Source organism: Salvelinus fontinalis, chromosome 13 (genome assembly GCF_029448725.1).
Source record: "Salvelinus fontinalis isolate EN_2023a chromosome 13, ASM2944872v1, whole genome shotgun sequence".
Taxonomy (NCBI): Eukaryota; Metazoa; Chordata; class Actinopteri; order Salmoniformes; family Salmonidae; genus Salvelinus; species Salvelinus fontinalis.
In genome coordinates, this window is record NC_074677.1 from 8,133,997 (window position 1) to 8,278,175 (window position 144,179).

Below are 144,179 nucleotides of genomic sequence, written 5' to 3' on the forward strand. Positions count from 1 at the left end.
TTTGTGGAGTGGTTAAAAAACGAATTTTAATGACTCCAACCTAGGTGTATGTAAACTTCCGACTTCAACTGTGTATATATATACACTGCTCAAAAAAATAAAGGGAACACTTAAACAACACAATGTAACTCCAAGTCAATCACACTTCTGTGAAATCAAACTGTCCACTTAGGAAGCAACACTGATTGACAATAAATTTCACATGCTGTTGTGCAAATGGAATAGACAAAAGGTGGAAATTATAGGCAATTAGCAAGACACCCCCAATAAAGGAGTGATTCTGCAGGTGATGACCACAGACCACTTCTCAGTTCCTATGCTTCCTGGCTGGTGTTTTGGTCACTTTTGAATGCTGGCGGTGCTCTCACTCTAGTGGTAGCATGAGACGGAGTCTACAACCCACACAAGTGGCTCAGGTAGTGCAGTTCATCCAGGATGGCACATCAATGCGAGCTGTGGCAAAAAGGTTTGCTGTGTCTGTCAGCGTAGTGTCCAGAGCATGGAGGCGCTACCAGGAGACAGGCCAGTACATCAGGAGACGTGGAGGAGGCCGTAGGAGGGCAACAACCCAGCAGCAGGACCGCTACCTCCGCCTTTGTGCAAGGAGGTGCACTGCCAGAGCACTGCAAAATGACCTCCAGCAGGCCACAAATGTGCATGTGTCTGCTCAAACGGTCAGAAACAGACTCCATGAGGGTGGTATGAGGGCCCGACGTCCACAGGTGGGGGTTGTGCTTACAGCCCAACACCGTGCAGGACGTTTGGCATTTGCTATAGAACACCAAGATTGGCATTCTTACGTAGGTATTCCTTTTGTCCAGGTAGGTTAGGGCAGTGTGCAGTGGGGTTGCGATTGCATCGTCTGTTGGGGCGGAAAGCAAATTGGAGTGGGTCTAGGGTGGAGGTGATATGATCCTTGACTAGTCTCTCAAAGCACTTCATGATGACGGAAGTGAGTGCTACGGGGCGATAGTCGTTTAGCTCTGTTACTTTAGCTTTCGTGGGAACAGGAACAATGGTGGCCCTCTTGAAGCATGTGGGAACAGCAGACTGGGATAGGGAGATCGAATTTGTCCATTAACACACCAGCCAGCTGGTCTGCGCATGCTCTGAGGATGCGGCTAGGGATGCCGTCTGGGCCGGCAGCCTTGCGAGGTTTAACACGTTTACATGTTTTACTCGTGTTGGCTGCGGTGAAGGAGAGCATGCAGGTTTTGGTAGCGGGCCGTGTCAGTGGCACTGTATTGTCCTCAAAGCGAGCAAAGAAGCTGTTTAGTTTGTCTGCGAGCAAGACATCCTGGTCCGCGACGGGGCTTGTTTTCTTTTTGTAATCCGTGATTGACTGACACTGCCACATACGTCTTGTGTCTGAGCCGTTGAATTGCGACTCTACTTTGTCTCTATGCTGACGCTTAGCTTGTTTGATTGCCTTGCGGAGGGAATAGCTACACTGTTTGTTTCCGGTCGCCTTGCCATGGTTAAAAGCAGTGGTTCGCACTTTCAGTTTTGCGCGAATGCTGCAATCAATCCACGTTTTCTGGTTGGGGAAGGATTTAATGGTCACCGTGGGTACCACATCACCGATGCACTTACTAATAAACTCGCTCACCGAATCAGCATATACATCAATGTTTTTGTCCGATACTATCCGGAACATATCCCAGTCCAATCTTGAAGCGTGGAATCCGATTGGTCGGACCAGCGTTGAACAGACCTGAGCACGGGCGCTTCCTGTTTTAGTTTCTGTCTATTGGCTGGGAGCAACAAAATGGAGTCATGGTCAGATTTGCTGAAAGGAGGGCGGGGGAAGGCTTTGTATGCGTCGCGTAAATTAGAGTAGCAATGATCCAGGGTGTTGCCAGCCCGGGTCACGCATTCGATATGCTGATAAAATTTAGGGAGCCTTGTTTTCAGATTAGCCTTGTTAAAATCCCCAGCAACAATAAATTCAGTTTCAGGATATGTGGTTTCCAGTTTACATAGAGTCCAATGAAGTTCTTTCAGGGCCGTCGAGGTATCTGCTTGGGAGGGATATACATGGCTGTGACTATAATCGGAGAGAATTCTCTTGGGATTTGCAGCGCGTCACAAACAGAACCAAGTTGTATTTCAGTGCCTGGCTACGTTGACGCACACGAGCAGCGTGGCTGCAATGAATGAATAACATGTATGTGTACATTTATTTTTGAAACGCTCACGCACGCGACACGAGCGGTGTGGTCAGCATGTAAGCCTAAAAGGCGCTGCAGTGGCCATACAGCATTTCCTGTGATGCGGCCTCAGAAGAAGTCAGAGAAAACATACTTTTTTGGCTTCGAAGAGCTGTTGTGAAGGAAGTGAGTTTGTGTTTATACAGGAACTTCCGCCCCCCCCACATACCGTCAGCCAATCATGTCAATGCGGAGGTATACGGAGCCCTCCACATTGTTACAACATTTAAGAGGTACATGGAAATGCGATATGCGAAGCTCGATTTGGTCTCTGCATGCCTCCGGAGCCTACAACCACATTATCGGATTAATTTGGCTTTAACCTTAATCCTTTTCCTAACCTCATTCTAATTCACCTAACTTGCCATGTAAACAAACCATTGGTATCGCCACACCGGATCCAAATGGAACGCAATCAACTTTCAGACAGTGCAACACACACATACACGGGCGCCCGGTTGAAATGAATCGAACCCCCTCATTGGTGACCTATTGACATGAATCGAACTCTCTCATTGGTGACCCATTGAAATTCAAGCTAAAACACTATTTCCAGAGGTGCGTCTGCTAAAACTAATGCAATGTGGTCGTCGGTACCTGGAAATGTCCTACCTGTTAACTGGTTGTAGTTCTACACAGGCCGCGTTCCAACTAGTTAGCGAGTCAAAAATGTTAGTTTCATAATTCTGCATGTGAATGTGGCATGACGTAGCAGCCGTAAGGCTAAAACGTTGAATAAAATCATCATCACTCGCAGTTGACCTTGTTGTGATCAAATATTCTAATTAAAATGTGTCATAAAAATCTAAGTTACAAAAAAAAATAAAAATAATAAAAGAACTCCCACGTCACCCTATTCTGGCTGCAATCCCCACCAAACCTCCAAATTATTTTTTATCTCACCTTTATTTTGACAGTGAGTCAATGCACATCAAAATACAATATACACATTAATCTAAACATTATACACAACAATAAATGAAAAGCAAAACACAATCATTTAAAAAAAAAGACATTCTTCAGTAAAAAAGGTTGTCTGAAATACCTTAGTGGGACACTTTAAAAAAATTCAAATAAAAACACGAGCTAATTCAGTTGGTAGAAAACATGTTAAGAGTTGTTTCCGGAGGCCCATGAACGTGAGTTGTAGACAGTTCCATTAGTCATATTTTTAAAAAAGCAAAGAGAGAAAGAATGGGTTCGGGAGACCGTCTACCTTTTATAGACTTTATCTACGCCAACAAAGGTGGAGAAAACCATAGACCTACATAATAACTCTCTTTGTGTTACCAGTACTCACTCCTGGACCTGTACAGACCTATATAATCTCCCTTTGTGTTACCAGTACTCACTCCTGGACCCATACAGACCATAGACCTATATAATAACTCTCGTTGTGTTACCAGTACTCACTCCTGGACCTGTACAGACCTATATAATAACTGGCTTTGGGCCATGGTGTCAGTGGCTCTGACTTGTTGCTAAGGAAACACCACTGGTATTTTTTTCAGCTGAAATTGACATAATAACGGATAACTGTGAACATGGATCAACACCTAGAGTTTAATAACACCTCGTCACAAAGCAACTTGATGACACAGAGGTTATTGATTCTGCTCGGCCCAAGACTTTAGTGTCACACTCCTTGATGGAAACAAAATAACACCTGAGCCACTGGTGACACACCGGTGTGGAGTAAGTCTCCGGTGTAAATGAGAGGCTTTATGAATACCGATCTCTACTGTCTTACTCTGATAGCAATGGGGGGAAAGAAAGTTGCTTCAAAATGATATAATAATTGTAGGCAGACATATTGTGAACAATGAGCACTGTCCTTAAACAATGACTGAGTTGTTCAGATATTGCGGTTGATTCTTTATCAGTAAGGACTCCTGATGTTCACCAATACACATACCTGCACATACCACACACATACCATACATACACACATACCTGCTCTCTTAAAGATCAGCAACATACACCGCATGTATAACAGTTTAGGAACACCTGTTCTTTCCACAGACAGACAGACCAGGTGAACGCTATGATCCCTTGATGTAACTTAATGTACAAAAGTTTAGGAACACCTGTTCTTTCAACAGACAGACCAGGTGAACGCTATGATCCCTTGATGTAACTTGTTAAATCTGCAATGTGCCACTTTTTTTGGGTGACCAAAAGCACATAGAAATTTGAGTTATAGATCTGTCATTCTCATTGAAAGCAAGTCTAAGAAGCAGTATATCTGTTCTATGTGCTCTATTTCTATGCTTTCCCTTAAGTTTCGTACACCAGCTTCAAACAGCTGAAAATTTTGATATGTTTGGATATGGAAAAGACATTTCACAGTGGTTTAGATGGTTAAATGATTCTCTACACTATATACTTTGTCACAAACTGAAATTAGGTGAATCATAAGACTTTTTGCAACCAGGAAATGCAACCAGGAAATGGCAGAACGATTTCTGCATGGTGCATCTGCAAAATCCACTTCAATCAGTGTAGATGAAGGGGAGGAGACCGATTCAAGAAGGATTTTTAAGCGTCGAGACAATTGAGACATGGATTGCGTATGTGTGCCATTCAAGAGGGTGAATGGGCAAGACAAAATATTTAAGTTCCTTTGAATGGGGTATGGTAGTAGGTGCCAGGCGCATCGGTTTGTCTCAACAACTGCAATGCTGCTGGGTTTTTCACACTCAACAGTTTCCCGTGTGTATCAAGAATGGCCCACCACCCAAAGGACATCTTGACAACTGTGGGAAGCATTATAGTCAACATGGGCCAGCATCCCTGTGGAACGCTTACGACAACTTGTAGAGTCCATGCCCAGACTAATTGAGGCTGTTCTGAGGGGGGGGGGGGGGGGGGGGGGGGGTGCAACTCAATAATAGGAAGGTGTTCTTAATTAATGTTTTATAGACAATGTTCTACAAGTTCAGTCATTCCTTTTAACCATGATATGTTTTGCCCTTACCGGTATCAATTAGAATTGACCTTTCATCCTTGGGACTGACATATTTTATACTATTATGTGTTCTCTCTCTCTCTCTCTAGTGAATATTCTTCATGTGCGATTTAAGGGAACTGATCTGACTAAAGCATTTGTTACAATCATTGCAGCGAAATGGTTTCTCTCCTGTGTGAACTCGCGTGTGGCGTGTCAGATCACCCGACGTTATAAAGCCCTTTTCACACACAGTGCACTTATATGGTCTCTCACCTGTGTGACTTTTCATATGTTGTGTCAGACCTCCCTTCCAAGTGAATTGTTTGCTACAAATATTACACAGATATGGTTTCACTCCGGTGTGAATTCGCTGGTGACATTTCAGAAGACTTGATGTTGTACAGCATATTCCACATACAGGACACTTAAAAGGTTTCTCCCCTGTGTGAGACATCATATGACGAGACAGGCTTCTGCTATAAACAAACCGTTTGCTGCAGACGTGACACTGATGTGATTTATCCCCTGTGTGATTCTTCATGTGTTCTATTAGGGTTCCCTTCCAAGTGAAGCTTTTGCTACAAACCGTGCACAGAAAAGGTTTCTCTCCTGTGTGAATTCTCTGATGGATTTTTAGCGAAGAGGCCCACCTGAATCCTTTTCCACATACAGGACATTTATGCATCTCTCTCTCTCTGTGAGTCTTCATATGCACCCTCAGGTAACTCATAGTTCTGAAGCTTTTGCCACAGTCGCTGCAGAGATAAGACGTTTCCTCAGATTGCTTTTTTTTTGGGGTCTTTCCACAGTGATTCTGCTGGTGACGTTTTAGAACACTTGCGGATGTAAAACTTTTCCCACATACCGGACACTTAAATGATTTCTCCCCTGTGTGAGTCCTCATGTGTTCCGTCAGGTGTCCACTCAGAGTGAAGCTTTTGGTGCACACTTTGCATTGATGTTGTTTCTCGCTGGTGTGGATTCGCTGATGGAGTTTGAAATAAGCAGATGACGTGAAGCACTTTCCACACACAGGACATTTATGCAGCTCTCTCTCTCTGTGCGTTTTCATATGCACTCTCAGGTAACTGATGGTTCGGAAGCTTTTGCCACAGTCGCTGCAGAGATATGACTCTTTCTCTGATTGATTCTCTTCTGGTTTCCCTCCACAGTGATCCAGCTGGTGGCGTTTTAGAACACTTGATGACGCAAGGTCTTTTTCATAAACAAGGCGCTGAGATGATTTCTCCCCTGTGTGCGTATTCAAGTGTTCCGTCAAGCTTTCCTGCCACATGACGCTTTTGCCACAAACTTCATGATGACAAGGATCCTCTTCGATTTCACAGTGTTTTTTTAGAGCAGAGAATGATATAAAGCATTTTTCACATACAGAGCATTTATAAAGTTTCTCCCCTGTGTGAGTCATCATATGCCTGACCAGATGTCCTTTGCGGTAGAAGCATTTGTCACATTCTTTGCACTTATGTGATTTCTCCCCTGTGTGATATATCTGGTGTATTTTTAAAAGACTTGCACTAGGGAAGCTTTTAATGCACACGGGACACTGAAATGATTTCTCTCCTGTGTGAGTGCTCGGATGTACTTTATAATTGGGTAAGGTGTTAAAGGCTGTACTGCACACAGAAGACGGATTGAGTTTCTCACCATGAAGCATCTGGTGTTCCTTTAGACTGCATGGTTTCCTAAAGCCTTTACTGCACACAGGACAGCTGTATGTCTTTGCACCTGGGTGAGTAGTCCTCATGTGCTTGTTGAAGTAGTACTTGCATCCGACTGATCTGCCACCTTTTTGGCACTTAAGGGATTTCTCCCCTGTGTGAAATACCTGATGATATTTTAAAGAAGCTGTGCTCTGAAAGGATTTACTGCACACAATAAATTGCTGTCGTCTCTCCTTCGCACCTTTATGGTGTCGTTTAAGACTGATTAACGAGATGAAGCTTTTATGACAGAAATGACACTTGTATGGTCTCCTGCTTGTGTGAGACTTTAAATGTGCTTTCGGCTCACTGGTTGTCTTGGCCTTAGTGCAGACTTGAGAGCTTTGTTTTTTCTTTTCCCGTGTTCTCTTTGACCTTGACGGTAGTTCTTCACTCTCGTCTTCATCAATACTGACAATGATTTCACTCAGAGCTGAAGAACAGTGTGGATTTACTGTAGAGAGGGGATGAAAGTGACTGGTTAGTTGTGATGCTCTGTAATCCTCGTCATCCAATGCTGTTTGGGTCTGTTCGGTTGTGTTGCTGGGTAGAGAGTCTGTCTTGCTGTCCTGGTCACAGTCACTTTCCACACAGGGAGGAATAAATATCAACTGTACAACCTCTGTGGTAGCAGACCTAAGTTTTTGAAGCTGCTCTTCCTCCTGAATGGTCCTGAGTTCCTCCTGTTCCTCTGTAATCTGTGTGGGCTCTGGGTCCTCCTGCCCCGGACTGGGGCTCCACTCCTGCTCACAATGCTGCTGCTGCTGCTTAGGGGAAACCTCCTCTTCAGGGAGAGTTAGCTGCTGGGGATCTGGAGAGAGAGAGAGGAGAATAAATAAGTAGCTAGCACTCAAGAAACAATAACAAATATTCACATTGAAGTCGATTCAGAATTCTCTATGCTGATCTGATGCAACATAACTGCAGCAGGTGATTTAGTAGCCCCATATTACTACTTCGTATTTCATATTTACAATATTAGTTCTTAACCACCTGCATTCAGGTCTAAAGGATTCTAATGTCCCATAACTCTGCAAGAATGAGAATAAGACAAAATGCCCTACCCCTGGCTACAAACTCGTAAATGACCTTTTAATGGCGTCAGACCGAGGCTCTGCATCTGTCCTCGTGCTCCTAGACCTTAGTGCTTCTTTTGATACCATCGATCACCACATTCTTTTGGAGAGATTGGAAACCCAAATTGGTCTACACGGACAAGTTCTGGCCTGGTTTAGATCTTATCTGTCGGAAAGATATCAGTTTGTCTCTGTGGATGGTTTGTCTTCTGATAATTCAACTGTAAATGTCGGTGTTCCTCAAGGTTCCGTTTTAGGACCACTATTGTTTTCACTATATATTTGACCTCTTGGTGATGTCATTCGGAAACATAATGTTAACTTCTACTGCTATGCGGATGACACACAGCTGTACATTTCGATGAAACATGGTGAAGCCCCAAAATGTCCCTCCCTGGAAGCCTGTGTTTCAGACATAAGGAAGTGGATGGCGGCAAATGTTTTACTTTCAAAACTCTGACAAAACAGAGATGCTTGTTCTAGGTTCCAAGAAACAGAGAGGTCTTCTGTTGGAAACTGTGAAGGACCTCGGCGTTACTCAGGAACCCGATCTCTCTTTTGACGAACATATCAAGAATATTTCAAGGACAGCTTTTTTAAAATCTTCGTAAATTGCAAAAATCAGAAACTTTCTGTCCAAAAATTGAGAAAAATTCATCCATGTTTTTGTCACTTCTAGATTAGACGACTGCAATGCTCTACTTTTCGGCTACCCGGATAAAGCACTAAATAAAACTTCAGTTAGTGCTAAACACGGCTGCTAGAATCTTGACTAGAACCAAAAAATGTGATCATATTACTCCAGTGCTAGCCCCTCTACACTGGCTTCCTGTTAAGACTAGGGCTAATTTCAAGGTTTTACTGCTAACTAACAAAGCATTACATGGGCTTGCTCCTACCTTAACGATTTGGTCCTGCCGTACATAACTATACGTACGCTACGGTCACAAGACGCAGGCCTCCTTACTGTCCCTAGAATTCCTAAGCAAACAGCTGGAGGCAGGAGCTCCATTTTTATGGGATGGTCTGCCTATACATGTGAGATGCAGACTCGGTCTCGACCTTTAAGTCTTTATTGAAGACTCATCTCTTCAGTAGGTCCTATTGGAGCGACGAACCGCCCTTGCTGTCTCTGCCTGGCCGGTTCCCCTCTCTCCACTGGGATTCTCTGCCTCTAACCCTATTACAGGGGCTGAGTCACTGGCTTACTGGTGCTCTTCCATGCCGTCCCTAGGAGGGGTGCGTCACTTGAGTGGGTTGAGTCACTGACGTGATCTTCCTGTCCGGGTTGGCGCCCCCCTTGGGTTCGTGCCGTGGGGGAGATCTTCGTGGCCTATACTCGGCCTTGTCTCAGGGTAGTAGGTTGGTGGTTGAAGATATCCTTCTAGTGGTGTGGGGGCTGTGCTTTGGCAAAGTGGGTGGGGTTATACCCTGCCTGGTTGGCCCTGTCCGGGGGTATCCTCGGACAGGGCCACAGTGTCTCCCGACCCGTCCTGTCTCAGCCTCCAGTATTAATGCAGCAATAGTTTGTGTCAGGGGGCTAGGGTCAGTCTGTTATATCTGGAGTATTTCTCCTGTCTTATCCGGTGTCCTGTGTGAATTTAAGTATGCTCCCTCTAATTCTCTCTCTCAGAGGATCTGAGCCCTAGGACCATCCCTCAGGACTACGTGACCTGATGACTCCTTGCTGTCCCCAGTCCAACTGGTCGTGCTGCTGCTCCAGTTTCAGCTGTTCTGCCTGCGGCTATGGAACCCTGACATATTCACCAGATGTGCTGCTGTTTTCAACTCTCTAGAGACAGCAGGAGCGGTAGAGATACTCTGAATGATCGGCTATGAAAAGCCAACTGACATTTACTCTTGAGGTGCTGACCTGTTGCACCCTCGACAACCACTGTGATTATTATTATTTGAACCTGCTGGTCATCTATTAACGTTTGAACATCTTGGCAATGTTCTGTTATAATCTCCATCATCATCATCCCGGCACTGCCAGAAGAGGACTGGCCACCCCTCATAGTCTGGTTCCTCTCTAGGTTTCTTCCTAGGTTCTGGCCTTTCTAGGGAGTTTTTCCTAGCCACCGTGCTTCTACACCTGCATTGCTTGCTGTTTGGGGTTTTAGGCTGGGTTTCTGTACAGCACTTTGTGACATCAGCTGATGTAAAAAGGGCTTTATAAATACATTGGATTGATTTATGATATTATAGGGTATAATTTATTTTAGAAACATTTTTAACTACAATTTATTAGCACGCCATTTTCACATAATAGATCATGTTGGTGCTAGAGATATTTAAAATGAGGTTAAACAGTGCTGGAAATGTCCTTGAACTACTTCAGGCTAATCAAAGGGGTACTAACGTTAACCAACTAGCGTTAGCGCAATGGCTGAAAGTCTACAGGTAAAGTAGCATTCTAGTAATGCGCTAACGCTAGGTAGCATTGGCTCACAAAACTACCACCAAGTTCCTTCATACTGCAAGCAGAGACATACAAATGGTATCCACGAGTTCATCTGACTCTGGGGAAGTAGAACAAAAGGCTTAAAATTCCAGAATCTCACAGTATCCCTTTAACACTAACCTCGTACCCAGGCTCGAATTGCTGGCGCATGGAGCCTGGCAACACCGTGCCACAAAAGTGGAACTTGAAAGAGGAGTGTGGTTAAAATGAGGCGGGAGCGCCCCCTACACTAGTATTATATGGGACTTTTTTTTAAATGACAGAAATCACTAATCAAAATAAAATGTTTCACATTGACCATATTATTTTTGGGAAGCCCTGAGCCCTCGATTTTTGGGAAGCCCACGAGTTAAGGCATATAAAACTTAAAATGTGTCAACTAAATTAACTTCCTTGTTTAAATCACTTGCACTGCTGGTGCTTTGAAGCCCACACTGTAAAGGGGGAGGTTTTAAATGTTGTGCTAAATGTGATAGAGAGAGATCCGGCAATTAAAATCAACGTATGTTTTCACCGCTCGTGCCATAGACTCTCAGTCAAGTCCCATCCTGAGGCGCTGTGAAAGCAGACATCTTGACAGAGCGAGTCAGTTGGTGTTCCAGACTACTTTAAAAACATTAAATGTAATATTATTTTATGCTAGAAGTGCTCAGAAAGTGACTTTTTGGATCTGAATGACAAAATATTCAGGAGATCGAGGTGCTCAACGTTGACCCATTTTGCAACCCCCCCCCCCCCCTGAAGTGGGGAAAAAAATTGTTGATTTGAAAGGTGTATCAGAGTTAATTTCCTGCAATTCTACACATTTTTAAAATATGATATCCGAGTGAGAAAGACCAACAAAAATCAATGGTGCCCCCCCTCCCCCCCTCCTATAGATAATTCGACCATGATTACTACAAGTTTAGATAGCTGGTTACACTAACTTACCAATATGAAAATGGTTAGCGGACACGGGTAAATGGAGTGACTGTCAGTAACTGACATTAGAGAAACTGCTGATGCACAACCAACATGTTCAAAATGGCACCTAGTGTAGGGGGGGACTATTTTACCTGATAACATTTGGGGGGGAACTATTTTACCTGCTAACATTTGGGGGGGGGGGGGGGACTATTTTACCGGCTAATATTTGGGGGGGGGGGGGGGGGACGACTATTTTACCTGCTAACATTTGGGGTGGGGGGGGGGGGGAATATTTTACCTGCTAACATTTGGGGGGGGACTATTTTACCTGCTAAAATTTGGGGGGGGGGGGGGGGGGGGGGGGGTAGAAATGTCCCACCTGACTCATACACCCCTGGAATTATTATTTGAAGTGTCTGAAATCGGAGATTGGTGTACTTCCACATTTCTACATGGAGCACATCATGTCCTAAAAACGAATATAAACGAATTGCAAAGACATGCAAATCAGGTTCAAAGTTATACAAGCATAGCTAGTAGCTACTGAATGGCATTTTCAGTGAGTATGGCTATTTATAAAGTATGGCTACTTTATGTTTACATACCCTACATTACTCATCTCCTATGTATATACTGTACTCTATACCATCTACTGCATCTTGCCTATGCCGTTCTGTACCATCACTCATTCATATATCTTAATGTACATATTCTTTATCCCTTTACACTTGTGTGTATAAGGTAGTAGTTGTGGAATTGTTAGGTTAGATTACTCGTTGGTTATTACCGCATTGTCGGAACTAGAAGCACAAGCATTTTGCTACACTCGCATTAACATCTGCTAACCATGTGTATGTGACCAATGAAATTTGATTTGATTTGATTTACAAGCAACACTGAATGAGAGAAATGGTGCAAATGAACAAAGTTGTGATGCATGCTTGTCTGAGGGATGGTAGAGGATGTAGGCTTCAATACCCTAATGGTATATCTAAAACCAGACTACAAGATGCCACGTAGAAAAACCAAGACAGCCCCGATGGAGAAATTGTACAATGATTTCTCTGCAAGTACAAGGCGCGAGCCCTCAAACACCGTAACGTGGCGTTAACAACGGATTGTTGGATGTCTATGAACACATCACTGCAACGAGCCATCACATTGATAAGAAGTGGGACATGAAGTATGTACTGACAACATGGAGGAGAGGCACATAACAGAGAACCTATAACAGCATTAATACCATCGTTGCTGAGTGGGTGGGGGACATTAATTAAGTGGGCGCCATTTGGTAGGGTTTCCACTAGTTACCACAGCCACGGTCAAAATGGCTATTTCATGGAAACAAAAATGATATTTTTGGCCTTAATTTGGGCATAATGTTATCAGTGTGATTAGGTTTAAAAATCACATTTTAAGAAGATACATTTTAGAAATAGGCAGGCTTTTTGACTTTGTGGCTGTAACTACTGACAACCGGTAGGTAGTTAACCAGGACTGTGGTAGATTGAACTGCATTGCCCCCTAGTGGTCATACGCAGAACCACATCTGAATTGTAAATTCTCATTTTGTGTTTTTTTTTTTTTATATTTAAAAAATGGCAGTTTCAACATGAAGAGAAATTATAAATTTGCCTCATCCCTTTTCAGAATTGGGCCACTTTCTCATCAGAGTGGGGAACTTTACCAATGTTTTCATAAGGAAACCGCTAGAACAGGTATTCCCCCTGGGGTACGCCAAATAAAATTGTATTTTTTTTATTCACATTTTCAAACAGTCCATTTATATTTTCCAACGGGGCTATACATTTGGGTGAGGTTATTTTCTCGCCTGAGTAGCCTTGTTTCACTGCCAAAAATGTAACCATCTAGTGTTCAGCGAAATAACAACACAATGTCAAATACAGGTAGCCTCGTCAAATAATTAACATCCAATCACATTAACCGTTACTCTCTCACGGGAATTCCACTAACGTAACTGCTGTTCATTCCTTTTGCTCGAAAATTGATAAATGGTTAAAAAAAAAAGTAAGGCCGTGTCCATGGAGACACATACCAGCTCTACTGGTAGTACTGCTACTACCAGCAGTACTACACCTGCACCTGTCGACGACACAAGTTGTTCTGCTTCCACGAGCACATCTAATGCTAGCAATTCTACATTTGTTGTTAGCCCAGCTAGCATGGACACTGACAGTTGTGAACCTGATGCAGCCGAAGAGCTACTGCCCCCTTACCCGGGAGAGCACCGAACAACAGACAGGGACGTTGGACCATCGAAGAGACGCGAATATAAGAACTACATTGATTTGGGATTCACTTATATTGGGAGAAGTGCCTTTCCTCAGCCACAGTGTGTTATATGTGCAAAAGTACTATCTCACAACTCGACGAAACCTTCACTCTTGAGCAGGCATTTAGAAACAAAACGTGCCCATTTGAAAAATAAACCACAGACATTTTTTGAGCGAGAATTAACACATGTATAAAAGCAACAGATACCATTAATAAGAAGGGGCTAGAAACGTCTTATATGGTGAGTTACCAAGTGACTAGAACAGGCATACTATTGTGGAGGACTTAATTCTTCCTGCTGCCGCAGATATGACTATACAGACAACGCCTTCATCAAACACTGTTTCACGACGCATCAGTGACATGGCAGGAGATGTTTTGAAACAATTACTGCTTCGCATACAAGCCAGTGAATTATATGCGTTACAGCTGGATGAGTCAACAGACGTGGCGGGCCTGGCACAGCTCCTGGTATATGTCCGTTACGTTTATGGGGGGGGGTCAATTAAGGAAGACATCCTCTTCTGTTAACCACTGGAAACCAGGACAACATGAGAGGATATTTTTAAAGTACTGGACAGCTTTGTGACATCAAATGGACTTTGGTGGTCAAGATGTGTTGGTATCTGTACTGATGGCGCAACAACCATGACAGGGAGACATAGAGGAGTGGTAACGCGCGTGCAAGCAGTTGCTCCCGACGCCACTTGGGTAAAACTGCAGCATCCACCAAGAGGCTCTTGCTGCCAAGGGAATACCTGACAGCTTGAAAGACGTTTTGGACAGTACAGTGAAAATGGTTAACTTTGTTAAAGTAAGGCCCCTGAACTCTCGTGTATTTTCTGTACTATGCACTGATATGGGCAGCGACCATGTAACGCTTTTACAACATACAAGGGGTAAAGTATTGAAAAAATAATTGAGATGAGTTTAAAGTTTTTACTGACCATCATTTTTCACTTGTCTGACCGCTTGCACGATGACCAGTTTCACACACGACTGGCCTATCTGGGGGATGTTTTTTCTCGCCTGAATGATTAACAAGTTTGAGGTCTTTTCTGTCTGCATTAACAAGGACAACACACAGGTCTTTCCATCATTGTATGATTTTTTGTGAGCAAATGAACTCAAGCTTACGGACAATGTCAAATGTGATATAGCGAAGCACCTGAGTGAGTTGGGTGCGCAATTAAGTAGGTTCTTTCCGGAAACGGACAACACAAACAACTGGATTCGTTATCCCTTTCATGCCCTGCCTCCAGTCCACTTACTGATATCTGAACAAGAGAACCTCATCAAAATTGCAACAAGCGGTTCTGTGAAAATTGAATTTAATCAGAAGCCACTGCCAGATTTCTGGATCGGGCTGTGCTCAGAGTATCCTGCCGTGGAAAATCGCGCTGTTAAGACACAGATGCCCTTTGCAACCACGTACCTATGTAAGAGTGGATTCTCGGCCCTCACTAGCATGAAAACTAAATACAGGCACAGACTGTGTGGAAAGTTATTTAATACAGACTCACTCCAACATTGCAGAGTTATGTGCATCCTTTCAAGCACACCATTCTCATTAACCTGTGGTGAGTTATTCACAATTTATGATGAACAAATAAGGTTTTATCTGTAAGATGTTTAAATAAAAAGCAAAATGATTGATTATTATTATTTGTGCCCTGGTCCTATAAGAGCTCTTTGTCACATCCCATGAGCCGGGTTGTGACAAAAACTCACACTCATTCTTATGTTTAATAAATGTATCGTATAGTGTGTCTGTGGCAGGCTTACAATGATGGCAAAAAACAACATTTGATAGCGCTCTGACCCTGGTGCTAGAGGGGGTACGCTGTTGGTGGTTGAAGGGGTCTGGGACTAGAAAACAATTTGGGGAACCACTACGCTAGAAAGATCTATCCTGGTCTCACAAATACCACTCTAGTGCAGATTCAATGGATTGAGACACGTCCAATGGTTCTGTTCACGTACACCAGTGGTCACCAATCGTACGACCGCGATTGACTGGTCGACCACCAAACATTTCTGTAACGATAAAGCCTTGCGTTCCTTTTTTGTTATTTGTTTTTGGCGCTGTTGGTAGTAGATGCACTTGATTCAGCAGTGTCAACACTTTGTTCAACACCTTTATAAGCCACAAAATGCACGTTCTCCCTACTTCCACTCACACTACAACCAGCACTGCAGCTGTAATGAATGACTACAGCAAATTGTTCCCATAAACTTGCGTTGTTATTATTAGCAAGCATGTCTTTCTTTAATATCAAGGAATAATTTTTGGTTTCTCTGGTCATAGGAGTAACAACATGAATTGGTGTATAAGGCAGAAATAACGCAGTGCGACTACATCAGCTGAAAGACTGACTGTCCCCTTTTCTGAGTGGAGGGACGATGAGGCAGCCTCACCGCTGCTCACTCCCTCCCTCAGACTGATCATCAGATGTAGGCCATCAGTCCAGTGTAAAAAATAAAAAATAAATTAAAGATAATTATTATGCTCATTTAGCTGTGCATCATCACAAGGAATGAAACAAATGATCCATTAGTTTTTTTTATATATAATTTCTAAATGGTCTCAGAAGAACAACATTGTCAGGGCAATTCAATTATAGCCAATACGCACTGATAATATTTTGGACCTATAACCTACTGCACAAACCTCATTGCTACAGAACAGTTTTTAATTGGTTAATGTTGCACAGGTTTACGTTTTTTTTTTTATTCATGTTTTAGAAGAAAAAAAAATCGAAGTGATCCTGACTCAGAAAAGGTTGGTGACCACTGACGTACACGGTTCTGTACGGCAATTAAAGCGCGTTGTAACTTATTTGGGTGAAATCTTATATTATTATCATTATCATCATCATCATAGGCTCTTTATCATTATCGACATGTAACGACAAATATTGGCTAAATATCCCACATTCTAATACTTGATACATGGGCCTCATTCATTTGCCAAACATTATCGAACAGTGCAGATAAAAATGTAATTGGCCGACGTGATTCCTTATTCTTCATCTCATAGAGGCATGTTTGTTCCAAAACGTTAGGTCATAAAGAACGCAACCCTAGTGGGCACATGATGGCAGTGGTACAGATTGGGCTAGCCACTAACAAGTGTGATTCAGCAATCAAATGTTGAATAACCTTACGTGAAATCAGTAACATGATTTTTGATCGCAACAAACCTGCACCGAAATGACCCAGAAGAAGTTCCCGTAGACGGTCGTTCTCTCCCTGAACCTCTGCGATCGTCTTTTCCACCACAACAAATATCTCAAATGCCGCTGTTGTTAGCCGCTCCTGGTACTCTGCTAACGTCTTTTCCGACGAACCAAATATATCAACAGCCGCTGATATTAGCCGCTCGATGATAAACACATTCAACAGCTGTAGTTTGGACATTTTGATAAAACACAATGAATAATACTACAATTTTGACGCCCTTCGGCTTCAAACCATCACGTTTCTTATTTCTCGCTCAAATGTCTTCTTCCGGAGACCAAGGTAAATTCACTTCCGGGTTGGCGAATTCGATTACGCTGATTCGCGGGGCACTGGGCTAAGGCCCGTTACGTCTTCGGGCGAAAGCGGAGGGAGGAGCAGGAGTGCCCTTTCACAATTCAAAAAGTAATCTGTGCCTCTTGGTCATTTTGTCTTTAAACTGCAAAAATGTTTCTCTGCCCCATGGCAGAATGAGTAGAATTGCATGAAATGTGTTATTAAAATGCTAAATGGCTCTTTCCCCACATAGAAATAGCACACATAGAACATATCTATATCAATTTGTAAGTCGCTCTGGATAAGAGCGTCTGCTAAATGACTTAAATGTAAATGTAAATCTACCGCTTCTTAGAATGGCTGTTAAGAATGACAGATCTACAACTCACGTGTGAATTTCAGGTAGCCCAAAAAGTAACATTGCCCCTTTAAAAATCACCAATATTGTGTCATTGTTGAAAGCTTAGCCATAGAATACCATATAATGGGGGCAGCTATGATTTTGGATTGTAACTTTGCTGATAGAGGCATCAGATTGCACCCACACAACTAGAAAAAACAGTTTAAAATATATTTGTAGATACAGGGCCATCGTATAATTCACACATTAACCCCACAGAAGTCTTTTCCCAATTTCCCTTTTCCCTGCCAAACTGCTTAATGGGGTCTTATTAGACAATTTGACATGACTATACCTGTATGAAATATAAGTGTAGTCTGGCCAAAAATATCTCAAAAATGTTCATAGTGATGTAGAAGACACCATCAAATGATCCAGGCGTGCCAGATTTATACATACAGTGCCTTCGGAAAGTATTCAGACCCCTTGACTTTTCCCACATTTTCTTATGTGGGAAAAGTTTCTTATGCCTTATCCTAAAATTTATGAAAAAAACACACAATACCCAATAAAGACAAAGCGTAAACAAGGTTTTTATACATTTTTGCAAATGTATAAAAAACAGAAAAAACATAAATACCGTATTTACATAAGTATTCAGACCCTTTGCTATGAGACTTGAAATTGAGCTCAGGTGCATCCTGTTTCCATTGATCATCCTTGAGATGTTTCTACAACTTGATTGGAGTCCACCTGTGGTAAATTCAATTGATTGGCCAAAACAAGCTGTTTAACAATCGCACAACAGGTGCAATAATCAAGACAAACAAGAGTCGCGTCTCAGCCTCTATAGGAAAATACAACCACTTTAGTGTATGTGGCAGTTCAGCAGGCGTGTGAGAGAGCTTGGTGATAACGCCAGTTGTGTTACTCCTTTCTGCTGATAGAATTGTCGCTGCTGCTCAAGCTAGCATCTGTTCTCTTCATATCTACACACAGCTGTGCCCTTGAAAGATACGGAAAAGAACAGGATGGAGCCAAAAAAGGTCACTCAGACGGCTCTTTTATCTTTGGCCGCGTAACCAAGTTACTCAAAAAAACACGAGGGAAAAACACTAGCTTCTTCTTACGAGAGAAACAGACTGTGGAAATGTACAGTTGTAAGGCATAAATACAAATGATGTGCATAACAGAGTTTGTAAATTTTGCCACTAGAAAAGTCAGAGCTAGATGAAGGACCATCATTTTAATCAGCTCACATCCACGACTATTCACATGTACATATCCATTTTACACGTTTTAAAAAGGTGAAATATTGCAATTATTGATCATAACATCTTCAGAAAGTCAACGATTCTGACAGCTTTTTGGGCACAATCTTACCACAATTCTGTGAATCATTTAACATCTCCATACTATCTGATACACCTGGCTCATGAGGTTGTGTATTCTATACTGAACAAAAATATAAACGCAACATGTAAAGTGTTGGTCCCATGTTTCATGAGCTGAAATAAAAAGATCCCAGAAATGTTCCATATGCACAAAAAAGCTTCTTTCTCCAATTTTGTGAACACATTTATTTACATCCCTGTTAGTGAGCATTTCTCCTTTGCCAAGATAATCCATCCACCTGACTGGTGTGGCATATCAAGAAGCTGATTAAACAGCATGATCATTACACAGGTGCACCTTGTGCTGGGGCTAATAAAAGGCCACTGTAAAATGTGCAGTTTTGTCAGACAAGACAATGCCACAGATGTGTCAAGTTTTGAGGGAGTGTGCAATTGGCATGCTGACTGCTGGAATGTCCACCAAAGCTGTTACCAGATCATTTAATATTAATTTCTCTACCATAAGCTGCCCACATCGTAATTTTAGAGAATATGGCAGTACGTCCAACTGGCCTCACAACCGCAGACCACATGCAACCACACCAGCCCAGGACCTCCACATCCGGCTTCTTCACCTGCGGGATCGTCTGAGACCAGCCACCCAGACAGCTGATGAAACTGAGGATTATTTCTGTCTGTAATAAAGCCCTTTTGTGGGGAAAAACTAATTCTGATTGGCTGGGCCTGGCTCCCCAGTGTGTGGGCATATGCCCTCCCAGGCCCACCCAAGGCAGCGTCCCTGCCCAGTCATGTGAAATCCATAGATTAGGGCATAATGAATTGATTTCAATTGACACATTTTCTTATATGAACTGTAACTCAGTAAAATCTTTGAAATTGATGCATGTTGCGATTATATTTTTGATCAGTATATGTAACTATGAACATTTGAAGACATTTTGGGGACTACTATAACTATATTTCATACAGGTATGGTTAAGCAAAATTGTCCAATAAGAACCCATTGAGTTGCACAAGTGACTTGCAGGGAGCTCCTGGGAGGAGCTAATGCCTGTTTAAGCAACTCCGTTCATTCTTCCTCATCAGCCAATCAAATTCAAATAGCAAACGTGCACTTGAGCAAGAATAACTACTTTCCACAATAGTGACACAGATAGAACAATGAGTCAGATGTTTCACCAGATGTATAAATCTGAATCATTCGGTTGGCGTTTACACTCACTACCAAATATGGTGATGAGAGGAAGCCCAGTGGCCGGCAGAGGGAGAAAATAGAGCGCGGTGGATTTTGGCCGACATTTTGCACATTTGATCTCAATACAGTACTCTTCCCAAAACTATAATCTGTTCGGAATAGAGTGGACTAAGTGTTGTAGACTTTACCCTTTCTTTTTTTTAATTGTGTTGTTTAGGAGTGTAAGGGCGAATTAGGTTATTGCACGCGAGCACTTAACAGAGTAGACGTTCCATAATGGGAATATTCAAATAAATTCTAGAACGCGCTAATATAATCTTGCTAGCTCGTGCTTGGCTCTCCCCACCTCCTTGTTTGTTCTGCCCACTATGGTTCATTTGCTACCATTGGAAATTACAGGATGTGGTCTATCTTGGGTTAGTTATACAAATCTTTGGTAGTGACCATAAGAGCTAGCTAACGTTAGCACATCACAAAGGTAAGCAACAACAAAAAAACGACACAAAATGGCAATAAAATGTCTTTATTATACCGGCTAATATATAAAACACTAAAATGGAAAGACTATTTCCAAATTATACTGTCTGACATACATGGCCTTCAGAAAGTATTCACACCCCTTGACTTTTCCCACATTTTGTTGTGTTACAGCCTGAATTTAGAATATATTAAATTGAGATTGTGTCACTGTGTCACTGAGATTGTGTCACACAATAACCCATAATGACGAAGTGGAATTATGTTTTTATAAGTTAAGTATTCGACCCCTTTGTTAAAAACTTATTCGGGATCGGTATCCCGTCCAAAAGACGGTTGAGCTAACGTAGGCTAATGCGATTAGCATGAGGTTGTAAGTAACAAGAATATTTTCCAGGACATAGACATATCTGATATTGACAGAAAGCTTAAATTCTTGTTAATCTAACTGCACTGTCCAATTTACAGTGAAAGAATACCATGCTATTGTTTAAGGAGAGTGCACAATTTTAAACATGAAAAGTTATTAATAAACAAATTAGGCACATTTGGGCAGTCTTGATACAAAATGTTGAACATAAATCCAATGATTCATTGGATCAGTCTAAAACGTTGCACATACACTGATGCCATCTAGTGGCCAAAACATAAATTGCACCTGGGCTGGAATAATACATTATGGCCTTTCTCTCGCATTTCAAAGATGATGGTACAAAAAAAATACAAAAGAACAGTTGTTTTTTTCTTTGATTTATCTTTTACCAGATCTATTGTGTTATATTCTCCTACATTCCTTTCACATTTCCACAAACTTCAAAGTGCTTCCTTTCAAATGGTACCAAGAATATGCATGTCCTTGCTTCAGGGCCTGAGCTACAGGCAGTTAGATTTGGGTAGGTCATTTTAGGCGAAAATGGAAAAAAGGGGCGTCTCCTTAAGAGGTTTTAAGGCAAGCTTAAATAATTTCAGGAGAACAAATGTGCTTAACATGTCAAATAATAAGTTGCATGGACTCACTGTGTGCAAAAATAGTGTTAAACATGAATGTTTAATGATTACCTCATCTCTGTACCCCACACATACAATTATCTGTAAATTCCCTCAGTCGAGCAGTGAATTTCAAACACATATTCAACCACAAAGACCAGGGAGGTTTTCCAATCCCTCGCAAAGAAGAGCACCTATTGGTAGATGGGTATAAATTTAAAAAAGCAGACATTGAACATCCCTTTGAGCATGGGGAAGTTATCAATTACACTTTGGATGGTGTATCAATACAGCCAGTCACGACGAAAGATGTATGCGTCCTTCCTAACTCAGTTGCCAGAGAGGAAAGAAACCGCTCAGGAATTTCACCATGAGACCAATGGTGACATTAAAACAGTTACAGAGTTTAATGGCTGTGATAGGAAAAAACTGAGGATGGATCAACAACATTGTAATTACTCCACAATACTAACCTAAATGACAGAGTGAAAAGAAGTAGACCTGTACAGAATAAAAATATTCCAAAACATGCATCCTGTTTGCAACAAGGCACTAAAGTAATACTGTGGCAATGCAATTAACTTTTTGTCTTGAATACAAAGTGTTATGTTTGGGTCAAATCCAATACAACACATTACTGAGGACCACTCTCCATTTTTTAAGCATAGTGGTGGCTGCATTATGTTTTGGGTATGCGTGAAGTCATTAAGGACTGGGGAGTTTTTCAGGATAAAAAATGTATGGAATGGCGCAAAGCACAGGAAAAATCCTAGAGGAAAACCTGGTTCAGTCTGCTTTCCACCAGACACGGGGAGATTAATTCACCCTTCAGCAGGACAATAACCTAAACACAAAGACAAATCTAAACTGGCGTTGCTTACCAAGAAGAGTGACATTTCCTGAGTGGCTGAGTTACAGTTTTGACTTAAATCTATTTGAAGTATATATTTGTCTGGCAATGATCAACAACCAACTTGAATAATTTTGAAAATAATAATGGGCAAATATTGCACAATCCAGGTGTGGAAAGCTCTTAGAGACTTATCCCAAAAGACTCACAGCTATTATCGCTGTGAAAGGTGTTTCTACAAAGTATTGACTCAAGGGTGTGAATACTTATGTAAATTAGATGTTTCTGTATTTAATTTTTCAAAAGTGTTCTAGAATCTATTTGATCCATTTTTTGAATTCAGGCTGTAACACAAAAAATTGTGGAATAAGTCAAGGGGTATGAATACTTTTTTATATTTTATTTACAATGATGGCCTAACCCGGACAACGCTGGGCCAATTGTGCGCCACTCGGGATAACTTTCTAAAGGCACTCTATAAATGAGTTTAACTACTTTGCCAGTTAGTTATCTTTCCAAAAGAGCTAAATTAGCTTGCTTGCTAGCTAGCTGTAGATTGGCTGGCTATTTAGCTAAATGCTTTTTATCTAACTACATAATACAGCAAGTACAGCTACTACTTTTACTAACTGCTTAGCTAGCTATTTTCTCTGGAGCAATGAGCTAATATAGCAAGCTGTATCTTAGCTGGCTGATAGATAAATAACTATATTTTCATCTTATTATCACAATCATGGGCTGGTGTATAATAAAAGGAAAACAGTTCCATAAATAAACTTTTAACAAGGCACACCTGTTCATTGAAATGCATTCCAGGTGACTACCTCATGAAGCTGGTTGAGAGAATGCCAAGAGTGTGCAAAGCTGTCGTCAAGGCAAAGGGTGGCTACTTTGAAGAATCTCAAATATAAAATATATTTTGATTTGTTTGACACTTTTTTGGTTACTACATGATTCCGTATGTGTTATTTCACTATTATTATACAATGTATATAAAATAAAATAGGAAAAATAAGGAAAAATCCTTGAATGAGTAGGTATGTACAAACTTTTGACTGGTACTGTATATCTTTAAAACTAGTAATGTGACTTACCTACTTTATGTTTACCTCTTTGTTATCCTAGGCATACATAACCCTGCCAGCACCCACCTCAACCCCTCAGAACCCCCCCCCCCCCCCAAAGCCCCCACAAATCCCCGCTATAGTCCCTGCCAGGGAAGAACCTTTTGTGAATCTATGCTCTTGGGGCATTCGAAGGGTCATATAAACTCTGAATGGATGTGGATGGTCTTGACATGACATAGATTTTTAAGGCTACCGCCTAGATTCAATCCGGGAGTGCTGGAAGGTCCACGTTATAGAGGGATTGACATTTTAAAGGCAATGTTCCTGCATTCGTGGAGACATCATTCACAGTAAACACTGCATATGTCAAATCAATCAGAAATGACCTTTACATGTCAAACACAGTACAAAGCTGATCTTCCGGATTTTAATCTAGCCCTCGTTTAAAAAAAATATGTTTTCATACCTACAGAGCTAGTAACATTCTAGACAAGTACACTTTTGTATCTGTTCGTAAGATTTGTTGTGGCAATAGATTTATATACATGCAAAATCAACCACTAAAACGTAGTTCATGTCACGGGGTAGTTCTACTCAACTTCCTAAACTGACAATCATCACACACAGTTCTTCACAGGCACAAACTCACACACACACACACACACACACACACACACACACACACACACACACACACACACACACACACACACACACACACACACACACACACACACACACACACACACACACTTAGCACTGTGTAGGACTTAAGTTTCACTGGGATACTGTATGGGTAAACAGAGGTAAATAAGCTTTGCACAAAATCCTTATCAACCGTGTTGAGGATACACAGGTTTCCTCCCACTTTGGGTTACCTCAGAGAGCTGATCAACTCCAACACTGAAAAAAACATCAAGGCCTAAGGCCAGAACTTCAACCTGCCCAACCAACTCCTTGAAGTTAAAAAAAAGAATGTTTGTGCAATGCGTTTATGCACAAATCCCGGTCTTCAGTATTTGACTGTGTACTAGAATGTTATGATTGTCTGCTGTTTTTAGTTCACAACACTAATGTTTGATTTGCTGGCCACAAGCCAGTTTTGTTATCCTAACGGAGGAGTAGATTACATCTATCATCCTAACGGAGGAGTAGATTACATCTGTCATCCTAATGGAGGAGTAGATTACATCTATCATCCTAACGGAGGAGTAGATTACATCTATCATCCTAATGGAGGTGTAGATTACATCCTAACGGAGGAGTAGATTACATCTATCATCCTAACGGAGGAGTAGATTACATCTATCATCCTAACGGAGGTGTAGATTACATCTATCATCCTAACGGAGGAGTAGATTACATCTATCATCCTAACGGAGGAGTAGATTACATCTGTCATCCTAACGGAGGAGTAGATTACATCTGTCATCCTAACGGAGGAGTAGATTACATCTATCATCCTAACGGAGGAGTAGATTACATCTATCATCCTAATGGAGGTGTAGATTACATCCTAATGGAGGAGTAGATTACATCTATCATCCTAACGGAGGAGTAGATTACATCTATCATCCTAACGGAGGAGTAGATTACATCTATCATCTATCATTCTAACGGAGGAGTAGATTACATCTATCATCTATCATCCTAACGGAGGAGTAGATTACATCTATCATCCTAACGGAGGAGTAGATTACATCTATCATCCTAACGGAGGAGTAGATTACATCTATCATCCTAACGGAGGAGTAGATTACATCTATCTTCCTAACGGAGGAGTAGATTACATGTATCTTCCTAACGGAGGAGTAGATTACATCTATCATCCTAACGGAGGAGTAGATTACATCTATCATCCTAACGGAGGAGTAGATTACATCTATCATCCTAACGGAGGAGTAGATTACATCTATCATCCTAACGGAGGAGTAGATTACATCTATCATCCTAACGGAGGAGTAGATTACATCTATCATCCTAACGGAGGTGTAGATTACATCTATCATCCTAACGGAGGAGTAGATTACATCTATCATCCTAACGGAGGAGTAGATTACATCTATCATCCTAACGGAGGAGTAGATTACATCTATCATCCTAACGGAGGAGTAGATTACATCTATCATCCTAACGGAGGAGTAGATTACATCTATCATCCTAACGGAGGAGTAGATTACATCTATCATCCTAACGGAGGAGTAGATTACATCTATCATCCTAACGGAGGAGTAGATTACATCTATCATCCTAACGGAGGAGTAGATTACATCTATCATCCTAACGGAGGAGTAGATTACATCTATCATCCTAACGGAGGAGTAGATTACATCTATCATCCTAACGGAGGAGTAGATTACATCTATCATCCTAACGGAGGAGTAGATTACATCTATCATCCTAACGGAGGAGTAGATTACATCTATCATCCTAACGGAGGAGTAGATTACATCTATCATCCTAACGGAGGAGTAGATTACATCTATCATCCTAACGGAGGAGTAGATTACATCTATCATCCTAACGGAGGAGTAGATTACATCTATCATCCTAACGGAGGAGTAGATTACATCTATCATCCTAACGGAGGAGTAGATTACATCTATCATCCTAACGGAGGAGTAGATTACATCTATCATCCTAACGGAGGAGTAGACTACATCTATCATCCTAACCACACCGAACAGCATTCTAAAACCACACCGAACAGCATCTTAAAACCACATCGAACAGCATCTTAAAACCACACCGAACAGCATTCTAAAACCACACCGAACAACATCTTAAAACCACACCGAACAGCATTCTAAACCCACACCGAACAGCATTCTAAAACCACACCGAACAACATTCTAAACCACACCGAACAGCATTCTAAAACCACACCGAACAACATTCTAAACCACACCGAACAGCATTCTAAACCACACCGAACAGCATTCTAAAACCACACCGAACAGTATTCTAAACCACACCGAACAGCATTCTAAACCACACCGAACAGCATTCTAAACCACACCGAACAGCATTCTAAAACCACACCGAACAGTATTCTAAACCCACACCGAACAGTATTCTAAAACCACACCGAACAGCATTCTAAACCCACACCGAACAGCATTCTAAACCCACACCGAACAGCATTCTAAACCCACACCGAACAGCATTCTAAACCCACACCGAACAGCATTCTAAAACCACACCGAACAGCATTCTAAAACCCACACCGAGCAGCATTCTAAACCCACACCGAACAGCATTCTAAAACCACACCGAACAGCATTCTAAAACCACACCGAACAGCATTCTAAAACAACATTCTAAACCCACACCGAACAGCATTCTAAAACCACACCGAACAGCATTCTAAAACCACACCGAACAGCATTCTAAAACCACACCGAGCAGCATTCTAAAACCACACCGAGCAGCATTCTAAACCACACCGAACAGCATTCTAAACCACACCGAACAGCATTCTAAAACCACACCGAACAGCATTCTAAACCCACACCGAACAGCATTCTAAAACCACACCGAACAGCATTCTAAAACCACACCGAACAGCATTCTAAAACCACACCGAACAGCATTCTAAATCAAACCGAACAGCATTCTAAACCCACACCGAACAGCATTCTAAACCCACACCGAACAGCATTCTAAACCCACACCGAACAGCATTCTAAACCCACACCGAACAGCATTCTAAACCCACACCGAACAGCATTCTAAACCCCACACCGAACAGCATTCTAGAACCACACCGACAGGGGCGGGACGGTGCGGCTACTTTTGTTGTCCGAGGTTGCGGAACCAAAACAGCAATAGAGCTTACATTAACACTAACATTTGGCTACACACTGGTGTGGAGTAAGTCTCAGGTGGAAATTCATCATGACTGGCTTTATGAATACCAGGCCCTACTGTCTTACTCCATGTTAAACATAATTAAAATACAATTGCTTCAACATGATAATCATTCAATAATTTTGAAATCAGCCATTTTATGATCGATGAGCATTGTCCTTTAACAATACCTAAAGCTTCCTTCATGTGAAAACAGTTGTTCAAATATCCTGTTTCATTCTGTCTTTTATCATTAACCAGTAAGGACTCCTGCTGCCTACAAATTCAGACTGCTCTCTAAAAAAAACCCTAAAAAACATGGGTTTACAAAAGAATAAATATTCTATGTTTCATTTGATAATTAATCAGTAAGGATTCCTCATTCAAGTTCAGTCATTCAATCATTCCTTTCAACCATGATATGTTGTTCTCTTACCGCTGTCAGTTAGAATGGACCTTTTCCATTTTCATATTGACATGTTTTACACAATGGACACTTATGTTCTCTCTCTCTTGTGAATATTCTTCGTGTGTGATTTAAGGGAACTACTCTGATTAAAACATTTGTCACAATCGTTGCAGCGATATGGTTTCTCTCCCGTGTGAATTCTCTTGTGGCGTGTCATATCACGTAGTGTTGCGAAGCGCTTTTCACATATAGAACACTTAAAAGATTTCTCCCCTGTGTGAATCTTCATATGAATTGTCAGGTTTCCCCTCTGCAGGAAGCTTTTGCCACAAACTTCACACTTAAAGGGTTTCTCCCCTGTGTGAGTCTTCATATGTCCTGTCAGGTTTCCCTTCTGAATGAAGCGTTTGCCACAAACTTCACACTGATGTGGTTTCTCGCCAGTGTGAATTTGCTGATGGAGTTTTAGAGAAGGGGCTGACGTGAAGCCTCCTTCACATACAGGGCACTTGAACGGTTTCTCCCCTGTGTGAGTCCTCATATGTTGTGTCAGGTTTCCCTTTTGGGTGAAGTTTTTGCTGCACACGTGACACATATGCAGTTCTGTGTGAGACCCTACATGTTTTTTCAATGTTGACCTTTGAGTGAAGCATTTGTCACATTCCTTGCACTGATATGGTTTCCCTCCATTGTGAATTTTCTGGTGGACTTTTAGATCAGAGGCTGTTATAAAGCAATTATCACACGCAGGACACTTATTAGCTTTCTCCCCTGTGTGAGTCGTCATATGCACTCTCAGGTAACTCATGGTACGGAAGCTTTTGCCACAATCACTGCAGAGAAATGTTTCCTCTGGCCGTTTTTTTTCTGTCTTCTCTCCACAGTGATTCTGCTGGTGACGTTTTAGAAGACTTGACGATGTAAAGCCTTCCTCACACCCGGGGCACGTAAATGATTTCACTCTTGTATGGATTCGCTGGTGGAGTTTAAGATTAGTCGGTGATGTGAAACGTTTTTCACATACAGAACACTTATATGGTTTCTCTCCAGTGTGAGTCTTCATATGACGTGACAGGCCTCCACTCTGAGTGAAGGTTTTGCTGCAGATGTGGCACTTATATGGTTTCTCCCCTGTGTGGGTTTGCTGGTGGCATTTTAGCTTATTTGAATAGGTGAAGCATTTTTCACATACAGGGCACTTGAAAGGTTTCTCCCCTGTGTGAGTCCTCATGTGCACGCTCAGGCCTTTCTTCTGAGTGAAGCTTTTGCTACAAACGTTACAAGGATGAGGTTTCTCCCCTGTGTGAGTTACCACATGTACTCTCAGGCACGCCTTCCTAATGAAGCTTTTGCTGCATAGGTTACACTTATGGGGTTTCTCCCCTGTATGGATTCTCTGGTGGAGTTTGAGACAAGTCGATGATATGAAGCCTTTTTCACATACAGGGCATTTAAACGATTTCTCCCCTGTGTGAGTTACCATATGTACTCTCAGGTACGCCTTCCTTAAGAAGGTTTTGCCGCAAACATTGCACAGATATGGCTTTTCTCCAGTGTGATTTACCATATGCTTAATGAGGTATTCCTTCCTAATGAAGCTTTTTCTGCAAACATGGCACTGATACGGTTTCTCTCCGGTGTGAATTCGCTGGTGGATTACTAGATAGCTCAATGTTGTGAAGCTTTTTCTACAAACAAAACACTGATGTGGTTCTCTCTCTGGGTGAGTCACTGGTTCTCTCTCTGTTGGATTCACTGGTTCTCTCTCTGTTGGATTCACTGGTTCTCTCTCTGTTGGATTCACTGGTTCTCTCTCTGTTGGAGTCACTGGTTCTCTCTCTGGGTGAGTAGTCCTTATATGCTTGTTGAAGTCTTTCTTGACTCGGAAGGAATTGCCACATTCTGTACACTGATATGGGATACCTGTGTGAATTCGCTGATGCTCTTTTAAAGAAGCTATGCCAAGAAATGATTCATTGCACACAGGACATTGCTGTGGTCTCTCTTTCTCCCTTGTGTGAACTTTCTGGTGTAGTTGTAGACCGTTTATTGACTTAAAGCTTTGAAGACAAAAAGGACAGCTGTGTGATTTCTCCCCTTTGTGAATTCTCCAATGTACTTTTAAAGGGCCTGGTGTCTTAAAGCTTTTACTGCACACATGACACTTGTATGGTCTCCTGCTTGTGTGAGACTTTAAATGTGCTTTCAGCTCACTGGTTGTCTTGGTCTTCGTGCAGACTTGAGAGCTTTGCTTTTCCCGTGTTCTCTTTGACCTTGACGGTAGTTCTTCACTCTCGTCTTCATCAATACTGACAATGATTTCACTCAGAGCTGAAGAACAGTGGGGATTTACTGTAGAGAGGGGATGAAAGTGACTGGTTAGTTGTGATGCTCTGTAATCCTCGTCATCCAATGCTGTTTGGGTCTGTTCGGTTGTGTTGCTGGGTAGAGAGTCTGTCTTGCTGTCCTGGTCACAGTCACTTTCCACACAGGGAGGAATAAATATCAACTGTACAACCTCTGTGGTAGCAGACCTAAGTCTTTGTAGCTGCTCTTCCTCCTGACTGGTCCTGAGTTCCTCCTGTTCCTCTGTAATCTGTGTGGGCTCTGGGTCCTCCTGCCCCGGACTGGGGCTCCACTCCTGCTCACAATGCTGCTGCTGCTGCTTAGGGGAAACCTCCTCTTCAGGGAGAGTTAGCTGTTGGGGATCTGGAGAGAGAGAGAGAGGAGAAGAAATAAGTAGCTAGCACTCAAGAAACAATAACAAATATTCACATCGAAGTCAATTCAGAATTCTCTATGCTGATCTGATGCAACATAACTGCAGCAGGTGATTTAGTAGCCCCATTTTAAAACTTCATATTTCATATTTACATAAGAGGAAGTTCTTAACCACCTGCATTCAGGTGTAGGTTGAATATATCCAGGTTGGGACAAGTAGAGTATTCTAATATCCCAGAACTCTTTGCATAAATGAGGAAGAATTCTAAAGAGACCAGCGCTAGTTCCATGAATATCTTTCTTTTCGAAAGCTTCGGCTTTGGAATTCGAGGTTGTCCATTCCAGTTATCTTCAACCTGGGTTGAGGTTTATAATTAAGCGGCCATCTTGGGAGATGGTGAGTGCATTGAGCAAGGTTGGGGGGAACAGGAGATTTAAACATTGTAGCTACCTGCTGGTTATGACTAGAAGGGATGTATCTACCAGCTGGTTATGGCTAGAAGGGATGTAGCTTCCAGCTGGTTATGGCTAGAAGGGATGTATCTACCAACTGGTTATGGCTAGAAGGGATGTATCTACCAGCTGGTTATGGCTAGAAGGGATGTAGCTACCAGCTGGTTATGGCTAGAAGGGATGTATCTACCAACTGGTTATGGCTAGAAGGGATGTAGCTACCAACTGGTTATGGCTAGAAGGGATGTATCTACCAACTGGTTATGGCTAGAAGGGATGTAGCTACCAGCTGGTTATGGCTAGAAGGGATGTATCTACCAGCTGGTTATGGCTAGAAGGGATGTAGCTACCAGCTGGTTAGGGCTAGAAGGGATGTAGCTACCAGCTGGTTAGGGCTAGAAGGGATGTAGCTACCAGCTGGTTAGGGCTAGAAGGGATGTAGCTACCAGCTGGTTAGGGCTAGAAGGGATGTAGCTACCAGCTGGTTATGGCTAGAAGGGATGTAGCTACCAGCTGGTTATGGCTAGAAGGGAGTAGCTACCAACTGGTTATGACTAGAAGGGATGTATCTACCAGCTGGTTATGACTAGAAGGGAGTAGCTACCAGCTGGTTATGACTAGAAGGGAGTAGCTACCAACTGGTTATGGCTAGAAGGGATGTAGCTACCAACTGGTTATGACTAGAAGGGATGTAGCTACCAACTGGTTATGGCTAGAAGGGATGTAGCTACCAACTGGTTATGGCTAGAAGGGATGTAGCTACCAACTGGTTATGGCTAGAAGGGAGTAGCTACCAACTGGTTATGACTAGAAGGGAGTAGCTACCAGCTGGTTATGACTAGAAGGGAGTAGCTACCAACTGGTTATGGCTAGAAGGGATGTAGCTACCAGCTGGTTATGGCTAGAAGGGAGTAGCTACCAACTGGTTATGGCTAGAAGGGATGTAGCTACCAACTGGTTATGGCTAGAAGGGATGTATCTACCAACTGGTTATGGCTAGAAGGGATGTAGCTACCAACTGGTTATGGCTAGAAGGGATGTAGCTACCAGCTGGTTATGGCTAGAAGGGATGTAGCTACCAGCTGGTTATGGCTAGAAGGGATGTAGCTACCAGCTGGTTATGGCTAGAAGGGATGTAGCTACCAGCTGGTTATGGCTAGAAGGGATGTAGCTACCAGCTGGTTAGGGCTAGAAGGGATGTAGCTACCAGCTGGTTAGGGCTAGAAGGGATGTAGCTACCAACTGGTTATGGCTAGAAGGGATGTAGCTACCAGCTGGTTATGGCTAGAAGGGATGTATCTACCAGCTGGTTATGACTAGAAGGGAGTAGCTACCAGCTGGTTATGGCTAGAAGGGATGTAGCTACCAGCTGGTTATGGCTAGAAGGGAGTAGCTACCAGCTGGTTATGGCTAGAAGGGATGTATCTACCAGCTGGTTATGGCTAGAAGGGATGTAGCTACCAGCTGGTTAGGGCTAGAAGGGATGTAGCTACCAACTGGTTATGGCTAGAAGGGATGTAGCTACCAGCTGGTTTTGGCTAGAAGGGATGTAGCTACCAGCTGGTTATGGCTAGAAGGGAGTAGCTACCAGCTGGTTATGGCTAGAAGGGATGTAGCTACCAGCTGGTTATGGCTAGAAGGGATGTATCTACCAACTGGTTATGGCTAGAAGGGATGTAGCTACCAGCTGGTTATGGCTAGAAGGGAGTAGCTACCAACTGGTTATGACTAGAAGGGAGTAGCTACCAGCTGGTTAGGGCTAGAAGGGATGTATCTACCAGCTGGTTAGGGCTAGAAGGGATGTAGCTACCAGCTGGTTTTGGCTAGAAGGGATGTAGCTACCAACTGGTTATGGCTAGAAGGGATGTAGCTACCAGCTGGTTATGGCTAGAAGGGATGTATCTACCAGCTGGTTATGGCTAGAAGGGATGTAGCTACCAGCTGGTTATGGCTAGAAGGGAGTAGCTACCAACTGGTTATGGCTAGAAGGGAGTAGCTACCAGCTGGTTATGGCTAGAAGGGATGTATCTACCAGCTGGTTATGACTAGAAGGGAGTAGCTACCAGCTGGTTAGGGCTAGAAGGGATGTATCTACCAACTGGTTATGGCTAGAAGGGATGTAGCTACCAGCTGGTTATGGCTAGAAGGGATGTATCTACCAGCTGGTTATGGCTAGAAGGGAGTAGCTACCAACTGGTTATGGCTAGAAGGGAGTAGCTACCAACTGGTTATGGCTAGAAGGGATGTAGCTACCAGCTGGTTATGGCTAGAAGGGAGTAGCTACCAACTGGTTATGGCTAGAAGGGAGTAGCTACCAGCTGGTTATGGCTAGAAGGGATGTATCTACCAGCTGGTTATGACTAGAAGGGAGTAGCTACCAGCTGGTTATGGCTAGAAGGGATGTAGCTACCAGCTGGTTATGGCTAGAAGGGAGTAGCTACCATCTGGTTATGGCTAGAAGGGATGTAGCTACCAGTTGGTTATGGCTAGAAGGGATGTAGCTACCAGCTGGTTATGGCTAGAAGGGATGTAGCTACCAGCTGGTTATGGCTAGAAGGGATGTAGCTACCAGCTGGTTATGACTAGAAGGGATGTATCTACCAACTGGTTATGGCTAGAAGGGATGTAGCTACCAGCTGGTTATGGCTAGAAGGGATGTATCTACCAGCTGGTTATGGCTAGAAGGGAGTAGCTACCAACTGGTTAGGGCTAGAAGGGATGTATCTACCAACTGGTTATGGCTAGAAGGGATGTAGCTACCAGCTGGTTATGGCTAGAAGGGATGTATCTACCAGCTGGTTATGGCTAGAAGGGAGTAGCTACCAACTGGTTATGGCTAGAAGGGAGTAGCTACCAACTGGTTATGGCTAGAAGGGATGTAGCTACCAGCTGGTTATGGCTAGAAGGGAGTAGCTACCAGCTGGTTATGGCTAGAAGGGATGTATCTACCAGCTGGTTATGGCTAGAAGGGAGTAGCTACCAACTGGTTATGGCTAGAAGGGAGTAGCTACCAACTGGTTATGGCTAGAAGGGATGTAGCTACCAGCTGGTTATGGCTAGAAGGGAGTAGCTACCAGCTGGTTATGGCTAGAAGGGATGTATCTACCAGCTGGTTATGACTAGAAGGGAGTAGCTACCAGCTGGTTATGGCTAGAAGGGATGTAGCTACCAGCTGGTTATGGCTAGAAGGGAGTAGCTACCAGCTGGTTAGGGCTAGAAGGGATGTATCTACCAGCTGGTTATGGCTAGAAGGGAGTAGCTACCAGCTGGTTATGGCTAGAAGGGATGTAGCTACCAGTTGGTTATGGCTAGAAGGGATGTAGCTACCAGCTGGTTATGGCTAGAAGGGATGTAGCTACCAGCTGGTTATGGCTAGAAGGGATGTAGCTACCAGCTGGTTATGACTAGAAGGGATGTATCTACCAACTGGTTATGGCTAGAAGGGATGTAGCTACCAGCTGGTTACGGCTAGAAGGGATGTAGCTACCAGCTGGTTAGGGCTAGAAGGGGTGTAGCTACCAACTGGTTACTGCTAGAAGGGATGTAGCTACCAGCTGGTTAGGGCTAGAAGGGATGTAGCTACCAGCTGGTTAGGGCTAGAAGGGATGTAGCTACCAACTGGTTATGGCTAGAAGGGATGTAGCTACCAGCTGGTTTTGGCTAGAAGGGATGTAGCTACCAGCTGGTTATGGCTAGAAGGGAGTAGCTACCAGCTGGTTATGGCTAGAAGGGATGTAGCTACCAGCTGGTTATGGCTAGAAGGGAGTAGCTACCAGCTGGTTATGGCTAGAAGAGATGTAGCTATAGTGACTTCACACTCTCGCTGTGAACTCAGACTTCCAACCCCACAACTCTGTGCTTCGCTGTGGGATTACTTTAGACACTCTTTGAAGAGATAGGGGGTTTCAGATGTTTTTGGAAGATGGGCAGGGACTCTGCTGTCCTAGCTTCAGGACAAAGAGAGGAGCTTGACTGGGCTGAGAGGGAACTGCCCTCCCGTAGGGGTGGGAGGGCCAAGAGACCAGAGGTGGTCGAACGGAGTGCTTGAGTTGGGGTGTAGGGTTAGACCTCAGGTTGGGGTGTAGGGTTAGACCTCAGGTTGGGGTGTAGGGTTAGACCTTTAGATTGGGGTGTAGGGTTAGACCTCAGGTTGGGGTGTAGGGTTAAACCTCAGGTTGGGGTGTAGGGTTAAACCTCAGGTTGGGGTGTAGGGTTAAACCTCAGGTTGGGGTGTAGGGTTAAACCTCAGGTTGGGATGTAGGGTTAAACCTCAGGTTGGGGTGTAGGGTTAAACCTCAGGTTGGGGTGTAGGGTTAGACCTCAGGTTGGGGTGTAGGGTTAAACCTCAGGTTGGGGTGTAGGGTTAGAGCCTGAAGGAAGGGAGGGGCAGTTCCTCTTACTGCTCCGTAGGCAAGTACTGCGGTCATTTAGTGGAGTACTGTGGTCATTTAGTGGAGTACCGCAGTCATTTAGTGGAGTACCGCGGTCATTTAGTGGAGTACCGCAGTCATTTAGTGGAGTACCGCGGTCATTTAGTGGAGTACCGTGGTCATTTAGTGGAGTACTGCGGTCATTTAGTGGAGTACCGCAGTCATTTAGTGGAGTACCGCGGTCATTTAGTGGAGTACCGCGGTCATTTAGTGGAGTACCGCGGTCATTTAGTGGAGTACCGCGGTCATTTAGTGGAGTACCGCGGTCATTTAGTGGTCATTTAGTGGAGTACCGTGGTCATTTAGTGGAGTACCGTGGTCATTTAGTGGAGTACCGCAGTCATTTAGTGGAGTACCGCAGTCATTTAGTGGAGTACCGCGGTCATTTAGTGGAGTACCGCGGTCATTTAGTGGAGTACCGTGGTCATTTAGTGGAGTACCGCGGTCATTTAGTGGAGTACCGTGGTCATTTAGTGGAGTACCGTGGTCATTTAGTGGAGTACCGTGGTCATTTAGTGGAGTACCGTGGTCATTTAGTGGAGTACCGTGGTCATTTAGTGGAGTACCGCGGTCATTTAGTGGAGTACCGCGGTCATTTAGTGGAGTACCGCGGTCATTTAGTGGAGTACCGCGGTCATTTAGTGGTCATTTAGTGGAGTACCGCGGTCATTTAGTGGAGTACCGCGGTCATTTAGTGGTCATTTAGTGGAGTACCGCAGTCATTTAGTGGAGTACCGCGGTCATTTAGTGGAGTACCGCGGTCATTTAGTGGAGTACCGCGGTCATTTAGTGTAGTACCGCGGTCATTTAGTGTAGTACTGTGGTCATTTAGTGTAGTACCGTGGTCATTTAGTGGAGTACCGCGGTCATTTAGTGGAGTACCGCGGTCATTTAGTGGAGTACCGCGGTCATTTAGTGGTCATTTAGTGGAGTACCGCGGTCATTTAGTGGAGTACCGCGGTCATTTAGTGGTCATTTAGTGGAGTACCGCGGTCATTTAGTGGTCATTTAGTGGAGTACCGCGGTCATTTAGTGGAGTACCGCGGTCATTTAGTGGAGTACCGCGGTCATTTAGTGGAGTACCGCGGTCATTTAGTAGAGTACCGCGGTCATTTAGTGGAGTACCGTGGTCATTTAGTGTAGTACTGTGGTCATTTAGTGGAGTACCGCGGTCATTTAGTGGAGTACCGCGGTCATTTAGTGGAGTACCGCGGTCATTTAGTGGAGTACCGTGGTCATTTAGTGGAGTACCGCGGTCATTTAGTGGAGTACCGCGGTCATTTAGTGGAGTACCGCGGTCATTTAGTGGTCATTTAGTGGAGTACCGCGGTCATTTAGTGGAGTACCGCGGTCATTTAGTGGTCATTTAGTGGAGTACCGCGGTCATTTAGTGGTCATTTAGTGGAGTACCGCGGTCATTTAGTGGAGTACCGCGGTCATTTAGTGGAGTACCGCGGTCATTTAGTGGAGTACCGCGGTCATTTAGTGGAGTACCGCGGTCATTTAGTAGAGTACCGCGGTCATTTAGTGGAGTACCGCGGTCATTTAGTGGAGAACCGCGGTCATTTAGTGGAGTACTGCGGTCATTTAGTGGAGAACCGCGGTCATTTAGTGGAGTACCGCGGTCATTTAGTGGAGAACCGCGGTCATTTAGTGGAGTACCGCGGTCATTTAGTGGAGTACCGCGGTCATTTAGTGGAGTACCGCGGTCATTTAGTGGAGTACCGCGGTCATTTAGTGGAGTACCGTGGTCATTTAGTGGAGTACTGCGGTCATTTAGTGGAGTACTGCGGTCATTTAGTGGTCATTTAGTGGAGTACCGTGGTCATTTAGTGGAGTACCGCGGTCATTTAGTGGAGTACCGCGGTCATTTAGTGGAGTACCGCGGTCATTTAGTGGAGTACCGCGGTCATTTAGTGGAGTACTGCGGTCATTTAGTGGTCATTTAGTGGAGTACCGTGGTCATTTAGTGGAGTACCGTGGTCATTTAGTGGAGTACTGCGGTCATTTAGTGGAGTACTGCGGTCATTTAGTGGTCATTTAGTGGAGTACCGTGGTCATTTAGTGGAGTACCGCGGTCATTTAGTGGAGTACCGCAGTCATTTAGTGGAGTACCGCGGTCATTTAGTGGAGTACCGCGGTCATTTAGTGGAGTACTGCGGTCATTTAGTGGTCATTTAGTGGAGTACCGTGGTCATTTAGTGGAGTACCGAGGTCATTTAGTGGAGTACCGCGGTCATTTAGTGGTCATTTAGTGGAGCACCGTGGTCATTTAGTGGAGTACCGTGGTCATTTAGTGGAGCACCGTGGTCATTTAGTGGAGTACCGTGGTCATTTAGTGGAGTACCGCGGTCATTTAGTGGAGCACCGTGGTCATTTAGTGGAGTACCGTGGTCATTTAGTGGAGTACCGCGGTCATTTAGTGGAGTACCGCGGTCATTTAGTGGAGTACCGCGGTCATTTAGTGGTCATTTAGTGTAGTACTGCGGTCATTTAGTGGAGAACCGCGGTCATTTAGTGTAGTACTGTGGTCATTTAGTGTAGTACTGTGGTCATTTAGTGGAGTACCGCAGTCATTTAGTGGAGTACTGTGGTCATTTAGTGTAGTACTGTGGTCATTTAGTGGAGAACCGCGGTCATTTAGTGTAGTACTGTGGTCATTTAGTGTAGTACTGTGGTCATTTAGTGGAGTACCGCAGTCATTTAGTGGAGTACTGTGGTCATTTAGTGTAGTACTGTGGTCATTTAGTGGAGTACCGCGGTCATTTAGTGGAGTACCGTGGTCATTTAGTGGAGTACCGTGGTCATTTAGTGGAGTACTGTGGTCATTTAGTGTAGTACTGCGGTCATTTAGTGGAGTACCGCGGTCATTTAGTGGTCATTTAGTGTAGTACTGCGGTCATTTAGTGTAGTACTGCGGTCATTTAGTGGTCATTTAGTGGTCATTTAGTGGAGTACCGCGGTCATTTAGTTGAGTACCGCGGTCATTTAGTGGAGTACCGTGGTCATTTAGTGGAGTACCGCGGTCATTTAGTGGAGTACCGCAGTCATTTAGTGGAGTACCGCGGTCATTTAGTGTAGTACTGTGGTCATTTAGTGTAGTACTGTGGTCATTTAGTGGTCATTTAGTGTAGTACTGTGGTCATTTAGTGGTCATTTAGTGTAGTACTGCGGTCATTTAGTGGTCATTTAGTGTAGTACTGTGGTCATTTAGTGTAGTACCGCGGTCATTTAGTGTAGTACTGTGGTCATTTAGTGGAGTACCGCGGTCATTTAGTGGAGAACCGCGGTCATTTAGTGTAGTACTGTGGTCATTTAGTGGAGTACCGCGGTCATTTAGTGGAGAACCGCGGTCATTTAGTGTAGTACTGTGGTCATTTAGTGGAGTACCGCGGTCATTTAGTGTAGTACTGTGGTCATTTAGTGGAGTACCGCGGTCATTTAGTGGAGTACCGTGGTCATTTAGTGTAGTACTGTGGTCATTTAGTGTAGTACTGTGGTCATTTAGTGTAGTACTGTGGTCATTTAGTGGAGTACCGTGGTCATTTAGTGGAGTACCGTGGTCATTTAGTGGTCATTTAGTGGAGTACCGCAGTCATTTAGTGGAGTACTGCGGTCATTTAGTGGAGAACCGCGGTCATTTAGTGGTCATTTAGTGGAGTACCGTGGTCATTTAGTGGAGTACCGCGGTCATTTAGTGGAGTACCGCGGTCATTTAGTGGAGTACCGTGGTCATTTAGTGTAGTACTGCGGTCATTTAGTGTAGTACTGTGGTCATTTAGTGTAGTACTGTGGTCATTTAGTGTAGTACTGTGGTCATTTAGTGTAGTACTGTGGTCATTTAGTGGAGTACCGTGGTCATTTAGTGTAGTACTGTGGTCATTTAGTGTAGTACTGTGGTCATTTAGTGTAGTACTGTGGTCATTTAGTGGAGTACCGTGGTCATTTAGTGGAGTACTGCGGTCATTTAGTGGAGAACCGCGGTCATTTAGTGGTCATTTAGTGGTCATTTAGTGGTCATTTAGTGGAGTACCGTGGTCATTTAGTGGAGTACCGCGGTCATTTAGTGGAGTACTGCGGTCATTTAGTGGAGTACTGCGGTCATTTAGTGGAGTACCGCGGTCATTTAGTGGAGTACCGTGGTCATTTAGTGGAGTACCGCGGTCATTTAGTGGAGTACTGCGGTCATTTAGTGGAGTACCGTGGTCATTTAGTGGAGTACCGTGGTCATTTAGTGGTCATTTAGTGGAGTACCACGGTCATTTAGTGGAGTACCGCGGTCATTTAGTGGAGTACCGAGGTCATTTAGTGGTCATTTAGTGGAGTACCGCGGTCATTTAGTGGAGTACCGCGGTCATTTAGTGGAGTACCGAGGTCATTTAGTGGAGTACCGCGGTCATTTAGTGGAGTACCGAGGTCATTTAGTGGTCATTTAGTGGAGTACCGAGGTCATTTAGTGGAGTACCGCGGTCATTTAGTGGAGTACCACGGTCATTTAGTGGAGTACCGCGGTCATTTAGTGGAGTACCGAGGTCATTTAGTGGAGTACCGCGGTCATTTAGTGGAGTACCGCGGTCATTTAGTGGAGTACCGAGGTCATTTAGTGGAGTACCGCGGTCATTTAGTGGAGTACCGAGGTCATTTAGTGGTCATTTAGTGGAGTACCGCGGTCATTTAGTGGAGTACCGAGGTCATTTAGTGGTCATTTAGTGGAGTACCGTGGTCATTTAGTGGAGTACCGTGGTCATTTAGTGGTCATTTAGTGGAGTACCACGGTCATTTAGTGGAGTACCGTGGTCATTTAGTGGAGTACCGTGGTCATTTAGTGGAGTACCGTGGTCATTTAGTGGAGTACCGTGGTCATTTAGTGGTCATTTAGTGGAGTACCACGGTCATTTAGTGGAGTACCGCGGTCATTTAGTGGAGTACCGAGGTCATTTAGTGGTCATTTAGTGGAGTACCGCGGTCATTTAGTGGAGTACCGTGGTAATTTAGTGGAGTACCGCGGTCATTTAGTGGAGTACTGTGGTCATTTAGTGGTCATTTAGTGGAGTACTGTGGTCATTTAGTGGAGTACCGTGGTCATTTAGTGGAGTACTGTGGTCATTTAGTGGTCATTTAGTGGAGTACTGTGGTCATTTAGTGGAGTACCGTGGTCATTTAGTGTAGTACTGTGGTCATTTAGTGTAGTACTGTGGTCATTTAGTGTAGTACTGTGGTCATTTAGTGGAGTACCGTGGTCATTTAGTGGAGTACTGTGGTCATTTAGTGTAGTACTGTGGTCATTTAGTGTAGTACTGTGGTCATTTAGTGTAGTACTGTGGTCATTTAGTGTAGTACTGTGGTCATTTAGTGGAGAACCGTGGTCATTTAGTGGAGTACTGCGGTCATTTAGTGGAGTACCGCGGTCATTTAGTGGTCATTTAGTGGAGTACCGCGGTCATTTAGTGGTAATTTAGTGGAGTACCACGGTCATTTAGTGGAGTACCGCGGTCATTTAGTGGAGTACCGTGGTCATTTAGTGGAGAACCGCGGTCATTTAGTGGTCATTTAGTGGTCATTTAGTGGTCATTTAGTGGAGTACCGCGGTCATTTAGTGGAGTACCGTGGTCATTTAGTGGAGTACCGCGGTCATTTAGTGGAGTACCGCGGTCATTTAGTGGAGTACCGCGGTCATTTAGTGGAGTACCGTGGTCATTTAGTGGAGTACCGCGGTCATTTAGTGGAGTACCGTGGTCATTTAGTGGAGTACCACGGTCATTTAGTGGAGTACTGCGGTCATTTAGTGGAGTACCGAGGTCATTTAGTGGAGTACCGCGGTCATTTAGTGGAGTACCGCGGTCATTTAGTGGAGTACCGAGGTCATTTAGTGGAGTACCGCGGTCATTTAGTGGAGTACCGAGGTCATTTAGTGGTCATTTAGTGGAGTACCGAGGTCATTTAGTGGAGTACCGCGGTCATTTAGTGGTAATTTAGTGGAGTACCACGGTCATTTAGTGGAGTACCGCGGTCATTTAGTGGAGTACCGAGGTCATTTAGTGGAGTACCGCGGTCATTTAGTGGAGTACCGCGGTCATTTAGTGGAGTACCGAGGTCATTTAGTGGAGTACCGCGGTCATTTAGTGGAGTACCGAGGTCATTTAGTGGTCATTTAGTGGAGTACCGCGGTCATTTAGTGGAGTACCGAGGTCATTTAGTGGTCATTTAGTGGAGTACCGTGGTCATTTAGTGGAGTACCGTGGTCATTTAGTGGTCATTTAGTGGAGTACCACGGTCATTTAGTGGAGTACCGTGGTCATTTAGTGGAGTACCGTGGTCATTTAGTGGAGTACCGTGGTCATTTAGTGGAGTACCGTGGTCATTTAGTGGTCATTTAGTGGAGTACCACGGTCATTTAGTGGAGTACCGCGGTCATTTAGTGGAGTACCGAGGTCATTTAGTGGTCATTTAGTGGAGTACCGCGGTCATTTAGTGGAGTACCGTGGTAATTTAGTGGAGTACCGCGGTCATTTAGTGGAGTACTGTGGTCATTTAGTGGTCATTTAGTGGAGTACCGTGGTCATTTAGTGGTCATTTAGTGGAGTACCGTGGTCATTTAGTGGTCATTTAGTGGAGTACCGTGGTCATTTAGTGGAGTACTGTGGTCATTTAGTGGTCATTTAGTGGAGTACCGCGGTCATTTAGTGGAGTACCGCGGTCATTTAGTGGAGTACCGCGGTCATTTAGTGGAGTACCGTGGTAATTTAGTGGAGTACCGTGGTCATTTAGTGGTCATTTAGTGGAGTACCGTGGTAATTTAGTGGTCATTTAGTGGAGCACCGTGGTCATTTAGTGGTCATTTAGTGGAGTACCGTGGTCATTTAGTGGAGTACCGTGGTCATTTAGTGGTCATTTAGTGGAGTACCGTGGTCATTTAGTGGAGTACCGTGGTCATTTAGTGGAGCACCGTGGTCATTTAGTGGTCATTTAGTGGAGTACCGTGGTCATTTAGTGGTCATTTAGTGGAGTACCGTGGTCATTTAGTGGAGTACCGTGGTCATTTAGTGGAGTACCGTGGTCATTTAGTGGTCATTTAGTGGAGTACCGTGGTCATTTAGTGGAGTACCGTGGTCATTTAGTGGAGTACCGTGGTCATTTAGTGGAGCACCGTGGTCATTTAGTGGTCATTTAGTGGAGTACCGTGGTAATTTAGTGGTCATTTAGTGGAGTACCGTGGTCATTTAGTGGAGTACCGTGGTCATTTAGTGGAGTATCGTGGTCATTTAGTGGAGTACCGTGGTCATTTAGTGGAGTACCGCGGTCATTTAGTGGAGTACCGTGGTCATTTAGTGGAGCAACGTGGTAATTTAGTGGTCATTTAGTTGAGTACCGTGGTCATTTAGTGGTCATTTAGTGGAGTACCGTGGTCATTTAGTGGAGTACCGCGGTCATTTAGTGGAGTACCGCGGTCATTTAGTGGTCATTTAATGGAGTACCGTGGTCATTTAGTGGAGTACCGCGGTCATTTAGTGGAGTACCGCGGTCATATAGTGGTCATTTAGTGGAGTACCGCGGTCATTTAGTGGAGTACCGCGGTCATTTAGTGGAGTACCGCGGTCATTTAGTGGAGTACCGAGGTCATTTAGTGGAGTACCGCGGTCATTTAGTGGAGTACCGCGGTCATTTAGTGGTCATTTAGTGGAGTACCGCGGTCATTTAGTGGAGTACCGAGGTCATTTAGTGGAGTACCGCGGTCATTTAGTGGAGTACCGCGGTCATTTAGTGGTCATTTAGTGGAGTACCACGGTCATTTAGTGGAGTACCGAGGTCATTTAGTGGTAATTTAGTGGAGTACCGCGGTCATTTAGTGGAGTACCGAGGTCATTTAGTGTAGTACCGTGGTCATTTAGTGGAGTACCGTGGTCATTTAGTGGTCATTTAGTGGAGTACCGAGGTCATTTAGTGGAGTACCGCGGTCATTTAGTGGTAATTTAGTGGAGTACCACGGTCATTTAGTGGAGTACCGCGGTCATTTAGTGGAGTACCGAGGTCATTTAGTGGAGTACCGCGGTCATTTAGTGGAGTACCGCGGTCATTTAGTGGAGTACCGAGGTCATTTAGTGGAGTACCGCGGTCATTTAGTGGAGTACCGAGGTCATTTAGTGGTCATTTAGTGGAGTACCGAGGTCATTTAGTGGTCATTTAGTGGAGTACCGTGGTCATTTAGTGGAGTACCGTGGTCATTTAGTGGTCATTTAGTGGAGTACCACGGTCATTTAGTGGAGTACCGTGGTCATTTAGTGGAGTACCGTGGTCATTTAGTGGAGTACCGTGGTCATTTAGTGGAGTACCGTGGTCATTTAGTGGTCATTTAGTGGAGTACCACGGTCATTTAGTGGAGTACCGCGGTCATTTAGTGGAGTACCGAGGTCATTTAGTGGTCATTTAGTGGAGTACCGCGGTCATTTAGTGGAGTACCGTGGTAATTTAGTGGAGTACCGCGGTCATTTAGTGGAGTACTGTGGTCATTTAGTGGTCATTTAGTGGAGTACCGTGGTCATTTAGTGGTCATTTAGTGGAGTACCGTGGTCATTTAGTGGTCATTTAGTGGAGTACCGTGGTCATTTAGTGGAGTACTGTGGTCATTTAGTGGTCATTTAGTGGAGTACCGCGGTCATTTAGTGGAGTACCGCGGTCATTTAGTGGAGTACCGCGGTCATTTAGTGGAGTACCGTGGTCATTTAGTGGTCATTTAGTGGAGTACCGTGGTAATTTAGTGGTCATTTAGTGGAGCACCGTGGTCATTTAGTGGTCATTTAGTGGAGTACCGTGGTCATTTAGTGGAGTACCGTGGTCATTTAGTGGTCATTTAGTGGAGTACCGTGGTCATTTAGTGGAGTACCGTGGTCATTTAGTGGAGCACCGTGGTCATTTAGTGGTCATTTAGTGGAGTACCGTGGTCATTTAGTGGTCATTTAGTGGAGTACCGTGGTCATTTAGTGGAGTACCGTGGTCATTTAGTGGAGTACCGTGGTCATTTAGTGGTCATTTAGTGGAGTACCGTGGTCATTTAGTGGAGTACCGTGGTCATTTAGTGGAGTACCGTGGTCATTTAGTGGAGCACCGTGGTCATTTAGTGGTCATTTAGTGGAGTACCGTGGTAATTTAGTGGTCATTTAGTGGAGTACCGTGGTCATTTAGTGGAGTACCGTGGTCATTTAGTGGAGTATCGTGGTCATTTAGTGGAGTACCGTGGTCATTTAGTGGAGTACCGTGGTCATTTAGTGGAGTACCGCGGTCATTTAGTGGAGTACCGTGGTCATTTAGTGGAGCAACGTGGTCATTTAGTGGTCATTTAGTTGAGTACCGTGGTCATTTAGTGGTCATTTAGTGGAGTACCGTGGTCATTTAGTGGAGTACCGCGGTCATTTAGTGGAGTACCGCGGTCATTTAGTGGTCATTTAATGGAGTACCGTGGTCATTTAGTGGAGTACCGCGGTCATTTAGTGGAGTACCGCGGTCATATAGTGGTCATTTAGTGGAGTACCGCGGTCATTTAGTGGAGTACCGCGGTCATTTAGTGGAGTACCGCGGTCATTTAGTGGAGTACCGAGGTCATTTAGTGGAGTACCGCGGTCATTTAGTGGAGTACCGCGGTCATTTAGTGGTCATTTAGTGGAGTACCGCGGTCATTTAGTGGAGTACCGAGGTCATTTAGTGGAGTACCGCGGTCATTTAGTGGAGTACCGCGGTCATTTAGTGGTCATTTAGTGGAGTACCACGGTCATTTAGTGGAGTACCGAGGTCATTTAGTGGTAATTTAGTGGAGTACCGCGGTCATTTAGTGGAGTACCGAGGTCATTTAGTGTAGTACCGTGGTCATTTAGTGGTCATTTAGTGGAGTACCGCGGTCATTTAGTGGAGTACCGTGGTCATTTAGTGGTCATTTAGTGGAGTACCACGGTCATTTAGTGGAGTACCGCGGTCATTTAGTGGAGTACCGAGGTCATTTAGTGGTCATTTAGTGGAGTACCGCGGTCATTTAGTGGAGTACCGTGGTCATTTAGTGGAGTACCGTGGTAATTTAGTGGAGTACCGCGGTCATTTAGTGGAGTACCGTGGTCATTTAGTGGTCATTTAGTGGAGTACCGTGGTCATTTAGTGGAGTACCGTGGTCATTTAGTGGAGTACTGTGGTCATTTAGTGGTCATTTAGTGGAGTACCGCGGTCATTTAGTGGAGTACCGCGGTCATTTAGTGGAGTACCGTGGTAATTTAGTGGAGTACCGTGGTCATTTAGTGGTCATTTAGTGGAGTACCGTGGTAATTTAGTGGTCATTTAGTGGAGTACCGTGGTCATTTAGTGGTCATTTAGTGGAGTACCGTGGTCATTTAGTGGAGTACCGTGGTAATTTAGTGGTCATTTAGTGGAGTACCGCAGTCATTTAGTGGTCATTTAGTGGAGTACCGTGGTAATTTAGTGGTCATTTAGTGGAGTACCGTGGTCATTTAGTGGAGTACCGCGGTCATTTAGTGGAGTACCGTGGTCATTTAGTGGAGTACCGTGGTCATTTAGTGGAGTACCGTGGTCATTTAGTGGAGCACCGTGGTCATTTAGTGGTCATTTAGTGGAGTACCGCGGTCATTTAGTGGAGTACCGCGGTCATTTAGTGGTCATTTAGTGGAGTACCGCGGTCATTTAGTGGAGTACCGTGGTCATTTAGTGGAGTACCGTGGTCATTTAGTGGAGTACCGTGGTCATTTAGTGGAGCACCGTGGTCATTTAGTGGAGCACCGTGGTCATTTAGTGGAGTACCGTGGTCATTTAGTGGAGCACCGTGGTCATTTAGTGGTCATTTAGTTGAGTACCGAGGTCATTTAGTGGAGTACCGTGGTCATTTAGTGGTCATTTAGTGGAGTACCGTGGTCATTTAGTGGAGTACCGCGGTCATTTAGTGGAGTACCGCGGTCATTTAGTGGTCATTTAGTGGAGTACCGTGGTCATTTAGTGGAGTACCGCGGTCATTTAGTGGAGTACCGCGGTCATTTAGTGGAGCACCGTGGTCATTTAGTGGAGCACCGTGGTCATTTAGTGGAGTACCGTGGTCATTTAGTGGAGCACCGTGGTCATTTAGTGGTCATTTAGTTGAGTACCGAGGTCATTTAGTGGAGTACCGTGGTCATTTAGTGGTCATTTAGTGGAGTACCGTGGTCATTTAGTGGAGTACCGCGGTCATTTAGTGGAGTACCGCGGTCATTTAGTGGTCATTTAGTGGAGTACCGTGGTCATTTAGTGGAGTACCGCGGTCATTTAGTGGAGTACCGCGGTCATTTAGTGGTCAATTAGTGGAGTACCGTGGTCATTTAGTGGTCATTTAGTGGAGTACCGTGGTCATTTAGTGGAGTACCGAGGTCATTTAGTGGTCAATTAGTGGAGTACCGTGGTCATTTAGTGGTCATTTAGTGGAGTACCGTGGTCATTTAGTGGAGTACCGAGGTCATTTAGTGGAGTACCGCGGTCATTTAGTGGAGTACCGCGGTCATTTAGTGGTCATTTAGTGGAGCACCGTGGTCATTTAGTGGAGTATCGTAGTCATTTAGTGGAGTACCGCGGTCATTTAGTGGAGTACCGAGGTCATTTAGTGGAGTACCGCGGTCATTTAGTGGAGTACCGCGGTCATTTAGTGGAGTATCGTAGTCATTTAGTGGAGTACCGCGGTCATTTAGTGGAGTACCGCGGTCATTTAGTGGAGTACCGTGGTCATTTAGTGGAGTACCGTGGTCATTTAGTGGTCATTTAGTGGAGTACCGCGGTCATTTAGTGGAGTACCGCGGTCATTTAGTGGTCATTTAGTGGAGTACCGCGGTCATTTAGTGGAGTACCGTGGTCATTTAGTGGAGTACTGTGGTCATTTAGTGGTCATTTAGTGGAGTACCGTGGTCCTTTAGTGGAGTACCGTGGTCATTTAGTGGAGTACTGTGGTCATTTAGTGGTCATTTAGTGGAGTACCGCGGTCATTTAGTGGTCATTTAGTGGAGTACCGTGGTCATTTAGTGGTCATTTAGTGGAGTACCGTGGTCATTTAGTGGTCATTTAGTGGAGTACCGTGGTCATTTAGTGGTCATTTAGTGGAGTACCGTGGTAATTTAGTGGTCATTTAGTGGAGTACCGTGGTCATTTAGTGGAGTACCGTGGTCATTTAGTGGTCATTTAGTGGAGTACCGTGGTCATTTAGTGGAGTACCGCGGTCATTTAGTGGAGTACCGTGGTCATTTAGTGGAGTACCGTGGTCATTTAGTGGAGTACCGTGGTCATTTAGTGGAGCACCGTGGTCATTTAGTGGAGCACCGTGGTCATTTAGTGGAGTACCGTGGTCATTTAGTGGAGCACCGTGGTCATTTAGTGGTCATTTAGTTGAGTACCGAGGTCATTTAGTGGAGTACCGTGGTCATTTAGTGGTCATTTAGTGGAGTACCGTGGTCATTTAGTGGAGTACCGCGGTCATTTAGTGGAGTACCGCGGTCATTTAGTGGTCATTTAGTGGAGTACCGCGGTCATTTAGTGGAGTACCGTGGTCATTTAGTGGAGTACCGCGGTCATTTAGTGGAGTACCGAGGTCATTTAGTGGAGTACCGCGGTCATTTAGTGGAGTACCGCGGTCATTTAGTGGTCATTTAGTGGAGTACCGTGGTCATTTAGTGGTCATTTAGTGGAGCACCGTGGTCATTTAGTGGAGTATCGTAGTCATTTAGTGGAGTACCGCGGTCATTTAGTGGAGTACCGTGGTCATTTAGTGGAGTACCGCGGTCATTTAGTGGTCATTTAGTGGTCATTTAGTGGAGTACCGTGGTCATTTAGTGGAGTACCGTGGTCATTTAGTGGAGTACCGCGGTCATTTAGTGGTCATTTAGTGGTCATTTAGTGGAGTACCGTGGTCATTTAGTGGAGTACCGCGGTCATTTAGTGGTCATTTAGTGGTCATTTAGTGGAGTACCGCGGTCATTTAGTGGTCATTTAGTGGTCATTTAGTGGAGTACCGCGGTCATTTAGTGGAGTACCGAGGTCATTTAGTGGAGTACCGCGGTCATTTAGTGGAGTACCGCGGTCATTTAGTGGTCATTTAGTGGAGTATCGTAGTCATTTAGTGGAGTACCGCGGTCATTTAGTGGAGTACCGCGGTCATTTAGTGGAGTACCGCGGTCATTTAGTGGTCATTTAGTGGTCATTTAGTGGAGTACCGCGGTCATTTAGTGGAGTACCGCGGTCATTTAGTGGTCATTTAGTGGAGTACCGCGGTCATTTAGTGGAGTACCGTGGTCATTTAGTGGTCATTTAGTGGAGTACCGCGGTCATTTAGTGGAGCACCGTGGTCATTTAGTGGAGTATCGTAGTCATTTAGTGGAGTACCGCGGTCATTTAGTGGAGTACCGTGGTCATTTAGTGGAGTACCGCGGTCATTTAGTGGTCATTTAGTGGTCATTTAGTGGAGTACCGCGGTCATTTAGTGGTCATTTAGTGGTCATTTAGTGGTCATTTAGTGGAGTACTGCGGTCAGTTAGTGGAGTACCACGGTCATTTAGTGGAGTACCGTGGTCATTTAGTGGAGTACCGTGGTCATTTAGTGGAGTACCGCGGTCATTTAGTGGAGTACCACGGTCATTTAGTGGAGTACCGCGGTCATTTAGTGGAGTACCGTGGTCATTTAGTGGAGTACCGTGGTCATTTAGTGGATTACCGCGGTCATTTAGTGTAGTACCGTGGTCATTTAGTGGTCATTTAGTGGAGTACCGCGGTCATTTAGTGGAGCACCGTGGTCATTTAGTGGAGTATCGTAGTCATTTAGTGGAGTACCGCGGTCATTTAGTGGAGTACCGCGGTCATTTAGTGGAGTACCGCGGTCATTTAGTGGAGTACCGTGGTCATTTAGTGGAGTACCGTGGTCATTTAGTGGAGTACCGTGGTCATTTAGTGGAGTACCGCGGTCATTTAGTGTAGTACCGTGGTCATTTAGTGGTCATTTAGTGGAGTACCGCGGTCATTTAGTGGAGTACCGTGGTCATTTAGTGGAGTACCGTGGTCATTTAGTGGAGTACCGTGGTCATTTAGTGGAGTACCGCGGTCATTTAGTGGTCATTTAGTGGAGTACCGCGGCCATTTAGTGGAGTACCGCGGTCATTTAGTGGTCATTTAGTGGAGTACCGTGGTCATTTAGTGGAGTACCGTGGTCATTTAGTGGAGTACCGTGGTCATTTAGTGGAGTACCGTGGTCATTTAGTGGTCATTTAGTGGAGTACCGCGGTCATTTAGTGGTCATTTAGTGGAGTACCGCGGTCATTTAGTGGAGTACCGTGGTCATTTAGTGGAGTACCGCGGTCATTTAGTGGAGTACTGCGGTCATTTAGTGGAGTACCGCAGTCATTTAGTGGAGTACCGCGGTCATTTAGTGGAGTACCGCGGTCATTTAGTGGAGTACCGTGGTCATTTAGTGGAGTACCGCAGTCATTTAGTGTAGTACTGCGGTCATTTAGTGGAGTACCGCGGTCATTTAGTGGAGTACCGCGGCCATTTAGTGGATTAAAACGGCCACACCAGAGAAAATCCACCTTTTTCAGCTGAAAGACGATGCCAAGAGCTTACCGGTGATGTTGCACAACGATTTAAGTCAGTAAGTCATCGTTTTAGTCAAAGTGTGATATATTCGGGCTTGAACAGGGAAATCCAAAGTTAAACCTCTGTTTCCCCCCCCCCCCCCCATGTCTATGCCATGAGTTACATGATAAAATGACGTACATTGATATCTGACTATATGTGTTTTGCATGGGTTTAGTTCATTTGGAACAACCTACAAAACATGTACAGTGAACTGACCACACAGACAATCTCTACAGCACCTTCAGAAAGTGTTCATACCCCTTGACTTATTTCACGTTTTAAAGTTACAGCCTGAATTCAATTTATATTTTTCTCTCATCCATCTACACACAATACCCCCATAGTGACAAAGTGCAAACATATTTTTAGAAATGTTTGCTGATTTATTGAAAATGAAATACAGAAATATCTCATTAACATATGTATTTACACCCGAGTCAATACTTTGCAGAAGCACCTTGAGTCTTTCTGGGTAAACCTCTAAGAGCTTTCCACACCTGGATTGTGCAACATTTACCCATTATTACTTTCTAAATTCTTTAAGCTCTGTCAAATTTGGTTGTTGATCATTGCTAGACAACTATTTTCAGGTCTTGCCATAGACTTTCAAGCAGATTTAAGTAGATTTAAGTCTAAACTAGCTCTGCACTGTAGAACATTCACTGTCTTCTCCAGTGTAGATTTGGCCTTACGTTTTAGGTTATTGTCCTGCTGAAAGGTGAATTAATCTCCCAGTGTCTGGTGGAAAGCAGGTTTTCCTCAAGGTTTTTACCTGTGCTTAGCTCTATTTCTTTCTTTTTTTTATCCTGAAAACTCCCCCGTCCTTAACGATTACAAGCATATCCATAACATGATGCAGCCACCACTAGGCTTGAAAATAATGGAGAGTGGTACTCAGTAATGTTTTGTATGGGATTTGCCACAAACATAACACTTTGTATATTGGATAAAAAGTAAATTGCTTTGCCACATTTTTTTGGCAGTATTACTTTAGTGCCTTGTTTTATTCTGTACAGGCTTCCTTCTTTTCACTCTGTCATTTAGGTTAGTATTGTGGAGTAACTACAATGTTGTTGATCCATCCTCAGTTTACTCCTATCACAGCCATTAAACTCTAACTGTTTTAAAGTCAGCTGGGCCACTGAGTGGTTTCCTCCCTCTCTGGCAGCTGAGTTAGGGAGGACGCCTGTATCTTTGTAGTGACTGGGTGTATTAATACACCATCTAAAGCCTAATTAAAAACTTCACCATGCTCAAAGGGATATTCAATGTGTTTTTTTTTTTTACCCATCTACCAATAGGAGCCATTGGAAAACGTATACTCTTGTTTTTTTCCATATTTGCTCTTGAAATGGTTAAAAATGACAATCTATATTAGCACATATAGTCAGACATGGGAAAAAAATCGAGGCATTGGAAAACCTCCCTAGTCTTTGTAAGAATGTATTTATTTTTAATAAAGATTGTCATTTTTAAACCATTTCAAGAGCAAATATGGGGGAAAAACAAGAGTATACGCCTTTTTAGATAATTTAACATTACATTTTTTTAAATTTAAATGTTTTTCAAGAAATTATAAAATAGTTTGACAACCCTGTTTGTCAAACTTTTAAATTATATAAATCTCAACCAATTATATTTTCCAGCGATGAAGACATGGTGGGGTATGCAAAACGGGTCAACTTTGACCTTTTATCTCTTGAATGTTTTTGCATTCAGGTCCAGTCACTTCTACAATGGGCAAATATGTATCACTTCTACAATGGGCAAATATGTATCACTTCTACAATGGGCAAATATGTATCACTTCTACAATGGGCAAATATGTATCACTTCTACAATGGGCAAATGTGTATCACTTCTACAATGGGCAAATATGTATCACTTCTACAATGGGCAAATATGTATCACTTCTACAATGGGCAAATATGTACCACTTCTACAATGGGCAAATATGTATGGAAGGTTTTGTTCAAATCAAAAAGTGATTGAAATCAAATATTCATACAAATTAGGCCAATAATTACATTTTGCCTGATAGGTATTGTTTAAAAAGGGGGATATTTATTAAAGTGACATCTTAGATTATCATTAGCATCATCATAAGCTCTTTGATATCATTATGGACTTGTAACAACAAATCTTGGCTATTTATAAACTGGGTGGTTCAAGCCCTGAATGCTGATTGGCTGACAGCTGTGGTATATCAGACCATATACCACGGGTATGACAATACCGTTATTTTTGCTGCTCTAATTAGGTTGGTGAACAGTGTCTAATAGCAGTAAGGCAACTCGGGGGTTTGTGATATTGTGAGTTAATTAAGCAACAAGGGTGTGGTATATGGCCAATATACCACGCCTAAGGGCTGTGTCCAGGCACTCCGCGTTGCGCATGAGAACAGCCGTGGTATATTGGCCATATACCACACCCTTGTTGCTTAATTAACTCACATGACAACACAACTTGATACGACAACTGGGCAACGTTCATTTGCTAAACGTTATCGAACAGTGCAGATAAAAATGTCAGGAATAGAGCCGACGTGATTCCTTATTCTTCATCTCACAGAGGCATGTTTGTTCTACATTGTCTATTTCTATCTGAACGTTTCGAAACGTTAGGTCATAAAGAACGCGACCCTAGTGGGCACATGATGGCAGTGGTACAGATTGGGTTAGCCACTAACAAGTGTGATTCAGAAAACACGTTTTGAACAGCAGTTACATAGTATTTTTGGATCACTACGAACCTGCTCCTAAATGATCTAGAAGAAGCCCCCGTAGACGGTCGTTCTCTCCCTGAACCTCTGCGATCGTCTTTTCCACCACAACAAATATCTCAAATGCCGCTGTTGTTAGCCGCTCCTGGTACTCTGCTAACGTCTTTTCTGCCGAAACAAATATCTCCACTGCTGCTGTTGTTAAACGCTCGGTGATAAACACATTCAACAGCTGTAGTTTACACATTTTTGGGGACAGATTAAAACTTCAGACCCTTTTTTTATTCCCATAAAAAAATATAGATAAAACCCACAACTCTTGTTCAAAACATGCAACCAAAGACAGTAAAGTACGGTCTGAAAATTGATAGTTCTGAGACGGCTGTGAAGCAAGCGAGAATAACTAAGTACTTCTGGGTCACGAATTTTTGGAATCCTTCAGAATAAGAGTCCTATCCTGTATACTTTGCAAATTATTAATTAGGGCGAAAATGATGGAACATGTGGACAATTATCGATATATTTTTATACCACTTATCATAGAAATAATAATTTAAAGTATTTATATGAGATATGTGATTTGTGTGTGGGTGGGGGGTCATATATATACATGTATATATTTTGTTTTACAAAATTCATTTAGGGACTGTTATTTTGAAGAGAAATCGCTGAGGTCACGGCCTTATTCTTGCTAGGTCTTGCTCATAGATAATGATAGAGGCCTCTAGTGGCCAAAGGCGGTATTAGCATGGGCAGCGCTGCAGTCAGGCACAGTGGACGTGTCATAATACCCACAAAACCGAGCGGTAAAAATCAGTAACAAAACCATTCATTTTTTTTGAGTATAATTTTAGAACTACTTCAAAAAAGGTCTGTGTTTCGTGTAGGCTTATCCTGGCGTGACGTTTTGATAAACGTGTAATTTTCTTGCAGACAAGGTTGAGTTTTATCAATATATATCAATAATATATATAATTAGCAGCATAGAACACCACAGCAAGACTACAACTCCCTGCAGGAAGACCCTGCATGTCATCTCTAACGGAATCTGAGACCCGTGTCCAATCCATGAACTTATTTAGTCCCCTTTCTCCGTGTTAGCGAGCCACTGACTACACTTTAGTTAGCTAGTTAGTGAAATTGTAGAGAAAAAGGGGGTAAAAGAAAAAGCCTAGATAATTGTTTGTACAGTATGTCGAATTGTGTCTATTTCAGTCATTTTTCAAGGATGAGCATCAGAGCATTAAAAGGGGAGAAGACCACTGGAAGTCTGGCCATGTGGAGAAGAGCACTGGAAGTCTGGCCATGTGGAGAAGACCACTAGAAGTCTGGCCATGTGGAGAAGACCACGAGAAGTCTGGCCATGTGGACAAGACCACTAGAAGTCTGGCCATGTGGAGAAGACCACTAGAAGTCTGGCCATGTGGACAAGACCACTAGAAGTCTGGTCATGTGGAGAAGACCACGAGAAGTCTGGCCATGTGGAGAAGACCATGAGAAGTCTGGCCACGTGGAGAAGACCATGAGAAGTCTGGCCATGTGGACAAGACCACTAGAAGTCTGGCCATGTGGAGAAGACCACGAGAAGTCTGGCCATGTGGAGAAGACCACGAGAAGTCTGGCCATGTGGAGAATACCACTAGAAGTCTTGAACCCGACTGAACACATCTGGAGAGATCTGAAAATAGTTGTGCAGCGACGCTCCTCATCCAACCTGACAGAGCTTGAGAGGATCTGCAGAGAAGAACGGGAGAAACTCCCCAAATACAGGTGTGACAAACTTGTAGCGTCAAAACCAAGACTCGAGGCTGTAATCGCTGCCAAAGGTGCTTCAACAAAGTACTGAGTAAAGGGTCTGAATACTTATGTAAATGAGACGTTTCAGTTTTTTATTTGTTATACATTTGCAAACATGTATAAAAATATGTTTTTAATTTGTCATTATGGGGTATTGTGTGTAGATTGACGAGGGGAAAACACGATTTAATACATTTTAGAATAAGGCAGTAATGTAACAAAATGATCGGGTTAGTGGTGTCTGAGATATTGCGTGTGACGTACAAACTAATGAACAAATATCAGTGGCGATTTTAGCATGTAAATCTTGGTGGGGAAAACTCCCCAACAATGTTTTAAATTCATGCCAGCAAAGCCACTACACAACACTAAACAATACATTAATTGCACTATAACGGTGACAAACGGTGCCCACAAACTGTTAGGGCCTACATAAAGCTGTCCCAACAGCAGAGCTTTGGTTTCAGCACCATGGAGTGAATCCTTACCACTGCTACACGTGACTATCAGCGGAGTCTTGTCTGGCAGCGAAACAGTTCATTCAGCCTCATTTACTGCCTTTAAAAAAAAACTAGCTGATATGGCTGACTTGCTTAAACAAACGTGGTTTCTACTGGCAATTGACAAGTACAAACTATGGCATGTGGGGACGACGAGCAGATAAGAGACAATCTGTCATTTCAACTAAGACATTAATGAGCGAGCTAGGACGGACGTAGTCAATATAACTATTTGTTCAGCACTTTTGAAATGTACAGCGACAGAATTCAGAACCTGTCCATTCTTACAGTGTTCTCCCTGTACACCAAGTCAGAACCATAGGATAAATATAGGGGGCATATAAGCAGACACCACCAAGTCAAAACAGTAGGCTAAGTTATGAGGGGCTACTAACAGCTTATTACACAACACTTAGTATTACTTTCTTACCTACACTATACATATGTACCTGACATATTACATCATTTATGGAGCAGCATACAAGACATGATTGGACTTACCTTGTTCTTCTCACTTGAACAGGAAGGTGGCGTGGCGGTCCTTCATGGCAAATTTTGTCATCAAAGTCCAGCATTCTCTGAATTTATGGTGCTTTCAAGACAACTGGAAACTCTGAAAAAATAACAAGGTTGAGTCATGACGTAAGTGATCTTCAGGTCGGAGCTCTAGAACGAGGCCCGAGTTGGATGACCATTCAAAACGTTGGACCGTTCCCAGTCGGAGCTCGTTTTTTCCCCCCGAGTTCCCAGTTGTCTTGAACTCACTGAAGTCTGAGATTTCCCAGTTCCCGAGTTCCAAGTTGTTTTGAAAGCGGCAGAAGTCATGCTGGATTGAAAGCATTGGCCAACGTATTCAACCTTTTCTGACCCATGGCATATGAATGTTTATCCTTTTAAGCTTGGAAAAGAGACCCTTAAACCCAGACTTGGACCACACACCCTCTCCACTGGTATTTTATTAGGATCCCCATTAGTTGTTGCGAAAGCAGCAGCTACACTTCCTGGGGTCCACATGAAACATGATGTAATACAGAAAATGAATAGACAAGAACAGCTCAAGGACAGAACTACATTAAAAAAGGCACACGTAGCCTACATATCAATACACACAAACTATCCAGGTCAAACAGGGGAGAGGCGTTGTGCCGTGAGGTGTTGCTTTATCAGTTTTTTTTTAAACCAGGTTTTCTGTTCAATGGAGTTCCATGCAATAAGGGCTCTATATAATACTGTACACTTTCTTGAGTCTGTTCTGGATTTGGGGACTGTGAAAAGACCCCTGGTGGAGGGTGTGTGTCAGTGCTGTGTGTAAGTTGACTATGCAAACAATTTGGGATTCAACACATTAGTGTTTCTTATAAAAAGAAGTGAGGTAGTCAGTCTCACTTTAACTCTTAGCCAAGAGAGACTGGCATGCATAGTATTGCTAGTGATTGCTTTGCAATGCTTGTGTAACGGATGTGAAATGGCTAGCTAGTTAGCGGGTAGCGTTTCAATCAGTTACGTCACTTGCTCTGAAACCTAGAAGTAATGTTGCCCCTTTCTCTGCAAGGGCCGCGGCTTTTGTGGAGCGATGGGTAACGATGCTTCGTGGGTGTCAGTTGTTGATGTGTGCAGAGGGTCCCTGGTTCGCGCCCGTGTAGGGGCGAGGGGACGGTTTAAAGTTATACTGTTACACTTGCAGTTTGCCAATGATTCCTTCCAAACCATTCATTGTTGAATTTGCGATTTCCAACTTGTTGTGTAATGTTTATGTCCAATTGCTGATGAGCACCGATACGTTTTATATCTAATTCCTCATCATTATTTCTCTTCATATGACAAGGATTAAAAAATTATTTTCCAGTAGATTGTCAACGTGATTCAAGATGATGACTCCTTGTCTAGCTTGCTAGCTAAGATTTTGAAAGTACGATGTTGACATGATCAGTCCAATCAAAGCTACGGTAGATATAACGTGATTTGACGTCATTTTATCTGTGGCCAATGACCTTGAGCCTTATTGGATGGGCCACTTCTAATGTAAGTCCATTGCAGCATCCAAGAGACTTGAATGTTCCAGCTCTCCCCGTAGATGTTGGGGCGACGTGGTTTCCCCGTGAGTGACAGAACGCTGAGCCAATCACGGCGCAAATAGAGAACATTACCAACCCTCCGTATGTCCGCTGGTTGCCTCACCACCACAGAAGCACTGAGCGAGGCTGAAACACCTGCACTTTGGAGCTGCCTTACTCAAGAAAGCAAACAAAAGACCATGTTTGTATGCGGTAAAAAAAAAAGTTTTTACATTGTTTGCAAACTGTTTAGTGATACATATTAATGCCAAAATAACATGCAAAACAGGCAACCTGCCCTGAATGACGGGTCGCCACTGACAAACACATGGAGACACATCCACAGCCCCCTCCCAGATTTAATCCTGGGGAATAATCAGAAAAAGTGTATTTTCTTTGTCTTTTTGTTTTTAAAGAGCGAGTGCCTTTAAAAAGGTAAATCGACTACAAAGTGTAAATAGGATAATTGGTCTTAAAGTCAGACTCGACTAAAACAGAGTTTGGAACATCCGTGGTCACAACGGGTAAACGAAGGTTGTGTTTTGATTTCATGATGTCCATTTGACCACTAACGGGAGCTGAACAGCTGCTGTGATTGTTCTCTGTCCAATAGTATAGACAGTGAGACAGACCTGCCCAGCAGCTCCGACTTTGTTTAAACAAGACAACACGTTGCGCATCCTAAATTCACTCTGACGATTTTGAGGAAGTGAAATAGGTTTCCCAATCTAGTTTCTCATAGGGGGACAAACATCCTTAACCAAATGCGGAATGCGTCAGGAAACACACCTCCAAGACTGAAATCTTGTTTTTCTAATGAACATAAAAACACTCGTGCCAATTGGCGTGTTCAGTCGCTCTTTAAAGCTGTTCCTTTATAGAAACCCCAACTTGGAAATGACTGTCAACATCAAGCTGCTGGGGGTAACGGCATCACCAACACTGTTGGGGGTTTCCACTAGTTACGACAGCAACAAGTTTTAAATTGGTTATATCGTACAAATTAATGAAAACAATGAGCTGTTTGGTCTTAATCTAAGGCTAGGGTTAGCAGTGTGGTTAAGGTAACGTTTAAAGTCAGATTTTAAGACATGAAATAGTAGATATAGGCGTGGTTTGACTTTGTGGCTGTGGTAACTAATGGCGACGCCGTTGCTCGGCAACTGGGATGCGAACCACTTCTTGGTCATCAGATAAGAGTGTATGTTTCCACTAGATAGCACAGCCACAAAGTCATTGGCTATGTTGTAAACATGTATGAAAAACTAAAATGATGTTGATTTTAGGTTAGGCATAGGGTTAGCAGTGTGGTTAAGAGTGAAATTCACATTTTATGAAGAGAAATTATAGAAATCAGGCAGGCTTTTCGACTTTGTCTGCGGTAACTAGTGACGACCCAACGTGTCGCTCCGGGTCACAGGGACCTGGAGGAGGGTTGGGTAAATTAAGGTAGGGTACCGTTCCACCTCTCCAGTACCTCAACACCCCCACACTACAACCTGGCTGGTACCCCCACACTACAACCTGGCTGGTACCCCCACACTACAACCTGGTTGGTACCCCCACACTACAACCTGGTTGGTACCCCAACACTACAACCTGGTTGGTACCCCCACACTACAACCTGGCTGGTACCCCCACACTACAACCTGGCTGGTACCCCCACACTACAACCTGGTTGGTACCCTCACACTACAACCTGGCTGGTACCCCAACACTAGTACCTGGTTGGTACCCCAACACTAGTACCTGGTTGGTACCCCAACACTACAACCTGGCTGGTACCCCCACACTACAACCTAGCTGGTACCCCAACACTACAACCTGACTGGTACCCCCACACTACAACCTGGTTGGTACCCCCACACTACAACCTGACTGGTACCCCAACACTACAACCTGGCTGGTACCCCCACACTACAACCTGGCTGGTACATCAACACTACAACCTGACTGGTACCCCCACACTACAACCTGGCTGGTACCCCAACACTACAACCTGGTTGGTACCCCAACACTACAACCTGGTTGGTACCCCAACACTACAACCTGGTTGGTACCCCCACACTACAACCTGGTTGGTACCCCCACACTACAACCTGGCTGGTACCCCAACACTACAACCTGACTGGTACCCCCACACTACAACCTGGTTGGTACCCCAACACTACAACCTGGTTGGTACCCCCACAACACAACCTGGTTGGTACCCCCACACTACAACCTGGTTGGTACCCCCACAACACAACCTGGTTGGTACCCCCACACTACAACCTGGTTGGTACCCCCACACTAAACCTGGCTGGTACCCCCACACTACAACCTGGCTGGTACCCCAACACTACAACCTGACTGGTACCCCCAGACTACAACCTGGTTGGTACCCCCACACTACAACCTGGTTGGTACCCCCACACTACAACCTGGCTGGTACCCCAACACTACAACCTGACTGGTAACCCCACACTACAACCTGACTGGTAACCCCACACTACAACCTGGTTGGTACCCCCACACTACAACCTGGTTGGTACCCCCACACTACAACCTGGCTGGTACCCCAACACTACAACCTGGTTGGTACCCCAACACTACAACCTGGTTGGTACCCCCACACTACAACCTGGTTGGTACCCCAACACTACAACCTGGTTGGTACCCCCACACTACAACCTGGCTGGTACCCCAACACTACAACCTGGTTGGTACCCCCACACTACAACCTGGCTGGTACCCCCACACTACAACCTGGCTGGTACCCCCACACTACAACCTGGCTGGTACCCCAACACTACAACCTGGCTGGTACCCCCACACTACAACCTGGTTGGTACCCCAACACTACAACCTGGCTGGTACCCCCACACTACAACCTGGCTGGTACCCCCACACTACAACCTGGTTGGTACCCCCACACTACAACCTGGTTGGTACCCCCACACTACAACCTGGTTGGTACCCCCACACTACAACCTGGCTGGTACCCCCACACTACAACCTGACTGGTACCCCCACACTACAACCTGGTTGGTACCCCCACACTACAACCTGGCTGGTACCCCAACACTACAACCTGGTTGGTACCCCCACACTACAACCTGGTTGGTACCCCCACACTACAACCTGGTTGGTACCCCCACACTACAACCTGGCTGGTACCCCCACACTACAACCTGACTGGTACCCCCACACTACAACCTGGTTGGTACCCCAACACTACAACCTGGCTGGTACCCCAACACTACAACCTGACTGGTACCCCCACACTACAACCTGGTTGGTACCCCCACACTACAACCTGGCTGGTACCCCAACACTACAACCTGACTGGTACCCCCACACTACAACCTGGTTGGTACCCCCACACTACAACCTGGCTGGTACCCCAACACTACAACCTGGTTGGTACCCCCACACTACAACCTGGTTGGTACCCCCACACTACAACCTGGTTGGTACCCCCACACTACAACCTGGCTGGTACCCCCACACTACAACCTGACTGGTACCCCCACACTACAACCTGGTTGGTACCCCAACACTACAACCTGGCTGGTACCCCAACACTACAACCTGACTGGTACCCCCACACTAAACCTGGCTGGTACCCCCACACTACAACCTGGCTGGTACCCCAACACTACAACCTGACTGGTACCCCCAGACTACAACCTGGTTGGTACCCCCACACTACAACCTGGTTGGTACCCCCACACTACAACCTGGCTGGTACCCCAACACTACAACCTGACTGGTAACCCCACACTACAACCTGACTGGTAACCCCACACTACAACCTGGTTGGTACCCCCACACTACAACCTGGTTGGTACCCCCACACTACAACCTGGCTGGTACCCCAACACTACAACCTGGTTGGTACCCCAACACTACAACCTGGTTGGTACCCCCACACTACAACCTGGTTGGTACCCCAACACTACAACCTGGTTGGTACCCCCACACTACAACCTGGCTGGTACCCCAACACTACAACCTGGTTGGTACCCCCACACTACAACCTGGCTGGTACCCCCACACTACAACCTGGCTGGTACCCCCACACTACAACCTGGCTGGTACCCCAACACTACAACCTGGCTGGTACCCCCACACTACAACCTGGTTGGTACCCCAACACTACAACCTGGCTGGTACCCCCACACTACAACCTGGCTGGTACCCCCACACTACAACCTGGTTGGTACCCCCACACTACAACCTGGTTGGTACCCCCACACTACAACCTGGTTGGTACCCCCACACTACAACCTGGCTGGTACCCCCACACTACAACCTGACTGGTACCCCCACACTACAACCTGGTTGGTACCCCCACACTACAACCTGGCTGGTACCCCAACACTACAACCTGGTTGGTACCCCCACACTACAACCTGGTTGGTACCCCCACACTACAACCTGGTTGGTACCCCCACACTACAACCTGGCTGGTACCCCCACACTACAACCTGACTGGTACCCCCACACTACAACCTGGTTGGTACCCCAACACTACAACCTGGCTGGTACCCCAACACTACAACCTGACTGGTACCCCCACACTATAACCTGGCTGGTACCCCCACACTACAACCTGGTTGGTACCCCAACACTACAACCTGGCTGGTACCCCAACACTACAACCTGACTGGTACCCCCACACTATAACCTGGCTGGTACCCCCACACTACAACCTGGTTGGTACCCCAACACTACAACCTGGCTGGTACCCCAACACTACAACCTGACTGGTACCCCCACACTATAACCTGGCTGGTACCCCCACACTACAACCTGGTTGGTACCCCCACACTACAACCTGGTTGGTACCCCCACGCTACAACCTGACTGGTACCCCCACACTACAACCTGGTTGGTACCCCCACACTACAACCTGGTTGGTACCCCAACACTAGTACCTATATGCTTGTTGAAGTCTGGCTCGACTCTGAATAATTTGCCACATTCTTTGCACTGATGCGATTTCTCTCCAGTGTGAAGTCAATGGTGGAGTTTTTGACAAGAGGCTGATGTGAAGCCTTTTCCACATGCAGGACACTTGTTGAGTTTCTCCCCTGTGTGAGTCATCACATGCCTGACCAGATGTCCCTTGCAGTAGAAGTATTTGTCACATTCTTTGCACTCGTGATATATCTGATGTATTTCATAATTAGTTAATGTGTTTACTGCACACAGGAGACTTGTGTGGTTTCTCCTCTGTGTGATTTATCTTTTTTTTAAGGCTTGGTTTCTTACAGATGTCCTGTGTGCAGTAAAGGCTTTATGTCGTTGCACCTGGGTGAGTAGTCCTCATATGCTTGTTGAAGTAGTCCCTGCATCTAAAAGATTTGCCACATCAGTATATATGTAAACACATCATTGCGCACCACAACCACACATAAACAGACAACTGATTTAAATCAAAACAAATACTTTATTCAAACAGAAAAGCATTGAGAGGCTAGGACATGCAGGCCTGTGATTTCAGTTAGCTAGCTAGTTTCACCAAATATTCTTGAATAAATTAAAAGTGTACACACACACACACACACACAAAAGGTAAAGACCAAATGATCGAGAGTATCAACTAATGCTATCTATAGTTGTTCATAGACTTGGCTAACAGACTGTTACAGAGGTGTGTGTTCCTGTCATATAGACTGGTAATAAACAGAGGGCTAACTAACTCTGGACGGGTCTGGAGAACTGATAACACAACGTGAGAGCACGCATAATAAAACTATCACAGCCAGCTACCTAAACATTTACGTCATGTCATTCATAGATGTTATATTTGTTTACAGCGTGTGAGACGTTGTATGGTTGTGAAAATACGCGGGTTCATTTGCGCGAATAGTTTTTTGCGTAACCAGGGGTTTCCGTTAGCAAAATGTAGGGGCCGGACAAAGTGACCAGACACGTTTTAATTGATCACATCAGACGACATCTGAAAAATTTACCGGAGCCATTATGCATTGGCTGCATCAACCCATTTAGTCCATTCACCCACGGTGCTCAGAATGACAGAAATCACATTTAGATTCTGGTTATTCATCTTAACCAAAACATGCAACTCCTGTAATGAAGCTGCCAAATAAAAAAAACATTTGTAAAAAAATAAATGCAATTCTTGAGAACACAATTCTAAACTGTGCAGCTGATGCTTGTGGTTCTATATATACACACTACATGACCAAAAGTATGTGGACACCTGCTCATCGAAAATCTCCTTCCAAAAATCATGGGCATTAATATGGAGTTGGTTACCCCCTTTGATGCTATAACAGCCTCCACTCTTCTGGGAAGACTTTCCACTAGATGTTGGAACATTGCCGCTATAACAGCCTCCACTCTTCTGGGAAGGCTTTCCACTAGATGTTGGCACATTGCTGCTATAACAGCCTCCACTCTTCTGGGAAGGTTTTCCACTAGATGTTGGAACATTGCCGCTATAACAGCCTCCACTCTTCTGGGAAGGCATTCCACTAGATGTTGGCACATTGCTGCTATAACAGCCTCCACTCTTCTGGGAAGGTTTTCCACTAGATGTTGGAACATTGCTGCGGGGGACTTGCTTCCATTCAGCCACAAGAGCATTAGTGAGGTCGGGCACTGATGTTGGGCAATTAGCCCTGGCTCGCAGTTGGCGTTCCAATTCTTCCTAAAGGTGTTTGATGGGGTTGAGGTCAGGCCAATGTGCAGGCCAGTCAAGTTCTTCCACACCAATCGAGACAAACCATTTCTGTATGGACCTCACTTTGTGCACAGGGGAACTGTCATGCTGAAATAGGAGAGGGCCTTCCCCAAACTGTTGCCACAAAGATGGAAGCACAGAATCATCTTGAATGTCATTGTATGCTGTAGAGTTAAGATTTCCCTTCACTGGAATTAAGGGGTCTAGCCCAAACCATGAAAAACAGCCCCAGACCATTATTAATACACCAAATTTGACAGTTGACACTATGCATTCAGGCAGGTAGCGTTCTCCTAGCATCCGCCAAACCCAGATTCATACATCGGACTGCCAGATGGTGATTAATCTCGTGATTGAACGCGATTCATCTCTTCAGAGAACGCGTTTCCACTGCCGGCAACCTTTACACCACTCCAGCCGACACTTAGCATTGCACATGATGATCTTAGGCTTGTGTGCAGCTGCTCGGCCCTGGAAACCCGTTTCATGTAGCTCCTGATGAACAGTTCTTGTGCTGACGTTGCTTCCAGAGGCAGTTAGGAACTCTGTAGTGAGTGTTGCAACCGAGGACAGACGATTTTTACACGCTACAGCACTCGGCGGTCCCGTTCTGTGAGCTCGTGTGGCCTACCATTTCGCAGCTGAGCCGTTGTTGCTCCTAGACGTTTCCACTTCACAATAACAGCACTTACAGTTGACCGTGGCAGCTCTAGCAGGGCAGAAATTTGACAAACTGACTTGTTGGAAAGGTGGCATCCTATGACGGTGTCACGTTGAAAGTCACCGAGCTCTTCGATAAGGCCATTCTACTGACAATGTTTGTCTATGGAGATTGCATGGCTGTGTGCTCGATTTTAATACACCTGTCAGTAACGGGTGTCTGAAATAGCCGAAATCCACTAATTTGATGTGGTGTCCACATACTTTTGTAAACACAGTGCATCTCAGGTCATCATCTACCTTAGAAATTTAGAACGAGGATCTACTGATGCAAAGTACGGTTTGCTAACATGACTATTGTTGATATGAAAAAAAAACCCATTAGAATGGGAGAGAAATGGCTTAATGAGGAAGTCTTGATAAAATAATTTCCTCCACGTTTATGGTCGGACTATGTAAGACATGCCTCTTAATATGAAGTAAAACTTCCGGGTGCCTTCAGAGAAAGTATTCACACCCCTTTGAACTATTTCCACATTTTCTGACGTTACAAAGTGGGATTAAAATGGATTTTTCATTTTTCACACAACATACTCTGTCAAAGAAAAATTCAAAACACAAATATATATTGATGAGATAAGTATTCAACCCCCTGAGTGAATACATGTTAGAATCACCGTTGGCAACGATTACAGCTGAGTCTTCCTGGTTAAGTCTAAGAGCTTTGCACACCTGGATTGTACAATATTTGCCCATTATTCTTACAAAATTTGTTCAAACTCTGTCAAGTTGTTTGTTGATCATTGCTAGACAGCCATTTTCAAGCCTTGCCATAGATTTAAAGTAAATTTAAGTAAAAACTGTAACTCGGCCAGTCAGGAACATCTACTGCTGTCTAGGTAAGCAATTCCAGTGTGTATGTTTTAGGTTATTGTACTGCTGAAAGGTGAATTCATCTCCCAGTGTCTGGTGGAAAGCAGACTGAACCAAGTTTTCCTTTAGGATTTTCCTGTGCTTAGCTCTACTCTGTCTTCCCCCCCCCAAAAAAGCCACAACCAAGCTTGAAAATATGAAGAGTGGTACTCAGTAATAAGTTGTATTTCACCCAAATATAACACTTTGTATTAAGGACAAAATGTTAAATGCTTCGCCCAATTTTTTACAGTATTACTGTAGTGCCTTATTGATAACATAATGGGATGTTATGAAATAGTTTTCACTCTGTCATTTAGGTTAGTATTGTGGAGTAACTACAATGTTGTTGATCCATCCTCAGTTATCTACCATCACAACCATTAAACCATTTTAAAAATCACCATTGGCCTCATGGTGAAATCCTTGAGCGGTTTCTTTCCTCTCCGGCAACTGAGTTTGTAAGGACGCATATATCTTTGTTGTGACTGGGTTTATTGATACACGATCCAAAGTGTAATTAATAACTTCACTATGCTCAAAGGGATATTCAATGTTTGCTTTTTTATTTTATTGTGCCTTTCTTTGAGAACTGTTGGAAAACCTCCCTGGTTGAATCTGTGCTTGAAATTAGTAATTTAATCATTTAAAAATCATGTTGAACACTATTATTGCACACACAGAATCCCATGCAACTTGATATGTGACTTGTTAAGCACATTTTTACACCTGATCTTATTTAGGCTTACCATAACAAAAGGGTTGAATACTTATTGACTCAAGACATTTTAGCCTTTAATTTTGAGTTAATGTCTAAAAACATAATTCCACTTTGACATTATGGGGTATTGTGATGTCATTATGGGGTATTGTGATGTCATTATGGGGTATTGTGATGTCATTATGGGGTATTGTGTGTAGATCAGTGACACAAAATCAAATCCATTTTAAATTCAGGCTGTGAGAACAAAATGTGGAAAAAGTCAAGTGGTGGGAATACTTTCTGAAAGCACTGTTTTCAAATTGCTTATTGCCTCCAGCTCACATTGCCAAGCGGTGGGTGAGGCGCTGATAGACTGCCTACCGTTGCATATGCACTCAAATTGGAGGCGCACTTCAATTAAGGCATACCAGTTGAGAAATAAAAATAGGCATTTTTTAATTCAATTTTTTTTTTTATCGTGGCCATCAAAACTGTTAATTAACACGCGATTGCATTTAGAATTGTTGCGTAATAACTGGGCGTATAAAAACACGTTTCAGTCCAGCAACGAGCTGAACCAGGTTCTCATCAGCAGCTCTGTCTGACAGGGGATGTTCAGGTCAAAGTCTCTGTATGCTGTGGCGTGTGATAAAAGACGACTAACGAAAATACAAAAACGCCAATTTAATTCCACTTAATTATGCACATTTACCTAGAAGGCCGATAAGCACGACCGGGCAAATGTATTTCCATCAATGGGGGAAAAAAAGAAGCAATTTTTTGCAAATGTGAAGAAAATAGATAGATAATGAATAGAAGCTGATGAGTTACCCAAACAGGTGGTGGTAAAAACTAAGAGAAACAAACTAAATGTATGACAAAATAAAACATTCAAATATTATTGGACTTGTTAAAAAGCTTAAACAAACCAAAACGGTTTGTGGGTGAAAACGTAAGCAGAAAGACGAGCTCTTCTGTCGAGCATAAACATCTCACACAAACACGCACGTACGCACGCACGCACACACACAATGAATACCAACTAAAACACACCCCCACATCCACAATGCTAAATCAGAAAAAGTCTATTTTCTTCATCTTTTGATTTTTTTTTTTAAAGCTGTTCCTTTATAGAAACCCCAACTTGGAAATGACTCTGTCACCATCGAGCTGCTGGGGGTACCAACATCACCAACACTGTTGCTGGGCAACTGGGATGCAAACCACATCCTGGCCATCCGAGGCTGAGCGTGTGGCTCTGCGTCAAGGAGATTAGGGTGGGGTACCAATCCCCCATCTAATACACCAGAACCTGGTAACCCATCACCGCAGCCTCCCTCCTTGCCACTACAGGGCTCCTCTCTGTGCTGCTCTGGGGTTACAGACAGATGTCAGTTAAACAGACACTCACACAGCCAGAGATAAGTCTTCAGTCAGGCTAGGGCCTTCCTCCACAGCCCTAACCTATATCCCTCTCCCTCTATTCCTTCTCTGCTCTGTCGTTTCCACAGAGGTAAATACTGCTGCTGGCCTTGAGAACACACTGCAGAAGTTATGAAGGCCGCACGGCTGGAATGGAGAAACCAGATAATAAACACACACACTCACACACCTCCTCTCTCTCCTCTACCGTTCCTCCTGGTCCAGCCTCTCTTAAAACTCTCTGCTCCTGTCCTCCCTCCTCCTTCCCTCTGAGAGAAGCAGTTATTAACATACACCTCACCACACCTCCTCTCTCTCCTCTACCGTTCCTCCTGGTCCAGCCTTCCTGCATCTCTTAAAACTCTCTGCTCCTGTCCTCCCTCCTCCTTCCCTCTGAGAGAAGCAGTTATTAACATACACCTCACACACCTCCTCTCTCTCCTCTACCGTTCCTCCTGGTCCAGCCTCTCTTAAAACTCTCTGCTCCTGTCCTCCCTCCTCCTTCCCTCTGAGAGAAGCAGTTATTAACATACACCTCACACACCTCCTCTCTCTCCTCTACCGTTCCTCCTGGTCCAGCCTCTCTTAAAACTCTCTGCTCCTGTCCTCCCTCCTCCTTCCCTCTGAGAGAAGCAGTTATTAACATACACCTCACACACCTCCTCTCTCTCCTCTACCGTTCCTCCTGGTCCAGCCTTCCTGCATCTCTTAAAACTCTCTGCTCCTGTCCTCCCTCCTCCTTCCCTCTGAGAGAAGCAGTTATTAACATACACCTCACCACACCTCCTCTTTCTCCTCTACCGTTCCTCCTGGTCCAGCCTTCCTGCATCTCTTAAAACTCTCTGCTCCTGTCCTCCCTCCTCCTTCCCTCTGAGAGAAGCAGTTATTAACATACACCTCACCACAACGAGAGGAGAAAAAGCTCTCAGACAATTCAACTCATTCCACCCCTACAAAAAAAAAGAAGCTTTTTTAGATTTCATTTGAGCTTTTCCACCAAAAGAAAATGAGTTTCTCCTTCTTCTCTCTCTCCAACAGTCTTCTCTCCAACAGTCTTCTTTTCTGCTTTAGCGTATATTCTCCTTCTCCACTCGAAGGTGGTGTGGGAGGTGGCCAGCGGTTCTCAGCAGTTGATTGGTTGTCTGAATGCTTTGGGCGTGGTCTGTGTGTGACCCGGTTCAGCCCACTTTGGCCCAGGTGAGGAAGGCAGGAATGTCCCTGACCGGCACATTCCTGGTCAGGGCTTTGACCCGCAGGTTACGGTCATCTGTCAGGAGAACCACCTCCCGACGCAAGCGCACCGGACCGTCTGGGAGAGAGGAAAGAAGAGAGAGGAGGGGAGGTATGAGAGACGGAGGGAGGAGGGGAGGTATGAGAGACGGAGGGAGGGAGGAGGGGAGGTATGAGAGACGGAGAGAGGAGGGGAGGTATGAGAGACGGAGGGAGGAGGGGAGGTATGAGAGACGGAGGGAGGGAGGAGGGGAGGTATGAGAGACGGAGGGAGGGAGGAGGGGAGGTATGAGGGGAGGTATGAGAGACGGAGGGAGGAATGAGAGACGGAGGGAGGAGGGGAGGTATGAGAGACGGAGGGAGGGAGGAGGGGAGGTATGAGAGACGGAGGGGGGAGGAGGGGAGGTATGAGAGACGGAGGGAGGAGGGGAGGTATGAGAGACGGAGGGAGGAGGGGAGGTATGAGAGACGGAGGGAGGAGGGGAGGTATGAGAGACGGAGGGAGGAGGGGAGGTATGAGAAACGGAGGGAGGAGGGGAGGGAGGAGGGGAGGTATGAGGGGAGGTATGAGAGACGGAGGGAGGAGGGGAGGTATGAGGGACAGGAGGGAGGAGGGGAGGTATGAGAGACGGAGGGGGGAGGAGGGGAGGTATGAGAGACGGAGGGGGGAGGAGGGGAGGTATGAGAGACGGAGGGGGGAGGAGGGGAGGTATGAGAGACGGAGGGGGGAGGAGGGGAGGTATGAGAGACGGAGGGAGGAGGGGAGGTATGAGAGACGGAGGGAGGAGGGGAGGTATGAGAGACGGAGGAAGGAGGGGAGGTATGAGAGACGGAGGGAGGAGGGGAGGTATGAGAGACGGAGGGAGGAGGAGGGGAGGTATGAGAGACGGAGGGGGGAGGAGGGGAGGTATGAGAGACGGAGGGGGGAGGAGGGGAGGTATGAGAGACGGAGGGGGGAGGAGGGGAGGTATGAGAGACGGAGGGAGGAGGGGCGGTATGAGAGACGGAGGGAGGAGGGGAGGTATGAGAGACGGAGGGAGGAGGGGAGGTATGAGAGACGGAGGGAGGAGGGGGGGTATGAGAGACGGAGGGAGGAGGGGAGGTATGAGAGACGGAGGGAGGAGGGGAGGTATGAGAGACGGAGGGAGGAGGGGAGGTATGAGAGACGGAGGGAGGAGGGGAGGTATGAGAGACGGAGGGAGGAGGGGAGGTATGAGAGACGGAAGGATGAGGGGAGGGGAGGTATGAGAGACGGAGGGAGGAGGGGAGGTATGAGAGACGGAGGGAGGAGGGGAGGTATGAGGTGAGGTATGAGAGACGGAGGGAGGGAGGAGGGGAGGTATGAGAGACGGAGGGAGGGAGGAGGGGAGGTATGAGAGACGGAGGGAGGGAGGAGGGGAGGTATGAGAGACGGAGGGAGGAGGGGAGGGGAGGTATGAGAGACGGAAGGAGGAGGGGAGGGAGGAGGGGAGGTATGAGAGACGGAGGGAGGAGGGGAGGTATGAGAGACGGAGGGAGGAGGGGAGGTATGAGAGACGGAGGGAGGAGGGGAGGTATGAGAGACGGAGGGAGGAGGGGAGGGGAGGTATGAGAGACGGAGGGAGGAGGGGAGGTATGAGAGACGGAGGGAGGAGGGGAGGTATGAGAGACGGAAGGTGGAGGGGAGGGAAGAGGGGAGGTATGAGAGACGGAGGGAGGAGGGGAGGTATGAGAGACGGAGGGAGGAGGGGAGGGAGGAGGGGAGGTATGAGAGACGGAGGTATGAGAGACGGAGGGAGGAGGGGAGGTATGAGAGACGGAGGGAGGAGGGGAGGTATGAGAGACGGAAGGTGGAGGGGAGGGAGGAGGGGAGGTATTAGAGACGGAGGGAGGGAGGAGGGGAGGTATGAGAGACGGAAGGAGGAGGGGAGGGGAGGTATGAGAGACAGGAGGGAGGAGGGGAGGTATGAGAGACAGGAGGGAGGAGGGGAGGTATGAGAGACGGAGGGAGGAGGGGAGGTATGAGAGACAGGAGGGAGGAGGGGAGGTATGAGAGACAGGAGGGAGGAGGGGAAGTATGAGAGACAGGAGGGAGGAGGGGAGGTATGAGAGACGGAGGGAGGAGGGGAGGTATGAGAGACAGGAGGGAGGAGGGGAGGTATGAGAGACGGAGGGAGGAGGGGAGGTATGAGAGACGGAAGGAGGAGGGGAGGGGAGGTATGAGAGACGGAAGGAGGAGGGGAGGTATGAGAGACGGAAGGAGGAGGGGAGGTATGAGAGACGGAAGGAGGAGGGGAGGGGAGGTATGAGAGACGGAAGGAGGAGGGGAGGTATGAGAGATGGAGGGAGGAGGGGAGGTATGAGGGGAGGTATGAGAGACGGAGGGAGGAGGGGAGGTATGAGAGACGGAAGGAGGAGGGGAGGGGAGGTATGAGAGACAGAGGGAGGAGGGGAGGTATGAGAGACGGAAGGAGGAGGGGAGGGGAGGTATGAGAGACGGAGGGAGGAGGGGAGGTATGAGAGACGGAGGGAGGAGGGGAGGTATGAGAGACGGAGGGAGGAGGGGAGGTATGAGAGACGGAGTGAGGGAGGAGGGGAGGTATGAGAGACGGAGGGAGGGAGGAGGGGAGGTATGAGAGACGGAGGGAGGGAGGAGGGGAGGTATGAGAGACGGAGGGAGGGAGGAGGGGAGGTATGAGAGACGGAGGGAGGGAGGAGGGGAGGTATGAGAGACGGATGGAGGAGGGGAGGTATGAGAGACGGAAGGAGGAGGGGAGGGAGGAGGGGAGGTATGAGAGACGGAGGGAGGAGGGGAGGTATGAGAGACGGAGGGAGGAGGGGAGGTATGAGAGACGGAAGGTGGAGGGGAGGGAGGAGGGGAGGTATGAGAGACGGAGGGAGGAGGGGAGGTATGAGAGACGGAGGGAGGAGGGGAGGTATGAGAGACGGAAGGTGGAGGGGAGGGAGGAGGGGAGGTATGAGAGACGGAGGGAGGGAGGAGGGGAGGTATGAGAGACGGAGGGAGGAGGAGAGGTATGAGAGACAGGAGGGAGGAGGGGAGGTATGAGAGACAGGAGGGAGGAGGGGAGGTATGAGAGACAGGAGGGAGGAGGGGAGGTATGAGAGACAGGAGGGAGGAGGGGAGGTATGAGAGACAGGAGGGAGGAGGGGAGGTATGAGAGACAGGAGGGAGGAGGGGAGGTATGAGAGACGGAAGGAGGAGGGGAGGGGAGGTATGAGAGACAGGAGGGAGGAGGGGAGGTATGAGAGACGGAGGGAGGAGGGGAGGGGAGGTATGAGAGACGGAAGGAGGAGGGGAGGGGAGGTATGAGAGACGGAGGGAGGGGGGGAGGTATGAGAGACAGGAGGGAGGGGGGGAGGTATGAGAGACAGGAGGGAGGAGGGGAGGTATGAGAGACAGGAGGGAGGAGGGGAGGTATGAGAGACGGAGGGAGGAGGGGAGGGGAGGTATGAGAGACGGAAGGAGGAGGGGAGGGGAGGTATGAGAGACGGAAGGAGGAGGGGAGGTATGAGAGACAGGAGGGAGGAGGGGAGGTATGAGAGACAGGAGGGAGGAGCGGAGGTATGAGAGACAGGAGGGAGGAGGGGAGGTATGAGAGACAGGAGGGAGGAGGGGAGGTATGAGAGACAGGAGGGAGGAGGGGAGGTATGAGAGACAGGAGGGAGGAGGGGAGGTATGAGAGACAGGAGGGAGGAGGGGAGGTATGAGAGACAGGAGGGAGGAGGGGAGGTATGAGAGACGGAGGGAGGAGGGGAGGTATGAGAGACAGGAGGGAGGAGGGGAGGTATGAGAGACGGAGGGAGGAGGGGAGGGGAGGTATGAGAGACGGAAGGAGGAGGGGAGGGGAGGTATGAGAGACGGAGGGAGGAGGGGAGGTATGAGAGACAGGAGGGAGGAGGGGAGGTATGAGAGACAGGAGGGGAGGTATGAGAGACAGGAGGGAGGAGGGGAGGTATGAGAGACAGGAGGGAGGAGGGGAGGTATGAGAGACAGGAGGGAGGAGGGGAGGTATGAGAGACAGGAGGGAGGAGGGGAGGTATGAGAGACGGAGGGAGGAGGGGAGGTATGAGAGACGGAAGGAGGAGGGGAGGGGAGGTATGAGAGACGGAGGGAGGAGGGGAGGTATGAGAGACGGAGGAAGGAGGGGAGGTATGAGAGACGGAGGGAGGGAGGAGGGGAGGTATGAGAGACGGAGGGAGGGAGGAGGGGAGGTATGAGAGACAGAGGGAGGAGGGGAGGGGAGGTATGAGAGACGGAAGGAGGAGGGGAGGGAGGAGGGGAGGTATGAGAGACGGAGGGAAGAGGGGAGGTATGAGAGACGGAGGGAGGAGGGGAGGTATGAGAGACGGAGGGAGGAGGGGAGGTATGAGAGACGGAGGGAGGAGGGGAGGTATGAGAGACAGGAGGGGAGGGAGGAGGGGAGGTATGAGAGACGGAGGGAGGAGGGGAGGTATGAGAGACGGAAGGTGGAGGGGAGGGAGGAGGGGAGGTATGAGAGACGGAGGGAGGAGGGGAGGTATGAGAGACAGGAGGGAGGAGGGGAGGTATGAGAGACAGGAGGGAGGAGGGGAGGTATGAGAGACAGGAGGGAGGAGGGGAGGTATGAGAGACGGAGGGAGGAGGGGAGGTATGAGAGACGGAGGGAGGAGGGGAGGGAGGAGGGGAGGTATGAGAGAAAGAGGGAGGAGGGGAGGTATGAGAGACGGAGGGAGGAGGGGAGGTATGAGAGACGGAGGGAGGAGGGGAGGTATGAGAGACGGAGGGAGGAGGGGAGGTATGAGAGACGGAAGGAGGAGGGGAGGGGAGGTATGAGAGACGGAGGGAGGAGGGGAGGTATGAGAGACGGAGGGAGGGAGGAGGGGAGGTATGAGAGACGGAGGGAGGGAGGAGGGGAGGTATGAGAGACGGAGGGAGGGAGGAGGGGAGGTATGAGAGACGGAGGGAGGAGGGGAGGTATGAGAGACGGAAGGAGGAGGGGAGGGAGGAGGGGAGGTATGAGAGACGGAGGGAGGAGGGGAGGTATGAGAGACGGAGGGAGGAGGGGAGGTATGAGAGACGGAGGGAGGAGGGGAGGTATGAGAGACGGAGGGAGGAGGGGAGGTATGAGAGACGGAGGGAGGAGGGGAGGTATGAGAGACGGAAGGAGGACGGGAGGGAGGAGGGGAGGTATGAGAAACGGAAGGAGGGGAGGTATGAGAGACGGAAGGAGGGGAGGGAGGAGGGGAGGTATGAGAGACGGTGGGGAGGGAGGAGTAATGGTAGAATAAATATAGTATAGACAGATTGTGCAACACAGGCATGAGTGTGTTGGTGGAAGGATACAGCTACCTGTCTGTGCAGGCATCAAGCTTTTAGCCTCATCTTTGCAGTAGTGGAGACAGCAGGACAAGATGACATCATCATTGTTTCCCTGGAGGGGGGGAAGAGACCCGGTAAATCTAAATCTGAATTTCAATGACAGTCCGGAATTGGATGAAATAGCATTGACTTGCAGTCAAAGACTGCTTCAAACTCTAATTCACATACAAGAGGTGGTAAAATACTTGACAGAGGATCTGGGGCACTTGGACACACGTTTAATATACACGTCACACATACCTGTTGTCCGGAGGTGTCTTCGCTGCGGAAGGCGATAGACTCCAGTTGACTTCCTCTGCTGGTCAGCGCTCTGAGACAGGGCTCTCTGGCCTCGAACCCTCGCTCCAGAAACGCCACGGCAACCTTAGCCTTCTCCTGGACCGACCGGGCGTGGGTCGGTCCACCACCACCGGTGTTTCCACGACAACCACTGCCACCACGCCCACTGCCAGAGCCATCGCAGCTCTCCTGCCCCTTTGCCAGACCATCCAACTCTGTTATCACTGGAGGAGGGGAGGGAGAGAAGAGGAAGAAGAGGAGGGAGAGAGAAGAGGGGAGGGAGAGAGAAGAGGAGGGAGAGAAGAGGAAGGAGAGAAGAGGAAAGAGAGAAGAGGAGGGGGAGAAGAGGAAAGAGAGAAGAGGAGGGGGAGGGGGAGAAGAGGAAAGAGAGAAGAGGAGGGGGAGGGGGAGAAGAGGAAAGAGAGAAGAGGAGGGGGAGAAGAGGGGAGGGAGAGAGAAGAGAGGGGAGAGAAGAGGAGGGAGAGAGAGAGAAGAGGAGGGAGAGAGAGAGAAGAGGAGGGAGAGAAGAGGGAGGAGAGAAGAGGGGGGAGAGAAGAGGGAGGAGAGAAGAGGGGGGAGAGAAGAGGAGGGAGAGAAGAGGAGGAGGAGAAGAGGAAAGAGAAAAGAGGAAAGAGAAAAGAGAGAAGAGGAAGGAGAGAGAAGAGGAAAGAGAGAAGAGGAGGGAGAGAAGAGGAGGGAGAGAGAGAGAAGAGGAGGGAGAGAAGAGGGAGGAGAGAAGAGGGGGGAGAGAAGAGGAGGGAGAGAAGAGGAGGAGGAGAAGAGGAAAGAGAAAAGAGGAAAGAGAAAAGAGAGAAGAGGAAGGAGAGAGAAGAGGAAAGAGAGAAGAGGAGGGAGAGAAGAGGAAGGAGAGAGAAGAGGAGGGGGAGAAGAGGGAGGAGAGAAGAGGGGAGGGAGAGAGAAGAGGGGAGGAAGAGAGAGAGAAGAGGGGAGGGAGAGAGAAGAGGAGGGAGAGAGAAGAGGAGGGAGAGAAGAGGAAGGAGAGAGAAGAGGAGGGGGAGAAGAGGGAGGAGAGAAGAGGGGAGGGAGAGAGAAGAGGGGAGGGAGAGAGAAGAGGAGGGAGAAGGGGAGGGAGAGAGAAGAGGAAAGAGAGAAGAGGAGTGAGAGAAGAGGAAGGAGAGAAGAGGAGGGAGAGAAGAGGGCAAAGACATTACAGTCAGAACTAAACATTCCCCCAACTCCTAGAACCTGATATTGATGGCTGACTAACTGTCTCGCTCTCTGCTTGGGAAACATATGTTTACATTGCTAAAGCAAGTGGAATAGACAAAGGGAAATAAATAGTCAACATTACACTCACAAAAGTTGTAAAATAATCTAGACATTTCAAATGTTAGATTATTGGTTATGTACAAGTAGTTGAAGTATGAAAGAGAAAATACAAACACAAAAATATAGGTTGTATTGGGGACAGAGCAGGGGACAGACAGAGATGAGCAGGTAACAGAGGCAGGGCCTTACATTTGGCAGAAGCAATCAGGCTAGGCTAGGATAGGGTCGGCTAGGGTAGAGTCGGCTAGGGCAGAGTCGGCCAGGCTTGGGTAGGGTCGGCTCGGCTTGGGTAGGGTTAGCTAGGGTAGGGTCGGTTAGGGTAGAGTCGGCTAGGCTTGGGTAGGTTCGGCTAGGGTAGGGTAGGGCCGGCTAGGCTTGTGTAGGGTCGGCTAGGGTAGGGTCGGCCAGGGTAGAGTCGGCTAGGGTAGGATTAGGCTTGGGTAGGGACGGCTAGGGTAAGGCTAGGCTAGGGTCGGCTAGGGTAGAGTCGGCTAGGCTTGGCTAGGGTAGGGTTAGGCTTGGGTCGGCTAGGCTAGGGTCAAGTAGGGTCGTCTAGGGTAAGGCTAGGCTAGGGTAGAGTCGGCTAGGCTTGGCTAGGGTAGGGTTAGGCTTGGGTCGGCTAGGCTAGGGTCAGGTAGGGTCGTCTAGGGTAGGGTCGTCTAGGGTAGAGTCGGCTAGGGCATGAACGTGGGAATGGGTAGGGCTCAGGCTTACATGCCATGCCCCTGCAGGCCTCACATATGAGGGGCACCACCAGTATGGACCGTGCCTTCAGACAGTATTCATACCAGTTGACTTATTCCACATTATATGTTGAGTTACAGCCTGAATTAAACATTTATAAAGAATTATAATTATCTCACCCATCTACACACAATATCCCATGTTTTTAGAAATCAATACGTACAAAAGTTGACACACCTACTCATTCAAGGGTTTTTCTTTATTTTTACTATTTTCTCCATTGTAGAATAATATTGAAGACATCAAAACTATGAAATAACACATATGGAATCATATAGTAAGCAAAAAAAAGTGTTAAACAAATGAAAATATATTTTATATTTGAGATTCTTCAAAGTAGCCACCCTTTGCCTTGATGACAGCTTTGCACACTCTTGTCATTCTCTCAACCAGCTTCATGAGCTAGTCACCTGGAATGCATTTGATGTCTAAACTATTATTCTACAATGTAAAAATAGTAAAGAAATAAGTAAAAAAATACTTAAATGAGTTGGTGTGTCCATACTTTTTACTGGTATTGTAAGTACTAGAATGCTAGAATCACCTTTGGCAGCGACTACAGCTGTGAGTCTTTCTGGGTAAGTCTCTAAGAGCTTTGCACACCTGGATTGTACAATATTTGCACTTTTTCTTTTTTAAATTCTTCAAGCTCTGTCAAGTTGGTTGTTGATCACTGCTAGACAACCATTTTCTAGTTTTGTCATAGATTTTTAAGTCAAAACTGTAACTAGGCCACTCAGGAACATTCTGTCGTCTTGGTTTTGATTTTATTTGAACCTTTATTTAACTAGGAAAGTCAGTTAAGAACAAATTCTTATTTACAATGACGGCCTACCGGGGAACAGTGCGTTAACTGCCTTGTTCAGGGGCAGAAAGACATATTTTACCTTGTCAGCTCGGGGATTCAATCTTGCAACCTTTCGGTTACTAGTCCAACGCTCTAACCACTAGGCTACACTCTAACCACTAGGCTACCTGCCCCCCCTACACTCTAACCACTAGGCTACCTGCCGCCCCTACACTCTAACCACTAGGCTACCTGCCGCCCCTACACTCTAACCAGTAGGCTACCTGCCGCCCCTACACTCTAACCACTAGGCTACCTGCCGCCCCTACACTCTAACCACTAGGCTACCTGCCGCCCCTCTAACCACTAGGCTACCTGCCCCCCCTACACTCTAACCACTAGGCTACCTGCCCCCCCTACACTCTAACCACTAGGCTACCTGCCCCCCTACACTCTAACCACTAGGCTACCTGCCCCCCTACACTCTAACCACTAGGCCACCTGCCACCCCTACACTCTAACCACTAGGCTACCTGCCGCCCCTACACTCTAACCAGTAGGCTACCTGCCCCCCCTACACTCTAACCACTAGGCTACCTGCCGCCCCTACACTCTAACCACTAGGCTACCTGCCGCCCCTACACTCTAACCACTAGGCTACCTGCTGCCCAGTGTATATTTTGCCTTGTGTTTAAGGTTATTGTCCTGATGTAAGGTGAATGTCTCCCAGTGTCTGTTGGAAAGCAGACAACCAGGGTTTTTCCTCTAGGATTTTGCCTGTGCTTAGATCTATTCCGTTTATTTTTATCCTAAAATAACTCCCTAGTCCTTGCCGATGACAAGCATACCCATAACATGATGCAGCCACCACCATGCTTGCCCCAAACATAACACTTTATATTCAGGACATAAAGTTAATTCTTTTTACAGTTTTACTTTAGTGCCTTATTGATAACAGGATGCATGTTTTGTAATATTTGTATTCTGTACAGGCTTCCTTCTTTTCACTCTGTCATTTAGGTTCGTATTGTGGAGTAACTACAATGTTCTTGATCCATCCTCATGTCACATGTCACAGCCATTAAACTCTGTAACTGTTTGAAAGTCATCATTGGCCTCATGGTGAAATTCCTGAGCGGCTTCCTTCCTCTCCGTCAACTAAGTTAGGAAGGACGCCTGTATCTTTGTAGTGACTGGGTGTATTGAAACACCATCCAAAGTGTAATTAATATCTTCACTATGCTCAAAGGGATGTTCAATGTCTGCTTTTCCAAACGTTTACCTATTCAGCAATAGATGCCCTTCTTTGCGAGGCTTTGGAAAAACTCCCTGGTCTTTGTGGTTGAATCGGTGTTTGAAATTCACTGCTCGACTGAGGGACCTTACAGATAATTATATGTGTTGGGGTAGTCGTTCTAAAATCATGTAAAAAAAACTATTTTTTGGACACAGTGAGTGTAATAATAATAATAATAATAATAATAGTGACTTATAATTATTATGTGACTTGTTAAACACGTGAACTTATTTAGGCTTTCCATAAAGGGGTTGAATACTTATTGACTCAGCTTTTTCACTTTCAATTAATTTGTAAACATTTCTACAAACATAATTCCACTGTGACATTATGGGGTATTGTGATGTCATTATGGGGTATTGTGATGTCATTATGGGGTATTGTGATGTCATTATTGGGTATTGTGTGCAGGTCAGCGACACAAAATCTACATTTAATCAATTTAAAATTCAGGCTTAACACAACAAAATGTGGGAAAAGTTAACGTAAGTCCCAGACTGAAGTGTTTTGGCGGTCGATGAATTCACTGTATGTTTGTTCGTGTGTGGTAGTTACCTATGAGGGGCACCACCACAATGTACGTCCCAGACTGCAGCAGTGTCTTGAGGCCGGTGAGGTGGTCGATGAAACCGTTGGTGTCGGGGACCAGGAAAAGAGGCCGCACCTCTAACTCCAACTGACCACACGTCTGTAACGCCGCCTGGACAGAGGGAACACACACACACACACGTTACAAATCAAAAGCAAATCACATTTTATTTGTCACATGCGCCGAATACAACAGACCTTACAGTGAAATACTTACTTACGAGCCCCTAACCAACAATGCAGTTAAAACATTTGTTATATGAATAAGAATGAAAAGTAATTAAAGAGCCACAATAAAATAACAATAGTGAGACTCTATACAGGGAGTTACGGTACAGAGTCAATGTGGAGGCTATATACAGGGTGTTACGGTACAGAGTCAATGTGGAGGCTATATACAGGGTGTTACGGTACAGAGTCAATGTGGAGGCTATATACAGGGTGTTACGGTACAGAGTCAATGTGGAGGCTATATACAGGGTGTTACGGTACAGAGTCAATGTGGAGGCTATATACAGGGTGTTACGGTACAGAGTCAATGTGGAGGCTATATACAGGGTGTTACGGTACAGAGTCAGTGTGGAGGCTATATACAGGGGGTACCGGTACAGAATCAATGTGGAGGCTATATACAGGGGGTACCGGTACAGAGTCAATGTGGAGGCTATATACAGGGGGTACCGGTACAGAGTCAATGTGGAGGCTATATACAGGGTGTTACGGTACAGAGTCAATGTGGAGGCTATATACAGGGTGTTACGGTACAGAGTCAATGTGGAGGCTATTTACAGGGGGTACCGGTACAGAGTCAATGTGGAGGCTATATACAGGGGGTACCGGTACAGAGTCAATGTGGAGGCTATATACAGGGGGTACCGGTACAGAGTCAATGTGGAGACTATATACAGGGGGTACCAGTACAGAGTCAATGTGGAGACTATATACAGGGGGTACCGGTACAGAGTCAATGTGGAGACTATATACAGGGGGTACCAGTACAGAATCAATGTGGAGACTATATACAGGGGGTACCAGTACAGAGTCAATGTGGAGACTATATACAGGGGGTACCGGTACAGAGTCAATGTGGAGGCTATATACAGGGGGTACCGGTACAGAGTCAATGTGGAGGCTATATACAGGGGGTACCGGTACAGAGTCAATGTGGAGGCTATATACAGGGGGTACCGGTACAGAGTCAATGTGGAGGCTATATACAGGGGGTTCCAGTACAATGTGGAGGCTATATACAGGGGGTACCGGTACAGAGTCAATGTGGAGGCTATATACAGGGGGTACCGGTACAGAGTCAATGTGGAGGCTATATACAGGGGGTACCGGTACAGAGTCAATGTGGAGACTATATACAGGGGGTACCGGTACAGAGTCAATGTGCGGGGGCACCGGTTAGTTGAGGTAATATGTACATGTAGGTAAAGTTATTAAAGTGACTACGCATAGATGATGACAACAGAGAGTAGCAGTGGTGTAAAAGAGGGGAGGGGGGCAATGCAAATAGTCTGGGTAGCCATTTGATTAGATGTTCAGGAGTCTTATGGCTTGGGGGTAGAAGCTGTTTAGAATCCTCTTGGACTTAGACTTGGCGCTCTGGTACCGCTTGCCATGCGGCAGCAGAGAGAACAGTTTATGACTGGAGTGGCTGGAGTCTGACAATTTTTAGGGCCTTCCTCTGACACCGCCTGGTATAGAGGTCCTGGATGGCAGGAAGCTTGGCCCCAGTGATGTACTGGGCCATTCGCACTACCCTCTGTAGTGCCTTGCGGTCGGAGGCCGAGCAGTTGCCATACCAGGCGGTGATGCAACCGGTCAGGATGCTCTCGATGGTGCAGCTGTAGAATCTTTTGAGGATCTGAGGACCCATGCCAAATCTTTTTAGTTTCCTGAGGGGGAATAGGTTTTGTCGTACCCTCTTCACGGCTGTCTTGGTGTGTTTGGACCATGTAGGTTTGTTGGTGATGTGGACGCCAAGGAACTTGAAGCTCTCAACCTGCTCCACTGCAGCCCCGTCGGTGAGAATGGGGGCGTGATCGGTCCTCCTTTTTCCTGTAGTCCACAATCATCTCCTTGGTCTACATAAAGTATACTAGGGACCGGGTGATACCAGTATCACGATAGTTGTTAGAATCGTGACAAGGAAACAAAACAGGAAGTGGATTTATGTTGTAAACAAACGTCATTATGTTGTCATCCAGTCATGTTGATTTATTTTCCAGGCTATAGAACACAATATGTTACATACAGCAGGTTTTAAAAGACCAAAGTTTTGGTCTGCTTTGTGTTTTCATTTCTTGCCGTGGAAAACATATTGCGATACACACACACACACACACACACACACACACACACACACACACACACACACACACACACACACACACACACACACACACACACACACACACACACACACACACACACACACACACACACACACACACACACACACACACACACACACACACACGTAGACAGGTTAAAACCCACATCAAATCAGGACAACACATGTCTGCAGAATCCCCAGATGTGTGTGTGTACCTATGTATAGTCTGTGTGTGTGTATATATATATAGTGTGTGTTTACTGTAGTGTGTGTTACCTGTATCTTGTCCCTGCGTCTCTGCTGCTCAGACAGTTTGTTAGTGAGGGCGCTGCGTCTGGCCCGGAGCTCTCTGATGTCATCCTCACTGCCATCATCACCGTCCGACACAGACGACTCCGCCTCCACGATGACGTCATCACTCTGCGACACAGCAACAGAAGAGAAGGACATGTTACAAAACTGACACACACACACACACACACACACACACACACACACACACACACACACACACACACACACACACACACACACACACACACACACGACTCCGCTAACCGAGGTCATCACGAAGGTGACTAGTTGCTAGATGTTAACTGACCATTTACATGGAAGTCAATGCTGTGAGGTTCAGCATTAAAACACAGTTGAATCAGCTATGTTGTTGTTTGGATAAAAGCCAGTGACACACAGGGGACGGAGACGGACACACCTCTCTCTCTGTCTGCGAGTCCTGTCTGCTGCGCGCGTCGCCGGGGCGCCCGGGTTGGGGAGAGGTTGCCGTGGAGACGTACTTCCCTCCTTTAAAAGCCAGGAGAGGTTCTTCCTGTCCACATAGAGCCTCCAGGAAATACTTCAATACTGTTACCCTTTTACAGTCTGCTGCTATCGCCTAGATAGGGGGAGAGGGAGAGCAGGGGGGAGAGGGAGAGAAGAGGAGAGAGGGAGAGAAGGGTGGAGAGGGCGAGAAGGGGGGAGAGAGGGAGAGAGGGAGAGAATATTGGTCTACTGATATGGTTTTGTGATTGTGTGTGTTAGTGTGTGTGTGGTGTATAAACTCACTGTATCCCCGGTGCAGTCTACGTAGCAGGGTTCCTGTGGGGCGGCGAGCAGCGGGACGAAGCCGGCCAGTAGCCTGTCCTCCTCCAATAGCAGCAGACGGAGCTCCTCATCCCCCTCCCCTCCGTCCCCGTCTGCCTTGTACAGCGGCGCCTCGCCGTGGTCGACACGCGCCAACGCATTACACAGGTCTGCCAGGCTACGCCACACATCAAGACTACAACTACAGGGGGAGAGAGAGGAGAGTGTGTGTGACTTAGAATCTTTTAAATTAAAAGTCTATTACGTTTGAAATTGAGTGCCAATTCCACCCACCCAGGCAACAAACAGGGGGGAAAAGAGCTCATCGTGTGTGTGTGTATGTGTGTACTTACTCTATACGGCAAGGTGGAGGATTCCATTGGTTGGGGTGTCCAAGCATCCAATCAGACCAGACCTTGACGCTGGGCAGCAGCTCCCTCAGGTCCAATGGGAAGGCAGAAACTCTCACCATCCCTTCCTCCCCCTCTTCTCTCTCCTCCTCCGGGATGGGCTCTGAGTGAGTGAGATTTAGCAAATGAGTGAGTGCTTAAAGAATTAGCAAGTGAGTGGCGATCTACTTCGATCCAGAGGCTAACAAGGAGGCTACTCCTAGCACGGTGCATCCGAATAAACAGTGCCTCTTCTCAGGATCCCTGAGAGGGACAGGCGGATAAATTTGGATGAGCCAGTTTCGCCGACAAGGTTGTTTGGCTCAGGGCTCTCCATCCCCAAATATTTACTGTGGCAACAATGCTCTCAAGTGGCTCGGTCAATGGTGGGGGCAAGTTAACGGTTGTCAAGGTTCCCGAACCTGGTGTGGGCCGAGCATCAGAATGTACTGTTCCTTCACCACGTTCAGACACACGGTTGTCAAGGTCCCCGAACCTGGTGTGGGCCGGGCAACAGAACGCACCTTTCCTTCACCACGTTCAGACACACGGTTGTCAAGAGTGTTGAATACGAAAACATCCCAGGCCTCAGGGTGGCGCAGGGCACCTCATGAGATAATATATGAGAGACTGGCAGCATGTTTCGTCCAGTGGCGGACATGCAGAGTTTCACCATGGGTGATGAGGACATGGCAGAGTTTCACCATGGGCGATGAGGACATGGCAGAGTTTCACCATGGGCGATGAGGACATGCAGAGTTTCACCATGGGTGATGAGGACATGCAGAGTTTCACCATGGGCGATGAGGACATGGCAGAGTTTCACCATGGGCGATGAGGACATGGCAGAGTTTCACCATGGGCGATGAGGACATGCAGAGTTTCACCATGGGTGATGAGGACATTGCAGAGTTTCACCATGGGTGATGAGGACGTGCAGAGTTTCACCATGGGTGATGAGGACATTGCAGAGTTTCACCATGGGTGATGAGGACATTGCAGGGTTTGACCATGGGTGATGGGGACATTGCAGAGTTTCGCCATGGGTGATGGGGACATTACAGAGTTTCACCATGGGTGATGCGGACATTGCAGAGTTTCACCATGGGTGATGAGGACATTGCAGAGTTTCACCATGGGTGATGCGGACATTGCAGAGTTTCACCATGGGTTATGAGGACGGTGACGCATCTTCCCAGATCTCACAACGTGGGTGCGGATCTACTTTCCGTGGGGAGGGGGGTCCTATCTCTACGGAGTGGAGATTGCACCCCTCGGTTGTGGCCAATGTACACTAACAGTCAAAAGATAGTACAATAATAGTGAATACATCAAAACTATTAAATAACACATACGGAATCATGTAGTAACCAAGAAAAAAGTTTAACAAATCAAAATATATTTTATATTTGAGATTCTTCAAAGTAGCCACCCGTTGCCTTGATGACAGCTTTGCACACTCTTGGCATTCTCTCAGCCAGCTTCACCTGGAATGCTTTTCCAACAGCCTTGAAGGAGTTCCCACATATGCTGAGCACTTTTTGGCTGCTTTTCCTTCACTCTGCGGTCCAACTCATCCCAAACCAACTCAATTGGGTTGAGGTCAGGTGATTGTGGAGGCCAGGTCATCTGATGCAGCACTCCATCACTCTCATTCTTGGTCAAATAGCCCTTACACAGCCCGGAGGTGTGATTTGGGTCATTGTCCTGTTGAAAAACAAATGATAGTCCCACTAAGCCCAAACCAGATGGGATGGCGTATCGCTGCAGAATGCTGTGGTAGCCATGCTGGTTAAGTGTGCCTTGAATTCTAAATAAATCACAGATAGTTTCACCAGCAAAGCACCCCCACACCATCACATCTCCTCCTCCATGCTTCACAGTGGGAAATACACATGCGGAGATCCTCCGTTCACCTACTCTGCGTCTCACAAAGACACGGCGGTTGGAACCAAAACCTTTGGACTCATTCGACCAAAGGACAGACTTCCACCGGGCTAATGTCCATTGCTCGTGTTTCTTGGCCCAAGTCTCTTCTTCTTATTGGTGTCCTTTAGTAGTGGTTTCTTTGCAGCGATTTGACCATGAAGGCATGATTCATGCAGTCTCCTCTGAACAGTTGATGTTGAGATGTGTCTGATACTTGAACTCAACTTGAACTGCAATTTCTGAGGCTGGTAGCTCTAATGAACTTATCCTCTGCAGCAGAGGTAACTCTGGGTCTTCCTTTCCTGTGGCGGTCCTCATGAGAACCAGTTTCATCATAGCGCTTGATGGTTTTTGCGACTGCATTTGAAGAAACTTTCAAAGTTCATGTCTTAAAGTAATGATGGACTGTCATTTATCTTTGCTTATTTGAGTTGTTCTTGCCATAATATGGACTTGTTTTTTTTACCAAATAGGGCTATCTTCTGTATACCAACCCTACCTTGTCACAACACAACCGATTGTCTCAAACATATTAAGAAGGAAAGAAATTCCCAAAATTTACTTTTAACAAGGCACACCTGTTAATTGAAATGCATTCCAGGTGACTACCTCTTGAAGCTGGTTGAGAGAATGCCACGAGTGTGAAAAGCTGTCATCAAGGCAAAGGGTGGTTACTTCGAAGAATCTCAAATATATTTTGATTTGGTTAAAACATTTTGGTTTACTACATGAGTCCATAGGTGTTATTTCATAGTGTTGATGTCTTCACTATTATTCTACAATGTAGAAAATTGTTCCTAATAAAGAAACATTCTGTAATGAGTTGGGTGTCCAAACTTTTGACTGGTACTGTACATGTAACGCATCGCAAGAATAACCTGCATTGCAGTCTGCCCTTCTCAAGACAACGGGATCTGAGCGCTCCGGTCGGGAACAGATGCTTTGGCATATTGGTGTCCTCGGACCCTGCTCTACGCGTTCCACCGATGGACCTGATTCACGCCACCGTGGATAGGGTTTGTTGTTGATTTTAGTCCCCGTTGGGCCAGACAACCCGGGTTCCTAGAGATTATCCACCTTTTGGGCTTGGACCCATAATCAAATCAAATTGTATTATTTGTTACGAGTCGCCCAACACAACCGTGTAGACCTGACCGTGAAATGCTTACTTACAAGCCACTAACCAACAACGCAGTTAAGAAAATAGAGTTAACAAAATTCCTGAATAAACTAAAGTAAAAAAATAAAATAAAAACTTTAAATAATAAAATAAATAAGTAACAATAAAATAACAATAATGAGGCTGTATACAGGAGGTACCGGTACCAAGTCAGTGTGCGGGGGGGTACACGTTAGTCAAAGTAATTTGTACATGTAGGTGAAGTGACTATGCAGAGATAGTAAACAGTTCCATGTTGTCGGGATGGTTGCCATATAAACCTTCAATGTGGAAAAAGGCCCTTCTCAAAAAGCTATAGAAATCATATCCAAATGTCCACCAAAGAGCTCTGAAAAATTAGAAACTCCTTTAACCTGATGCCAACCCTAAAAAAACACACGCCACTTACTTACCGTACACAGCCCTCTCGTAGAGGGCGCACTCGTCGACTGTAAACCCATAGCCGTTAAACTCAAACTTTATGGGGCCAAAACCCACAGATGCCATATCTGCTGTCGTGCGTGACAAATTGTTTCCGTGTGCCTTGGGTTGCCGTGGCAGCGCGCCAGTCCACCGTTTCCAGGTTACTGCAGGTTTCCTGTGGGTTTAAGCCTTGGGTTGCCGTGGCAGCGCGCGAGTCCACCGTCTCCAGGTTACTGCAGGTTTCCTGTGGGTTTAAGCCTTGGGTTGCCGTGGCAGCGAGCGAGTCCACCGTTTCCAGGTTACTGCAGGTTTCCTGTGGGGTTAAGCCTTGGGTTGCCGTGGCAGCGAGCGAGTCCACAGTTTCCAGGTTACTGCAGGTTTCCTGTGGGTTTAAGCCTTGGGCTGCCGTGGCAGCGAGCGTGTCCACAGTTTCCAGGTTACTGCAGGTTTCCTGTGGGTTTAAGCCGTGGGTTGCCGTGGCAGCTTGCGAGTCCACAGTTTCCAGGTTACTGCAGGTTTCCTGTGGGTTTAAGCCTCGGGCTGCCGTGGGTTCATCAACTCTGGTTGATGCTATGCAGCACGCGTGTGACTTTACCAAGTCACGACAAGTTTACGATTGGCTCATTTATCCCCCTCCTCTCCCCTGTAACTATTCCCCAGGTCGTTGCTGTAAAATGAGAACGTGTTCTCAGTCAACTTACCTGGTAAAATAACAGATAAATAAAAAAATTATAAAAACGACAGGTGTTCTGTTGTTTTGGACTTGGAACCGTCAGGGGCAGCGTGTCAGTGCGCACACCCAAGTTGCAGCAGGTTCTGGTTCTCTATATGGGAAGGCTTCTCAGGTAAGTCTTAGGGGAAAAGGAGGGCTTCTGTAAGCCCCTTTAAGGAAGCGGTGGAACCTGTGTGTGCTCGGGTTGCCTTGGGCATCCTAGTTTGTTTCTGATCCGGCTTGGGGGGCGTGTCTCCATGGTATGTTATATAGAGTGACCTACTGAAAAGGGAATGCACAGTTCTGAATATAACTCCTGTTCCCCGAAGGAGGGAAGCAAGTAGAAAATATTTTGGCACCTGCGCCGTCAGTGGGTTTGGACTCGCTGAAGAGCGGGTACTGAATTCAGGAAATGGATGCGAGCCCAGGTATTATAGCCAGGAAGACGGGTCTGCAGAGGGCGAGCTCGATATCCATTGGTCCGTTTGGGGGGGGGGGGGGGCGTGATTTAAGATTTCTTCAGGTGAATGTGATTTGTTATTGACTCTCCGTAGTATGTTATACCTTGTTCCCTCCTTCAGAGAACAGTAGTTATTGTCATAACTGTACGTTATCGTATGCCCTTACATATTAGGCATACTTCTCTCAGTGTGTGTGTGTGTGTGTACCTGCGGGTGTGTCTCTCAGCAGCTCTGTGCAGCGTTGGACCAGCAGAGAGAACATGGCCAGACCCAGAGCTGTAGTCTGTTCCTGTAACACAGATCTCACCTCACCATCTCCTCCTAGAGAGAGAGAAGAGAGGAGAGAAGAGAGGGAGAGAGAGAGAAGAGAGGGAGAGAAGAGAGAAGAGAGAGAGAGGGAGGGAGAGAGAGAGAGAGAGAAGAGAGGGAGAGAGAGAGAAGAGAGGGAGAGACAGAGAGGGAGGGAGAGAGAGAGAGACAGAGAGGGAGAAACAGAGAGGGAGAGAGAGGAGAGAGAGAGAGAGGAGAGAGAGAGAGAGAGAGAGAGAGAGAGACAGAGAGACAGAGAGACAGAGAGAGACAGAGAGACAGAGAGACAGAGAGACAGAGAGACAGAGAGAGAGAGAGGAGACAGAGAGAGACAGAGAGAGACAGAGAGAGACAGAGAGAGACAGAAAGAGAGAGAGAGACAGAAAGAGAGAGAGAGACAGAGAGACAGAGAGACAGAGAGACAGAGAGAGAGAGAGACAGAGAGACAGAGAGACAGAGAGACAGAGAGAGAGAGAGAGAGAGAGAGAGAGAGAGAGAGAGAGAGAGAGAGAGAGAGAGGAGAGAAAGAAACATTTAGTCACAGGCGTGAGTGTTTGGCGCACACGGTCACACCTCTGTGTGTATGTTACCTCTGCTCTGAGCGTTGTGTATGGTGAACATGTTAACGGTGATGATCTGTAAGATGCGTGTGCTGCCCAGAGGGGAGGGGCTGTGTTGGAGCAGAGCCCTGAACTCCTGGAGAACACGACTGGCCACCGCCGGGAAAGACTCCATGCTGCAACACAATGTAACTCATTTAGCAGCAGACACTCCTTATCCAGAGAGACTTACAGACGTCTCAGAAAGACAACCCACACATCACAGAGATCGGAAGCTAAATCTTTCTTATGAAACGGCAGCTACTCTCCTAATCAGTGCGCACACACACACACACACACACAGGGCAGAGTACTCACCCCACTTTGGTGAAGAGTTTTCCGTGAGCGTGGAGGAAGCTGAGTATAAACCTCTTATTGAGCTGCAGACAGAAGCAGAGAGACAGGAGCAACAGAGCACAGATGAGTCACACAGTCCGTCATTGATTAGACATGTCTGTCCTGTCATCTTTCATTAATAAATGCTATTTCTCTGTGACATCATCGGCCTTGGTATGAGTGCTACGGTTGAGATAAACAACAGAACTACAACACAGGCTATAACAGGTAGGTGAAGGGGACAGGTTATAACAGCTAGGTGAAGGGGACAGGTTATAACAGCTAGGTGAAGGGGACTGGTTTTAACAGCTAGGTGAAGGGGACAGGCTATAACAGCTAGGTGAAGGGGACAGGCTATAACAGCTAGGTGAAGGGGACAGGCTATAACAGCTAGGTGAAGGGGACTGGTTTTAACAGCTAGGTGAAGGGGACAGGTTATAACAGCTAGGTGAAGGGGACAGGCTATAACAGCTAGGTGAAGGGGACTGGTTTTAACAGCTAGGTGAAGGGGACTGGTTTTAACAGCTAGGTGAAGGGGACAGGCTATAACAGCTAGGTGAAGGGGACAGGCTATAACAGCTAGGTGAAGGGGACAGGTTATAACAGCTAGGTGAAGGGGACAGGCTATAACAGCTAGGTGAAGGGGACAGGTTATAACAGCTAGGTGAAGGGGACTGGTTTTAACAGCTAGGTGAAGGGGACAGGTTATAACAGCTAGGTGAAGGGGACTGGTTTTAACAGCTAGGTGAAGGGGACTGGTTATAACAGCTAGGTGAAGGGGATTGGTTATAACAGCTGGGTGAAGGGGACAGGCTATAACAGCTAGGTGAAGGGGACTGGTTATAACAGCTAAGTGAATGGGGACAGGTTATAACAGCTAGGTGAAGGGGACTGGTTAATACACTGGTTATAACCTCTAGGTGAAGGGGACTGGTTATAAGTGGTTATAAATGCTAGGCGAAGGGGACTGGTTATAATAGCTAGGTAAAGGGGACTGGTTAATATACTGGTTACAACAGCTAGGTGAAGTGGACTTGTTATAACGCTGGTTACAACAGCTAGGTGAGGGTGACTGGTTATAACAGCTAGGTGAAGGGGACTGGTTGTAAAACTGGTTATAACAGCTAAGTGAATGGGGACAGGTTACAACAGCTAGGTGAAGGGGACTGGTTATAACAGGTTACAACAGCTAGGTGAAGGGGTCCGGTTAATACACGGGTTACAACAGCTAGGTGAAGGGGACTGGTTATAACTGGTTATAACAGCTAGGTGAAGGGGACTGAGCAGAAAGGAGAGGGAATGAGAGACTATGACAACAGGCCAACTTACATCAGAAAAAAAGAAAGAAAGGAGAGAAACAGAGGAAGAGTAAATGAGTCTTGGAAACAAAGAGAGATATTTCTCAGTAGCTATTGATTTATCAATGGGGACGTCTTAAGAAACACCCTGTGTGAGTCTGTCTGTGTGTGTGTGTGTGTGTGTGTGTGTGTGTGTGTGTGTGTGTGTGTGTGTGTGTGTGTGTGTGTGTGTGTGTGTGTGTGTGTGTGTGTGTGTGTGTGTGTGTGTGTGCGTGTGTGTGCGTGTGTTTACGAGGTAGTATCGCCATGGAGATGGCAATAACAAGAGCGCCGTGGCCCACGATGCACCTTCTGTCTGCTACAGAGGGTGTGTCAGAGCCACCACTTCCTGGGAGAGAAAACATCTCTAGTATGTAAAACATATGTTTGTGGAAAGAGAGAAATATGATACAGAATCTGGTATAATCAACAAACAGAGAGACAGAGAGAGAAAGAGAGAGAGAGGTAGAGAGAGACAGAGAGGCAGAGAGAGGACAGAGAAAGAGAGAGAGAGAATGCTATTTGGCCCTAAACAGAGAGTACACAGTGGCAGAATACCTAACCACTGTGACTGACCCAAACTTAAGGAAAGCTTTGACTATGTACAGACTCAGTGAGCATAGCCTTGCTATTGAGAAAGGCCGCCGTAGGCAGACATGGCTCTCAAGAGAAGACAGGCTATGTGCACACTGCCCACAAAATGAGGTGGAAACCGAGCTGCACTTCCTAACCTCCTGCCCAATGTATGACCATATTAGAGACACATATTTCCCTCAGATTACACAGATCCACAAAGAATTCGAAAACAAATCCAATTTTGATAAACTCCCATATCTACTGGGTGAAATTCCACAGTGTGCCATCACAGCAGCAAGATTTGTGATCTGTTGCCACAAGAAAAGGGCAACCAGTGAAGAACAAACACCACTGTAAATACAGCCCATATTTATGTTTGTTTATTTTAACTTGTGTGCTTTGGCCATTTGTACATTGTTACAACACTGCATATATATATATAATATTACATTTGTAATGTCTTTATTGTTTTAAAACTTCTGTATGTGTAATGTTTACTGTTCATTTTTTATTGTTTATTTGACTTTTGTATATTATCTACCTCACTTGCTTTGGCAATGTAAACACATGTTTCCCATGCCAATAAAGCCCCTTGAATTGAATTGAATTGAATTGAGAGGCAGAGAGAGGACAGAGTGAGAGAGGCAGGCAGACAGAGAGAGAGACACAAGCCACATCCACACTAGAGGTCGACCGATCATGATTTTTCAACGCCGATACCGATTATTGGAGGACCGAAAAAAGCTGATACCGATTAATCTGACGATTTTTATATATATATATTTGTAATAAAGACAATTACAACAATACTGAATGAACACTGAGCACTTATTTTAACTTAATATAATACATAAATAAAATCTATTTAGTCTCAAATAAATAATGAAACATGTTCAATTTGGTTTAAATAATGCAAAAACATTGTTGGATAAGAAAGTAAAAGTGCGATATGTGCCATGTAAGAAAGCTAACGTTTTAAGTTCCTTGCTCAAAACATGAGAACATATGAAAGCTGGTGGTTCAATATTCCTAGTTAAGAAGTTTTAGGCTGTAGTTATTATAGGAGTTATAGTACTATTTCTCTCTATACCATTTGTATTTCATATACCTTTGACTTTTTGGATGTTCTAATAGGCACTTTAGTATTGCCAGCCTAATCTCATGGGGTTGATAGGCTTGAATTCATAAACAGCGCTGTGCTTCAAGCATTGCTAAGAGCTGCTGGCAAACGCAGTAAAGTTGGAATGAATGCTTACGAGCCTGCTGCTGCCTACCACCACTCAGTCAGACTGCTCTATCAAATACCAAATCATAGACTTAATTATAATATAATAACACACAGAAATACGAGCCTTTGGTCATTAATCCGGAAACTATAATTTCGAAAACAAAACGTTTATTCTTTCAGTGAAATACGAAACCGCTCCGTATTTTATCGAACGGGTGGCAGAGAGGAACACACAGAGAGAGAGAGACACAGAGAGAGAGAGAGACACAGAGAGACAGAGAGAGACAGAGAGAGAGAGACACAGAGAGAGACATAGAGAGAGACATAGAGAGAGACATAGAGAGAGACAGAGAGAGAGAGAGAGAGACAGAGAGAGAGAGAGAGACAGAGAGAGAGACAGAGAGAGAGAGAGAGAGAGAGAGAGAGACAGACAGAGAGAGACAGACAGAGAGAGACACAGAGAGAGACACAGAGAGAGACACAGAGAGAGACACAGAGAGAGACACAGAGAGAGACAGAGAGAGAGACAGAGAGACAGAGAGAGAGACAGAGAGAGACAGAGAGAGAGACAGAGAGAGAGAGATACAGAGAGAGACACAGAGAGAGACAGACACAGAGAGAGACAGACACAGAGAGACACAGAGAGAGACACAGAGAGAGACACAGAGAGAGACACAGAGAGAGACACAGAGAGAGACACAGAGAGAGACACAGAGAGAGACACAGAGAGAGACACAGAGAGAGACACAGAGAGACACAGAGAGAGACACAGAGAGAGACACAGAGAGAGAGAGACAGAGAGAGAGAGACAGAGAGAGAGAGACAGAGAGAGAGAGACAGAGAGAGAGACACAGAGAGAGACACAGAGAGAGAGACAGACACAGAGAGAGAGAGAGACACAGAGAGAGAGAGAGAGAGAGAGAGAGAGAGAGGAGTAAAGACATCCAGTATAAAAGAACTGGAACAGAACTGGAAGAGAAGCTGCAGATAATCCATAAGTGTGTGTATATGCATGGTGTGTGTGTGTGTGTGTGTGCATTGTGTGTGTGTGCATGGTGTGTGTGTGCATGGTGTGTGTGTGTGTGTGTGTGCATGGTGTGTGTGTGTGTCAGTGTAAAGTGTTCTACTCACATCACTAGGGCTGAGGTTGCCCAGCTCTCCTTCCTGTTCAGAGTCTCTGCTGGACTCGCTGCCCCCACGGTGTGATGATGCCTGGCCAATAGGGCCGACCCAGATCTCCACCCTAGCCCCCTCCTCCCCCCGTCCTCCTCCTCGGACCCCCGGGCCCCTGGACCCCCCTTCCAACTCCTGCTTCCTCCTTCGCTCCATCTGATCCGCCTGGGGGGTGGGGGTGAGAAAGGTCAAGGGGTAAAAGAGGCAGGTGAGAATCCCTGCTTCACATCACAAAACAGTCGTGTTATAAAGGCCGGGTGTTTGGTTGTGGTTGGTCAATGAATACATTAGATGGGTTATCACTGGAGGTAGGTAGGTGTAGGTGTAGGGGGGGGGGGGGGGGGGTGTGTGTGTGTGTGTGTGTGTGTGTGTGTGTGTGTGTGTGGTGTGTGTGTGGTGTGTGTGTGTGTGTGTGTGTGTGTGTGTGTGTGTGTGTGTGTGTGTGTGTGTGTGTGTGTGTGTGTGTGTGTGTGTGTGTGTGTGTGTGTGTGTGTGTGTGTGTGTGTGACCTTGCGTTTGGCCTCTTCAAACAGACTCATGAGACTCTCCTTGGCAGTGAGGATGGGGTTGGAGGCCGCCAGGCTACGCATGTAATAATACACTGCATCCAACTTCCTCTTCTAGAGAGAGGGGGAGGAAGGAGAGAGGGGGAAAGGAGAGGGAAGAAAGGAGAGGGAGAGCGAAAGAGGGGAGGAAGGTTAAAGAAGGGGGTTGAGAGAGAGATGTGCAGTTTTGGCAGCCAAATATGTGTCCTCCTGCCACAGCCTGAGGGACAGCCAGTGAAAAATGCAAAGTAATATTGATAATATTTCCCATTTAGCTTAGTTTTGTTTTGTCTTTCATACCAGGTCATATGTCTTCTCAAGTCATATTGACACTGGTCTACTACTGTTGCTTTAATTTATTGTTGTTCTGATTAATATTGTTGTTGTAGTTGTTGTTAATGGTAATCCCATGTCCACTACTACTGTTATTATTGCTGTTGGTCCCACCATTTATTTATATATAAATATATATATATTTTGTATATATATACATATATATTTGATTTTTTTTTTTCGATATGTATACTTTGACAATGTAAGTAATAACGAACCTACCATGTCAATAAAGTCAATTGAATTGAATTGAATTGATTGAGAAAAATGTGATATTTCTCTCAAAATCTTGGCTATACTTGCCACACAAAAATGTACAGTTCCCTCCCTCTCCCTCCCTCCCTCCCTCCCTCCCTCCCTCTCTCCCTCCCTCCCTCCCTCCCTCTCTCCCTCCCTCCCTCCCTCTCTCACGACTCTCACCGTGTAAACAGCCAGCAGGGCCAGCTGGTTGTAAGGTCGTCCGTTCTTAGGAGCAATCTGCTGGGCCTTTAGGTACCAACTAGACGGGAGGAGAAAGAGGAGCACATTAACTCTGTGTCTGAGTCTCCTTCGCAAGAGAGACCTAAAGGAGTCTTACTTCATGTTTACAACACCAGTTTCCCCCATTACGATTTGTCAACGGACAGGAACACGGAAAAGATGCCGTCCCTGGTGGCCAAGGTACAGTACCTGCGGGCCTTGCCGTAGTTAGCCGAGTCGCTGGCTTGCTCTCGGTAACGGGCGATGTCCCCCTGACAGATCAAACACCGCTGGGCACTGATCAGAGCATACTTCACCTGGACCAACACACATTATTATACCGTTAAATACACCCCTAGAAAATCCGCACCGCGGAGAACGAGGACGGAATCACGGAATCCAGACATTCAAATGGAATTCAACAACATTCAAATAGTTATTGTAGGGCAGGGCTTGACAGTCACTTTTTTAACCACGTGGCCTTTGAATTAAAACATAAGTTAGTTGAAATCAAATAAAATAATTGAAATACAGTAAGACATTGTTAGTTTGGCAAAAAAACCTAAGCAAACATTTGTGGGTTACATCTTTTGTAGGACAGTTTTTTTTTGTTTTTTTTTACTTGTCTGAAAGCTGAAGATACTTGTCCCCCCCCCTCACAAAAAAAGGTCTGTAACACCATGGACAAAAGGGAATAGCTGCAGGAAGTAGTGATGATGAAGGTGATGCAGCACTCTCTGAAAAATTCGAACAAAATTGGGGCCTTCGTTTTGGGACACTGGGCATTTACTAATTCTGTATTGGCGGAATGATACGGCAGTCTGTAGCGCGGGCAAAATAAATGTATCTGCTACGGGAGGGGACGAGAGGAATCGTGACATTGACTAAATATATTTAGGGAGACAAATCTTTTCAAATAGCCCGTTCCACTCTGGTGACGCTGTGGAACGAAAGAGATGTGTGTAGTAGCCGAGGCCTATCTGGCGATCTGTGTGTCACAACGAGCCTCGCTCTCGTGATGGGTTGTACATCCTCATGGGCTTCAGAGCTGCTGTGGTCAAACCCGGAACCACTATGAATGATCTTTCCTCTCCCACTTCCTCTCACACTTCCTCTCGCATCAGGAAATAGATCTAGTCCAACTACGCATCATTTCCTTCATAAACTTTCCTGTTTTGTTGTTGTTGTTGTTGTTGTTGTGACTCCTCATTAGATTGTTCCATCTTGGTGTTTTTTTATTTAACCGGGTAGGCTAGTTGAGAATAAGTATTGTTTTCTCAATTTCACTTCTTGTGGCCTAAAATATTTGTCATTCAAAATAAGTCTGTGATTTAAGAATAGCATAGAGTCCGACTTTCATAAATATTCCCATTTAAAAACTGCACCTTTAGGACATGAAACACTTTATTGTAGTAGTTTTAGTGGGATTAGGCTTCTGGTTGTTTGGTTCGCACCGGCAAAAGGATTTTCTTTTTTTATATCCGACCTCTCATGCATAATTTCTGTCTTGTAAAGGTTTTTTTTTTTTAAATTTTCATTCGATTTGTTTAATATCTTGCTATTGTTTGTTCTACATCTCTCATTTTTACCTTAGGCCTCATGTTTTTTTGGGGGGTGGTTTGGTTATTTCAAAAACAACTGTAAACTTTTCTGAGATGGCTCCCGAGAAATGTAGCAGTGTCTTACTACGCCGAGTCATTTTCATATCAACTGAAGAGAGAAAAATAACATGTGGGCTTCTATAAACACGTACACACCGGTCCTCTATCAAAATACACTTTGGCTATTGACCCAGATCATCAGACGAGAGAGAAAGAGAGGAATTATTTTTTATTTTAAATAAATGTATGACCGGATATTTTGCGCTGCTTTGTTGACACTCTTAATTCTGTCTACATTGTTCTCTCGTTTGATGTAAATATAACATATTTATTGGAATAGGCTATAGCAAATAGGAATATAGACAATTTAGTCAGAATGTCAATCATGCACGGCCCTGCTGTGTGCTGCCTGATACAATTCTGATCACGGTGATAGTTGGACAGGGATTTATTATTTTTAACTTGTCCATTTGGACAACTGAAATGTATATTGTGGTTGTCGAGCCTGTAGGGAAAAAACTAAAATGTATAAAACTGTATAAATGTAAATAAAATGTATAAAACTGTATAAATGTAAATAAAATGTATAAAACTATTTATACAATTTGCCCGAGTTTATCATAAAACAATGAACAGAATGCATCAGTAATTCGACTTTTCCTGCAACTCTCTGAACAGACCACCAGAACGGCCCTGTCTGCTGTGTGTACAGACCACTGTCTAGACATGAACACCTCTCTGAGCAGACCACCAGAACGGCCCTGTCTGCTGTGTGTACAGACCACTGTCTAGACATGAACACCTCTCTGAGCAGACCACCAGAACGGCCCTGTCTGCTGTGTGTACAGACCACTGTCTAGACATGAACACCTCTCTGAGCAGACCACCAGAACGGCCCTGTCTGCTGTGTGTACAGACCACTGTCTAGACATGAACACCTCTCTGAGCAGACCACCAGAACGGCCCTGTCTGCTGTGTGTACAGACCACTGTCTAGACATGAACACCTCTCTGAGCAGACCACCAGAACGGCCCTGTCTGCTGTGTGTACAGACCACTGTCTAGACATGAACACCTCTCTGAGCAGACCACCAGAACGGCCCTGTCTGCTGTGTGTACAGACCACTGTCTAGACATGAACACCTCTCTGAGCAGACCACCAGAACGGCCCTGTCTGCTGTGTGTGCGGTGCGGTACTACTTCCTGTAGCCGTTAGCGATGATGCTCAGTAGACTGAAAGGCTTTTCCCAAAAACATAAATTAAACGTTGTGAACTAGGAAGTAGCTTATGTTTACCTGGCAGAATGATATGGTGATGATTTTCATCAATCCAAACTTTACCATCACATGTGGCCACACACACACACACACACAGCAGTAGTGTTGTTCTGAACACACATCACGTGCACACACACACACACACACACACACACACACACACACACACACACACACACACACACACACACACAGTAGTGGTGTTGTTACCGTCTTGCGTAGTGGACGTGCTCGGATGGCCATGCCGTCCATGTAATCCTCCAGTTTAAATTGAAACACCGTCTGAAGCTTCTGCAGCAGTGCATCAAAGAATACCGTCCCCTGGGAAACAAACACAGAGCACCAAAATGATTAGCACCATGGAGAAACACTAAGGCTGTTTCAAAATAGTTGCATGAAGTTGAACATGGTGTGTGTGTGTGTGTGTGTGTGTGTGTGTGTGTGTGTGTGTGTGTGTGTGTGTGTGTGTACGCCGTGCGTGCGTGTGTGTACCAGGCCATGAATTTCCCAGCGGAATCGACGGCCACGCTCCCTTGTATGGCAGTAAGCCAGCCAGCCAGTCAGCTAGCCAGTCAGGCAGCCAGTAAGCCAGTCAGGCAGCCAGCCAGCCAGCCAGTCAGCTAGCCAGTCAGCCAGCCAGCCAGTAAGCCAGCCAGTCAGCCAGCCAGTCAGTCAGGCAGCCAGTAAGCCAGCCAGTCAGTCAGCCAGCCAGCCAGTCAGCTAGCCAGTCAGCCAGCCAGCCAGCCAGTCAGGCAGCCAGTCAGCTAGCCAGCCAGCCAATAAGCCAGCCAGCCAGTCAGCTAGCTAGCCAGCCAGTAAGCTAGCCAGCCAGTCAGGCAGCCAGTAAGCCAGCCAGCCAGTCAGCCAGCCAGCCAGTCAGGCAGCCAGTAAGCCAGCCAGCCAGTCAGGCAGCCAGTAAGCCAGCCAGCCAGTCAGCTAGCCAGCCAGTCAGGCAGCCAGTAAGCCAGCCAGCCAGTAAGCCAGCCAGTCAGCTAGCCAGCCAGTAAGCCAGCCAGTAAGCCAGCCGGCCAGTAAGCCAGCCAGCCAGTCAGCTAGCCAGCCAGTAAGCCAGCCAGCCAGCCAGCCAGTAAGTCAGCCAGCCAGCCAGTAAGCCAGCCAGCAAGCCAGCCAGTCAGCCAGCCAGCCAGCCAGCCAGCCAGCCAGCCAGTAAGCCAGCCAGCGAGCCAGTGTGTGTGTGTGTGTGTGTGTGTACGCCGTGCGTGCGTGTGTGTACCAGGCCATGAATTTCCCAGCGGAATCGACGGCCACGCTCCCTTGTATGGCAGTAAGCCAGCCAGCCAGTCAGCTAGCCAGTCAGGCAGCCAGTAAGCCAGTCAGGCAGCCAGCCAGCCAGCCAGTCAGCTAGCCAGTCAGCCAGCCAGCCAGTAAGCCAGCCAGTCAGCTAGCCAGTCAGCCAGCCAGTCAGTCAGGCAGCCAGTAAGCCAGCCAGTCAGTCAGCCAGCCAGCCAGTCAGCTAGCCAGTCAGCCAGCCAGCCAGCCAGTCAGGCAGCCAGTCAGCTAGCCAGCCAGCCAATAAGCCAGCCAGCCAGTCAGCTAGCTAGCCAGCCAGTAAGCTAGCCAGCCAGTCAGGCAGCCAGTAAGCCAGCCAGCCAGTCAGCCAGCCAGCCAGTCAGGCAGCCAGTAAGCCAGCCAGCCAGTCAGGCAGCCAGTAAGCCAGCCAGCCAGTCAGCTAGCCAGCCAGTCAGGCAGCCAGTAAGCCAGCCAGCCAGTAAGCCAGCCAGTCAGCTAGCCAGCCAGTAAGCCAGCCAGCCAGTCAGCTAGCCAGCCAGTAAGCCAGCCAGCCAGCCAGTAAGTCAGCCAGCCAGCCAGTAAGCCAGCCAGCCAGTAAGTCAGCCAGCCAGCCAGTAAGCCAGCCAGCCAGCAAGCCAGCCAGTAAGCCAGCCAGCCAGTCAGCCAGCCAGCCAGCCAGCCAGCCAGCAAGCCAGCCAGTCAGCCCCACCCACAGAAGAAATCTGAATTCCGAGGTGCACTCTGAAGAGAGTTGAATAATTGTCCACGTTTACTTGTCCTCAGCCAACGAGAAAAGTAACAAACAGCATAAATGCCCAGCCTCTGTCAATCTACTATCCCCCATAGTAGAAACGTTGACCTCGTCTATTGGTCAACTTGTTGTTCTGTACGATAAATAAATATTCTAAAACAGACTCTAGGACAGATGTGGGACCAGGACCATTGTACATCATTCATTTTTAAAGCAATGAGGCTGATGCAACCGATCAGAACGTTTAGCTTAAAATGTTGCTCAGCTATTATTTATTCACATTATAACAGCAGGAAACACACACGCGACCTTAGGTTGGACGCGCACGTTACAAAATGCAGTTAGCAGGAAAACACCGTTCTCAAAAGCTCACATGTGACAGATATGAAAATATCAGTTTTGAACGAGTGGAGATCTAAAGATGCAACAACTAGCGTGGGTTGCTAATATGACTACTGATGCAACAACTAGCGTGGGTTGCTAATATGACTACTGATGCAACAACTAGCACGGGTTGCTAATATGACTACTGATGCAACAACTAGCATGGGTTGCTAATATGACTACTGATGCAACAACTAGCACGGGTTGCTAATATGACTACTGATGCAACAACTAGCATGGGTTGCTAATATGACTACTGATGCAACAACTAGCATGGGTTGCTAATATGACTACTGATGTAACAACTAGCATGGGTTGCTAATATGACTACTGATGCAACAACTAGCATGGGTTGCTAATATGACTACTGATGTAACAACTAGCATGGGTTGCTAATATGACTACTGATGCAACAACTAGCATGGGTTGCTAATATGACTACTGATGCAACAACTAGCACGGGTTGCTAATATGACTACTGATGCAACAACTAGCATGGGTTGCTAATATGACTACTCATACAACAACTAGCATGGGTTGCTAATATGACTACTCATACAACAACTAGCATGGGTTGCTAATATGACTACTGATGCAACAACTAGCACGGGTTGCTAATATGACTACTGATGCAACAACTAGCATGGGTTGCTAATATGACTACTGATGTAACAACTAGCATGGGTTGCTAATATGACTACTGATGCAACAACTAGCATGGGTTGCTAATATGACTACTGATGTAACAACTAGCATGGGTTGCTAATATGACTACTGATGCAACAACTAGCATGGGTTGCTAATATGACTACTGATGCAACAACTAGCACGGGTTGCTAATATGACTACTGATGCAACAACTAGCATGGGTTGCTAATATGACTACTCATACAACAACTAGCATGGGTTGCTAATATGACTACTCATACAACAACTAGCATGGGTTGCTAATATGACTACTGATGCAACAACTATCATGGGTTGCTAATATGACTACTGATGCAACAACTAGCACGGGTTGCTAATATGACTACTGATGCAACAACTAGCACGGGTTGCTAATATGACCACTGATGCAACAACTAGCACGGGTTGCTAATATGACTACTGATGCAACAACTAGCATGGGTTGCTAATATGACTACTGATGCAACAACTAGCACGGGTTGCTAATATGACTACTGATGTAACAACTAGCACGGGTTGCTAATATGACTACTGATGTAACAACTAGCACGGGTTGCTAATATGACTACTGATGTAACAACTAGCACGGGTTGCTAATATGACTACTGATGTAACAACTAGCACGGGTTGCTAATATGACTACTGATGTAACAACTAGCACGGGTTGCTAATATGACTACTGATGTAACAACTAGCACGGGTTGCTAATATGACTACTGATACAACAACTAGCACGGGTTGCTAATATGACTACTGATGCAACAACTAGCACGGGTTGCTAATATGACTACTGATGCAACAACTAGCACGGGTTGCTAATATGACTACTGATACAACAACTAGCACGGGTTGCTAATATGACTACTGATGCAACAACTAGCACGGGTTGCTAATATGACTACTGATGCAACAACTAGCACGGGTTGCTAATATGACTACTGATGCAACAACTAGCACGGGTTGCTAATATGACTACTGATGCAACAACTAGCGTGGGTTGCTAATATGACTACTGATGCAACAACTAGCGTGGGTTGCTAATATGACTACTGATGCCACAACTAGCACGGGTTGCTAATATGACTACTGATGCAACAACTAGCGTGGGTTGCTAATATGACTATTGATGCAACAACTAGCACGGGTTGCTAATATGACTACTGATGCCACAACTAGCACGGGTTGCTAATATGACTACTGATGCAACAACTAGCACGGGTTGCTAATATGACTACTGATGCAACAACTAGCACGGGTTGCTAATATGACTACTGATGCAACAACTAGCACGGGTTGCTAATATGACTACTGATGCAAAAACTAGCATGGGTTGCTAATATGACTACTGATGCAACAACTAGCACGGGTTGCTAATATGACTACTGATGCCACAACTAGCATGGGTTGCTAATATGACTACTGATGTAACAACTAGCACGGGTTGCTAATATGACTACTGATGCAACAACTAGCACGGGTTGCTAATATGACTACTGATGCAACAACTAGCATGGGTTGCTAATATGACTACTGATGTAACAACTAGCACGGGTTGCTAATATGACTACTGATGCAACAACTAGCATGGGTTGCTAATATGACTACTGATGCAACAACTAGCACGGGTTGCTAATATGACTACTGATGCAACAACTAGCATGGGTTGCTAATATGACTACTGATGCAACAACTAGCACGGGTTGCTAATATGACTACTGATGCAACAACTAGCATGGGTTGCTAATATGACTACTGATGCAACAACTAGCGTGGGTTGCTAATATGACTACTGATGCAACAACTAGCACGGGTTGCTAATATGACTACTGATGCAACAACTAGCGTGGGTTGCTAATATGACTACTGATGCAACAACTAGCATGGGTTGCTAATATGACTACTGATGCAACAACTAGCACGGGTTGCTAATATGACTACTGATGCCACAACTAGCATGGGTTGCTAATATGACTACTGATGTAACAACTAGCATGGGTTGCTAATATGACTACTGATGCAACAACTAGCACGGGTTGCTAATATGACTACTGATGCAACAACTAGCATGGGTTGCTAATATGACTACTGATGCAACAACTAGCACGGGTTGCTAATATGACTACTGATGCAACAACTAGCACGGGTTGCTAATATGACTACTGATGCAACAACTAGCACGGGTTGCTAATATGACTACTGATGCCACAACTAGCACGGGTTGCTAATATGACTACTGATGCAACAACTAGCACGGGTTGCTAATATGACTACTGATGCAACAACTAGCACGGGTTGCTATTATGAGTATTGTGCTTTTGGCTAACGGACAACGAAAGAAAGTTGTTAGAACATGAGATAAAGGCTGGTTTCAATGGCATATGAGGAAGTGTTTACAAAACATTCCATTGTGAATTCCCTACTGTTACTAGATCACATGGAGCATACTGGACAATAGAGAGAGACTCACAAGGCTCTGGTCGTTGTGTGTAAACAAACACCATGTGACTGGGGACTACCAGGAAGCTTCATAATGAAACATGTGACATGAATAAAATCAGCTTCTTATCTCCTAACGTATTGCACAAGTTGACAGCAGGTATTTAAGTAGCTTCATATATAGACATTTATTTTAAAAATGTCAAAGAAATAGTTTCAACGGTATTGAAAAACCATCACGTGGCTTTTTCCAAATCCCCCGGTTGCAAGGCCCAAGCCTATCACCTAAACGTTCACATGCAGGCTAATTATTTATGGACAGTTACATCCACTTTTTAAAAAAAAAAAAAATGTCAAATGTTTTTTTTCTCCATTTTTCTAATCAATTTAAAATGGGCTATTTTGGTTAATGGCCTTGACGCCCTGGGAGATTGGGCTCATCTTGAAGGCCAAATTCCATATGTGGTGCGTACGCTACGTGGCATATGTTCAGTGTGTCTACCTCGTCCAGCAGAGTGAGCAGCATTGGGGTGATACGCAGGGCTGAGTCTCCGCTGGGGTCTTTGAGGAGCTGTCTGAAGTGCTCTATAACCTGGTAGAAGACGTTCTTCCATAGAGCCTGGTCCAGGTTCTGGCTGTCACTGAACTCTATGTCTGTTAGGATCACCCGCTCATATAGGGTCAACAGGTCCGCTCTAGAGTGGGGAGTGAAAAGGAGACAAGACAGAAAGGAGCTTAGTCAGTTTTCAGACAAGTTGCAGCCCCCAGCATCAGCATATTACCAAGTTTGAGCTCCCACCCTCAATCCATCCTACCCTGTCCCTCCCTCCCTCCTACCCCGTCCCTCTCCTCCCTCCCTCCCTCCCTCATCCTACCCTGTCCCTCTCCTTCCTCCATCCTACCCTGTCCCTCTCCTCCCTCCCTCCCTCCCTCCCTCATCCTACCCTGTTGCTCTCCTCCCTCCCTCCATCCTACCTTGTCCATCTCCTCCCTCCCTCCCTCCATCCATCCTACCCTGTCCTTCTCCTCTCTCCCTCCATCCTACCCTGTCCCTCTCCCCCCTCTCCCTCCTACCCTGTCCCTCCATCCTACCCTGTCCCTCTCCTCCCTCTCCCTCCTACCCTGTCCCTCTACTCCCTCCCTCCATCCTACCCTGTCCCTCTCCTTCCTTCCTCCATCCATCCTACCCCGTCCCTCTCCTTCCTCCATCCTACCCTGTCCCTCTCCTTCCTCCCTCATCCTACCTTGTCCCTCCCTCCCTCCCTCCATCCTACCCTGTCCCTCTCCTCCCTCCATCCTACCCTGTCCCTCTCCTCCCTCCCTCCATCCAACCCTGTCCCTCTCCTTCCTCCATCCTACCCTGTCCCTCTCCTTCCTCCATCCTACCCTGTCCCTCTCCTCCCTCCCTCCAACCTACCCTGTCCCTCTCCTCCCTCCCTCCATCCTACCCTGTCCCTCTCCTTCCTCCATCCTACCCTGTCCCTCTCCTCCCTCCCTCCATCCTACCCTGTCCATCTCCTCACTCCCTCCATTCTACCCTGTCCCTCTCCTCCCTCCCTCCATTCTACCCTGTCCCTCTCCTTCCTCCCTCCATCCTACCCTGTCCCTCTCCTCCCTCCCTCCAACCTACCCTGTCCCTCTCCTCCCTCCCTCCATCCAACCCTGTCCCTCTCCTTCCTCCATCCTACCCTGTCCCTCTCCTTCCTCCCTCCATCCTACCCTGTCCCTCTCCTTCCTCCATCCTACCCTGTCCCTCTCCTCCCTCCCTCCAACCTACCCTGTCCCTCTCCTTCCTCCATCCTACCCTGTCCCTCTCCTCCCTCCCTCCATCCTACCCTGTCCCTCTCCTTCCTCCCTCCAACCTACCCTGTCCCTCTCCTTCCTCCCTCCAACCTACCCTGTCCCTCTCCTTCCTCCCTCCAACCTACCCTGTCCCTCTCCTTCCTCCCTCCAACCTACCCTGTCCCTCTCCTCCCTCCCTCCATCCTACCCTGTCCCTCTCCTTCCTCCCTCCAACCTACCCTGTCCCTCTCCTTCCTCCCTCCATCCTACCCTGTCCATCTCCTCACTCCCTCCATTCTACCCTGTCCCTCTCCTCCCTCCCTCCATTCTACCCTGTCCCTCTCCTTCCTCCCTCCATCCTACCCTGTCCCTCTCCTCCCTCCCTCCAACCTACCCTGTCCCTCTCCTCCCTCCCTCCATCCAACCCTGTCCCTCTCCTTCCTCCATCCTACCCTGTCCCTCTCCTTCCTCCCTCCATCCTACCCTGTCCCTCTCCTTCCTCCATCCTACCCTGTCCCTCTCCTCCCTCCCTCCAACCTACCCTGTCCCTCTCCTTCCTCCATCCTACCCTGTCCCTCTCCTCCCTCCCTCCATCCTACCCTGTCCCTCTCCTTCCTCCCTCCAACCTACCCTGTCCCTCTCCTTCCTCCCTCCAACCTACCCTGTCCCTCTCCTTCCTCCCTCCAACCTACCCTGTCCCTCTCCTTCCTCCCTCCAACCTACCCTGTCCCTCTCCTCCCTCCCTCCATCCTACCCTGTCCCTCTCCTTCCTCCCTCCAACCTACCCTGTCCCTCTCCTTCCTCCCTCCAACCTACCCTGTCCCTCTCCTTCCTCCCTCCAACCTACCCTGTCCCTCTCCTTCCTCCCTCCAACCTACCCTGTCCCTCTCCTTCCTCCCTCCAACCTACCCTGTCCCTCTCCTTCCTCCCTCCAACCTACCCTGTCCCTCTCCTCCCTCCCTCCAACCTACCCTGTCCCTCTCCTTCCTCCCTCCAACCTACCCTGTCCCTCCTCCTTCCTCCCTCCAACCTACCCTGTCCCTCTCCTCCCTCTCCTCTCATCCTAACCCTGTCCCTCTCCATCCTACCCTCCCATCCTACCCTGTCCCTCTCCTCCCTCCCTCCAACCTACCCTGTCCCTCTCCTTCCTCCATCCTACCCTGTCCCTCTCCTCCCTCCCTCCATCCTACCCTGTCCCTCTCCTTCCTCCCTCCAACCTACCCTGTCCCTCTCCTTCCTCCCTCCAACCTACCCTGTTCCCTCTCCTTCCTCCTCTCACCTAACCCTGTTCCTCCTCCTTCCTCCTCTCACCTAACCCTGTCCTCTCCTCCCTCCCTCCATCCTACCCTGTCCCTCTCCTTCCTCCCTCCAACCTACCCTGTCCCTCTCCTTCCTCCCTCCATCCTACCCTGTCCATCTCCTCACTCCCTCCATTCTACCCTGTCCCTCTCCTCCCTCCCTCCATTCTACCCTGTCCCTCTCCTTCCTCCCTCCATCCTACCCTGTCCCTCTCCTCCCTCCCTCCAACCTACCCTGTCCCTCTCCTCCCTCCCTCCATCCAACCCTGTCCCTCTCCTTCCTCCATCCTACCCTGTCCCTCTCCTTCCTCCCTCCATCCTACCCTGTCCCTCTCCTTCCTCCATCCTACCCTGTCCCTCTCCTCCCTCCCTCCAACCTACCCTGTCCCTCTCCTTCCTCCATCCTACCCTGTCCCTCTCCTCCCTCCCTCCATCCTACCCTGTCCCTCTCCTTCCTCCCTCCAACCTACCCTGTCCCTCTCCTTCCTCCCTCCAACCTACCCTGTCCCTCTCCTTCCTCCCTCCAACCTACCCTGTCCCTCTCCTTCCTCCCTCCAACCTACCCTGTCCCTCTCCTCCCTCCCTCCATCCTACCCTGTCCCTCTCCTTCCTCCCTCCAACCTACCCTGTCCCTCTCCTTCCTCCCTCCAACCTACCCTGTCCCTCTCCTTCCTCCCTCCAACCTACCCTGTCCCTCTCCTTCCTCCCTCCAACCTACCCTGTCCCTCTCCTTCCTCCCTCCAACCTACCCTGTCCCTCTCCTTCCTCCCTCCAACCTACCCTGTCCCTCTCCTCCCTCCCTCCAACCTACCCTGTCCCTCTCCTTCCTCCCTCCAACCTACCCTGTCCCTCTCCTTCCTCCCTCCAACCTACCCTGTCCCTCTCCTCCCTCCCTCCATCCTACCCTGTCCCTCTCCATCCTACCCTCCCATCCTACCCTGTCCCTCTCCTCCCTCCATCCTACCCTGTCCCTCTTCCCTCCATCCAACCCTGTCCCTCTCCATCCTACCCTCCCATCCTACCCTGTCCCTCTCCTCCCTCCCTCCCATCCTACCCCTCTTCCCTCCCATCCTACCCTGTCCCTCCCATCCTACCCTGTCCCTCTTCCCCCCCATCCTACCCTGTCCCTCTCCTCCCTCCCTCCATCCTACCCTGTCCCTCTCCTCCCTCCATCCTACCCTGTCCCTCTCCTCCCTCCACCCTACCCTGTCCCTCTCCTCCCTCCATCCTACCCTGTCCCTCTCCTCCCTCCATCCTACCCTGTCCCTCTCCTCCCTCCACCCTACCCTGTCCCTCTCCTCCCTCCATCCTACCCTGTCCCTCTTCCCTCCCATCCTACCCTGTCCCTCTCCTTCCCCCCTCCATCCTACCCTCTCCCCACCATCCTACCCTGTCCCTCTTTCCTCCATCCTACCCTGTCCCTCTCCCCACCATCCTACCCTGTCCCTCTCCCCACCATCCTCCCTCCCTCCCTCCTACCCTGTCCCTCTCCCCACCATCTTACCTGAGTTGAGCCATGCGGTCCAGTCCATCAGCACTGAGTCTGTCTCTAGATAGGAGGTTGCTGAGTTGTAACTCCTGACTCTCTGCAGCCCTCAGCTGTCTCCCCAGCTCTCCCCTGGCCTGCTGCTCCACCTCCTCTGGTGTCAGACCTGCTCCAGCCCCGGTCTGGTACCCCTGGCCCCTGTACTCCCCGTAAAACTGGGCTGGGTAACTGCCGTTGGAGGAGGGCATCTGGTAGGGGGTGGTAGGCATAGAGTGATAGGGGTATGGGTAACGTGCATTGGGGTTGGCATTGTAAGGGTAAGGGTTGTCAGAGTTCTGGTACTTGTAGAAGGCCTGGGCCATGGCTGCGGCCTCCTGCTGGGGGTAGAAGTGCTCCCCCTGGCGGATCGGGGGACTCCCTGCAGCCTCGTCGTCCGTATCCAGGAAGTGCATCGCTCCGTAACCGACGCCCGTCTGCAGGTACATGGGCTGCTGCTGCAGGAGAGAGGCATGCTGGGAGAGCCGGAGAGCTGGTTTCTGGTCGGGGTTGTTGGGATCCCAGAGTCGCCTTGTTCCTCCGCCCCTTCCTCCTCCTCTCCCTAGTCCCGCCTCTTTTCCTCCTCGAATCCCACCAAACAGGAGCCTTGGCCCGGGCTCCGTCGGCGAATTGGAGAGGTCAGTGTGGGCGGGGAGGATGAGAATGCCCCTCTCCTTACCACGAGGCACAGTGCCCTGCTTGCGGCGCCCCTGGGGGTCATCGCTGGGGCCTGAGGTGGCGTGGGAGGTGCCTGACTGTCTGTCACTCTGAGACACTTTCAGGAGCCCTCCTCTCCCTCCTCCTCCTCTGTGTCCTCTTCCCCCTCTCCCTCTGCTCTCCTCCTCCCCTCTCCTCCACGCGGGGCTCAAGTACTCCTCTCCTCCATCTCTCCTCCTCTCCTCCAGTGAGTCTGTTGAGGAGTCTCTCGTGTTTCTCCTCCTGTTTGGTAGCTGACCTCCTCCTCCCTCTCCTCTGTCTCTCTCCCTGTGCCCCAGGCGGTCTCGTCGGACTCTGTCCTCCCTCTGATCCCCTCCCTGTCCCAGTCCGTCCAGGCTGGTGCCACTGCTGGCAGAACTGGTGCTGTAGGTGCGGTTCCTGGGTCTTCTGATGTTTGACTTGGAGTAGCGCTTAGAGGACGATGATGGGTGGTGGTTGTTGTTAGGGTTAGCCCTGCATCTCTCACTCCTCTCTCTGTTTCTCTGCATCTCTCCATCCCCGTCTTTCTCTCCATTCCTCTCTCTGTCTATATCTGGGGGTAGAGGTTGGGGTCTGTTGTTCCCTCTCTGGTTGTCTCTCTCAGTCTCTCTATCCCTCCGTTTTTCTCTTCCCTTTGCTGGCTGTGTATCTGCAGGACGGTTCGCTTCCCTCTCTCCGTCTTCTTCCGATGCTCTCCTGTCTCTATCTTTCTCGGTCATCCCTCGCTCACCCTCCCCTCCTCCTCCTCTCATGGAGTCCTGATTCTCCCCTTTCTCCCCTCCTCCTCTGTTCCTGCGGTTTCCCCTCTCTCTCTTCTTCTCCTCCTCCTCAGTCTTCTCGCATCCTTCATTTCCTCCTCCTACTCGTCCCCTGCCTCCACCTCCAGCTCTGCTCCTCCTGCCCTCACCGCTAGCCTTCCTCCTCCTGCCTACTCCTTCCTCACCCTCTCCTCTCTTCCCCTCCTCTTCTCTCTCAGGTGGGGAAGTCACACAGAGTTTCTGTATCTTCCCAGTCAGGTTCTCTAGTCCATGGTCTGAGACGGCTGCTTTCCCTGTTTCTCTCCTCTCCTGCCTTCTGCCTGTCTCTTCACCCCCTCTGCCACCTTTCCCTTTCTCCTCTCCGGTCTCTCTCCATACAACTGGTTCCCTCCTGGCTTGGGTTTCCTCTCTGACAGGGGGACCAGGGGTAGGGGGAGGTTTCTCTGTCTCTCTTCCCTCTTCCCCCTGGGTGGTGGTGGTGCTCCTCCGACCCCCAGGCTGGTAGATCTCCCGGTCCGGTTTACGAGTCTTTCTGGTGGCCTTGGGAGAGCCAGGGTAACCCCCTGCTGTCTCTCCACCCCTCTGTTCCTTCTCTCTACCTTCACCCCTCTGGTCCTTCTCTCTCCCTCCACCCCTCTGGTCCTTCTCTCTACCTCCACCCCTCTGGTCCTTCTCTCTACCTCCACCCCTCTGGTCCTTCTCTCTCCCTCCACCCCTCTGGTTTTTCCCTCTCACTTCATCCCTCTGTCTGGAGTTCTGTGGTCGGATAGCTGAGCCTGACGGTCCCTTTGCACTACTGCTACTACTACTGTTGTTGTTGTTGTCTGCTTTGGTGGTGTGGTGGTCACCTCTTTGAGTCCTCTGTTGTGCAGGTGCTCGAGAGCCTCCACCCCGGTTTGGAGTAAAACCTCCTCCACATTTCTCTCCTCCTCCTTTCCCCATCCCTCCATCTATACATCCAAGTTCAGTTGAAACCGTCTCAGTGGCGGCCATCTTGTGTCCTTCTTCCTCCTCCTGTGGCAGTGATATCACCAACTCCACCTCAGGGTCAGAGGTCATGGCTAACGGATCTCCAGGAGAGGTGACTACGCCGCCGTCTTCGCTGTCGTTGCGACGGTTGCCGTGGCCAGCCCCGGGCGTGTAGAGCTGCAGGTCAGGGCGTTTTGACGGGTCGTTGCCGTGGTGACGCTGCTGTCGTTGGCCACGTCCCTCTTCTCCTCGCTCCTCTGTGACAGAGAGGGGGGTACGAAAGGGAGAGAAAGAGTTGGGAAAGAAATAGAGATAGGAGAATGGGAGATATTAGTTGTGATGACTGACTTTTCAACAGAGAGGCACAATCCGTTCTGAAGGTCAGCGCCCCTTCTCCTCCTCTCTTTCACCCTCTCGTTTCCACTCCCCCTTTCTCCCGTTTCCACTCCCGCTTTCTCCCGTTTCCACTCCCGCTTTCTCTCGTTCCCACTCCCGCTTTCTCTCGTTCCCGCTTTCTCTCGTTCCCACTCCCGCTTTCTCTGATTCCCACTCCCTCTCGTTCCCACTCCCGCTTTCTCTCGTTCCCACTCCCGCTTTCTCTCGTTCCCACTCCCGCTTTCTCTCGTTCCCACTCCCTCTCGTTTCCACTCCCGCTTTCTCTCGTTCCCACTCCCTCTCGTTCCCCCTCCCGCTTTCTCTTGTTCCCACTCCCGCTTTCTCTGGTTCCCACTCCCTCTCGTTCCCACTCCCTCTCTCTCTCGTTCCCACTCCCGCTTTCTCTCGTTCCCACTCCCTCTCGTTCCCACTCCCGCTTTCTCTCGTTCCCACTCCCGCTTTCTCTCGTTCCCACTCCCTCTCGTTCCCACTCCCGCTTTCTCTCGTTCCCACTCCCTCTCGTTCCCACTCCCTCGTTCCCACTCCCGCTTTCTCTCGTTCCCACTCCCTCTCGTTCCCACTACCGATTTCTCTCGTTCCCACTCCCTATCGTTCCCACTCCCGCTTTCTCTCGTTCCCACTCCCTCTCGTTCCCACTCCCGCTTTCTCTCGTTCCCACTCCTTATCGTTTCCACTCCCGCTTTCTCTCGTTCCCACTCCCGCTTTCTCTCGTTCCCACTCCCGCTTTCTCTCGTTCCCACTCCCGCTTTCTCTGGTTCCCACTCCCGCTTTCTCTGGTTCCCACTCCCTCTCGTTTCCACTCCCGCTATCTCTGGTTCCCACTCCCTCTCGTTTCCACTCCCGCTATCTCTGGTTCCCACTCCCTCTCGTTTCCACTCCCGCTTTCTCTGGTTCCCACTCCCTCTCGTTTCCACTCCCGCTTTCTCTCGTTCCCACTCGTTTCCACTCCCGCTTTCTCTCATTCCCACTCGTTTCCACTCCCGCTTTCTCTCATTCCCACTCCCGCTTTCTCTCATTCCCACTCGTTCCCACTCCCGCTTTCTCTCGTTCCCACTCATTTCCACTCCCGCTTTCTCTCGTTCCCACTCATTTCCACTCCCGCTTTCTCTCGTTCCCACTCGTTTCCACTCCCGCTTTCTCTCGTTCCCACTCGTTTCCACTCCCGCTTTCTCTCGTTCCCACTCCCGCTTTCTCTCGTTCCCACTCGTTTCCACTCCCGCTTTCTCTCGTTCCCACACCCTCTCGTTTCCACTCCCGCTTTCTCTCGTACCCACTCCCTCTCGTTTCCACTCCCGCTCCCTCTCGTTTCCACTCCCGCGTTCCCAATCCCTCTCGTTCCCACTCCCTCTCGTTTCCACTCCCGTTTTCTCTCATTCCCACTACCTCTCGTTTCCACTCCCGCTTTCTCTCGTTTCCACTCCCGCTTTCTCTCGTTCCCGCTCCCTCTCGTTCCCACTCCCTCTCGTTTCCACTCCCTCTCGTTTCCACTCCCTCTCGTTTCCACTCCCGCTTTCTCTCGTTCCCACTCCCTCTCGTTTCCACTCCCGCTTTCTCTCGTTCCCACACCCTCTCGTTTCCACTCCCGCTTTCTCTCGTACCCACTCCCTCTCGTTTCCACTCCCGCTCCCTCTCGTTTCCACTCCCGCGTTCCCAATCCCTCTCGTTCCCACTCCCTCTCGTTTCCACTCCCGTTTTCTCTCATTCCCACTACCTCTCGTTCCCACTCCCGCTTTCTCTCGTTACCACTCCCTCTCGTTTCCACTCCCGCTTTCTCTCGTTCCCACTCCCTCTCGTTTCCACTCCCGCTTTCTCTCGTTCCCACTCCCTCTCGTTTCCACTCCCGCTTTCTCTCGTTCCCACTCCCTCTCGTTTCCACTCCCGCTTTCTCTCGTTTCCACTCCCTCTCGTTTCCACTCCCGCTTTCTCTCGTTTCCACTCCCTCTCGTTTCCACTCCCGCTTTCTCTCGTTTCCACTCCCTCTCGTTTCCACTCCCTCTCGTTTCCACTCCCGCTTTCTCTCGTTTCCACTCCCGCTTTCTCTCGTTTCCACTCCCTCTCGTTCCCACTCCCGCTTTCTCTCGTTACCACTCCCTCTCGTTTCCACTCCCGCTTTCTCTCGTTCCCACTCCCTCTCGTTTCCACTCCCGCTTTCTCTCGTTCCCACTCCCTCTCGTTTCCACTCCCGCTTTCTCTCGTTTCCACTCCCTCTCGTTTCCACTCCCGCTTTCTCTCGTTTCCACTCCCTCTCGTTTCCACTCCCGCTTTCTCTCGTTTCCACTCCCGCTTTCTCTCGTTTCCACTCCCGCTTTCTCTCGTTTCCACTCCCGCTTTCTCTCGTTTCCACTCCCGCTTTCTCTCGTTTCCACTCCCGCTTTCTCTCGTTCCCACTCCCTCTCGTTTCCACTCCCGCTTTCTCTCGTTTCCACTCCCTCTCGTTTCCACTCCCGCTTTCTCTCGTTTCCACTCCCGCTTTCTCTCGTTTCCACTCCCGCTTTCTCTCGTTCCCACTCCCGCTTTCTCTCGTTCCCACTCCCGCTTTCTCTCGTTCCCGCTTTCTCTCGTTTCCACTCCCTCTCGTTTCCACTCCCTCTCGTTTCCACTCCCTCTCGTTCCCACTCCCTCTCGTTCCCACTCCCGCTTTCTCTCGTTCCCACTCCCGCTTTCTCTCGTTCCCACTCCCGCTTTCTCTCGTTCCCACTCCCGCTTTCTCTCGTTCCCACTCCCGCTTTCTCTCGTTCCCACTCCCGCTTTCTCTCGTTCCCACTCCCGCTTTCTCTCGTTCCCACTCCCGCTTTCTCTCGTTCCCACTCCCGCTTTCACTCGTTCCCACTCCCGCTTTCACTCGTTCCCACTCCCTATCGTTTCCACTCCCACTTTCTCTCGTTTCCACTCCCGCTTTCTCTCATTTCCACCCCCGCTTTCTCTCATTTCCACTCCCGCTTTCTCTCATTTCCACTCCCGCTTTCTCTCATTTCCACTCCCGCTTTCTCTCATTTACACTCCCGCTTTCTCTCATTTACACTCCTGCTTTCTCTCATTTACACTCCCTCTTGCTCAGTCGTGTAAGTTTAGTTCGTTCTCAGTCTCCTCTGACTAACACACAGCAAGAGAAAGTGCAAGAAGGTGAGAGCAGGAGGTAAGAGAGAAAGCGATAGCAGGAAGAACAGTCTGCCTGATAATGTAGTGCATCTTTACCCCGTACTTCAACAAAGACAATGAACAACGTCACAGCTGCCCCAGGGCCTGAATGATAGCTAATACCAGACATACACTATGCGATTTTCACACAAATTCCCCACGTTTTTTGCAGTCCCAGAAAAATGTTCATGATCGGGGTGAAATCCTCTGAACTTGGGCTAGGATCAATACGTCGGGACTGGAGTAGTTTGAGAGGGTCAAGGGGGCACCGACGACGGTTGTTTCATTATCCAGACGCCTGTCCGGATGTACAGATCATTTTCTGACGTGTCTGAAATGTTTGTCGTGCATGTTGAAGTATGAGCACGATTGGGCAAGGACTGACACGATTGGGCAAGGACTGTGACACGATTGGGCAAGGACTGTGACACGATTGGGAAAGGATTGTGACACGATTGGGCAAGGACTGTGACACGATTGGGAAAGGACTGTGACACGATTGGGCAAGGACTGTGACACGATTGGGCAAGGACTGTGACACGATTGGGCAAGGACTGTGACACGATTGGGCAAGGACTGTGACACGATTGGGAAAGGACTGTGACACGATTGGGCAAGAACTGTGACGCGATTGGGCAAGGACTGACACGATTGGGCAAGGACTGTGACGCGATTGGGCAAGGACTGTGACGCGATTGGGCAAGGACTGCTGCCAATAGCTAATGAGCACTCGGCATGCGAGACCAAAACAACAATAGTGAAGAGGAAAGCAACAACAACACTGAGAGGACCGAGGTGATAGGAGACAGAGTTCACTAAAGGGCCAATCCATTGGTCCTTAAGTCAAATCTCCGCACACCTGGCCATGCAAAACAAACTCCTACCATGACAGATATCAAAAAGATAATTATATCATTATTATTTTGTATATTAAGTCCATATTCTGGGCCTCTGTCTCTTTTGGTCTTTCTGCACATAATACTTGGCACACTAAAAAGCAGCTCATTGTTTGCGTCAGCATTTCTTTCCTATAACAACTGAGAAACGCAAGGCGGGATCAACTAGGGAATCATCCTGTACCGTGAGCACGCCCTGGGGTTGAGGTTAGACAAAATGAAAGATTTGGGACAAGGAAATCTGGAAGTGTGAGCGTGTTCAAGTTATTACGATTTTATAAGTGGTGTAGTGTATGTCCAGCATAAGTGGGTAAGAAGGATAGGTGTGTTGAGTTCATCTGATCAGTCAGTCCAACAGGGGAGTCTCCAATTTTAGGTCCTGGAAAACTACTGGGCAGGTGAGCAGGCTTTCGTACCAGCCCTACTCAAACACACCTGTTCAGCTAATCATGGCTCAGACTCTGAGACTGAAGATCTTGATTGTCAGATTATTATTATTTTTTTCAAACAGGTATGTTAGTGATTGCCTAGAATAAAAAACCCGAACATCTAGCAGTTCTCCAGGACCGCCTCATCAATGATAATTTAGGAAAGACAAGTTAGCTAGCTATGTGTATGTAGCTAGTTAGCGTTGCGAAAGCTACACAAGTGCGGTTGCCATAGTGATATAGTTAGCTTTAAAAAATTAAATGACGCTAAACAAAACGTTATTCCCAACGTTACCGTTACTCAACTTGTGTCCGTTAGCTAACGTTATCCCGCTAGTTCAACTATACACTTTTGCCGCCTTCTTCAACTTGTATCCAGCTAACAAAAGAAAAGCCACATACTATTGTTTTGGGGGGAAAACTAGAAGCTAGCTAGTCTGCTGCTATAATACTAACCTAGCTAGCAAGCAGACAATAGCCCCAACCACGAAGGAGTGTAGCCGGTGGGGAACCTCAGTCTAGGTTGACGGTGACATGTGCATTTCCAACCTAGACTTCGGTTGTGAGAGTCGGGGGTGAGTAATATTGTTCCGGGGAGGGGGGTGTTTGAAAACAAAACACCACATGATGCTTCTAGCTGCCGTTACATCAGATAGCTAACGTTAGCTAGCAAGCTAACTACTTAGTTTCCGTTTATACGTTGTAATACTCCCGTTTTTTTGTTGTTGTGAGTTCTCTTTCATGGTTTATAACGATAACTTTCGGTGTTCGCTCTCACCTCTGTGACAATCGTCGTGGTGGTTGGTAAAACTCGACGCTTCAGCTCGTAGCTCCGCAGCTGAAATCCGTACTCGGTCTAGTTCGTCCGCCATCTTCGTCTCTATCCAACACACACAAGAGTAACGCGTTTAGAAAAACACCTGTGTCCCTTTCTGTGTCACCTACAGTGCCAGTAGCCAAGCTGCAACTGTCACATAGCGTTTGTTTAAAAAAATTATGTGAATTTGGCTAAATATTAATTCAAATGTTTAGTTAAGATGCCGAAACACGGCATAGGTAGGCCTACAAAATAAACTACAACTTGTACTAGCCTACTAAACAAATCAGGCCATTGCCCAAAGTGATCTGACTTTACAATCCTTTTTAAACGATTTTGGAAAATGTGAGATTATATAATCCCCCTATTTAAAAAAAAATAAAAATCGTTTACTTTAGTTCTACTTCTTGTGAGATCAATAGGCTATTTAGCCTACTTTAGTTAGCAGTGGCCAAACAGCTAGTCAGACGAAGCAATAACAGAGGGTGCGTTCGTAAATTCACCAATTATTCAGCGCTCTGGTACACTCAGACGAGAGTCCTCTGAACTCGGAGTCGACCGCCAGAGCGCATTACGAACGCACCGGAGAGCGAAGCGATGGGCCCAACTCCCTCCAGCAGTTGGCGTTGTTTCGCGCACCAAGCAAGGAGTTTTTATATGGTCAATGACTGTCGAATTTGGTCAACCCAAAAAATGTAATGGCTGTTTTGCTACGTAAGGTTTATTTGATCGAATTGAAGTTTCGTAATGCTTAAGTTCTTACGAGTGTACTGATATAAGCAGTACAGGTGACATCCCGGCAACTTTGAGGAAAAAACACCTTTGAGGAAAAAACACATCGGAGTCTTCTCGAGAAGACGTCGACGTCAACAACACTCATCGAATATTAAAAAAAGTTTATTACAATAGTAATATGTATCCACCAATCCAAAGAAAAATCGGTGGGAGCTAGACAGCCCTCCGTGCTGCTTTGTGTACAATGACTCCCATTGTTAGGGCGAAGAGACATGTATCTTGTCAGTATTTTTTATTTTTATTTCACCTTTATTTAACCAGGTAGGCAAGTTGAGAACAAGTTCTCATTTACAATTGCGACCTGGCCAAGATAAAGCAAAGCAGTTCGACACATACAACAACACAGAGTTACACATGGAGTAAAACAAACATACAGTCAATAGTACAGTAGAAAAAAAATAAGTCTATATACAATGTGAGCAAGTGAGGTGAGATAAGGGAGGTAAAGGCAAAAAAAAAGGCCATGGTGGCGAAGTAAATACAATATAGCAAGTAAAACACTGGAATGGTAGATTTGCAGTGGAAGAATGTGTAACCATCATCTTCGGCAATAATTAGGCAGGTCTGTAGCAACTGATAAGTAATACTGCTAATAATGTCATAACGTTTGCATTTATAATCTTAGGCTTGTGTGCGGCTGCTCGGCCATGGAAACCCATTTCATGAAGCTCCCAACGAATAGTTATTGTGCTGACGTTGCTTCCAGAAGCAGTTTTTAACGAGGACAGACGATTTTTACACCATACGCGATTCAGCACTCGGCGGTCCTGTTCTGTGAGCTTGTGTGCCTACCACTTTGCGACTAAACTGTTGTTGCTCCTAGACATTTCTTTTCACAATAACAGCACCGGGGCAGCTCTAGCAGGGCAGAACATTGACGAACTGACTTGTTGGAAAGGTGGCATCCTATGACGGTGCCACATTGAAAGTCACTGAGCTCGCCAGTAAGGCCATTCCTACTGCCAATGTTTGTCTATGGAGATTGCATGGCTGTGTGCTCGATTTTTATACACCTGTCAGAAACAGGTGTGGCTGAAATAGCCGAATCCACACATTTTGTGTATATATAGTGTATTTGCAGATGAGAGGCTTCAAAGGAACCAGTGGGCCATATAGAGCCCCACAGTGGAGGTGTGATAATACCCATAAAACCTTGCGGTCAAACAGGGAAATGGTTCCAATTGTTTTTTCCCACCATTTATTTTTCACATATGGGATTTTAGAAACACTTATAATAAGGGCTGTGTTTCATGTAGACTTAACCCCGGCGTGACTTTTTGATAACCGTGTAAATCTCTCTCGGGCAAAGTGACTTTTATCAATATATTCATCTCTATTTACTCTCAGATGCCAAAATGCTAATGGAGAAAAATGTAGTGACCAGAGTGCTAAGCATTACCCCTATAGATAGAAGCTGATGGCTTTGGTGAAGTCAAGTGTGAAGCTTGTCGGCTTCTTGTCCGGCTTCTTGCCGACAAGGGTGATAAGGGTGAAGTGAGGTTGACTTTGTATACAGGAGCCATTTTAGATACTGAAATGCGAGTTTTTTTGTTTTTTGTATTTTTTATTTGTTTTTATATGTAAAATAAGCTTTGTTTTAGTACAAATTATAAGTCATATTTTCTCATTCTCTATACCTCTTTATACATCATGCTTTTTATCTCTCTCACACACACTGTCGTTCTTTCGTTTTATGTTCCTTCCATTATATATCTTTCTTTTTCATTGTTCTCTTCTCATCTTTTTCTCTCAGCGCTCTCTTCCTTGCTTTCTCTCCATCTTTTACATTTTTCTACCCCTTTTCTCCACAATTTTGCGGTATCCAAATTGTAGTTAGTATTGTCCCATCGCTGCAACTCCCATACGGACACGGGAGAGACGTGCATCTTCCTAGACACAACCCAGCCAAGCCACACTGCTTCCTGACACAATGCCCGCTTTACCCGGAAGCCAGCCGCACCAATGTGTCGGAGGAAACACCGTACACCTGGCGACCATGTCAACGTGCACTGCACCCTGGCCTGCCACAGGATTCGCTAGAGCACGATGGGACAACAACATCCCTGCCGGCCAAACCACTAACCCGGACAACGCTGGGTCAATTGTGCGCCGCCCCATGGGTCTCCCGGTCGCGGCTGGCTGCGACACAGCCTGGATTTGAACCAGGATCTGTAGTGGCACAGCTAGCACTGTGATGCAGTGCCTTAGACCACTGCACTACTCGAGAGGCCATCTCCATCTCTTTAACCTCCTTCTCTTGTTACTCCTCTCTGTTACTCACCCTTCTTTGGTTCTCTCTGCCTCTCTCTCTCTTTCTTCTCTTTCTCTCTTTCTCTCTCGCTCTCTTTCTGCCCCTCTCTCTCTCTCTCTCTCTCTCTCTCTCTCTCTCTCTCTGTGTCTCTGCCTCTCTCTCTCTCTTTCTGCCTCTCTGTCTCTGCCTCTCTCTCTCTTTCTCTCTCTCTCTCTGTCTGCCTCTCTCTCTCTCTTTCTGCCTCTCTCTCTCTCTCTGTCTCTGTCTCTGCCTCTCTCTCTCTATCTGCCTCTCTCTCTCTGTCTCTGCCTCTCTCTCTCTCTTTCTGCCTCTCTCTCTCTGTCTCTCTGTCTCTGCCTCTCTCTCTCTCTCTTCTTTCTATTTCTCTCTCTCTCTGTCTGCCCAGGGAGATATTACAAAGATGTGTGAACGGAGAGGGAAGGGGGCCTGTGAGTCATCCAATGAGTCATGCAGTGTGTTAAGGATGACACAGGAAAAGACAGGGAGTAAATATGGGCATACAACAATAACAAACAAAACACACACACTTCTGTAATGGCTTTGTTGGCAATGCTAGAGTGAGCGAGTGCGTGCGCAGAATGGCATATTTAGCTTATGGCCCTTTTTCATCTTTAATATGCAATTACAGACATTGACCAGCAGGTGTCAGTATCGATTGGATATGATTAAGTCCTGGCTGGCAATGCTCAAACACACTGCAGCTGCCAGCATCCTCTTCTCCCATTGCGATCTCTGGACGAAAGACAATCACACAACTACAGGAACTTAAATATGAATATTTAGAATGTGTCCAACCAAATTGATAGCTAGCAGTGTGTGTGTTGTTTGCAGAGGAGGCTGGTGGGAGGAGCTATAGGAGGATGGGCTCAATGTAATGTCTGGAATGGAGCAGAGTCAATCATGTGGTTTCTATATGTTGGATACCATTCCATTTATTCCATTCCAGCCAATCACAAATGAGCCTGTTCTCCTATAGTTCCTCCCACCAGCCCCCTTTGGTTGTTTACCACCCTCTCAATCTCTCTATCATTATGTATTTCTTTCTGTTTAACACTCTCTTTGTATTTCCTATCTGAAACAGACCGAATAGGAGTGATAGAGAGGGAAACATACAGCGAAGAGAGCATGACGGCAAGATAGAGGGAGGGAAGTATAGAGCTAGAGAGAGGGAGGTATAGAGAGAGCGAGAGGTATAGACAGAGGGAGGTATAGAGAGAGCGAGAGAGAGATGTATAGAGAGGTGGAGGGAGGAATAGAGGGAGAGGTATATAGAGAGAGGGGAGAGGGAGGGAGGTATAGAGAGAGAGGGAGGAGAGAGAGGTGGGGAGGTATAGAGAGAGGGAGGGAGGGAGAGAGAGAGGTATAGAGAGGGAGGTATAGAGAGAGAGGGGTATAGAGAGGGAGGTATAGCGAGAAAGAGGTATAGAGAGAGAGTGGGAGGTATAGAAAGAAGGAGGGAGGGAGTGAGGCATAGAGAGAGGGAGGTATAGAGAAAGCGAGGGAGGTATAGAGAGAAAGAGGTATAGAGAGAAAGAGAGGGAGGTATAGAGAGAGGGAGGTATAGAAAAGAGGGCGGTATAGAGAGAGAAGGAGGGTGGGAGGTATAGAGAGAGAGAGCGGTATACAGAGGGAGGGAGGTACAGAGGGAGGGAGGTATAGAGAGAGAGAGGGAGGGAGAGAGAAAGAGAGGGAGGTATATATAGAGAGGGACAGATAGTAGAGAGAGAGGGAGGTAGAGAGAGGGACAGATAGTAGAGAGAGGGACAGATAGTAGAGAGAGAGGGAGGTAGAGAGAGGGACAGATAGTAGAGAGAGAGGGAGGTATAGAGAGGGACAGATAGTAGAGAGAGGGACAGATAGTAGAGAGAGAGGGAGGTAGAGAGAGGGACAGATAGTAGAGAGAGAGGGAGGTAGAGAGAGGGACAGATAGTAGAGAGAGAGGGAGGTATAGAGAGGGACAGATAGTACAGAGAGAGGGACAGATAGTAGAGAGAGAGGGACAGATAATAGAGAGAGAGAGAGGGAGGTAGAGAGAGGGGCAGATAGTAGAGAGGGAGGGAGGTATAGAGAGAGATGGAGGGATAGAGGGAGGGCGGGTGGTAGCGAGAGGGACAGATAGTAGAGAGAGAGGGAGGGAGGGAGGTATAGAGGGTGAGAGGTATAGAGGGAGGGAGGTATAGAGGCAGGGAGGTATAGAGAGAGGGACAGATAGTAGAGAGAGAGCACATGGGGGGGACACAGTAGCAGAAACAGTGCAGAGAGATGAGGTGTTGTAACCATAGCAGCAGTCTGCTCTACTTGACAGTAGAGTAAACATCCTCATTTCCCTAGCAACACCGATTCACTACGGAATTAAAGACCAGTGCCTTACTATCTCACACACACACACACACACACACACACACACACACACACACACACACACACACACACACACACACACACACACACACACACACACACACACACACACACACACACACACACACACACACACACACACACACACACACACAAATAAATGGCTTTGGAATGACCCGTGTGATACATCTACCAGAGGAGATGATGAGGAGGGAGCTGAGGTAGAGGAGGGACTTGCCTATTGGTAGAGGAGATGATGAGGAGTTAACTGAGGTAGAGGAGGGACTTGCCTATTGGTAGAGGAGATGATGTGACTCTGACCAATCAGAGCACCGGCAGGAGACAGAGGGTGGTCTATAACAGACCTGAGGAGGTGTAAGGACCAATCAGAGTACCGGCAGGAGACAGGGGGTGGTCTATAACAGACCTGAGGAGGTGTAAGGACCAATCAGAGTACCGGCAGGAGACAGGGGGTGGTCTATAACAGACCTGAGGAAGTGTAAGGACCAATCAGAGCACCGGCAGGAACAGAGGGTGGTCTATAACCGAACCGAGGAAGTGTAAGGACCAATCAGAGCACAGGCAGGAACAGAGGGTGGTCTATAACAGACCTGAGGAAGTGTAAGGACCAATCGGAGCACCGGCAGGAGACAGGGGGTGGTCTATAACAGACCCGAGGAAGTGTAAGGACCAATCAGAGCACAGGAAGGAGACAGAGGGTGGTCTATAACAGACCGGAGGAAGTGTAAGGACCAATCAGAGCACCGGCAGGAACAGAGGGTGGTCTATAACCGAACCGAGGAAGTGTAAGGACCAATCAGAGCACCGGCAGGAACAGAGGGTGGTCTATAACCGAACCGAGGAAGTGTAAGGACCAATCAGAGCACCGGCAGGAACAGAGGGTGGTCTATAACCGAACCGAGGAAGTGTAAGGACCAATCAGAGCACCGGCAGGAACAGAGGGTGGTCTATAACCGAACCGAGGAAGTGTAAGGACCAATCAGAGCACCGGCAGGAACAGAGGGTGGTCTATAACCGAACCGAGGAAGTGTAAGGACCAATCAGAGCACAGGCAGGAACAGAGGGTGGTCTATAACAGACCCGAGGAAGTGTAAGGACCAATCAGAGCACAGGCAGGAACAGAGGGTGGTCTATAACAGACCCGAGGAAGTGTAAGGACCAATCAGAGCACCGGCAGGAACAGAGGGTGGTCTATAACAGACAGGTTCCAGAATAGTTTGATGTTTGACATGGAGAGCAGATGTAGACAGTATTTACTAATGGCTTACTGTACATCATGTAGACAGTGAACTCTGTAACCTGACATATGAACTGTACATCATGTAGACAGTGAACTCTGTAACCTGACATATGAACTGTACATCATGTAGACAGTGAACTCTGTAACCTGACATATGAACTGTACATCATGTAGACAGTGAACTCTGTAACCTGACATATGAACTGTACATCATGTAGACAGTGAACTCTGTAACCTGACATATGAACTGTACATCATGTAGACAGTGAACTCTGTAACCTGACATATGAACTGTACATCATGTAGACAGTGAACTCTGTAACCTGACATATGAACTGTACATCATGTAGACAGTGAACTCTGTAACCTGACATATGAACTGTACATCATGTAGACAGTGAACTCTGTAACCTGACATATGAACTGTACATCATGTAGACAGTGAACTCTGTAACCTGACATATGAACTGTACATCATGTAGACAGTGAACTCTGTAACCTGACATATGAACTGTACATCATGTAGACAGTGAACTCTGTAACCTGACATATGAACTGTACATCATGTAGACAGTGAACTCTGTAACCTGACATATGAACTGTACATCATGTAGACAGTGAACTCTGTAACCTGACATATGAACTGTACATCATGTAGACAGTGAACTCTGTAACCTGACATATGAACTGTACATCATGTAGACAGGGAACTCTGTAACCTGACATATGAACTGTACATCATGTAGACAGTGAACTCTGTAACCTGACATATGAACTGTACATCATGTAGACAGTGAACTCTGTAACCTGACATATGAACTGTACATCATGTAGACAGTGAACTCTGTAACCTGACATATGAACTGTACATCATGTAGACAGTTAACTCTGTAACCTGACATATGAACTGTACATCATGTAGACACAGTAGAAGACACTTTAATTGAGGCAACACTTTATTTATAAAGTCCAGCTGGTATTTGCCTGGTATTTATTGACTGAGAAATAGTGCAGATGGCTACTCTCTGGGACCTACTTGGAAGAAGGACCTGGTTGTCTATCAGATGGTAGTCAGTAGGTGTTTGGCATCGTTGTATTTTTACCTGGTAAATATCAGCATACAGCATTTTTAAAAGGGTCTCTTCTTCTTAGTTTCAGCACCGCCAATCAAATACCAAAATCAAAGAAATTCTTGTTCTTTGCTTTTCCCCTCTCCTCCTTCTTCTTCTTCTTGGGAAGCACGGTCACACCGAGAGACAGAGAGGACAAAAAGAGGAGAGGGAGAAGACAAAAAGAGGAGAGGGAGAAGACAAAAAGAGGAGAGGGAGAAGACAAAAAGAGGAGAGGGAGAAGACAAAAAGAGAAGAGGGAGAAGACAAAAAGAGAAGAGGGAGAAGACAAAAAGAGGAGAGGGGAAGACAAAAAGAGGAGAGGGAGAAGACACAAAGAGGAGAGGGAGAAGACAAAAAGAGGAGAGGGAGAAGACAAAAAGAGGAGAGGGAGAAGACAAAAAGAGGAGAGGGAGAAGACAAAAAGAGGAGAGGGAGAAGACAAAAAGAGAAGAGGGAGAAGACAAAAAGAGGAGAGGGAGAAGACAAAAAGAGGAGAGGGAGAAGACAAAAAGAGGAGAGGGAGAAGACAAAAAGAGGAGAGGGAGAAGACAAAAAGAGGAGAGGGAGAAGACAAAAAGAGGAGAGGGAGAAGACAAAAAGAGGAGAGGGAGAAGACAAAAAGAGGAGAGGGAGAAGACAAAATGAGGAGAGGGAGAAGACAAAATGAGGAGAGGGAGAAGACAAAAAGAGGAGAGGGAGAAGACAAAAAGAGAAGAGGGAGAAGACAAAAAGAGGAGAGGGAGTAGACAAAAAGAGGAGAGGGAGTAGACAAAAAGAGGAGAGGGAGAAGACAAAAAGAGGAGAGGGAGAAGACAAAATGAGAAGAGGGAGAAGACAAAATGAGAAGAGGGAGAAGACAAAATGAGGAGAGGGAGAAGACAAAAAGAGGAGAGGGAGAAGACAAAGAGAGGAGAGGGAGAAGACAAAAAGAGGAGAGGGAGAAGACAAAATGAGAAGACTGGTTAGACCTGATATATAGAATAAAAACGACGGTTTCACGATTGATTTTATTCTTATTAACGGAACTTCTTATCTATTATAACAAAGAATATCAATACATTGCTTTTATTATCGTTTTAATTCATCTCAATTGACAAACGTTCGCACATTTTAGCATTAATATCGGGGTTATACATGGATTTAGTTGTGGTACAACACAGTGTTGATTATGAATATGCTGTGACTCAGTGCTGTTGTGGAGAATGTGTCGTTTCTGCAGGGGAATAGTGTCTATGAGAGGGAGCCGGAAGTGAAGGGTGTGTCTGTGTCTGCAGGGTTCTGATGGTCAGTGCAGGGCTTTGGTGCAGGTAGAGCAATGCAGAATGAGAGGAGATTGGGAGGAGGCAGAGCACAAGAGAGGGAGAGAGAGATGAGGAGAGAGAGAGAGAGAAGGAGAGAAAGAGAGATGAGGAGAGAGAGAGAGATGAGGAGAGAGAGAAAGAGTGAGGGAAAGAGGAGAGACTGAATACAGATAAGAGAATACAGATGAGAAAGAAGAGGGAGTTTTTTTGCAGGTGAATTCTTAACACCAGGGTGGTTTCCACTGCCCCCTCATCTCTCTCACTCACTCGCTCTCTCTGTCTCACTCTCTCTCCTCATTTCTCTCTCTCTCTCTCTCTCTCTCTCTCTCTCCTCATCTCTCTCTCTCACTATCTCTCCTCATCTCTCTTTCTTTCCTTCTCTCTCTCTCTCTCCTCATCTCTCTCTCTTTCTCTCCTTCTCTCTCTCCTTCTCTCTCTCTCCTCATCTCTCTCTCTTTCTCTCTAAATTTCAATTCAATTCATATTGCTTTATTGGCATGATGTAACAATGTACATACTGCCAAAGCGTATTAAGTTATTAATTTACAATATTAACATAATTTAAATAATAATAATAATCAATATTGTCAACAGGACAATCAGTAACAACAATAATCGATGGTAAAAATGACCATAGAATGGACAATAACAATGACGTAGAGGACATGTGCAGGTTGGTTGGTCTGTCAGACACTGTCCCTCATTTCATGGCAAGCAGCAATGTAGTGGGCTTACTACCCACAGCTCTCTGGCGCCAATAGAGATGGCAGCTTCGCTTCAAGTCCTTAGGAAACTCTGAAATATATATTTTTTTTTAATGTATAATTTCTTACATTGTTAGCCCAGAAAACGTTGTGTTATTTCATACAGCCGGGAAGAACTATTGGATATAACAGAGACGCCAACTTACCAGCACAACCAGCAATACAAAGAGACGACTTTCCCAAAGTGGATCCTTTGTCTGCACCTCCCAGGGCATTTGAACTGATTCCAGAGGCCGACCCAAAACAACGCCGCCGGAGGAGAGGATGCCGGAGCGTCTCCTAGTGAGGCTTTGGATGAGTGCACACACCACCCACCGCTTCCCAGTATATTACTCACTAATGTCCAGTCCCTAGTTAACAAAGTCGACGAAATCAGGGCAAGAGTTGCTTTCCAAAGAAATATCCTGGATTGTAACATACTCTGCTTCACGGAAACATGGCTAGCTGGGGACATGCTGTCGGAGTCCGTACAGCCAACGGGATTTTCAGTGCATCGCGCCGACAGGAACAAACATCTCTCTGGTAAGAAGAAGGTCGGGGGTGTATGTTTCATGATTAACGACTCACGGTGTAATTGTAACAACATACAAGAACTAAAGTCCTTTTGGTCACCTGACCTAGAATTCCTCACAATCAAATGCCGACCGTATTATCTCCCAAGAGAACTCTCCTCAGTTAGCATCACAGTCGTGTATATCCCCCCCGCAAGCGGATACCAAGACAGCCATCAAGGAACTTCACTGGATTTTATGCAAACTGGAAACAATTTATCCTGAGGCTGCCTTTATTGTAGCTGGGGATTTTAACAAAGCTAATCTGAGAACAAGGCAACCTAAATTCTATCAGCATACTGATTGCAGTACATGAGCGAGTAACACCCTCGACCATTGCTACTCTAACTTCTGCGATGTGTACAAGGCCCTCTGCCGCCCTCCATTTGGCAAATCCGACCATGACTCCATCTTGTTGCTCCCATCCTATAGGTAGAAACTAAATCAGGAAGTGTCCATGCTTTGGTCTATCCAACGCTGGTCTGACCAATCGGATTCCACGCTTCAAGATTGCTTCGATCACGTGGACTGGGAGATGTTCCAGGTAGCTTCAGACAATAACATTGACGTATACGCTGTGCATGTTGTACCCACAGCAACGATTAAAACTTTCCCTAACCGGAAACTGTGGATTGATGGCAGCATTTCGGGCAAAACTGAAAGCGCAAACCACTGCTTTTAATCAGGGCAAGGTGACCGGAAACATGACCGAATACAAACAGTGTAGCTATTCTTTCCGCAAGGCTTTGAGGACAATACAGTGCCACTGACACGGCCCGCTACCAAATCCTGTGGACTCTCCTATGTGAGTAAAACATTTAAACCTGTTAACCCTCGCGAGGCTGCCGGCCCAGACAGCATCCCCAGCCGCGTCCTCAGAGCATGCGCAGACCAGCTGGCTGGTGTGTTTACGGACATATTCAATCAATCCTTATCCCAGTCTGCTGTTCCCACATGCTTCAAGATGGCCACCAGTGTTCCTGTTCCCAAGAAGGCGAAGGTAACTGAGCTAAATGACTACCGCCCCGTAGCACTCACTTCTGTCATCATGAAGTGGTTTGAGAGACTAGTCAAGGATCATATCACCTCCACCTTACCTGTTACCCTTGACCCACTTCAATTTGCTTACCGCACTAATAGGTCCACAGGTGATGCACTCACCATCACACTGCACACTGCCCTAACCCATCTGGACAAGAGGAATACCTATGTAAGAATGCTGTTCATTGACTACAGCGCAGCATTAAATATCATAGTACCTTCCAAACTCAACTCCACCCTGTGCAACTGGGTCCTGGACTTCCTGACGGGCCGCCCCCAGATGTTGAAGGTAGGAAACAACATCTCCACTCCGCTGATCCTCAACACTCAGACCCCTCCTGTACTCCCTGTTCACTCACGACTGCGTGGTCATGCACGCTTCCAACTCAATCATCAAGTTTGCAGACGACACTAGAGTGGTAGGCTTGATTACCAACAACGACGAGACGGCCTACAGGGAGGAGGTGAGGGCCCTCGGAGTGTGGTGTCAGGAAAATAACCTCACACTTCAATGTCAGCAAAACAAAAAGAGATGATCGTTGGACTTCAGGAAACAGCAGAGGGAGCAGTCCCCTGTCGACATCGACCGGAGTAGAGAAGGTGGAAAGTTTTAAGTTCCTCGGTGTACATATGACCGACAAACTGAAATGGTCCACGCACACAGACAGTGTGGTGACAACCGCAGGGCTCTCCAAAGGGTGGTGCGGTCTGCACAACGCATCACCGGGGGCAAACTACCTGCCCTCCAGGACACCTACACCACCCGATGTCACAGGAAGGCCAAAAAGATCATCAAGGACAATAACCACCCGAGCCACTACCTGTTCACCCCACTACCATCCAGAAGGTGAGGTCAGTACAGCTGCATCAAAGCTGAGACAGATTGAAAAGCAGCTTCAATCTCAAGGCCATCAGATTGTTAAACAGCCACCGCTAGCACAAAGAGGCGGCTGCCTACCTACAGACTAGAAATCATTGGCCACTTTAATAAATGTATCACTAGTCACTTTAATAATGTCACTTTAAGAATGTTTACATATCTCACATTAACCATCTCCTATGTATATATACTGTGTACTGTATCCTACACTGTCTATTCTTTACTATCTATTGCATCTTAGCTACTCTGTCACTGCTCATCCATATATTTTATACTTATATATTCTCATCCCATTCCTTCACTATTATGTGTGTATTAGGTTTTGTTGTGGAATTGTCAGATATTACCTGTTAGATATTGCCTGTTAGATATTGCCTGTTAGATATTACCTGTTAGATATTACCTGTTAGATATTACCTGTTAGATATTACCTGTTAGATATTGCTGCACTGTCTGATCTAGAAGCATTTCGCTACACTCGCATTAACATCTGCTAACCATGTGTATGTGACCAATAACATCTGCTAACCATGTGTATGTGACCAACAACATCTGCTAACCATGTGACCAATAACATCTGCTAACCATGTGTATGTGACCAATAACATCTGCTAACCATGTGTACGTGACCAATAACATCTGCTAACCATGTGTATGTGACCAATAACATCTGCTAACCATGTGTATGTGACCAATAACATCTGCTAACCATGTGTATGTGATCAATGCCATTTGATTTGACCAGACAGGTAGTCTATTCTTATCAGTGAGGTCTTTTGAAAGGGTTTCATATTTGGAGAAATGACCATCTCTAATTGATTTATGTTTTTTGGACATTTCGTCAGGAAATGCAGCTCCGTCTCAGGTTCTGCTGTGGTGCAGTGGTTGCACAGCCTTTCCTCTACAGGGAGCCAGGTTTTCCTGTGTCTACCCTTCTCAATGGCAAGGCTGTGCTCACTGAGCCTGTACTTTGTCAAGGTTTTTCAAAGGTTTTGATCAGTAATCACGAATCAAATAGTTTGCCACGGTGTACTAGACCAGATAGCGCTGCATTTTTGACGAGTTGAGAAACTTCTTGTGTGTGACTCAACTGTTGATCCTCCGCTGTTTAATACAGGCGGGTCAACTGTGATACAAGGCAGTATTTGATGTACATCCATTGTCTGAGGACGTCGGGAGATGACATGGAAAGCGGCCACTAGGGACAACAGTGAGCGCTGTTACCTTCAAGTAGGTGTCGGTTTTGCTTGAGTGTTGCGGACAGGGATGGCGGATGGGCATCTGCCTCTGGTTCCGAAGGTTAAAGGTTAAACGTTGAAGTTTGAAGATTGCATGTTTAAATCCAGCGAAAGTTTCAAGTTTTTAAAATTTGTTTTGTTTTAAGCCTTTATCCCAAACCTTAACCCTTAAAGTACCTTAACCATTCAAAGTTACTGCCTAAACTTAACCTTTAAACACTTAGAAAAATTGAAAATTCGGAACAACTTCAAAATTTGATGTTTGCGAAAACATGGATAAACGTCTAATTCTGACGTGAGACTGTGAGAGCTTGTTGGTTTAGTGTGGTAATCAAATGTATTTATAAAGCCCTTCTTACATCAGCTGATATCTCAAAGTGCTGTACAGAAACCCAGCCTAAAACCCCAAACAGTAAGCAATGCAGGTGTAGAAGCACGGTGGCTAGAAAAAACTCCCTAGAAAGGCCAGAACCTAGGAAGAAACCTAGAGAGGAACCAGGCTATGAGGGGTGGCCAGTCCTCTTCTGACTGTGCCGGGTGGAGATTATAACAGAACATGGCCAAGATGTTCAAATGTTCATAGATGACCAGCAGGGTCTAATAATAATAAGCACAGTGGTTGTAGAGGGTGCAACAGGTCAGCACCTCAGGAGTAAATGTCAGTTGGCTTTTCATAGCCGATCAGTCAGAGTATCTCTACTGCTCCTGCGGTCTCTAGAGAGTTGAAAACAGCAGGTCTGGGACAGGTAGCATGTCCGGTGAACAGGTCAGGGTTCCATAGCCGCAGGCAGAACAGTTGAAACTGGAGCAGCAGCACGACCAGGTGGACTGGGGACAGCAAGGAGTCATCAGGCCAGATAGTCCTGAAGCATGGACCTAGGGCTCAGGTCCTCCGAGAGAGAGAAAGAAAGAAAGAAAAAGAGAGAGAGAATTGGAGAGAGCATACTTAAATTCACACAGGACACCAGATAAGACAGGAGAAATACTCCAGTTATAGCAGACTGACCCTAGACCCCCGACACATAAACTACTGCAGCATAAATACTGGAGGCTGAGAAGGGAGGGGTCGGGAGACACTGTGGCCCTATTCGACGATACCCCCGGACAGGGTCAAACAGGCATGATATAACCCCACCCACTTTGCCAAAGCACAGCCCCCACACCACTAGAGGGATAACTTCAACCACCAACTTACAATCCTGAGACAAGGCCGAATATAGCCAACAAAGATCTCCACCACAGCACAAACCAAGGGGAACGCCAACCCAGACAGGAAGATCACGTCAGTGACTCAACCCACTCAAGTATCGCATCCCTCCTAGGGACGGCATGGAAGAGCGCCAGTAAGCCAGTGACTCAGCCCCTGTAATAGGGTTAGAGGCAGAGAATCCCAGTGGAGAGAGGGGAACCGGCCAGGCAGAGACAGCAAGGGGGGTTCTTTGCTTCAGTGCCTTTCCGTTCACACTCCTGGGCCAGACTACAGTCAATCATAGGACCTACTGAAGAGATGAGTCCTCAATAAAGTCTGTCTGTCTGTCTGTCTGTCTGTCTGTCTGTCTGTCTGGAGTGTGTGGGTGGGTGGGAGTGTGTGGGAGTGTGTGGGTGAGTGGGAGTGTGTGTGGGTTCGGATGGGAGTGTGGGTGTGAGGGAGGGAGGGAGGGAGTGTGGGTGGGTGGGTGTGTGGGTGGGTGGGTGTGTGGGTGGGTGGGTGTGTGTGTACACGACAGTGTAGGCGTGCCCATTAAACAGTATAGGGAGAGATGTGCTGGGGGGGCGAGAGAGGGGTTTCACCAATCAACACCCACTGGTTTCAGACCTCCCTCCCTTTTCCTGTGCTCTCTTTCTGCAGAGTCCTCATTACATGCACATCAGGCAGTCTCTCCTCTTTCTCCATCACACTGTCTCTCCATCTCTCTTTCACTTTCTCTCCTTTCCATCTCACTACCTCTCTTTCTCCATCACACTGTCTCTCCATCTCTCTTTCACTTTCTCTTCTTTCAATCTCACTACCTCTCTCTCTCTCGCTGTCTCTCTCTCTCTCACTGTCTCTCTCTCTCTCACTGTCTCTCTCTCTCTCGCTGTCTCTCTCTCTCTCACTGTCTCTCTCTCTCTCTCTCTCTCTCGCTGTCTCTCTCTCTCTCTCTCTCTCTCTCTCTCTCTCTCTCTCTCTCTCTCTCTCTCGCTGTCTCTCTCTCTCTCTCTCACGGTCTCTCTCTCTCTCACTGTCTCTCTCTCTCTCTCTCTCTCTCTCTCTCTCTCTCTCTCTCTCTCTCACTGTCTCTCTCTCTCGCTGTCTCTCTCTCTCGCTGTCTCTCTCTCTCTCGCTGTCTCTCTCTCTCTCACTGTCTCTCTCTCTCTCTCTCTCTCTCTCTCTCTCTCTCGCTGTCTCTCTCTCTCTCGCTGCCTCTCTCTCTCTCTCTCGCTGTCTCTCTCTCTCACTCTCTTTGTCTCTCTCAATCTCCCTGTCTCTCTCAATCTCCCTGTCTCTCTCTCTCCCTCTACTCATTGCATTCCAGTCAGCTTGGAAATCAAAGGGAGAGAAAACACAAATGAGAGTGTGGGGGGAGGATGTTGGAGGATAGGGGAGGGGGGAGGCACGCTGGGATTTCAGTATGAGTCAGAGAGAGGGGAGGGAGAGGGGATAGAAGGGAATATGGAAGTAAGGATGAGAGCTTTTTCTCTTTTGATCCAACTGCATTCTCTGTGTAGATTACAGAGAGACAGAGAGAGATACAGAGAGAGATACAGAGAGAGAGATACAGAGAGAGAGATACAGAGAGAGATACAGAGAGAGAGATACAGAGAGAGAGACAGAGAGAGATACAGAGAGAGAGACACAGAGAGAGAGAGAGAGAGAGAGAGAGAGAGAGAGAGATACAGAGAAAAAGACAGAGAGACAGAGAGACAGAGACACAGAGAGAGATCGAGAGAGAGAAAGAGACACAGAGACACAACATAAAGAGACACCTAAGACAACAACATAACAAGGCAGCAACACATGACAACATAGCATGGTAGCAACACAACATGACAACAACATGGTAGCAACACAACATGGTAGCAACACAACATGACAACAACATGGTAGCAACATGGTAGCAACACAACATGGTAGCAACACAACATGACAACAACATGGTAGCAACATGGTAGCAACACAACATGGTAGCAACACAACATGGTAGCAGCACAACATGACAACAACATGGTAGCAACATGGTAGCAACACAACATGACAACAACATGGTAGCAACACAACATGACAACAACATGGTAGCAACATGGTAGCAACACAACATGGTAGCAACACAACATGGTAGCAACACAACATGACAACAACATGGTAGCAACATGGTAGCAACACAACATGGTAGCAACACAACATGACAACAACATGGTAGCAACATGGTAGCAACACAACATGGTAGCAACACAACATGACAACAACATGGTAGCAACATGGTAGCAACACAACATGGTAGCAACACAACATGGTAGCAGCACAACATGACAACAACATGGTAGCAACATGGTAGCAACACAACATGACAACAACATGGTAGCAACACAACATGACAACAACATGGTAGCAACATGGTAGCAACACAACATGACAACAACATGGTAGCAACACAACATGACAACAACATGGTAGCAACATGGTAGCAACACAACATGGTAGCAACACAACATGACAACAACATGGTAGCAACATGGTAGCAACACAACATGACAACAACATGGTAGCAGCACAACATGGTAGCAACACAACATGACAACAACATGGTAGCAACATGGTAGCAACACAACATGGTAGCAACACAACATGACAACAACATGGTAGCAACATGGTAGCAACACAACATGGTAGCAACACAACATGACAACAACATGGTAGCAACATGGTAGCAACACAACATGACAACAACATGGTAGCAGCACAACATGGTAGCAACACAACATGACAACAACATGGTAGCAGCACAAAAACATTGTACAAACATTATTGGACAAAGTCAACAGCACAAAGGGCAAGAAGTAGAGACAACAATACATCACACAAAGCAGCCACAACTGTCAGTAAGAGTGTCCATGATTGAGTCTTTGAATGAAGAGATGGAGATTAAACTGTCCAGTTTGAGTGTTTTGTTGCAGCTCGTTCCAGTCGCTAGCTGCAGCGAACTGAAAAGAGGAGCGACCCAGGGATGTGTGTGCTTTGGGGACCTTTAACAGTCTGTCTGACTGTTAAACTGGCAGAACGGCAGAACGGGTGTTGTATGTGGAGGATGAGGACTGCAGTAGATATCTCAGGGGGGAGTGAGGCCTAAGAGGGTTTTATAAATAAGCACCAACCAGTGGGTCTTGCGACGGGTATACAGAGATGAACAGTTTACAGAGGAGTATAGAGTGCAGTGATGTGAACTATAAGGAGCATTGGTGGCAAATCTGATGGCCGAATGGTAAAGAACATCTAGCCGCTCGAGAGCACCCTTACCTGCCGATCTATAAATTATGTCTCCATAATCTAACTTGGGTAGGATGGTCATCTGAATCAGGGTTAGTTTGGCAGCTGGGGTGAAAGAGGAGCGATTACGATAGAGGAAACCAATTCTAGATTTATCTTCAGCCTGCAGCGTTGATATGTGCTGAGAGAAGGACAGTATACCGTCTAGCCATACTCCCAAGTACTTGTATAAGGTGACTACCTAAAACTCTAAACCCTCAGAGGTAGTAATCACACCGGTGGGGAGAGGGGCATTCTTCTTACCAAACCACATGACCTTTGAGGTGTTGTGAACAAGGTTAAGGGCAGAGAAAGCTTGTTGGACACTAAGAAAGCTTTGTTGTTGAGCATTTAACACAAAACCCTGGAGGGGGCCAGCTGAGTATAAGACTGTATCATCTGCATATAAATGGACGAGAGAGCTTCCTACTGCCTGCTTCCTACTGTGTTGATTGTGGGTTGGTCATACGACCTGTCTTTGCTTGTTCCCCTGCAAAGGGAAGGTAACACTGCCTCTACCTCGTCCTACATTCAGCAACGCTCGGGAAGACAGTTAAGGTAGATTATTTTTTGTTAAAATGTTTATTTATTGATCAAACCAATAGAGAGAGAGATTGTAATGACTAGCTGTTGTCTCTGGGCAAGTTTTCTAGTGTACCTGAGTACTTTTGTTCTGCAGTTAATTCTAATAAATTATTTAGGTTTATGTGTCACTGTGACATCACCGATCTTACATGACAGAGATGTGAAGAGAACATAAAGTATATTCTTCTGAAGATTATCATGTAACACACACACACACACACACACACACACACACACACACACACACACACACACACACACACACACACACACACACACACACACACACACACACACACACACACACACGATAACATACTCACTATACATACAAATGGGTTTAGTACTGTCAAGGCAGCAGCTGCTCTTCCTGGGGTTTATTATGGATCCCCATTAGTTCCTGCCAAGGCAGCAGCTACTCTTCCTGGGGTTTATTATGGATCCCCATTAGTTCCTGCCAAGGCAGCAGCTACTCTTCCTGGGGTTTATTATGGATCCCCATTAGTTCCTGCCAAGGCAGCAGCTACTCTTCCTGGGGTTTATTATGGATCCCCATTAGTTCCTGCCAAGGCAGCAGCTACTCTTCCTGGGGTTTATTATGGATCCCCATTAGTTCCTGCCAAGGCAGCAGCTACTCTTCCTGGGGTTTATTATGGATCCCCATTAGTTCCTGCCAAGGCAGCAGCTACTCTTCCTGGGGTTTATTATGGATCCCCATTAGTTCCTGCCAAGGCAGCAGCTACTCTTCCTGGGGTTTATTATGGATCCCCATTAGTTCCTGCCAAGGCAGCAGCTACTCTTCCTAGGGTTTATTATGGATCCCCATTAGTTCCTGTTGCCAAGGCAGCAGCTACTCTTCCTGGGGTTTATTATGGATCCCCATTAGTTCCTGCCAAGGCAGCAGCTACTCTTCCTGGGGTTTATTATGGATCCCCATTAGTTCCTGCCAAGGCAGCAGCTACTCTTCCTGGGGTTTATTATGGATCCCCATTAGTTCCTGTTGCCAAGGCAGCAGCTACTCTTCCTGGGGTTTATTATGGATCCCCATTAGTTCCTGCCAAGGCAGCAGCTACTCTTCCTGGGGTTTATTATGGATCCCCATTAGTTCCTGCCAAGGCAGCAGCTACTCTTCCTGGGGTTTATTATGGATCCCCATTAGTTCCTGCCAAGGCAGCAGCTACTCTTCCTGGGGTTTATTATGGATCCCCATTAGTTCCTGCCAAGGCAGCAGCTACTCTTCCTGGGGTTTATTATGGATCCCCATTAGTTCCTGCCAAGGCAGCAGCTACTCTTCCTGGGGTTTATTATGGATCCCCATTAGTTCCTGCCAAGGCAGCAGCTACTCTTCCTGGGGTTTATTATGGATCCCCATTAGTTCCTGCCAAGGCAGCAGCTACTCTTCCTGGGGTTTATTATGGATCCCCATTAGTTCCTGCCAAGGCAGCAGCTACTCTTCCTGGGGTTTATTATGGATCCCCATTAGTTCCTGCCAAGGCAGCAGCTACTCTTCCTAGGGTTTATTATGGATCCCCATTAGTTCCTGTTGCCAAGGCAGCAGCTACTCTTCCTGGGGTTTATTATGGATCCCCATTAGTTCCTGCCAAGGCAGCAGCTACTCTTCCTGGGGTTTATTATGGATCCCCATTAGTTCCTGCCAAGGCAGCAGCTACTCTTCCTGGGGTTTATTATGGATCCCCATTAGTTCCTGTTGCCAAGGCAGCAGCTACTCTTCCTGGGGTTTATTATGGATCCCCATTAGTTCCTGCCAAGGCAGCAGCTACTCTTCCTGGGGTTTATTATGGATCCCCATTAGTTCCTGCCAAGGCAGCAGCTACTCTTCCTGGGGTTTATTATGGATCCCCATTAGTTCCTGCCAAGGCAGCAGCTACTCTTCCTGGGGTTTATTATGGACGCCCATTAGTTCCTGCCAAGGCAGCAGATACTCTTCCTGGGGTTTATTATGGATCCCCATTAGTTCCTGTCAAGGCAGCAGCTACTCTTCCTGGGGTTTATTATGGATCCCCATTAGTTCCTGCCAAGGCAGCAGCTACTCTTCCTGGGGTTTATTATGGATCCCCATTAGTTCCTGCCAAGGCAGCAGCTACTCTTCCTGGGGTTTATTATGGATCCCCATTAGTTCCTGTCAAGGCAGCAGCTACTCTTCCTGGGGTTTATTACGGATCCCCATTAGTTCCTGCCAAGGCAGCAGCTACTCTTCCTGGGGTTTATTATGGACGCCCATTAGTTCCTGCCAAGCCAGCAGCTACTCTTCCTGGGGTTTATTATGGATCCCCATTAGTTCCTGCCAAGGCAGCAGCTACTCTTCCTGGGGTTTATTATGGATCCCCATTAGTTCCTGCCAAGGCAGCAGCTACTCTTCCTGGGGTTTATTATGGATCCCCATTAGTTCCTGCCAAGGCAGCAGCTACTCTTCCTGGGGTTTATTATGGATCCCCATTAGTTCCTGCCAAGGCAGCAGCTACTCTTCCTGGGGTTTATTACGGATCCCCATTAGTTCCTGTCAAGGCAGCAGCTACTCTTCCTAGGGTTTATTATGGATCCCCATTAGTTCCTGCCAAGGCAGCAGCTACTCTTCCTGGGGTTTATTATGGATCCCCATTAGTTCCTGCCAAGGCAGCAGCTACTCTTCCTGGGGTTTATTATGGATCCCCATTAGTTCCTGCCAAGGCAGCAGCTACTCTTCCTGGGGTTTATTATGGATCCCCATTAGTTCCTGCCAAGGCAGCAGCTACTCTTCCTGGGGTTTATTATGGATCCCCATTAGTTCCTGCCAAGGCAGCAGCTACTCTTCCTGGGGTTTATTATGGATCCCCATTAGTTCCTGCCAAGGCAGCAGCTACTCTTCCTGGGGTTTATTATGGATCCCCATTAGTTCCTGTCAAGGCAGCAGCTACTCTTCCTGGGGTTTATTATGGATCCCCATTAGTTCCTGCCAAGGCAGCAGCTACTCTTCCTGGGGTTTATTATGGATCCCCATTAGTTCCTGCCAAGGCAGCAGCTACTCTTCCTGGGGTTTATTATGGATCCCCATTAGTTCCTGCCAAGGCAGCAGCTACTCTTCCTGGGGTTTATTATGGATCCCCATTAGTTCCTGCCAAGGCAGCAGCTACTCTTCCTGGGGTTTATTATGGATCCCCATTAGTTCCTGCCAAGGCAGCAGCTACTCTTCCTGGGGTTTATTATGGATCCCCATTAGTTCCTGCCAAGGCAGCAGCTACTCTTCCTGGGGTTTATTATGGATCCCCATTAGTTCCTGTCAAGGCAGCAGCTACTCTTCCTGGGGTTTATTATTAATCCTCATTAGTTCCTGCCAAGGCAGCAGCTACTCTTCCTGGGGTTTATTATGGATCCTCATTAGTTCCTGCCAAGGCAGCAGCTACTCTTCCTGGGGTTTATTATGGATCCCCATTAGTTCCTGCCAAGGCAGCAGCTACTCTTCCTGGGGTTTATTATGGATCCTCATTAGTTCCTGCCAAGGCAGCAGCTACTCTTCCTGGGGTTTATTATGGATCCCCATTAGTTCCTGCCAAGGCAGCAGCTACTCTTCCTGGGGTTTATTATGGATCCCCATTAGTTCCTGCCAAGGCAGCAGCTACTCTTCCTGGGGTTTATTATGGATCCTCATTAGTTCCTTCCAAGGCAGCAGCTACTCTTCCTGGGGTTTATTATGGATCCTCATTAGTTCCTGCCAAGGCAGCAGCTACTCTTCCTGGGGTTAATTATGGATCTCCATTAGTTCCTGCCAAGGCAGCAGCTACTCTTCCTGGGGTTTATTATGGATCCTCATTAGTTCCTGCCAAGGCAGCAGCTACTCTTCCTAGAGTTTATTATGGATCCCCATTAGTTCCTGCCAAGGCAGCAGCTACTCTTCCTGGGGTTTATTATGGATCCCCATTAGTTCCTACCAAGGCAGCAGCTACTCTTCCTAAAGTTTATTATGGATCCCCATTAGTTCCTGCCAAGGCAGCAGCTACTCTTCCTGGGGTTTATTATGGATCCTCATTAGTTCCTGCCAAGGCAGCAGCTACTCTTCCTAGGGTTTATTATGGATCCCCATTAGTTCCTGCCAAGGCAGCAGCTACTCTTCCTGGGGTTTATTATGGATCTCCATTAGTTCCTGCCAAGGCAGCAGCTACTCTTCCTGGGGTTTATTATGGATCCTCATTAGTTCCTGCCAAGGCAGCAGCTACTCTTCCTGGGGTCCGGCAACATTAAGGTAGTTATACAATTCTAAAACCCCTAACAATCCACTAACAGATTGACCCATCACTCTACAGAGATCATCCATTCTGATAAACTGGAACCCCTACAACCAACTGAAGGACGATGTGCTCTTTGCTCTTTTCTAAAGAGAACAGGAAATAAGACTGTACTATATGACGACTGACAGAGCGCACACAGCAGCATGACGTCAGACACACGACATTCAGCAGGATGACGTCAGACACACGACATTCAGCAGGATGACGACTGACAGAGCCCACACAGCAGCATGACGTCAGACACACGACATTCAGCAGGATGACGTCAGACACACGACATTCAGCAGGATGACGTCAGATACACGACATTCATCAGGATGACGTCAGACACACGACAATCAGCAGGATGACGTCAGACACACGACATTCAGCAGCATGACGTCAGACACACGACATTCAGCAGGATGACGTCAGACACACGACATTCAGCAGGATGACGTCAGACACATGACATTCAGCAGGATGACGTCAGACACACGACATTCAGCAGGATGACGTCAGACACACGACATTCAGCAGGATGACGTCAGACACACGACATTCATCAGGATGACGTCAGACACACGACATTCATCAGGATGACGTCAGACACACGACATTCAGCAGGATGACGTCAGACACACGACATTCATCAGGATGACGTCAGACACACGACATTCATCAGGATGACGTCAGACACACGACATTCATCAGGATGACGTCAGACACACGACATTCATCAGGATGACGTCAGACACACGACATTCAGCAGGATGATGTCAGACACACGACATTCATCAGGATGACGTCAGACACACGACATTCAGCAGGATGACGTCAGACACACGACATTCAGCAGGATGACGTCAGACACACGACATTCATCAGGATGACGTCAGACACATGACATTCAGCAGGATGATGTCAGACACACGACATTCAGCAGGATGACGTCAGACACACGACATTCAGCAGCATGACGTCAGACACACGACATTCAGCAGGATGTGGCGCACTCCTCAACTTTGTCTGTTTCCTTGTCAGAGAGAGATAGATGGAGATAAGTTATTTACAATGCAATATAAACCTTTAAAATGGCAATGGTCATGGTCACTAACGGGTAAGACAGTGTTGGGAACAAAAGAGAGAGAGAAAGACAGAGAGAGAGAGAGAGAAAGGCAGAGAGAGAGAGAGACAGGGAGAGAGAGAGAGAGAGAGAGACAAGGAGAGAGGGAATGAGATAGAGAGAGAAAGGCAGAGAGAGAGAAAGACAGAGAGAGACAGGGAGAGAGAGAGAGAGAGACAAGGAGAGAGGGAACGAGATAGACAGAGAGAGAGAGACAGGGAGAGAAAGACAGAGAGACAGGGAGAGAGAGAGAGACAGGGAGAGAAACAGCGAGAGAGAGACAGGGAGAGAGAAACAGCGAGAGACAGACAGAGAGACATGGAGAGAGGGAACGAGAGAGAGTGAGAGACAAGGAGAGAGGGAACGAGATAGACAGAGAGAGAGAGACAGGGAGAGAGACAGAGAGACATGGAGAGAGGAAACGAGAGAGAGTGAGAGACACACAGCTTGGCCAAGATGATGACAAGGTTGCAGGAACAGTGGCTGATAAATGTCCCAATTATCTCAACTTCCTCCGTTCACTTCCCTTCACTGGTTTGCAAGGAAATTACTGGTATAGGAAATATGGTGGAAACTCCAGCAAGCCCATGACTCCACGAATCCACTGCTTTTAGATTTGTTGGATGTAGTGAACAAGTGTACACTTCAGGAGAAAGGACATGTTATTGGGACACACCCAGAGACTGGTAGCCAGTTCAGCACCATGGACGCCAGCGCTGTCAATGGCCGACTCTGCTGCTGCCCTGTTTCCTGTGCTGATGAAAAAGGCAGGCAACAGACAACAAACTTATGGTAGAAAACAAGTGGGATGTGTTATCGTGGTTTGTTAGCTCGCCAGAACACACAAACACAACCGCACACCTCCATATCCTCCTCTATATCCTCCGCTATATCCACCTCTATATCCTCCTCTATATCCACCTCTATATCCTCCTCTATATCCTCCTCTATCTCCACCTCTATATCCTCCCCTATATCATATATCCTCCTCTATATCCTCCTCTATATCATATATCCTCCACTATATCCACCTCTATATCATATATCTTCCTCTATATCGTCTTCTATATCATATATCCTCCTCTATATCCTCCTCTATATCATATATCCTCCTCTATATCCTCCTCTATATCATATATACTCCACTATATCCTCCTCTATATCATATATCCTCTTCTATATCCTCCTCTATATCATATATCCTCCTCTATATCCTCCTCTATATCATATATACTCCACTATATCATCCTCTATATCATATATCTTCCTCTATATCATCCTCTATATCCACCTCTATATCATATATCCTCCTCTATATTACTATATCCTCCTCTATATCATCCTCTATATCCACCTCTATATCTTCCTCTATATCCTCTTCTATATCATATATCCTCTTCTATATCCTCCTCTATATCATATATCCTCCTCTATATCCTCCTCTATATCATATATCCTCCTCTATATCCTCTTCTATATCATATATCCTCCTCTATATCCTCCTCTATATCATATATACTCCACTATATCCACCTCTATATCATATATCTTCCTCTATATCCTCCTCTATATCCTCCTCTATATCCACCTCTATATCTTCCTCTATATCCTCCTCTATATCATATATCATCTTCTATATCCTCCTCTATATCCTCCTCTATATCATATATCCTCCTCTATATCATATATCCTCCTCTATATCCTCCTCTATATAATATATCTTCCTCTATATCCTCCTCTATATCCTCCTCTATATCATATATCTTCCTCTATATCCTCCTCTATATCCTCCTCTATATCATATATCTTCCTCTATATCCTCCTCTATTTCCTCCTCTATATTCAGTTCTATATCATATATCCTCCTCTATATCCTCCTCTATATCATATATCTTCCTCTATATCCTCCTCTATATCATATATCCTCCTCTATATCCACCTCTATATCCTCTATATCCACCTCTATATCTTCCTCTATATCCACCTCTATATCATATATCCTCTTCTATATCCTCCTCTATATCATATATCCTCCTCTATATCCTCCTCTATATCATATATCCTCCTCTATATCCTCTTCTATATCATATATCCTCCTCTATATCCTCCTCTATATCATATATACTCCACTATATCCTCCTCTATATCCTCCTCTATATCCTCCTCTATATCATATATCCTCCACTATATCCACCTCTTTATCATATATCTTCCTCTATATCCTCCTCTATATCATATATCCTCCTCTATATCCACCTCTATATCATATATCCTCCTCTATATCCTCCTCTATATCCACCTCTATATCCTCTATATCCACCTCTATATCCTCCTCTATATCCACCTCTATATCCTCCTCTATATCATATATCCTCCTCTATATCCACCTCTATATCATATATCCTCCTCTATATCCTCCTCTATATCCTCCTCTATATCCACCTCTATATCATTATCCTCCTCTATATCCTCCTCTATATCCACCTCTATATCCTCCTCTATATCATATATCCTCCTCTATATCCACCTCTATATCATATATCCACCTCTATATCCTCCTCTATATCTTCCTCTATATCATATATCTTCCTCTATATCCTCCTCTATATCCTCCTCTATATTCTCCTCTATATCATATATCCTCCTCTATATCCTCCTCTATATCATATATCCTCCTCTATATCCTCCTCTATATCCTCCTCTATATACACCTCTATATCATTATCCTCCTCTATATCCTGCTCTATATCATCCTCTGTATCCTATATCATCATCTATATCCTCCTCTATATCCTCCTCTACATCCTCCTCTATATCCTCCTCTATATCCGCTATATCCCCCTCTATATCATATATATCATCCTCTATATCCTCCTCTATATCCGCTATATCCCCCTCTATATCATATATATCATCCGCTATATCCTCCTCTATATCCTCATCTATATCATCCGCTATATCCTCCTCTATATCCTCCTCTATGTCCTCTATATCTTCCTCTATATCCACCTCTATATCCTCCTCTATGTCCTCCTCTATATCATATATATCCTCCTCTATGTCCTCATCTATATCATATATGCTCTGCTATATCCACTATATCCTAGTGGTTAGAGCATTGGGCCAATAATCGAAAGGTTGCTAGATTGAATCTCCGAGCTGACAAGGTACAAATCTGTCATTCTGCCCCTGAACAAGGCCGTCATTGAAAATAAGAATTTGTTCTTAACTGACTTGCCTAGTTAAATCTTCATTAGATCTTGCAACCTTTCGATTACTGGCCCAATGCTATAACCACTAGGCTACGGTTAATTCGGTGTGGTTACAGTGTTAATTCCGTGTGGTTACAGTGTTAAAACTGAAACAACTCAGAAGGTTAAGGTTAGGTTTTCATTCTGAGTGTTTAAGGTTTTTATTCTAAGTGGTTGTTAAGGCTGTCGCTTTCCTCATCCTCAGATGAGGTGAGGAGAGAAGGATCTTCTGACCAAAATGCGGGTTCAAGGAAATATGCCATCTTTATTATAAATTAAATAGCCACGAAACAAAACAAAAACACTTTCAAACTACAAAATAACAAAACGACGTAGAACGGAACCTGAACATAAACTCACATCACAAACGTAAACTCACGGACAGGAACGTTACATCGAAACACACGAACAGCCAAACAGTCCCGTAAGTGAAAACACATCGACAACGACGAAAGACATCACAGGAGACAATCACCCACAAACAAACAGTGAGAATGCCCTACCTAAATATGACTCTTGATTAGAGGAAAACGCAAACCACCTGCCTCTAATCAAGAGCCATACCAGGCAAACCAAAACCAACATAGAAACAAATAACATAGACTGCCCACCCAAAACTAACGCCCTGACCATAAACACATAAAAACAACATAAAACAGGTCAGGACTGTTACAGTACCCCCCCCTCAAGGTGCGAACGCCGGGCGCACCAGCACAAAGTCCAGGGGAGGGTCCGGGTGGGCAGTTGACCACGGTGGTGGTTCCGGCTCAGGACGCTGTCCCCACACCACCATAGTCACTCCCCTCTTCTGTCTACCCCTTCCACTGACCACCCTAAAACTACTTTCCCCAAAATAAACAGCCAGCACCGGGACAAGGGGCAGCACCGGGACAAGGGGTAGCACCGGGACAAGGGGCAGCACCGGAACAAGGGGCAGCACCAGGATAAGGACCAGCACCGGAATAAGGGGCAGCACCGGGACAAGGGGCAGCACCGGGACAAGGGGCAGCACCGGGACAAGGGGCAGCACCGGGACAAGGGGCAGCACCGGGACAAGGGGCAGCACCGGGACAAGGGGCAGCACCGGGACAAGGGGCAGCACCGGGACAAGGGGCAGCACCGGGACAAGGGGCAGCACCGGGACAAGGGGCAACACCGGGACAAGGGGCAGATCCCGGCTGAAGGACTCTGGCAGGTCCTGTTTGGACGGCTCTGGCAGGTCCTGGCTGGACGGCTCTGGCAGGTCCTGGCTGGACGGCTCTGGCAGGTCCATGCAGGCTGACGGCTCTCGACACTCATGGCAGACTGACGGCTCTCTACGCTCATGGCAGGCTGACGGCTCTCGACACTCATGGCAGGCTGACGGCTCTCGACACTCATGGCAGGCTGACGGCTCTCTACGCTCATGGCAGGCTGACGGCTCTCGACGCTCATGGCAGGCTGACGGCTCTGGACG

The 144,179-nt window shown here is 46.7% G+C and overlaps 3 protein-coding genes across 4 annotated transcripts; all 3 read right to left on the minus strand.

The window, feature by feature from the left end:
- Positions 1 to 5,071: 5,071 nt before the first annotated feature.
- LOC129868031 (zinc finger protein 665-like) lies at positions 5,072 to 17,145 on the minus strand. The gene is made up of 2 exons (XM_055941602.1): positions 16,826 to 17,145; positions 5,072 to 7,692 (listed from the first exon to the last, which is right to left on the minus strand). Exons 1-2 carry the CDS (start codon positions 17,040 to 17,042, stop codon positions 5,264 to 5,266), a joined length of 2,646 nt encoding a protein of 881 aa, XP_055797577.1. The 5' UTR covers positions 17,043 to 17,145; the 3' UTR covers positions 5,072 to 5,263.
- An 8,053-nt stretch (positions 17,146 to 25,198) lies between these two features.
- On the minus strand, positions 25,199 to 53,016 carry LOC129868030 (zinc finger protein 271-like). The gene is made up of 2 exons (XM_055941601.1): positions 52,655 to 53,016; positions 25,199 to 30,376 (listed from the first exon to the last, which is right to left on the minus strand). Exons 1-2 carry the CDS (start codon positions 52,869 to 52,871, stop codon positions 27,756 to 27,758), a joined length of 2,838 nt encoding a protein of 945 aa, XP_055797576.1. The 5' UTR covers positions 52,872 to 53,016; the 3' UTR covers positions 25,199 to 27,755.
- Positions 53,017 to 62,392: 9,376 nt separating this feature from the next.
- LOC129868032 (telomerase-binding protein EST1A-like) lies at positions 62,393 to 115,918 on the minus strand. Of its 2 annotated transcripts, none has more exons than XM_055941603.1 (20): positions 115,738 to 115,918; positions 115,381 to 115,482; positions 107,304 to 110,001; positions 103,222 to 103,414; positions 97,421 to 97,531; positions 94,543 to 94,649; positions 94,294 to 94,372; positions 93,505 to 93,615; positions 92,954 to 93,160; positions 88,664 to 88,725; positions 88,337 to 88,482; positions 87,645 to 87,758; positions 82,718 to 82,877; positions 82,347 to 82,566; positions 81,997 to 82,176; positions 81,561 to 81,704; positions 78,911 to 79,055; positions 74,199 to 74,461; positions 73,929 to 74,010; positions 62,393 to 68,678 (listed from the first exon to the last, which is right to left on the minus strand). In XM_055941603.1, the coding sequence occupies exons 2-20, from the start codon at positions 115,472 to 115,474 to the stop codon at positions 68,548 to 68,550; spliced, it is 5,247 nt and encodes a 1,748-aa protein (XP_055797578.1). In that variant the 5' UTR covers positions 115,475 to 115,482; positions 115,738 to 115,918; the 3' UTR covers positions 62,393 to 68,547. The 2 variants fall into 2 exon arrangements, with proteins under 2 accessions (XP_055797578.1, XP_055797579.1); XM_055941604.1 differs by having other exon boundaries at positions 115,813 to 115,916.
- Positions 115,919 to 144,179: the final 28,261 nt, after the last annotated feature.

Excerpts from the sequence above, each read along its gene's own strand:
- LOC129868031 (XM_055941602.1), bottom strand. The coding sequence starts at position 17,042 with ATGTCCAAACTACAGCTGTTGAATGTGTTTATCATCGAGCGGCTAATA. Across the intron at positions 7,693-16,825 it reads TCTGGGTCATTTCGGTGCAG|ATCCCCAGCAGCTAACTCTC; the intron begins GTTTGTTGCGAT and ends CTCTCTCTCCAG.
- LOC129868030 (XM_055941601.1), bottom strand. The coding sequence starts at position 52,871 with ATGTGTAAACTACAGCTGTTGAATGTGTTTATCACCGAGCGTTTAACA. Across the intron at positions 30,377-52,654 it reads TCTAGATCATTTAGGAGCAG|ATCCCCAACAGCTAACTCTC; the intron begins GTTCGTAGTGAT and ends CTCTCTCTCCAG.
- LOC129868032 (XM_055941603.1), bottom strand. The coding sequence starts at position 115,474 with ATGGCGGACGAACTAGACCGAGTACGGATTTCAGCTGCGGAGCTACGA. Across the intron at positions 110,002-115,380 it reads CCACGACGATTGTCACAGAG|AGGAGCGAGGAGAAGAGGGA; the intron begins GTGAGAGCGAAC and ends TCTCTGTCACAG. Across the intron at positions 82,177-82,346 it reads TAGACTGCACCGGGGATACA|GCGATAGCAGCAGACTGTAA; the intron begins GTGAGTTTATAC and ends CCCCCTATCTAG.